This window comes from Sciurus vulgaris, assembly GCF_902686455.1.
Source record: "Sciurus vulgaris genome assembly, chromosome: 7".
NCBI classification, from domain to species: Eukaryota; Metazoa; Chordata; class Mammalia; order Rodentia; family Sciuridae; genus Sciurus; species Sciurus vulgaris.
Window position 1 is genome coordinate 9,740,991 of NC_136467.1, and position 107,196 is coordinate 9,848,186.

Sequence of the window (107,196 nt, forward strand, 5' to 3'; positions counted from 1 at the left end):
GGCACAGCTTCCCCTGCGATGACCAGGTGCTGCCAGAGCCAATCACAGACCTAAGGACTAACTTACTGATTCATGAAAGAGGAGATATGCCTGGGGAGAACCTTCATTACTCAACCATTTTTGGCAGCTGGAATAAGAAGCAACCAACAGAACAAAAACCAAGGACTGCCCCCCAACCCCCCAAAAAAACCCACACTGAAACACCAAGAAGTATTTTGGAAAAATGCTTAGAGAATTTACTGTACAGTTTTTAAACAATTTATTCATATGTTGGCTTCTACATGCTTACATTTGTGTAAAATATTTATACATATTCTTTACAATTTGTACATATATTAAATGGCTGTATCATAAACACTGTTCTATAGGATTTTATAGAGGAAAAATCAAGTGGGAAAATTATAAAACGGTAACAAAACCCCGTGGCACTGAAGAACAGGAAGTGGCCATGCGCATCGACTCTCCTCATCTACCTGCTTTTTGGTTTTGCCTGCTTTGCTGGCCGACTTCCCTTCCTACAATTAGGTCACAATCAGGAAAGTGGCCATGAGGCAATAAGGCAGCGCTGTGACCTGAAGGCTGGATGGTCGGCAGGCGACCTGGGCTTCCCTTCAGCACACCGTCCGTGCTGCCGTCCATCTCAGCCCCCAGCCTCTCCTGCCTGGGAGGGGACAGGCACCTGACTCTGGTTTCTATCCTCTTGGGGAACCTCGACTGGCCCGCTGTCCTCACGCAGGCAATCAGAGGCATCCCAGGCCATCCCAGTACTTTCCCCTCCTGAAGATGGCGGAGGGACAGGAGTGGGCGGGTGGGTGGCAGCTCTGGAGGATGCCCCCTCAGGCGCGCCTGGGCACAGGACTCAGGAGCCTACTAGCCTGGGGGGCAGAACCAGAGTTTTCCAAAGGCCCCTCCCCCTTTCTGCTGTGCTCTTTCCAGCACAAACACCGTACCCAGATCAGGAAGGAGGGCGCAAAGGGAGCCCTTCAACAAAGGAGCAGCTGGGGTGCCCTGCTGTGCCCACCTCGGGACGCGAGATGGCCCCTGCAGCATGTGCAGGGTGCGGTGCCCGGGGCCCTGTGCTCTCCCTCCTGGGACGAAGGCACCAGGGGCTACGCAGTGAAGGTGTGCACACCTTCCTCAATGGACAGGAACCCCAAAGGACCAAAAGAGTTATAAAAATATATAAACATATATTTTTTTTTATTCTGGAATATTCATATTTTTAAGAAAGTAATTAGTAATTAATTATCTGACATTGGGTAAGAACCAGAAGATCATGGGTAATGTATAAATTATGATTATATGTAAAATATCAGTGGGGGAGCCCCTAATTCTCCATTCAAAAATCCTAATAAATTTAAGTACTTTCCAAAAATAGAGACAATTTCCATTGGTTTAAATAATGAACGTGGAAATAAAAGAAGGCCAACCCTAAATAACGATGCATTTAGGCTGGTTAATAGAGAAAACAGCTTTTTCCGACTCTTATTTCTTTTTGGTTTTCTTCCTTTTCTTCTTCTTTTTTTTCTGATGATGGAGGAAAAAAATAAATTTGAATTGCATTGTCCCAAGTCAGAAGGAAGCACTTTGGAGTTTTCTTCATGTTCCATTCTGTTCTACATAACAGGAAAGCGGCTGAGGGCCTGCCTCAGCTTTTCTGCAATCTGGTGAAAGAAAGGGCAAAGCAGTTCTGAGACACTGTCCCATTAGGACGTCACAGCATGCTACTATGTACGACTCTTACAAGTCAACGTCGCAAACTCGCCAGATCCTGCAGCTATCTCAGCTCTGCTCCTTCACTAGAGGCCCTGCTGCAGTGGGGCTGTGTTCTAACACGAGCCAGAGGCAGAGACCCCCAGACCAACCTATGAGAAGGTGTGGCGTGGACCCAGGCCCCACGTGCGGAGGGAGAAGTGGCTGCCGGCGCTACCGGGGCACGTCACCCACGCCAGCTCCCCGTCAACAACCTGCCACTGGAGCCTGGCGTTTAGGACAGCCCAAAGGTGACAGGTGAATGGATGTGAGCTGAGGACTGCCTGCCATGGGCCCTGAACACACGGAATGCAGGAAGAGATGAGGCAGCGCCTAGGCGGCCATTATGAAACTACAGAACTTCTCTTCAGATGTCTGAGCTCCATTTACATGAAAAGATCTGTTTTCTACATGTTCTGCTAACCAAAACATTACTACACAGAGGCATGGAAGTTTAAGTTTTCATTATAATTTTGTAAACGAAGATATTTAAGGTTTTGCTCTCCCTTTTGGTTTTCCTGTAGAGACTCTTCTGGTCCACTCTGAACACCTGGATCACAAACAAAGGCTGCTTTTGGTCCCCTTTCCCAGCTGAGAGGATGGAGTCTCTGGCAGCAGGGTGACCTCATCTCATTCAGCACTGTCCCTGTGCACAAAGGCAGAGAGGCTGGGAGGAGGGGGAAGCGGCTCAGTCAGGACTCCTTGGCCTTCAAAACTAGCACCCAGTGCCCCCTCTTCAGAAGAAACCCTTTTAACTCAATGTTAACTCAATGTTTCCCTCAAAGAGGGAAAGACAGATGGAATTCAAAGAGATCTTAAAAAACTAAACCCTGCTCAAAACTTAACCGCCTTTCGCCCATTACTTAGGATCAAAGAACACAGACTGACGTGGACCCGCCAGTGGCGCCCCCGCCCCGCACGCACCGTTTCGTAGAACTGCACCTGCTGCTCCAGGTACAGGCGGATGACGCTGTTGTAGTCGTAGATCCGGTTACTGTGGAAGTGATTCATCTCAGCTGCGACCAGAACAAGACGGCAATTAGCTCCCGCCCCGAGATTTCAAACGACTACACCTGGTCTCTGCTCAGGATGACTCCAGGTCATCTGGACCTATCCGGCGGCTTCCGAGCACGAGCAGTTCCTGGCTCACATTCTACGGAGGCTAGAAGAGCGGCCAGAGGCAACTCCGCCTCCAGTCGGAGGCGAGTCGCCGCGGAGCACCTCACCTGCCCAGGCACGCCTCATCCGCCCTGGCCGAGCGCAGAACACCCCCGCGCCGCCCGATCTTTAAAAATGAACACTATCTTCTATTTACTACCAGCCAGACTATGCCTAGGATGATTCCTCCAGGCCCCCTTTACCCTACAGGGTCCTGGGGCACAAAGGTTATGGACTGCTACATGCCAGACTCTGGAGTTAATAGAGCATTATGATATTAAGGGTTATAAAAAGAACCTGCAATGCCTCCAGGAAGGAACACAAGTGCGGGCTTAATCAAGCTATCGATCCCAGCTACATCAGGGGCATACGTGAGGAATTAAATACCGCGGGTTTTCTTTAACGCTGGGATCCTGCAAGCAAGGGGCTTATGAGCGTACTTAAAATTGGCTCCTGTTTATTTAACTGCTGTTCCTACTTGGAGTTCTCTCCAGCAAGGGAAATGTCCTCCTCGTTAGGGTGGCCCTCCCCCAACTGCACGGAGCCCTCTCCTTACCTTGCAAAGCGTAAGACATGGTGCCCACTCGCTTCACCATGGTCTGCTTGTCCTGTGGAGTGATTTTACTAGCTGCAACTAGCTTATCACTTTCTTTCACTTTTTCTATTGCTCCCTGTGAAATATAAAATGCAATATTAGTAAGAGAAATCAAAAAGCATTAAGTCATTAGATTAAAAATGCAACAACGTTAACATATTCTACAAGTGACTTGCCAACAAGCAGGAAGATATGTCCTTGAGTAAGAACAGGAAAGCATCTAAATTTAATTTTCTTGGAAGCTAAAAGACTGCTATTCCTGAAATAATGTAACTAAGCTAAAATTTATCATTTATCTTACAACAAAGAGAAAATCACACAGCCCACCATCTCTGTACTATTTATAAGCCACAGGCATTTCAAGAGTAGTGCATAATAGGAAAACGGGCATTCCGTAGCTTCAGGAGGTCTGAGAGGAGGTATGGCAGCACGGGCACATGCTGCTTTTTCCGTCTCCTTTACACAACAGGGTTTATGGGCTAGCACTTGAGTTTGGGGACTGTAAGGCTTGGCTTTACTCTGACTTTTGTGAGAGGGACTGAATCAATTTAGACTAATGCTTAGCTGGAAGAAGTTGTAAAGGCTGCCAAAAGGGCTGGGTTTAGAGCTCAGTTGGTAGAGTGCTTGCCTTGCAAGCATAAGGCCCTGGGTTCAATCCCCACCACCACACACACACACACAAAAAGGCTGCCAAAAATCTTCCATTCCAGCGACAGCGCCCTACTCGTTATTTAGGCTGTCCATACTCTATGCCGAAATTAGCCTCTATGCCTGGACTCCAAGCCTGCGGGGATAAAGTCCTATGAGAAGCTAACTGTTCTCCCTTTTACAACAAACTGTCTGAAGTTGTCCAAAGTTTATTAACCCATACATCCCCTTCATGAGCCTTAAACTATAAAGCCACATGTCACAGCTGGTAAACTCTCATGACTGAGGGACTATGTGGATTTTGAAAAAGGGAGAGAAAAATTAACCAGAATTAAAATGTGAGGCCACTCAATCCAATTTTTTAGTTTAGAAACCTTTTTGGATGGGAATTCGTGCTTCTTTTTCATTAGTAAGGATGACCACGTCAGACAGTACAGCCAGGCTGTGCCTGACGGCCCCAGTCCCCGGAGCCTTCTCCTTGTGCCTTGGCCAGGTTACCTTGTGAGCGCCAATGATATCCGGGAAGCAGCCGAGGAAGCCTTTATACTCATGATTACACTCCATGAGGAAGTGGAGATCTTTCTTCGGCTGTAACAAGACATGGGCTGATTGTTACTGGCAGAGGAATTAAAATCATCAAGGAAAACAAAAGTAGCATGTGAGGACCACGTGACCCGATCCTCCACCCACAGCCAAGTCATGGTGTGTGGGGCGTTCAGACTAGTTTTCCTAAAAGAAAACAGTCCCCCAAACTATTGCACTCTGAATCATATGTAGTAAAGGATAAAACATCATACAAGTTTTAGGTTTGTTTATAAAATTAGATATTTTGAGGTGATCCAAAACAAAACACTACGAGGGAAAATTTTCAGCTAATACTCTGTTTTGCCAGGTGTGGTGGTGCACACCTGTAATCCCTGTGGCTTGGGAGGACAGCAAGTTCAAGGCCAACATTAGCAACTTAGAGAGGCCCTATGCAACTTGGTGAGACCCTGTCTCAAAATAAAAAACCAAAAAGGAGCCTGCATGGTGGCACACACCTGTCATCCCAGCGGCTCGGGAGGATGAGGCAGGAGGATCACAAGTTCAAACCCAGCCTCAGCAAAAGTGAGGTGCTAAGCAATTCAGTGAGACCCTGTCTCTAAATAAAACAAAATAGGGCTGGAATGTGACTCATTGGTCAAGTGCCCCGGGTCCCTGCTATCCACAAACACAAAAACAAAAAGGGCTGGGGATGTGGCTCAGTGGTAAAGCACCCCTGGGTTCAATCCTGAAGGGAAAAGAAAACAAACAAACAAACAAAAAAACTGTTATATATGTATGCAAATAAATTGTTATAGTTGAAATGTATTTTAGCAGAGAATATACAAATAACACTTAAAATCCTGGTATTCCTTTTCAGTGGCAACTTTTAAGTGTTTCTATATTTTCTGAATTTCATACATTTGTTTTTTTCAGTACTGAAACCCCAATCCCCCTACAGTTAACGAACACATTTAGCAGCAGAAAAGAAGAGGCTACTTGGACTTATCTTAAAGGAAGTCTTAAATTAAATATATGCATTAGAAAGCATGAAACCTTCACCGGATCACGTGATTATGTGAGTACCTGTTCTGCCACCAGACTGGCGATCTCCTCATACGTCTTCCCGGCTTCTGTTATTGCATCATTGAGATCTGTTTCACCTGAAAAGGGTCATGGCCTTATCAGTGACTGGACGTCATAAATATTTACTTTTGATTTTCTTCAAAATTTTATTATGCATGTTATTGGTGAATTTTAATTTAGAAAATACCCAATGCTTGGAAAACTAGCAGTAACCGTCTCAGGAATCCTCAGCACCATTTCCCAGCTTCCCAACAGGCAGCGCAGGGCCACTGTTCCCATCTGCACCCTCCACTCCTGCCACAGGACACACACACAGTCCACCTGTACACTTTACTGAAAAGATTAGGACCCTCTGAAAGATAGGGACCATACCATTGTGCGTCACTGACATGAAGAAAAGACCGTCACTCGGACAAGCATGACCCCAGTGGGCAGCACTAGGCAGCTCAGGGCGAGCTGGCTTTTGAACCAGGATGCACAGAGGGCCCACATGGAAGACAGGGCCGTGTCTGTCACCTGAGGGCTCTTCTTCGGCCCCCTTTTATTCCTTGTTCTTCCAATGGGGTGCTGCTGACTGCATCTCTGCAGTGAGCGACACTTACACCATGTTCCTTTGTCCCTGCCTTGTCTGCACACTGACCAGACTCAGATTCACGACTTCTAGTTATTTCTAGTTTTCACAACACTGGAGGCCACAAATGATTGTTGTCTAGGTCTTTTATTTTAGTATGGACTTGCAAAATGGTGTTGTTCTATTTAATTATTCATCCTTTATTAGCTGAACTACTTCTGTTTTTTGTTGACCAAAGGAAGGCCTTTTCAGTGAATAGCAGGGAAAACTACTCCTCAAAAGATGGAAAATATATCATGAGTTCATAGTAATATTTCCAATTCAAGACTAGAACTCTAGGCTTCTTAAAATTTGATTTAAACTTTTATTTTTATTTTAAAAACCTTAGTTGCTAATAAAAATAACAATCACACTACCTGGCTTACCCTACACGATGTAAGTACAGCTTTAGAAGTCTGTAACAGTAACACCAACATCGTATTGCCTTGATTTGATTAGCAAGAGTGACTGTCCTCCTCCTGCCGTCCTTCCAACCTCAGGTGTCTACTGGGATGCACAGTCACCGCCTTCATCTTGATGAAGCAGGTCGCCTTTTTGTTTTTGACTACAAGGAATTTCCTTCTCATCTTGATTTAAATTTGTTTTCTAATAATTGAGTTAAACATTTACATGTTTTTCTAAAGTCAACTCTATAAAACAAGTCATTATCAGAGTCTGGTTTCTGTATCTGTCCCTCTTCTCCACAGATACCATTTAAAATTTTTTATTGATTATATTTCCATATGATAATTCAACGAATATGAACTATCTCATGGGTCTGGCAGGAGCCTTGTTGAGGGTCTCTGAATTGTCCAGTGAGCACGCACACTGCTCCAGCTAGAGCCCCCCTGAGGGATGGACCACCCCTGAGGGATGACTAACAGCGTGGGGCAGCACGCTCCAGATGCAGGCTCGGCGTGCTGACCTCCACTGGAGGAGTGTGTCAACAGGAACTTGAACAGTTCTTTAAATTAGCAACTAGTAAAGTGAATGATAGTCAATAGCAAACATATTGAGCTTTTAATACTTGAAAAATGCCACTTGCATGATGAATATCTAACAACATGTCAACTGACAAGGACGGTGCAGAACGCACGGTGGCATCATCGGGCAGCTTGCTCTGGGGATTCAAGCACCTGGACAGTGGCAGTGCCTAATGTCCCCCACTTACCTCCCATCTTTCAGTCAGGTGTCCAGCTCTCCTCCCACCTGCATCCTCTAGTCCTCCCTTCTCCCTATGGTTAATTACATTTTCTTTCTTCTATATTGCTTCAGGTTAAAATTATAGACACTTAAGACTTCAGGGAGAACCTGATCTGTCTCAGGAAAAACAGAGCAGGTTCTACTATATTTTTAAGAGAATGAGTAATATATGAAATAATTCATTTGTGGTATAAAGTCATCAAAGAACTTTAGAAATTATTTCCCAGCTTACTGTCTTCTATTCCTCTCTTTTAAAATTTTTGGTCTGTTATCGCACCTTTATTACTAATATCATACCAATGAATACTGAGTGACATCCTTATGTACTCCAGCGTCACCCAAGGGAACAAGTGAACTGCTTTGAAAATCCTGATTGTTCTGAATCGTTTCTAAGTTCTCTACCTGACTTGTCGTGACTAAGATCCCAAATCTGGGTACATGTATAACCTGGCACCAAACTCTGAACTCACTAGAAGAATTCTTAGGCTTCCACTATCGGCTAGGGCATGGATGACGATGGCAAGGGACTGCCGATCTCACCACGGTAAGAAGGTACCAAACAAAGTAAAAAGGTCATGCTTTTCCTTAGTCACTGATGCATGGCGAGAATGAAGAAATCCAAATGAACTACATTTTGAAAGAGAGCTTGTCCATTTTAGGCTGCAGTTGAGTTTTTTTTTTTTTTTTTACTTTTTTTTTAGTTGTTGATGGACCTTTACTTTATTATTTATCTGTGGTGCTGAGGATGGAACCCAGTGCCTCACACATGCTAGCTAAACACTCCACTGCTGAGCCACGACCCAAGCCCCAGCATGTGAGTTCTGATACAGGATGCCAAGGGGACCAACGAGTGACTTCCCAGCATCTGCAGACAAAGGCTCCCCTCCTGTCCCACAATGCAGACCCTTACAGGTGACAGGGTGCGGGGACATCTGCCCAGGACCCACAATACTCCTGGTTCTGGTCCTGGCGCCTCCGCTGGCCACCAGACAACTAGGCCAAGGTGCTTCTCTCACGGCTGGCTGGTTTCTCATTGAGGCTAACTGGACCTGAGGCTCCTTCCAGTCTAAGTGTTGATTACAAGATGGGGAAGTCAGGCCAACAAGAATTACTCATGTGTGGGAGCCCCAAGTCTTATATTTCAATGACAGACCCATTTCTTATTTCTGCAAACATTCAGAAACTGACATTTAAAGCCCTGTCTGATTTGGTATTGGGATTAGCTCTCTGGGGAGGTACCAATTCTAACACTGAGCTACCACATGGTGAGAGGAGACACTCAAATTTAATAGGTGCCCCCAGGTGAGAAATGCTTTTTCATGTTCTAAAGGAAAATTGCAAATGCTGCCAAGGTACGAGGGCAAAGACCCTACCTACCACTGGCAGCCCATACATGTGCGGGAGAAGCCGAAAACCATTATGGAGAGATGCGAGGCAACAGATTCTTCACTTCAGCATGGTTTCCTGAATGACCTTGATAAAGCCTGACTGACCTTTTCAAGAGGAAGACTTGGATGGTATGGCACAGACACAAAGTAAAGGTAGACTGCTACCTGTCACATTAAACAAAGAAGCTACGTCTGACAGCAAAGGCAGGCAGGCAGTCCAGCAGAGAAACACCACGTAACAAGCCCCCAACTCTGCTCCAGAGCCGGGGGGGGGGGGGGCACAGACCTGTGCACAAGGCCTGGCCAAGAGGCTCCTCGGGGACAGCAGTGCCTCATCGCAACACTGCTATCTGCCTGCCAGGTCCTGAAGTGGAGACAGGTCTGGATGAGACACTAAAGGAGTATTCTCTCAGCTGTGGCGGCTAAAAGAGCTGATCTCAAAGTGGAAGAGAACAGAACTGGGGTCACTGGAGGTCAGGGATGGGGGAGGCAGGAGGCTGGGTAACAGGAATTGAAACCCAGAGGGGAACAGGTTCTAGAGTTTCACAGCACAGCAGGGACCCCAGTTCCCAACTGCCTATTACATATTTCATGCAGAATTAGGAGAACAGGCAGGCTCCAAACATAAGAAATGACCAAGGTGGACAGGCTGGTCATCCGGCTTCAATCGCACCACATCACACTGTGTTCCATGTGTGGGTACCATTATTATGGATTAAAAAGAAAACATATCAAATAGATAAAGAAAGATGTACCTTGATAACCGCTGGAACTAAACACCGTGGCTAAGCTCTGCAAGGCTTTTCCTATCTTCTGATATTCCTTGGGTAATGCTGAAGGAGATTAAAGAATCAATTGTTTAACTAGTCCTCTGAGCAAAATGAAATGGGGTTCAGCTATTTTCTAACAGTAACTATTTTAGAATAAAAGACATCTGGTGTGATTCAAAAGTCTATATTCTTTATAAAGTACTGATGCATACTAGGCAAGCACTCTACCATGAGCTAAAGCCCAGCCCTTTTTAAATTTTAAAAGGGCCTTGCTAAGTTGGCCAGCCTGGACAACCTGGGACCCTCCTGCCTCAGCCTCCTGAGTAGCTGGGATCACCGGCGTGTGTCATGGTGTTCAACTTGTTATTTATATCTAACTCATGGTCAGTGGATGCTGTCATTATCAACCACCCCACTTTCTCATTCACCCAATGAAACACGGTGCAAACAAGCTCACCTGGATGACTCCAGTGTGCAAGGCACCTTCACATGCACCACTGAACTGGGTTGTCACAAGAACCCCCACCAGAGGCAGAGGACAATAAGGTGCAGACAACCTAACTGATGAGGTCAGGGCCACATGCAGACCAGTAACCAACCACAACAACTGAAAGAAGGAAGTGTGGTGAAAAACATGGCAGTCAGAGTCACAGGATCCGGGATGGGGAGGGATCCTTCCAGGGCGTCTCCAGAGAAGTCTCTGTCTTAGGCCGCTGTCCCCTGGCATAAGCCTGTGGCCTTAGAGGGAGAAACTATGCGTGTGAGCAGCAGGTTGCTAGGACACTTGGCCACCCTTACGAACATTCACCTGGGTGCTTCTGCCTTTCCCTGGGCTCAGACTCTGCCCATGCTCCACCCCACAGGGGTTTCATGTCACAGATTGGGAACATTTAAAATACTACTTTGTGAGAGAAGAAAGAAGATGCACTGCGTCAAAGCCTAAACAGCCCCTACCTTCCTCCTCCAGCCCCAGAGAGCACCCTACCTTCCTCCTCCAGTCCCAGAGCACCCTACCTTCCTCCTCCAGTCCCAGAGAGCACCCTACCTTCCTCCTCCAGTCCCAGAGAGCACCCTACCTTCCTCCTTCACCCCCAGAGAGTGCCCTACCTTCCTCCTCCAGCCCCAGAGAGCACCCTTCCTTCCTCCTTCACCCCCAGAGAGCGCCCTACCTTCCTTCTCCAGCCCCAGAGAGCACCCTTCCTTCCTCCTTCACCCCCAGAGAGCGCCCTACCTTCCTCCTCCAGCCCCAGAGAGCACCCTTCCTTCCTCCTTCACTCCCAGAGAGCGCCCTACCTTCCTCCTCCAGTCCCAGAGAGCACCCTTCCTTCCTCCTTCACCCCCAGAGAGCGCCCTACCTTCCTCCTCCAGCCTCAGAGAGCGCCCTTCCTTCCTCCTTCACCCCCAGAGAGCGCCCTACCTTCCTCCTCCAGCCCCAGAGAGCACCCTACCTTCCTCCTCCAGCCCCAGAGAGCACCCTACCTTCCTCCTCCAGCCCCAGAGAGCACCCTTCCTTCCTCCTTCACCCCCAGAGAGCACCCTGGAGCCAGTATCTCCAGCATCAACATCCGATCCTACGGACTGCAGGGCGTGGAGCTGACTAGCCATCACGTGTAAAGGATTTAATTCTCCAGAAGACATGATTACCCCAGATTGTGTGATGTCTTAGAAAATTTTAAGATCTGCATTCACTTACAAAGGGCATAAAGATTTAAGTGGTTTGTTATGATGACCTTGTAAGAGTTTACAGCTAAACAAGTCTATTACTTTAAAAATGGATTTCCTAAAATGTGTCAGGTCAGCTGCTCAATTTAAGAAACAGAATGTTATCAATGACTTTCAAATAAATTTGTGTTCTCCTTCCTAACTCAGTCTCTCTCTGGTCTTGAAATTTTGTTTGTCTTTCATTTGTTTTTTTCCTAATTTACATATACCCAAAGAATATACGAGGTATTCTGACATGTTCTGGTAGTATATGAATTCCAACATTCTTCTATGGCTTGTTTTGTTTATTTTGTTTATTTTATTTTAGCTTTGTGAGATTCATCTGTTGATAAACAGAGCAGCTGGGGTCGTAGCATATTATACCACTGGAATATATCATAAATGAACTGTTGCTTCCAGTTTTTTTAAACCTGGAACCATGTGAAATTAATTTTAGAGGTTAAAAGTGTTTGATTTCAGCAATTTAATACAGTTAACAATGCTGCTGCAAACATTTGTGTATATGTCTCTATGCCTGTGTGAAAATTTCCCTCAAATGGGGAAAAAGTGGAATTCCTAATTTCAACACACTAGCATCTTGTATTTACCACCTCATGTCAAACTGTTTTCCAAAATTATTATTCCTGTCTATATCCCCATCATGGAAGAATAAATGTTCCCATTGCTTCACATTGTTAAAAATACTCAGTATATTCTTCCCCTTTGCAAAAGCAGGCAAAAGTGGAAGATGTAAAATCATATTTCATCATGTTTTAAAATTTTGTTTTCCTATTGTGAACGTTAAAAAAAAAACAAAACGAAACTGAATTCCTTCATTCATACTTTAAGAACGGTGTCCTAGAAACCTTACTGAATTTTGTTCTAGGCTTTGACCAAAGAGTTGCAGGATCCTGGATGCAGGAAACTGGCCCTGATGGCTGACAGTTCACATCATAGGCCCCCAGGAAGAGGCTCCCACAGCCAGGAACTGGGTGGAGCCATGGCTGAGGTGCCACATCCTCCCAGCACCCAGAGTATCTGTTCTAGCAGCCGTACTGGCTTTTCCTAAGAATTATGGTTTTAGCCAAATATACCACATCTTACCACATGGATAAAGAAGTTAGAGGACAGCTGGGTGGTAAAGCACCCCTGGGTGTAGTTCCCACCACCAAAAGAAAAGCAAAAATAAAAAACACCCCACCAACTGAACCATTTAAGCTAACGGGTGTTTCTGATGGGACTTCTTGGACTGGCTCTATTGGGGTCAGTTTTCTGTTGTTTAACAGGGTGGAGGAGTAAGGTCAGGCCAAGGGCCTGGAGTGACACCACTGGGTCCACAGCAGTGGCCCTGTGTGGGCAGGCTCCCCAGGAGGGCGTGCACAAAGCCGGGTCACGGGGAGGCACTCACGCCCCGTGCAGCGCTTCCAGTGTTCCTGGCCCACGGTCAGCAGCTCCTTGACGCCATCGTCCATGGCCTTGGTGAACTTCCCCACAGCGTCACACTTCTGTTCTCTGTGGACAGAGAGATCTGACGGTCACACGAGGAGGACATCAGTGGTGCAGGGACAGAGCAACCCGAACCCCTGCGCTTGTTTTCCTGCATGGTAGCAGCTGCCCTGTAACTAAGCAAGTTCTAAAACAGGCAGCCTCAGGTTTTCAAAATGACTTAAAAATGGCCACTTACATTTTAGCTTTGCTTTCTTTCCTCAACTTGTGAATTTTAACTAAAATTAAAATCCTGAAGTAAAACCATCTCTTGGGTGTCTTCCTCAGGACACCCAATGGTAGCTGTTGCTTAATTCATTCTACTGAGTACTTTAACAAACAAAAGAAAACCTGGGTGCACACCAGCTACCGATCCTAAGACTCAGGCTCCTGAAGGGGGTAAGGAGTTTATCTGCCACAGTGCACTGCTGATGAGAAAAGCAGTTCGTGAAACAGGACGGGCTGGGAGTGCAGCTCAGAGGCAGAGTGTGTGTGACACCAAGGTCCATCCTAACACACAAAAATAAATAAGAAAAGGGCTGGGGGTGTAGCTCAGCAATACAGCGCTTGCCTAGCATGTGTGAAAACTCTGGGTTCACTCTTCAGCACTGCAAAAAAAAAATAATTAAAAAAGTGTATAATATGAGTTTATCTCTATTATTTATAAGAATAATTTTCAGTAGTTTGATATATAAAGAGAAGAATTTGGAAGAGAATATACCAACATATGAACATTCACTTTTCTCGTGGAGGACTTTTTCTTTTCTCGTCTATATTTCTGGTAATACATAAGAAAAAAGTTTCTTTAATTAAACAATCCCAAGATTGCTTACTAGTCCTTATACAGAAAGGGAACTACTTCAAAATTTCAGCTTAGTCTGTATTAAACAAAGATTACATGATGAAAAACAGATGAAAAACCAGAAGACCCAAATTAGAGACTGCTTCCATCAAAGCAGGGCTCAAAATTTCGGCTTTGGGGCTACTGTGTGGGTCCTGGCAGCTTGGTCTCATACTTTATTGGAAATGACGAACACTGTGTCAACTGTGGAATCACTGACTTCAAGGTAAAAAGGAAGCAGAGCTTTGTCTAACGTTATGGCAGAAACAGGGCACTTCCTTGTAAACAGGGAGCGCGTCTGGCCTTCTGACTAGAGCCCTGCGTGCCATAGACGCCCATTAGCTCCTGCACAGCCAAGACTGCAAACCGGGGAGGCAGCTACAGACTGCCCGCACGGAGAGCAACACTGCTGTCTCTTACATCTCTATTAAGTCCAAGTCGGGGGCCTCTGGTTCCATGGTGGAAAATATCATGACTCCTACTAGCTCATCTTTCTCGGCCTTCCTCTTTCCAGTTTTCCATTCCTGCAAAAGAGAATAGCACCACGGTTAACGTGAGCTGCAGTCCAATGGTCTTCCAAATTCCCAGGCCAGCTCAGCTCTCTGGTCAGCCTCCTCTTTCTGTTGTTGGGAAGCAGCTCCCATTCCATTTCCCCTCCTCAGGGGCCAGGTGCCTGCAAACCTCCATGTGATCTTAGTGTGTGTCCTGCACCACTGCAGAGTGGTCCTTATGAAACCAAGTCTTTGGAGAGTGAACGGATTTGATCACATGCGTTTTCCAAGGCTACTAATATAAACACAGTGAATATAAACACACCCTGTGAATTTTGACCATTAACTGTTTTTCAAAAATGGTTATGGCTTTTCTAAAATACCAGATAGGAATCAATATTATGAGATATTTTTAAAAACTTATTTTAAGACACACACAGTACCCATAGCAGAAACAAACCCTCACGCAGCAAAAACCTGTGACTACAACATCAGCCAAAAAAGAAAAGAGCTGGCATTCCAGAGGCCCCTTGGGTCTACCCCCTCCCCTGACCCTTAAAGGTGCCCTTATCCTTTTTTAGTTTTACCACCTAACCCCCACTCCATTACTGTTTGGCTAGTTTTCCTGAACTTGCAAAGAACCCCAAGGTAAGCACTGCCCTGGGCCTGGCTCCTTTGCTCAATCATGGAGTGACCTACACTCACACTGCTGTGCGTGGCTGCAGTGTGCTCCTGTGTGTGTGTTCCCCAGCACGTCTGCACTCTGCGAGTGGAGTCGGGAATGACGCTGGGACGCGCTCATCTCCTGGTGCACACGCACTGCATTCTGTGGTACCTTTGCATGGTTCAGCTGTGGTAGGTCACGCCAGACTGCTTTCCAAACTGGTCTTAACTATTTTCCCACCAGCAGAGTGAGTCCCAGCGGCATCTCACCTCACCAAGGAGACATGTGGATGGTCAGTCTCCCTCATTTTAACCATTTGGGTGAGTAAGGAATGGTATCTGATAGTGCTTTCAATTTGTATTTCCTTGATTGTTAATGAGATTAAGTACTTCTCTTTACATTTGTTGATTCAGATGCCTTCTTTGAAGTACATTATCAAATCTGTTGTTGTACAGGGCTGATTGTCTTGTTTATGTGGGTCTCTATAAATTCTAAAATCTAGCCCTTTATTGGTTATTTATGCTGCAAACATCTTTGACTTAGTAGCTTGTTTTTTAAACTTTTAATGGCTTTTCTGATTTAAAAAAAAGTTCTTAGTCTTACTATAGTCTAACTTATCCATCTACCCCTGTATGGTCTGTCTTATTTATTTCAGAAATCCTTTCCTATGCTAGAGTTATGAAGATATTCTCCTAAGTCATGTCCTAGAAGCTTCATTACCCTGCCTTCCATATTTACATCTGAAATTGGTTTCTAAAAACCTTGATACAATGGAAGATTTCAAACACATATGAACGTAGAGAGAAAAGCGCAAGCCCCCAGAGCAGGCTTCAGTGACTATCAACCTTTAGTCGCCATTCTTTTTTGTATTATTGGTTTATCGTAAGAGAGACATGAACGCTTTTTACATGAAAGGTTTCAGAACTTCGCAAGCTGGGCAGCTTCGTGTGGTGCAGTCCCTCAGTGATTTATTCAGCCTACACACTTTCCAAGACTGTCACCATCTCTCAATAGGAAATAATACTTATCAGCTGGGCACAATGGCTTGTGCCTATAATCCCAGGTACCTGGGAAGCTGAGGCAGGAGGAACCCAAGTTCAAGGCCAGTCTGGGCAACACAGTGAGATTCCCTCTCAAAACGAAAGGGGGGAAAAAAAGACGGAAAAAGAAAGTTAAGAGAAAGAGGAATTCCTGGTGGTCCAGCTCCACTGCCATGCCTCGCCATCTGGGGGAAGCACTCCACCTCCGGCGTCCCTCCCACTGGCTGCATCCCTCCACTCTTGCCCTCTGACGGCTGCTACTGCTGCCGGCAACGCTCTTCCTGGAGACTCTTCTGGGAGCACACACCTCCTTTGGTTACGACTTCAGCTGTATGCTCTGCAACTAATATTCACGGAGCAGAAGAAACTGCCCGGACTGTCCTGCTGCAGGGCTGCCCACACAAGGACTGCAGTTGGCCAGGCCCAGCACCACACCTGAAAAGGTTGCCCTCCCTCCCTCCCTCCCGAGCTCACGCCACTCAATCCCGCCCCATCGAGAAGGGCCTCTTACTCTGCTAGAGCTCTGCACTGAGCTCTGACGCCAGCCAAATCCTCTCCGCGCTCCCTTCTTTTCCAGGAGCTTCTCAGCTCCTCTTAGCACTTTTTCTACACATGACACATTTTTACTGTTATCAATCCATGAAACACAGTATTAGAAGTTTTACTTAGGTCTTCTTTTACTGATCTCAATAATGCTTCATAGTTTTCTATGGAGAGCTTTCTAACATTTCTTCTATTTGCTCCTAGTTATTTGACACTTTTAGTGCTACTGCAAATGATAGCTTTTTTTTTTACTTAAAATTTTTTCTTTGCTAATTTGCAATGGCTTATATCTAGCTACCTTAATAATCATTTATTTCTATGTGGTTTCTTTGGAAATTTTCTATGTTAACTACAGAATCTGTTTTCCTAGTTCTGCACTGTCGTTTACTAGGAGAGGAAACTGTGGCCCACAGAGAACACATGCCCTGAGCAAGGCCACACAGTGGTCAGAGCCGAGACGGAAGCGCTCTGACTTCAAGTTCTTTTTCTCTGAGGCCACTTTTACAGCATGCAGATTGGTCTCTGAAGATGGCAGCCATGAAAAATAAGACAATCAGCAACGAGGGTTTACTATTATTTGTGTACTACACTGTGCAGACACAGGTCCTTCAGATGTGCTTTCTACATCAAATCCTCAACAAATCACACAATTAGGCCCACTGAAGTCCTGCAGGTGACCATGAGACAGCAAATTACGAGGGGTCCATGCAGCTTCTGTAGCTACAAAGTAATGAAATGTTGAGAACTTGTTTTCAAGGGCTGGAGTCATGGCTCAGTGGTAGAGCGCTTTTCTAGCATGTGTGAGGCGCTGGGTTTGATCCTTGGTACCACATAAAATAAATAAAATAAAGGCATTGCGTCCATCTATAACTAAAATAAATATTTAAAATAAAGTTTAAAAAAATAAAGAACTTATTTTCACTCCAATATAGCTCCATTACATACTGTGGATTAACGTTGCCTCTTACCAGGAAAGCCAGGGTTTGCAGAGCAGCCTGTAAGGCTAACAGACGATAGACACAAAGTCCAAAAGAAATGCTGGAAGTGTTTTCCAATTCTCTCCCTGGTCATAAGCAACACACCAAAAATGCCTGTCAAGTCTAGAAAGAGGCAGCAACTGGAAATTAAGCCCAAATACTCATACTATGTGAAATGTGCACGTCTGTATACCACAGATAGGGTCCTAATTTTTAAGACAGTGTATAAATGTGTTCACTTCAAAAAGGAAAAGTACTATAAGAAGTTTAGCAAGTAAATCTCTGCCTGAAATTTCCAACAGGGTAGGTGGTAATTTATTATGTGATTTAAAACTAAAATAACTTCATGACATTTTTTTCCAGGGTCATAATAAATTTAGCATCTGTTGCTGTTCTGAATGAACTCAAGTTTTTCCTCTTTGGAGTATTTTCTAAAATATGCAATATTTTTTATGAGAGAAGTGAATTATAGAGAAAACGACTTTTGAGAATGTCAGTACAGTGTACGGTAAAAGCTCCCCAGGAGAGAAATCTGTTTCCCAAGCAGACACAATGCGATGTCAAGTGGCCAATTTCTTCTTGATTTTAACTGAAAGAGAAGACCTCTGTCAGAACGCGGTCCCTGGAGTCAGCAGAGCAAGACCGGCATTTCTGAATTCACAGCAGTTACGGAAAGTGACTTGGCTCTAAGAAAGGTCCGCCCGACTCGGCCTTCCTCCTGACATTGCGGCACTGTGAGGTTGAGGGCGGGAAGCTCGCGGTTCCCTTCACCTCACGCTGATGGCACCTTTCTCACCCAAGGTCTGTCTGACTTCCAGGAGCACCTAGGAAACAGCCTGTCACCCAGGCACATCCTTCACCCTGCCAGCCCTGCTCTCTGCGACCAGCCACTCCCAGTGGGAGGGGTCTCTGCCTGGCAGCTCTTTCACTGCACCGACTCCCTCCGGTGGGACTTAGGGTTCCGTACCCTCTGTGTCTTTGGAGGGGGTGACAGATGAATTCCAACCAGCATAGTTTTCACTTCAGACAAATTCAGTGTGACCGTGGCCACACTCACTTCCCTAAGACTGTGACAACGAGTGGCCCTACCTTCTCATCTCGGAAGTTCAGGAACTGCTGGAAAACCTCGCTTTCCGAGATCACGGGGTGCCGGCACATCCTGGTCATCCAAGCCTGAAGTCTCTCCATGCGCATCTTGATAAATTCCTCTTCAAAGCGACCTGCCGAAGAGACACCGCCAGTGATGCACACCCCGCTCTAAAGTGAATTAGCGAAGTGCTATTGCTATAACTGAGAAGCCATTTCTGTGACTGCTTGCTGTTGGCAGAAAGCATTTTATAAAAGGAAACCTTAGGGATTTTTCAGTATTCTAAAAAACATGCAACACAAGGAATTCTCAAAGACTTATAAGATGGATACAGCGGTTTTTGAAGAATGAAATTCCAACTCAACATATCAGCAAAGCTTTTAATTATGACAAAAATTAAAACGTAAGTCTTATTGTAATACAATCTCTAGCCTATGAGTAAACATTAGGCCAGTTTCTTGGTGGTCATAGGAAGCCCCATAGGAAAGAAAGAAGTGATAAGTGGAATTTAGTAAGTCACTCTTGCAAAGTACCTAACATTTCTAGTGTTATAGAAATAGCACTAAGTGCATTTAATCCTAACTTAGTACTTAAGCAACTCAGAACTGTTGCTTTATTTCTCCACTTTTATTTTTAAAAGTCAAACTGAAAACAGGCTGGGGAAGCAGCTCAGGGGAAGACCACCTGCCTAGCACATGCAAGGCCTGGGATTTGGTCCCTGCACACCACAAAAGAAATCCAAAGAAAACACAACAAAAAACAAAAAAAGCAAAATTTTCCTGAATATGACACTGGAAGTTACTATCCTAGAATTTATGGTTGTGTTAAAGTAGAGCTCAATGAGCAATGCTGCTGTTTTAAAAGTAGAAAGTTAGTTTGACAAGCATGAGGTATCAACAGCAAATCAACACCGAGGACTCAGGAGCCTGTGAAACAAACTCCATTATGTTCAGTGAGGACACCAGCTAATCCTCTCCCTAGGGAGCCGCTACCAGGCCAGAGGGCAGTGGCAAAACCATGTCAGTGCTCTGCAGATCAGGCGAAGGGGAACAGCTGTCAGGGAACTGTCAAGCCTGAACACAACTTCCAGCAAGAACAGGGAAGCCTGTGGTGCTGTGGGGCTGTGCCCCCTCTTCCGGCTCCGTGCGCCTTCCCACCCCGACTGAAGACACGCCAGGCCAGAGCAGCCATGGTGACAGGCAGCTGTGGCCTTCTTGTCAGGCGGGAGATAGTTCCCCTTTCTGGAGCAGTGGAAGATGGCTTGCTCAGCGGTGACAATCTGAGGTGGGGGAACAGGGAGCAACAAGGACCCTACAGCTCTGGTGGCTAGGCGAGCACATTCCAGGCTCAGGTGAGCAACAATAGCAGTGACTGGATCAGGCCAGCCTGAGGTTGCACACGTGTGAAGAGTCACAGAAGGGCTGGGGAAGCTGGCACAGCAGCACACACTTATAGTCCCAGCAACCCCAGGACTGAGTAAAAGCCAGGGCTAACCTGAAAATGACCCAAAAGTACTCTCCCTATACACAGTTACCCTGGCAGGACAGAGCCCTACTGGCATGAGTTGGCTGAGCACAACTTCTGTCCAATCAATCACAGGGTTTGAGCAAACTCTAGGAAGGAAGGCCGGAAAATGACACAGGGTGGGGGTGGGGCAGTGCCGAGTGCTGTGTGCACCTCCGAGGCCCTGGTCTCGATCCACAGCAAAAAAAAAAAAAAAAAAGGCTTCTGAAAAATAACTGCATATAAAATTAACTAAGCTGTAAGGGAGACAGAATTCAGAGATTTAGCCTAAGTGAGTTACTTAACAAAGCAAAAACAACCTTCAGGGAAGAAAAACCAGAATCTAGAGGTGCTAAAATATATTCTCCAAAATGTCCAGTTTTCAACAAATATTGGGAGTTCTTCACAGAAACAGCAAGATATAATCCACATGGAGAGAAAAAGCAGCCAACAGAAGCTGTCAAGTGTCCTTAGATGTTGAATTAAGTTTCTACAAATATATTCAAAGAACTAAAGGAAACTTTTAAAAAATTAAACAGAAGTATGATAAGCAATCAACAAACAGCTTCTCAAAGAGACAGAAATTATTTAAAAAAAAAAAAAAAAAGAAGAACAACCACAGGGAATTAGTGGAACTGAAAGTATAATAACTGAAATTAAAAATTCCCTCTAGGGGCTCAACAGCAGATTCAGAATGGCAAGAGACAGAATCAGGGCATTTGAAGACGGATCAATAAAATTTCTCTAAGATCAAGAACAGAAAGAAAAAAAAATAAAGTGAACAAGGCTTAGAACTCATCAAGCACACCTAACACCTGCCACAGGAGTCCTGGAGGGAGAAGAAGAAAAAGAAGCGGAAAAGATATTTGAAGAAATAATGGCAAAAACCTTCCAAAATTTGATGAAAAACTTTTATCTATACTTCCAAGAAGCTCAATGAACCTCAATAAACTTTGTATTTGCAGAACACATACAAAGGGATCCTCACCAAGATAAGCAAAACTGAACCACTGAAAGGCAAAAATAAAATTCTGAGAGCAGAAAGCCTGGGGCCTTCTGCGTGTGGGATCCTCGAATGAAGAGCCAGCCTGGGACTGTCCCAAGAGTTCATTAACTCACTGGTGGTTGAAATTTAATGATTTTTATTTTATTGAAAAACCCCGTCCTTGTGAAAATTCTTCTGACATAGCTAGCTGGTTTGTCTCTAAACTATGCCTTTTGGATGTTATTTTATGCTTGGTAAGACTTTCATATCAGGTTCCACAGATTAATTAAAGAATAAAAAAGCCCACAGGAGGAACTCTCACCCCACTCTGCACAAACTTCACTTCGCTTTTCACTGAGTGTGTCACTGAACTGTTTGGCATCCAGGAATAAACCCAATTCATTCAGTGTTATTTCCCAAAGATCCAAATGTTGACTATAAAATTTTCAAAGTTATTGATCACGAAGTTCACAGAAACGTCCTGACATCCTCTACGGGGCTTCCTCCTCCGTTTCTCCTGAGGTTCAGTGAGGGGGAGTTTGTACACACAATGACCTTGGGGGGATCACAGGCAGGAGGCAAACCAGAGGGAAGGGGGAGAAGGTGGCTGTGTGCCTCCGTCTCCTTGGCACACATCCCGGTCAGCAGGTCAAAGCTCGGCTCTTTTCAGAGTGGGGGACTTTGCTTTCTTGCTTCTCTCTGCCACCTACTTGGCGGCATGCCTGTACTTCAAAAAACAAAAGAAAACAAAGCTTATGGAAGGAGAACGGTGACCCCATGGTGCTTTAAGTAGCACTGAACTATCGGAGTCAGAATTAACAGTGTATTAAAACCTAAAAGACACAAAGTCCCCCAGCCCTGAGACAGCCTCTGAACTCATTAAATCCCGTGGAGCGCAGGCTGTGCAAACCAAGGGGGGCAAAGGTGAGAGGAAAACTCAAGAAGAGACTGAAATTCAAAAATAAGAAGAAAGCAGGACTAATGTTTTCATGGAAAGAAATCTGAATTTTAAAAAAGGAAGCTGATACTGAAAGCAATGAGGTGGCAAAAAGAAGGGAGAGTGTCTGCTTGGGCGCGGGGAGGTGGGCTCTGGACCCTGCGTGGGAGGCAGCTGCGGTCTCCCCACGGCTTCCACTCTTTACCCCAGCTCCAGGAGGCGCCCCATCAGGTCACTTGCAGGGCTGCTAGGATGTGTCCATTCACCTAGCAGGCAGCCCCTACTCTCTATTCTGCTGTGACAATCTGAAACTTTTGAAAAAAGTTTTTCAAAAAGTAAGAAGAAAAACAACTTCTTTAAAAGCTGAAATTTCCACCCTCCCCCAAAGAATTTCTAGAAAACTAAGCAAAATACAAAGTAAAGCTTACAGGGGAACAGCTCTGTCCTAGCCTGAGCACCTCACTCCATTCTCCACCTGGGCCTCCCTGCACTGCCGGTTTCTGCTCCCGAGCATTTCCCAGCTGCCTACAAAAAGGCCCTCTCACCTCTGGGAAAGCTCAGCTTCCCACTACCTGTGTAATAAGCCACAGCTGCAGAGTCCTTGAGCACTCACACCCAGATTCCAGCAGGGCTGGAGATTAAGAGTGGAGAACAAGGACTCCCGGCTTGGGAGTAAACCCTTTCTGACTGCTCCTTCACAAGATGCCCTGGTAGCATGTGGTTATTTTCCAGAAGAATTTTGGGGGAGGGAACTGGTGGGAGGAGCAGAACACTTTCAACAGACAAGAAAAGGGAAAGGGCAATAATCAGTTACAAACGCCTCAGTGGGAAGCGACGCAGTTGGTCTGCATGGCCTCTTTACATTATTTGGGTCACACATTTTTATTTTCATTTTAGGCTGTCTGAATAATCACTGTTTTCGCAGGGTCTCTTTTCAGAGGTATCAACTACATGCAGGCACCCTGCTGCTCTAGAGGAACCCCACCTCACTGGCTTACAGGACCTCCTGACCACGTCCTTTCCCTTGTCCTGTGCTCATCATGACACACACACTCACCTGTGACCTGCTTGTCTGGAAGAGAAGGGATCGGAATGGCTGATCCAAACTTAACCAGGAGACGTTCATACAACCAGTCAAAGTGCTTATACCTGTGGTTTACAGACCGATTAGTGTTCTACAAAATAAGGGAGAGAGATGAAAGTCACCAATGGTTCACCACATAAAACAAGGAGAAAAGCAAGTGGCAGGTAGGCAGTGAGTGCAGCCGTGGTGTCTGACATCGTGCACTTACAGTAGGGGTCAACTGATATTCAATGTAGCTCTTCAGACCATACATTTTGGAGCCTTTCCTGGGGTCAGCTACCACACAGTCAAACGTAGAGGTAGGATAAACCCACATCGGGCCATAATCTCCAACCTACACAATGATCCAGGAAAAGTTAATTTTGTAACATGGAAAAATAGTAAATATAGTTGGTACAAATCAGTAAACAATTCTCTTAGTCCTCTATGTGGTCATTCTTGCTCCTCTTCAAGAAGGTTCATAACTGGTCTCTGTTCCTGTGAGATGTCACGTTTGAAGAACACACTTGTTAGGACAAACCCTTCTGCTCCCACGTAGGCAGCCTGGCCCACAGAGGAGAATCTGGCTCCCCAGCTTGGCGAGCCCGGGCTGGGACACAGTGCCTCTCTCTAGACCAACTTTCTCTCAAGCTATTTGTGAAAGGCCAGTTTTTAAAAATTTTCAATCTATTACACACTAATAGTTTTGTGAAATAAAAATCTATACATTTGGATTTCTCAATGATGTCAAATTACCATCACGTTTTCTAAACACTCTCACTTTTTGTACTGATCTCAGGGTGGACTAGTAACAATTTCCAACTGGGCAAGTGATCTGTGAGTGACACTCTGAGTGGCTCTTTCAAAGCCACAGAAACGGCTAATCGGATTGGCCAGCATCTCCCCTCCATGGCTTTACTACTGGCAGTGGGTTCTGAGCCTCACAGCAAGAATTAGACCAGCTGTGTGCTCTCGGGGACTGTGGTACAGAAGCACGGGTGCTCACTTCCTGTGCCAGGGTATTCTACCTGCTAGGCAAGGTTTGCCAAAAGACAGGCCCCCATCTTTCTCCACTGTCCTTTCCCATCTGTGACCAGGGGGCAGAAGTTCATGGTCAGGTGCGGCTCTTCAGGCTTCCACTCCACCTGGGGATGGCCGGGGAAGGGAACTGGGCTAACTTCTGTGTGGGGTACAGAGAACTGGCATGTAAGTTTTGAGCCTGTGGATCATTTCTGCCAGGCCCTGCTAAGTGCCAACAGGTCTGGGGCCCTGAATGTGGTTGTTTTCATCTGGCTTAAGACTGCAAGGCTAGAGGTGCTGCAGAAGACCTTGGATCTGGGGTTCACGCACAGGCTCCTGAGATCGCACCCTGAATGAATGACCAACAGTTTCATGATGCCTCTGGATCATTCATTCATTCAGAATGAATAGAAACTGTTACAGATTTCTGAGATCCAGAATGTGGGACCAGTGGATCTTATCAAGGAACATCTTAGAACAGGAATCCTGACATACACGGTGGCACAGGCCTGTGATTCCAGTGGCTTGGGAGGCTGAGACAGGAGGATCGTGAGTGAAAAGCCAGGCTCAGCAATGGCGAGGTGCTAAGCAACTCAGTGAGACCGTTTCTAAGTAAGATACAAAATAGGGCTGGGGGCGTGGCTCAGTGGTTGAGCACCCCTGAGTTCAACTCCTGGTACTCCCCCCTTACAAAAAAAAAGAACAGGAGTCCTTATGATCTTGAGGATATATTATCTTCTTGACTTGGAATTGAAAAATACTGAATTACATAATCTAGGAATAAGGTAAAAAACCAATATGTAAAGGGAACACTTTCCAGGAAAGAAATCCACAGAGACTCAAGGAGGAATAAAAAGTTATATAACAGGTTTTAATCTTGCAGTTAGAAAAAGTATGGTAAGAAGAGTAAAAAGAAAATGGGCAGACCATGTGTTTTGGGTTGAAAGAAGAGAGATTTGTGCAGGCTGAGATCTCTGAAGGAAGACCAGCAGATTTAAGGGGAAGAGTGACATCCAGTCCTTTTTCTTTCTCAAAGGTGATCAAGGGAAAAGGTAGGCTGAAGCATGAAAGCCCAGAGGTGTTAGGTCAGGAAGGTGACCAAGGACTGGAGGTTCAGTAAGGGACTAAAGAGAAGATCTCTGAGAACAAACAGAGGGGGCTGGGATGCAGGGCACTTTCCTAAAGCTTGAGAGCAGGAACTGGGGGTACCTTGGCGAACTTCCCTCTGTGACTGGGACTGAGGGGCAGGGTTGGTCAGGGTCCCTATGCCCACAGGGCCATATTTTACTAGTGGGAAGGGCCATATTTTACTACCACACCCTCCAAGGAGAGAACCAGGTGTCCGCTTTCTCCTGGCTTCCTGAAGACTTTAGGGCTCCCCTCAGCTTCCCTGTCCACCTAAGAGGCCTCAGAGGCAGCCCTGCCTCTGGGGCTCATGGGCCCAGCTCCACCGTGAACTCGTGAGGCCAGGCCAGGCCCCAGCCTTCCACTCTGTCCCTCCACAGTCACCCCAGGCCAAGTCCACTTTAAGAAGGTGAGGGCAGAGACATGGGCTCTTAATTCTGTGGAGTTTTAAATTTAATCAAAAGAACAAGGAAATATATAGAGAGATATAGATACAGATACATATTTTTTAAGCCTGGCACAAACAAAACAGGTAAATTGTTAATCCAAGTACTACTTTTGGTAAATAATTATCCCAAATTTGCTTTGAGAGAAAAAGATAAAAGGGGCTCTTTTGTCTGGAGGTTTCCAAAATTTCAAGCCTTTCAAAGAGGTGAGAACAAGTAATCAGAGCATCCAGTAATCAGATTGTTCAATGTAATTTTATCAAGTCCAGAACCCAAAAATTATAGACCAAGACCAGTGTTTCCTCATCCTTGTTTGCATTATGGAGATTCCACCCCAGGTCGCCCCCATCTCAGTCACAGGGCTAAGTGGATAGGGTCAAAAACAGCCAGAATTTCATTAGGGAACACACATAGATCAAATCATGGGAAGAAATCAAAAAGCCTGTGTCACACTGCATAATAATGAGCAGTACTCTTAAGACAGGTGACATTCTTCAAGGTGTCATTAGCACCCAGCTCCCACTTGCCAGTTCCTCTGCTTGGCTGACAGCTGGCCCACTGGAAGAAGCCCTGTGGCCAGCATATTGAGAAAAGCACCCGATTCTGACAGAATGCTGTGCTTTCTAGGGTGGAACCTAAATAGCTGAACTGAGCTTATTAGCTAGAATAGGTAGGACTAGTAGAAAAACAGCACATAAAATACACTTTAAGACACTTTAGAAAAGGTACTAAAAGAACAAGCATGAGTGCTGCTTCAAAATCAATTATTTGAAAGTTAAAAATAAAGAATATCTGGATAATAACAGGCATTAATTTATGCTAATTATCTTTAGTACTCCTACAATACTAAGATATCATCAATTATTTGGGACATGCAATGTGTTTAAAACTACTTTTGAGAAGACTAATAACCCTCTTAGCTTTAATGCATTATGAAAGATCTTAATTAGAAACAAAGCAAACAAACAAACGAACTTACAATGATGGGAATTTTCTCTTTGGGTTTTGCTAGTTGCTTGGCCAACAAATACTGTTCCATTCCAGGTTTTGCAAATCCAGGAAATCTAATCATGAAGATAAGTGCTGTGAGTCTTGATGCCTTTCCTCACAGAAATTCTCCCAGTCTCCCCATGTTTCCCCAACACCCCAGCTTTAACTTTGTTCTGTCTTTCACATGCACCGGAACTGAAGAGTGTGGTAAATAAAAGTGTTCAATGGCTGGCTAGTCATTTAATTAAACTCCAGAGAAGTCTGATTTCAGAAGGTGTGATATTCATGGGTTCTATATTTGCCTCACTGGATCTGAAACCATCCATCACCAACATGGTGAAGGGAAGACTTGAAAGAGGAGTCTCGGGTTGGGTCGCTCTGCGTGTGAACTGCAGCTCCAGCACTGGGTGGTGTTCCCGGTGACGCATGGCACTGAGCAAACCCACCTTCTCGGGTGGTAAGGGGATTAAAGGCTGTGTGAAGAGCCAGGACTCTCACTCCGCTTCCTCAGCATTCTGAGTATATGCCTCCTATACAATTTATTCCACTTACTGCCATTGTCCATATACATATTCTAGCAGACTAGAAAGTATTTGGAGAAAGTATTTGTATTTCCAGAACTTGAACAAGTCCTGAACTAGCAGGCCAACATGGTCCCTTTCATTAAAGAATTTCTGCTTTTCTGGGGATCAGACACAGCAACAACTCCCTGACCAGATAGTGAATGAGCTGAGTGCACACAGCACATCACGTTTTTAGTATTCTTATGGACCATGGCAAAGTTCTGGCATTAACTATGTACTTCCAGTTATAGCAACGTAGTATATTTTAATATAAGGTTAATATTCCATGACGCAAACACAGCTGACAATAAAATGAATTACTGAAAAGGTGTAAATACATTAAAAAAAAAAGTTCACAACTGTTCCAAGTGACTCAATGTGTATTAGTCCATTAAATAAAAAAGCATATGGCTTCAATTATTCCCAGCATATGAGAGAGAAAGAAGCCTGAGAGGAACAGGGTTACATCAGGACTTCTCTAGTTTGGTTTCAACCTGGAATGCCATTTCAGAGCAGAAAGAATGCTTAATTAAAGCCAACCTCTTTGCTTCAGAGATGAGGAAACTGAAGTTCAAATAGGTCCTCAAACTCAAAGTTTGAGAGCCAGTGCACAGCAGGGCAGGACAGGGCACCAGAGTCCGGCTCACACACTGGCTAGGAAACATGGCCACTGGTTTTTCTTAGTCTCTGCTTTTCAAAATCGATCCAAGAGACAAATTACATTTAAATGGAATTCAAACATTATATTAAGGTTTAAAGAACAACTGAGAGAAACAGACATCACTATTGACCATACTGAGAACTTCAAATTTAAATCTAAAAACATGATACGGTAGTAATGAATGACTGAATTTATTATGCATGCACCTGACCATGAAAATACATAATGGAAGAAACTGGAGGGAGAGGTGAAAGGGATCCTAGTTAATCCCTGATGTGATTTCAATGGACTCTGTAGATGTGTCGGCCTCTACTAGACCTTGGCTCTAAATAAAAGCCAAGTATTACGTTTTCAGTTCTTTTCCATTTGTAGCTGAACTTTTTTTTAATAGGGCTCACAGTTACACAAGGTAGTTGGGCTCGTCCTGACAACTCACACATGCATGGAATTCAATTTCAGCTCATGATCCCCTCTTTTCCCTACTGCTTTTCCCTCTGTCCTCCCTTCCCTCTCAGCTCTTCTTCCTCTACTAAACTTCCTTTTGCTTGCCTATTTATTTATGTTAGATTGGCTCTTTTCACTTACACTTAAAGGTGAGGTTCCCTCTGGTATATTTATGTATGCACATAATTTTTAAGAATCCACTCTGCATGGCCTCCCCTTTCCCATCACTTCACTGTCTCTTGATCACCTCCTTCTACGTTACTGATCTTCCCTTCACCTTTATGATATCCTGTCTTTCCCTCTCCCTTTCCTTTATTTTACTCTAGCTTCCACATATGAAAGAAAGCAATCCAACTTTGAGTTTCTGAGTTTGGCTTATTTCACTCAGCACAGTATTCTCCATTTCCATTTATTTACTGGCAAATGCCATAATTTCATTCTTTTTTTTTTTTTATGGCTGAGTAGAACTCCACTGTGTGTATGTGTACATATATATACATGCACAAACACTCCCCACAATTTCTTGATCCATTCATCTGTTGATGGGCACCTGGGTTGATTTCATAATTTGGCTATTTTGAGTTGTGCTGCAATAAACACTGATGTGGCTGAACTGCTGTCGTATGCTGAGTTTAGATTTTTTTGGGAAAATGCCAAGGAGTGGGATGACTGGATCATTTGGTGGTTCCATCTTCAGGTTTTTTATTTTATTTTATTTTTTGTAGTTGTAGATGGACAACATGCCTTTATTTGTTCTTTTTTACGTGGTGCAGAGGATCAAACTCAGTGCCTCACACATGCTAGGCAAGCACTCTGCCGCAGGCCCATCCCCAGTTTTTTGAGGACTAGTGGTTGTACTAGTCTACAGTCTCACCAACAGTATACAAGTGTATCTTTTCCTCCATAACCTCACCGGCATTTATTAGTTTGTATTCTTGATCCTTGCCACTCTGACTGGAGTGAGATGAAATTTCAATGCAGTTTTGATGTGCATTTCCCTGATGGCTAGAGCTGTTGAACATTTTTTTTTTTTCATATATTTGAACCAATCTTGCATCCCAGGAATGCAAAATACACTTGATCATGGTGTATTTTATTAAGAATTTTTGCATCTATGTCCATCAGGAATATTGGTCGGTGGTTTTCTTTCCTTGATGCATATTTGTGTAGTTTTGGAATCAGAGTCATACTGGCTTCTTAGAATTATTTGGGAGTGTTCCCTCCCTTTCAATTTCATGGAATAATATGAGAAAGACTGGTGTTAGTTCTTCTTTAAAGGTCTGTAGAACTCAGCTGAGAATCCATCTGGTCCTGGGCTTTTCTTTTTTGGAAGGCTTTTCATTGTTGTTCTAATTTCATTACTTCATCTTGGTCTATTTAGATTTTCTCTATCTTTCTGATTCAATTTGGGCAGGTAACCTGTGTCTAAAGATTTGTCAATTCTACATTTTCCAGTTTACTGGAGTAAAAATTTTCAAAATAGGTTCTGATAATCCTCCAGATTTCAAAAGGTTTGTGGTGATATCTCCTTTTCCATCTTTGATCTTGTTGATTTGGGTCTTCTCTCTTTTTCTTTGGGTTAGTTGGGCTAAGAGTTTGTTAATCTTATTTGCCTTTTAAGAACCAACTCTTATTACATTAATCCTGTATATTGTCTTCTTATTCTCAATTTCATTGATTTTTGGCTCTAATCTTAATTTTTCCTGTCTTCTGTTGATTTTGGAGTTAGCTTTTTTTTTTCCTAAGGTCTTGCAGTTGAGCATAAGCTTATTCATTCAGCATCTATTTTTTAAATGTAGGCACTCAGTGCTGTACATTTTCCTCTTAGAACTGATTTCATACTGTCCCAGAGATTTTGATATGTTGTATCTCTGTTCTCGTTAGGTTCTAATAATTTATTTCTGATCTCATTTCTTCTTTCTTCCACCTATCTACCTTTTTTTTTTTTTTTTTTTTTGGTACCAAGGATTGAACACAGGGGCACTTAATCATTGAGCCACATCCCCAGCCCTTTTAATGTTTTATTTTGAGACAGGGTCTAAGTTGCTTAAGGTCTTGCTAAAATTGCCGAGGCTGGCTTTGAAACTTGCAATCCTCCTGTCTCAGACTCCTGAGCCACTGGAACTACAAGTGTGTGCCACCACACTGTTCCTTTGATCTATTCTTAAAGAGAGTATTTTTCAATCTCCATGTGTTTTTTGTGGTTTCTATTATTTGCTGTTCATTTCTAGCTTCATTCCATTATGGCCTGATAGGATACATGGGATTATATTGATGTTTTTTGTATTTGCCAAGATTTGTTTTGTGGTGGAGAATATGATCAATTTTGGAAAAAATTCCATACACTGCTAAGAGGATAAATTCAGCTGTTATGGGGTAGAATGCTCTGTAGATGTCTGTTAGGTCCATTTTTTTTGTAGTATTATTTAAGTTGGAGATATCTTCATTATTTTGATGACTTGTCTATTGGTGATAAGGGTGTATTGAAATCAGCCAGTATTTTTGTGTTGGGGTCTATCTGGGATCTAATGTCATGCAGCAATTTTTAAATGTAATTGGGTATGTTGACATTTGGGGACATAAATGTTTACTATTGTTATGTCTTCTTGTTGAATTCTTTACCAGAATGTAGTGGCCTTGTTTCTTTCTGATTCATTTTTGCTTGAAATCTGCTTTGTCAGATCTGAGAATAGCTACTCATTCTTGTTTTCAGGGTCCATGTGCATGGAATATTTTTTTCCATCCAAAACTTCAGCCTGTGGGTGTCTTTGCCTAAAGATGAGTCTCTTGTAAATAGCATATAGTTGGATCTTATTTTTTGATCCATTCTGTTAATTTATGTCTTTTAATTGGGGAGTTGAGACTGTTAACATTCAGTATTAGTATAGATATGTTTGTGGTTTCTTGCCATTTTGACTTTTTGCTATATTTAATCCTGTCTGGATTCTCATTTAGTGGATTACCCTTTCTATTGAACTTTCTCTGCTTGGGAGCTTGGGGAATTGTTCTTTAGTGCCTCTGTGTGCAGTTAATCTTTGAATATTCCTTGTTCTGGCTTGGTGCTCATGAATTTTTTTTTAATATATATTTTTTTAGTTGTAGGTGGACACAATACCTTTATTTTATTTTTTGTGGTGTTGCAGATTGAACCCAGGGCCTCATGCATGTTAGGAGTGTGCTACCACTGAGTCACAACCCCAGTTCTCATTAATTCTTTTAGTTTATTCTTGTCATGGAAAGTTTTTGTTTCCCCCTTGGATTTGCTACTAGCTTTGCTGGTTATAGTAACTTTGGATGGCAGGTGTTTTCTTTTAGAGTTTGGAATATCTCATTCCAGGCCCTCCTTGATTTTAGCGTCTGAATAGAGAAATCAGAAGTGAGCCTTACTGGTTTGCCTCTAAATCGGATGAATGTTCTTTGATAACTACTTTGAATCATGGACTTGGAACACTGAAAAAAGTATTAGTAATTTTAGAAAACAAGCTATTTTAAGCAAGAGTGCCTAAAGAAGAGTACCTGAAGACTCTTAGGGATGACAATATGTTCTTCAAGTCGCACTACTGTAAACTATACACTTAGTAGAACTATCTACCAAAACTCTTACAGTGCTAACTCCATATTCACTCTTTCCCACATGCATTCTTGTTAAGCAGTAAGACTGCAAGTATTATTAAAAAAATCATTTTTTATTTATCTAAGAGAACTCTAAGTGAAAAAAGATCTCAGGAACACATCCATTGTAGTCTGAGAGTATGTGCTTTGAGTATTGATGGCCTGGAATCCTGGCTAGAGCACTTGCCACCTGTGTGAGCCTGAGCATTACCTGACCTCCCTGGCCTTCAATCTTCCCCACAGAAAGACAGGGACTACATGTGCCACAAAGGGGCATGAAAATACATATAAATGATTTTATAATGCCTGGCACATGGTTAGTTATTAATAAAAGAGTAAAGCATTTAAGAGAGAGCGGTTGTTGCCAGGGGTGGTGTCACATGCTTGTAACCCTAGTGGCTTAAGAGATTGAGTTCAAAGCTAGTCTTAGCACTTAACTAGTCCCTAAGCAATTTAGCGAGATCCTGTCTCAAATTTAAAAATTAAAAAAGGAGAGAGGGGCTGGCACTGGCGCTCAGTGGTAAAGTGCCTCTGGGTTCATTCCCTGGTACCAAATAAATAAATAATAAAAGTAGTTGTTATATTATTTTTAACTTTCCTTAGTTTTATACATATATTTACATTTCTTATTAGTAATTATTTTTAGCAATGATAACTAAATATATGACAGAGTTGATAAAAGAAAAGCTATTTGGCAGATGATTAAATGGAATAAGTATTTCACTAACATTGTAAAATGATTTAAAAAAATCAGCTTCCATGCTAAGATGCAAATTCAAATGGCCAAGCCACATCCAAAACTCAACAGCTCACTGAACATGGAAAAACTCAACTGCCTCTTTATATTTCAGATACATTCCTAAACTCAGATCCTGGTTTCCTCGTCTCCTTTGGAAGCTTACTTGTTAAGTGGCAGTTTCATGGAGGAGGCCCCAGGACGACTGTTTCCCCGCTGGACACCTGCTTCTGCTGACTCTGAATCCTTAAAGTAAGGAGAGGAGGACTTGGGGTCATCCCAGTCTTCATCCCAGTCATCATCGTCACCAGTTGCTAGACGTGGGAACAGAAGAACATCAGTAAAGAAAAACAAAATAATAAATAAAATTACTTAATTTTCTGGTAACTACTGACCAAACTATTCGATGTTTTTAACAGACAGAAAAAAGGATGTAGTATAGGAGCACAATGTGGATGTAAAGAAAACAGGCTTTACCGTCAGACAGTTTTATGCTTGTATTATGAACTGTTTTTTAAATGCAAAAGACAAATTAGAAACAAACAGGGCTGTGAGGTCAACCGATTTTTGACAAGGGCACCAAGAAGACTCACTGGGGAAAGGAGAGTATATATTCCTTTATTCATAATTTTACTGCCTGCAGATTTAGTTACCTGTGGTTTACCATGGTCCAAAAATGTTAAATGGAAAATTTCAGAAATAAACCAGTACTGTTACAAACTGCACTATTTCACATTGCGTGATGAAACCTGGTGACTTCTTGCTCCGTCCTGCTGGGGATGCAGATCACCGCTTTGTCCATCTATCCATGCTAGATACACCACCACCCATCAGTCAGCCAGCTGGGTCATTAGGTGGACTGTCAAAGTATCAGAGTGTTCAAGTAACCCTTATTTTATTTAATAATGCCCCCAAAGTGCAAACATAGTGAAGCTGGAAATTCAGATGCAACAAAGAGAAGCTGTAAAGTGCTTCCACTGAGCAAAAAGGAGGAATTCTTGACTTAATAAAGAGAAAAATTATGTGCTAAGGCTGCTATGATCTACAGTAAGAACAACTCTTCTACCCACAAAATTGTGAAGAAGGATAAATAAATCCTTTCTAGTTTTGCAGTCCCACCTCAAACTGCAAAAGTTGACCATAGTGTTAAGATGGAAAAGGCATTAAATTTCCATACTGTGGTTTTGTACATCCACTGTGGGTCTTGGAACAGAGTTCCTCAGAAAAGGGGGACTATTGTAACCCAATTAGAAATGGACAAAAGACCTAAACAGACATTTTTCCAGATATATGAATTGCTGACAGGTGAGCAAACATTACTAGTCATCAACATCACTAGTCAGAGAAATGCCAATCAAATCAGAAGAAGGTATCACCTCATAGCTGTTAGAATGGCCATGATCAAAGAGTCAAGAGATACTGAGTGTTGGCAAAGGTGTAGAGAACGGAATCCTCATGCATTTCTTATAGGAAAGTAGGCTGATACAACCATTACAGAAAACAGTTGGAGGTTTCTCAAAAAAATAAAACATAGAACCAACATATGACCCAGCAATCTCTCCAACTGTTTTCCCCAAAGGAAAGAAAATCAGCACCTTGGTAGAGTTTACTGAGCAGTACTTGCAACAGCCAGGATATGGAACCAACCCAGGTGTCCATCAACAGATCAATGGATCAATTGCAGAATTCATTATTCAGTTGTAAAACAAGGATACCCTGCCATCTGCAACACCATGGGTAAAACTGGAAGACGTGGTAACTGCGCGCTGAGTAATCCCACTTAGTGTGGAATCTTCAAAAAGACGAACTTACAGGAGCAGTGAGAAGAGTGCTGGGGTGGGAGAGCAGGGAGCAGAAAGGAGTTTGGAGAGAGGGAAACAAGTCTCCCACAGCTCAGGTGGCCCCTCGCCTCTTTTACTTCATGAACCTGGCCCTTCAGGTGTTTGAATCTAGGACTCCTTGACGGAGACTGGACTAAAGATTGTAATTCATGACTGTCTACATTTGGATTCAGTTTTTTTAAAATTAGTAAGAATAAGAGCAACTGTGAACAGTCTTTTGAATACAATCTATTTTTAACTCAGATGATCCAATGTGATACTGTGATACAATACACATATTTGGTGTCTGCCCCAGTTTCCAGCAAAGGGCTCCTACAATACATGTAACTTCTAGAGCAAGAGGGATGCTTGGTACATTTTTTATTATAACACAGTTGTCTCTTGGTATCTGGGGGTGGGAGGGTATGCCTGGTTTCAGGACTGACCACCCTCAAAGTCTAAAATCCTCAAACACTCATGAATATGCTATATAGCATGAATACCCATGCTATATAGACAGTTGTTATTCTGTACTGTTTAGTGAAAAGGAAAAAAAGTCTAAACATGTTCAGAACACATTTAAAAAAAATCTTCTGAATGAACCACAACTGACTGAACCTGAGGTTGGGGAACCTGGGGTTGTGAAAGCTGTAGTTGAAGCAGGCTGCCTGTATTTGGTCTCTAACTCCGGTTTCTGACATAGTTCTAATCCCCTGTAATTTCCTAGGTGACAGGAGCATCTTTTGTTCTAAGGAGGTGACTCAAGGGGGCTTCTGCATAGGCGCTGATGCCAGAAAGACCAGGACATGATTAAGCTTAGGACTTCAACCTTGAACGCCATCCTCCAGGAAGGGAAGATGGGCTAGAGATCAAGTTCACAACTGATCCTGCCTGCGTGATGAAGCCTCCCTGAAGACCCTAAAGCATGGGCTTCTGAGAGCCTCTGGGCTGGGGACCAGGTGGAGGTGCCTGAGGGTGTGTGCCCTGGAGGGGTGCTCTGCACCCCTTCCCCGGCCCTGCCCCATGCATCTCTGCACCTGGCTGTTACCAGTCTCCACCGGCTGACCCTCTGCAGTAAACTGGCAACAGTAATTGAAGAGCATCCCTGAGCTCTGTTTACTGCTCCAGGAGATAATGAGACAAACAGGGAGTCCCCTGGCTGACTCCAGGCAGGTGGTATCAGAACTGGGTTACACTGTAGACCCCAGGCAGTCAGTGTCTGCTGCAGAACTGCTCGGTGCGTGGGATTTGGTCACCGACGTGTTCTGAGGGTGCCAAGTGTGGGAGGAGAAAACCAGGTTGGCTTCCTCACTCTCACCCAGGTTCCTACCAGTCCCTTACAGGGGACCCTGTCCTCACCTGGTCCTTGGTAAGCCTGGGGGTGGCCGAAGGCAGCGTCCCAGTTGTTGGCAGAGTTTCTCTGGGTGCCAGTCCCCTCGGGCTTGGCCCCCCAGCCATCCGAACCGTCCCAGTTCCCAGATTTGGAGGTGCTCCAGGCTGACCAGGGGTCATTGCCACTGCCAACCTGGTGTGGGGGGAGGAGAAAGATATCTGTGACTTCTGCAAAGTGTGACTTAATTCAGCAAAAATTGAGCACAACACAAGTGCTGGAGAAAGCCAACAGAAATGCCCTTAACTCTAAAGGGAAAAAATACTGAGATTTTAAACATGTATGAAAGCACAAAATGCAGAATTGCCCTCCTCTGACTGCTGTTAACATCCTGCTATATATTCTTAGGAACTCTGATAACAGAAACAAAGAAAGCAGCAGACCGGGGTGAAGCCCTTTTTCTTTTTCCTCCCCAGAAGTAACCACATTTTTGTGTTCATTCCCATGTGTTTCTGTGATTCCACTGCATATGTACACACCCACAGATAACAACTGTTTTACGGTTTTAAACTGTCCTAAACAATTTCCTACTGTATGTATGTATGTCTTGCAAGTTGTTTTTCACTCAACCCTGTATTTTGGATTATACATGCTGATGATGAGGACTGTTTCTTTCACCTTTATAGCAATCTGTTGTATTTTTAAGTAAGTTTTTTATTTGAAAAAGTAATACAAGCACAGGAAAAAAAAATTCAAAACAAATAAAAGGATATGCACTTAAACCTGCCTACTACCTTAAGATGTTAGTCACTCTTTCAAAGACAACCACTATCCTTATATTTCAGTTAGATTAGGCAGCATTTGGCAGGAGCAACTCCATTCTGGTCTGGCCTGGTCTGCTGGGGCCTAGGGTAAGAGCCAGGCCAGAACAAGGGACTCAGGTATTCCTGTCTAAATCGACTAGACATATACTGCAACATCCAATGCATAGGGATTCTTTTTTGTTTTAAAACACATAAGTGGATCCAATTATGCTTTCTGTTCTGCACTTTGTTTTCCTCATTTACTAGCATGATAGATCTTCTAAGGTGTATCAATGCATATGAACACAAAAACATTCTTTTACATGTCTCCATAGAATTTCATTGTATTTGATTCCCAAAATTTAACCAATTCATTTATCTTGTTTTCAGTATAATACTACAATGTATAGTTTTAAACATCTTTTCCCTTGTATTCAATAGAAGTATGAGAAATTCTCAGAAGAAACCATTGCTGGGCTAAGGATATGTGTATTTAGAATTAATGAATTTTGCCGAGTTGCTTTACAGAGTCTGCAGTGTGTTCCCTCATTCCCGCCAGCATGGGGGTGCTGCCATGCCATGCCATGCCACTAGGGTTACCAAACTTAAAAGATCTTTAAGAGCATTTATTAATATTGTGAAGGAAATCTTGGAACCAGCAACATACGGACTTTACTTTGAGCACTATTTAAACAGGGTCCTGTAGCCTGCCTATCCACCTGACTGCCCAATGTGTCTGGAATTTATCTCGGCATAAGAAATAACACAGGAGTCCAGCTTACTATTTTTTCTTGTATTATGCTGTTGTCCTATTGTCGTTTAATGAACAGCCCATCCTTCCCACCGACTGAAACGTCACCTTTATCATAACCTGGATTTGGGCCTATTTCTGGACACTGTTGCTTCCTAGTGGTCTGCTGGCACGGTGCTTGCTGCTTTGCAGCCCACCAGATACCACTGACTCTTCAGCCTAACACCTTTTATCCTTTATTTTTATACATGAACTTTAGTTAAGTATGTGTAAACTAAAACAATCTATAAGCTTTAACATTAGAATGTCAAGTTTAAAAATGTTGATTTTCATTTGAATCACTTATTAAATTCACTGATATATTTAAATTAATAGTGCCCCCTTTCCCCCCATAATTTCTGTATTGAAACTTAGGAACATGAATTAACAAGTTTTCTCTTTTACTTGATCTTCTTTTTCACATAAAAGCAAAAGCAGAAAAGGTATTGGTAAATTGGGGGTGGGGAGAAGAAAGAAAAAAAGAAAATAAAGAGATATGCAAGACCCCCGCCCCCACCAGCCTGTCTAAAGTACAGCTCTCTGGCCTTAGGATGGCACTGTGGCTGGTGTCCTCTTCTTCCTCTTTGCAAACCACCACTGGGTGGAAGCTGGGGTCTTGGGCCAAGGTGAATGCTTTATGTGTGGAGCATGATTTTATTCTTAACACCCCACGCGGCTTCAGGAAAAACGAAGTTACCCCAAGTTCAATATGAACAGCAGAAAGATGTTTTATCACTTTATCACTTGGGCTTCTCAAATACTCAGCTCCCCGGCACACTGTAGACATGAAGTGACCATGCTGAGGGCCTGACCGCGATGCTTCATGCTTTAGTTAGGAACAAAGGGCTGTGGACCAGGACAGAAGACTGAAGTTCAGGAAGTCTCGACAAGAGGGCGGCAATGCTAGCAAACTGACCAGGAAAAATATTCATCAAGATGGAGGAAAGAATCAGAGGGGAACCAGTCACAGGAAGTACCCTCAATCACAATCCATTTAATTAGGACAGAAAACACTACTGTTCTTTCAAAATTGTTTCATTTATAACTTATAGGCTTTCTATAACAGTTACATTATTTGGTTATGTATGGAATCCTACTGGTCTACCTAGGTTGATTCTTTTTTTTTTTTTTTTAACAGTAGCTTTTTAAAAAATACTTTTTATTAGTTGTTGATGGATCTTTATTTTATTCAATTATTAATATGTGGTATTGAGAATTGAACCCAGTGCCTCACATATGCTAGGTAAGTGCTCTACCACTGAGACACAACCCTGGGCCCCTAGGTTATAATTCTTGTATGTTTTTTTGAATTTCTTTGTAATTTTCTGGACCATTTCCCCATCTTGTTCAACCTGACTCCTGCTGATGATAAATCTGTCAAAATTTGACCAAGGGGAAGTGCCTCTTTAGCTTCATCAGGGACCTTCCTCTCCTAACCATAACACAGTCCCTCTTGGTCTGTGTCTCTCCAAACTCACCCTTCCTATACATTGGCCTCTGATTTCTTAGCTCTCAATCCAAAGCTTCTGTCCCTTAACTACATACATCAGGTCATATTAGGATCATTCTTCAACACTCTTTCCTCTTCTACTTTTCCATCCTCTTCCTTTCTACTGCAACATCTTTATCCTTTTTTTTTTTTTTTTTGCTGGCACTGGTGATTGAACCGAGGGCTTCACACATGCTCGGCAAGCACTCTGCCACTGAGCTACATCCCTGGCTCTTTCTACTTTTCAAGACAGCATCTAAGTTGCCCATACTGGTCTCAAACTTGGGATCCTCCTGCCTCGGCCTCCTGAACCCCTGGGGATACAAGCATGTGCCAATATGCCTGGCTTCATCTTCTCTCTTTCCCCACCCTTTGAGGTATGAAGCTTCTCCTAGTTCCACCAACCACATAAAATTAAAGTCCCTTCATGAGGTCTCAATGCCCATGAAAGAAATTTCAGGCTCCTTTTCCAAGCATTTTCGCAGCCTGGTCCTTTCATTCCAACCCATTCCCCATTGTAATATCCATCACAAATCCTTACTCTAAAGTTTCAGACTTCATATTTTCCCAGACTCTTCTACATCTCTGTTTTTTCTCATGTAAACCTTTTCTGCCCTGATACCCTCCTCTTCCGACTTTAACAGGTTAAGGGGAGGTAGTCACAAAGATCTGGCTGCCCAGAAAGATTTGCCCTTCCTGGAGCCTGCTTGGTGACGTTCATTCAGCCACATTCTTCTAAATTTAGCCTTCTGTTACAGTTATCTGTTATTGCTATTTGTTGGTCAGTTCCACTGCTAAGTCATAAGACTTATTACATAAGCCCTGTCTTATTTAAAAAATAGTTTCCAAAAACTTGCAAAACGCCCAGACCCACTCGCTCTCAAAAAAAAAAAAAAAAAAAAAAAAAAAAGTTTACTTAGAAATAGCAAAGAATTGAAATCCCAGTTATGTGTGCTACTGTGGGCTTTAGGTACATCTGAAGAGGATGGGGCAAAGGAAAGCTTTTAAAAGAAAAAAGAAGTCCATGTAAGCAATTTTAAAACAAAGACAAGTGATTACTGGGCTTCCTGCAGGAGCTGGCATTAGTTATCAGCAGAGACAGCCACTGTTAGGCCAGTGTCCCTGCACAAGCGGCCTCTCTGGAACACTGGGTGCTTCAGGTCCGAGGAACTTCTGGCATGGTCTGTTATGGCACACTTGCGAGAGGGACCTCGGTGGCCTGCCAGCTCCGTTTTGTTAGAATCTGACCTAAGAGATTCCACCTTTCATAGAGGCAAGGATTCAAGTATTTTAAATGTGAGTTCCTGACAGTATTTATGAAATACATACTACACTTTGTCGGAGATCTAACCTGTATAATGTTATTGTTATTTCACAGAGGGGGAGATCGAATTTTCCTTATGTACACTCCTAAAGTCTTTCCTAAGAACATGACTTGCTAACTAGGCACAGTGACACATGCCTGTAAACCCAGCGCTCTGAAAGGCAGGGCAGAAGGAATACACATTCAAGGTCAGCCTCAGCAACTCAGCAAGACCCTGTCTCAAAATATAAAGTGTTTGGGGTGTAGCTCAGTGGCAAAGCAATCCTGGGTTCAATCCCCAATGAAAAAAAAAAAAAAAAAAAAAAAAAAAGAGAGAGGGAGAAAGTGAAAGAAAATAACTTTGCGTGGTTGGTCACAGAATAAGTGATTTTCAGCAAATAACCACAGAAAAATTTATTCTTAGAACATGACACCACCAGAGGCTTAAAAATAATACCTTCTTAGTTATGAAAGTAGTCTCAGATACTGTAGAAAAGCTGGAAGATACAGGCAGTTATAGATGGGTAACAGTAAAATCTAGAAGGTGGATAATGTGATTATTTACTATGAAGTTCACTTACCTTTTCTGTGCTTGAGATTTTAATAAAATGTTGGAAAAGTAAACAAACAAAATTTGCACATACAATCCCTGGGAACACAGGGCTTGACACGCAGTAAGTGCTTAATAAATTATTTGTTAAGCAAACATGCTTAACATGTCCAGATGTGGAGTGCCCAGACATGTCCAGATGGTGGAGTGCCCTCCGCACTGGGGTGAGTGCATGTGGTATTGCCTACTGCTAACAGGGCCAAGATGGACCAAACAACATGAGGTTAGATCAAGTTCAAGAGAAAATGATTCAATCAGAGGTGCAACAAACAGTATGTAAGAGGCTACTGCTGACGGAACACAGTACAGCAGACTGTTTCAATGAAGACTGGAAAACTAAATGAAAGAATACACCCTAAGAGGACAAGATAAACAGCAGAGCGTAGTAAATACCTAACTGGCAACATGGCGCTCTATTATCACTCGTGAGTACGATGTGCTATAGTAGTTGTATGTGCCACTTTTACAGGATTAGCAGCCTGGTAGGTCTAACCAGCATCGCCACAGACAGGTGCATAAAGCACTGAGCCATCATGTTAGGAAAGCAACCACGTCACTAAGTGAGGGGCATTTCTGAGCTTCATTATATTCTTACGGGGCCACTGTCATAAATACAGTCTGTCACTGACCAAAACATTGCTATACGGCACATGACTTTATATAACTGGGGTAGGAAGGTGCCAGGAGAATACTGGTCCACTGGGTGGATTTTAAATCACGCCATAAAACTGGTGGAACCTGATGTGAGTAAATTTCACATGGGTGCAGCGGTTAAGAACTCAGGTTCTAAAACCCATCTAAGTCTCTATCCCAGCTTCACCCTGGTTAGCTGTGTGAACATAGGCAATTGGCTTCACCCTTCCAAGCTTCTAAAATGGGTCAATAATAATATCTTCTTCTTATGAGTTTGTTAGGTATTAAATAACGTAATAAATATAAAGAATTTAACACGATATCTAACATTAGTACGCATTTAATAGAGGTTATCTTTTTGTGAAGGGGCTCATCTAAAACATAAAGAATGAAGACTAGCAGTTCTTCAAGTAGATCTTCATTTGAGTAATACACCTATTAATTTATGCTACAAAGGAAAAGGTTGGACAGCTATATTTCTAAGTGTTTTCAGTGCTAGGTCATATTACTAGAGCAACTCTAAAATAAAGAGATGATACTAAGCACTTATGGGCAACAAGGATGTGCTTTAAGGGTCCTGTGGCCAGTAACTTCTTTGTTCTCAACCTCAATTACCCCCGTGGTTTCTCAGCTGCAGATGCTGGTCACACATAACCCACTCGCCTCCTGGCTGAGGTTCAAGCTCTCGGGAACCTCTCTAGTCTCTTCTTCTACCTTACCCTCCTCTCTCATTTCTATAGAGTGACATTTTCAGGCTCTTCTTTGCTGGCCCTGCATGGTACCAAGCTCTGCCTGACTGGCTGTCATCAGCGCGACTGCCCAGGGGACAACTCCATCAACGCGTCTCAGCTCAAAGGCCTCCAAGATCCTGATTCCTTAGCAGTTCACGCTTCAGGCTGCCAGGAGAGCTTTCCTAGGATACTACCTGAAACTACTCCCTCACTTGGGACGAAAAGGTGACTTTAAAGGTTGTTAAATGTTCATCTCCTCTTGCATTCAAGTTGGAATTTACCTTATTAATGGAAGAAGAAGGAGAAGGAGAAGATGAAGACGGCGGTGACTGGCTAAGAATTTCAACACAACCAATCTGAGCCAAAATATCCACCTTGAAATAAAAAAGGTGCTCAGTGAACAGGGTGCGAAAGAGTAAACCAAAGCTTTGCACTAGAAACAGCACACTCGTGGCAGGACTAAATTCACACAAGAGTCTAGCATGCTACTCTCTCCAAATAGCACATGCAAAGGCCCCAATCAAGTAGCAGCGGGTTATTGTTAGTACAGTTTACCTTCTCAAATCTGCTGCCTGGATCACAATACAGAATCACTGAAGCACCAGAAGTAACTATAAAGTCGCATAGAAGGAATGGAACCAAAATCATGCACATCACACAGCCAACAAAACAAACTCCAGAGAAAGTACAGCCAAGGTTTCAAAATGCTAAGGTTCTGAAAATCCTGCTTTCAAAGGCACTAAGACAGGTGGGAGAGACCAGCCACCTTGTCACTTCAGAGCTAACACAGAGGCACCAGTGGGTCCTACCGAGCCCAACTGAGCGGGATGGCCTGGTCAGTCCATGAATGCAGGAGCAAATGTCCTGTGTGGGTGCCCAGGGTTTCACCTGGCTTATAGGGTGGCAACTTTGTGGGATGAGATGACTGACTAGATCCCATCAGGCCAACCAATGGCCAGACTGCAGTATCACTGAACAGAGCACAACTGTGAACTGTTTCCAGGTCCCGAATCCCAGCTCCACAGCCATGCAGTGGGGAGTCGGTGCTGGGTGCTGGTGAGGTCTACAGTGTTGTGAGCATAAACTTTTCCAGGTGTCACTCTCTTGTGAGGTTGGTGGAATTATTCTTATTTTAAAGATGTAAATAAACATGAATTTGGAATTCAATTAATTCACAAAGAAAATGAGATGGAGTAACACAGACCTAGTTTACATTCCCACCTAAAACTAAAAAAAAAAAAAAAAAAAAAAAAAAAAAAAAAAAAAAAAAAGACAAACACAGAAAACTGTTTTCAGATCACTGGACACCAGGCAATGAAAGATAGTGATCTTGAGATACAGGAAATAACAAGAAAAACCCTACAGCTGTCCCAGTTTATTGCCTGGAGAGACTTTCCAGGTCGTATGTAAGGGAAGGAGACCCTACAAAGCCCAGGGGTCTCTGACATGGGGCAGCAGAGCTGGGTATCAGTGGCAGAGCACTGGACAAGAGAGCTGCACATAGCTCTGGAGACCTGCTGAGGGCACTGAAGCTGACACCTGACCAGCACATCATGTTAAGAAACTGCCTCGTCAGGGAAAGAGCCACGTGACAGAATTGAGAGGACAATCCTCACACAGGGCTGTTCCCATCAGGCACAGTACTACAAGGGCTTTGCTTCAACAGAAGGGCAAAAATCTCTCTAGAGCAAATTTTACTCTGGTCCCACTTGTAAAAACTTAAAAATAAAACCGGAAAAAAAGAGTATCAAAGTAACTAAAGTATATACCACACCAAGGCTCAAAAATATTTATGGGAATGCAAAAATACAGCATATTACAAGGTAAAAATCACAAAGTCTGCAATCTAGTAAAAAATCACCAGGCATGAAAAGAGTGGGAAAATAAGACCCATAACAAAGTAAAAACCAACTGATGCTGACTCGGTAATTACACAGATGACAGAATCAGCAATATTTAAGAGCAACAAGCTTTCAAATATCAAAGGAGGAGAGGAAACAGGTGGAATAGGCTCCCAAGAGGTGTAACTTTAAAAGCACCAAAAAAACAAAACAAAACAAACAAAAAACCAAAAAACAACCCCGCCTACCAAAAACCAAAAAAAACCCAAAAAAACCTATAAAATACTCGAGCTGAAACACACTGAATCAATATAAATCCATGGGCCTATAAAAAAACCTAACTGTTAAAAATCCTAATGGAAATACAGAAGAACTTGGAAATTTCCTCATTAGTTCCTTATAAAACTTGAATTCAAAAGTCATGATCTCAAACTCCTCTATGATTGAGAAACACTGCTGGAGATCTAAAGTGTGCATCCCACTTTAGAAATGAAGGCAGCCACAGGACACATCAGACGCGCTCGGGCCAGGTGCGGCAAGGCCAAAATAAGTTTGGTTTCTTAAAAATTCCCTGCTAGTTCACAGGCTGACCCACGGATGCCAACTTCAGGTGTTAACTATTTAAATAACTGAATAAATGGAGTGCCAAAATTGGCGGATAATACTTACGTTAGCTTAGAGGGTTTATGTATTTTGTTAGCCCAAAGTCTTAAAACAGGTAGCTTTACATATGGAATAGGATGATGCCCCACCTAGCAAACGTAACTTCCTTTAAGACAGACCGTACCTAGTAGAAGTCCAGGTGAAGTGGCCTTTGATGGGTACTGCTGGTAGCAGATTGCTTACTGCTGCTCAAAGGCTTATCATTGCAGCTTTAAGGTTAAAAACACTTTTTGTCATTTGTTTCCAACTAGACAAAAACAAGCAACAACAGAAACCACCTTTACATCAGATCTCATTAGTATGTATTCTGGAAAAGTCCTCTAGCGGAACCAAGCTGTCACCTGTAATAGTCAAGCATCTGAAAGGAGGTTAGAATGGACAGCAGTACAAATTCTTCCTTAAAAAGTCCTGTAACCAAGTAGATTTGCGTGGGGGATAGGAAGGGGTGGACTTTCCCAAACAGGCTTTTAGAGAGGCAAGTTCAGCAAGCAGTTATGAGATGTCTAGGGAAATATAAGTCTCACTGAGGTAACAAAATGAGCAAATCTAATACTTCTGTGAAGGTTTCCTTCACTGGTTTATTTAAAAAAGGTCTAAACATAGCTTAAGCAGTCTAAAAAAGGACTTCTTTTGAGATACGAGAAAGCAAAACATACTGCTCTCCTTATCCCTTTAGCCAATGAAAATTACGTTGCAACAAATATAACATGGAAAATTTCTGCATAATAGGAAGAAGTTCCTAAATATCCACTTAACTTTGTGCATGTATTTAATATACAAACTGTGAAAAAAAATAATGAACAATCCCAGGGGGTTTTCTGTAAGAGCATGTGACTGTTTTTCATTGTGTGACCCATCAGAGGGAAGGAGGATGGCTACTGGCAGGCAGCTCCCAGGCCTACAGTCAATGCTGGGAACACACAGTTGAAATTGTGCATTTCACAATATTAACACTGTGAAGCACCTAGTGATGTATTTATGACAAAAATAATTCCAACAAGCACAGACCACTTGGTTCCAGTCCAAGCCTCTGGTAAGTTACTGGGAATAAAAAAGAGACAATCTTTGCTTATCAGGCTCAGAAATTTACAAACGAGCAGTATAATTTGTGAGAGGAATCACAAATAGTGCTAAGAGAACCCAGAGAAGGAAGGAGAAGTGAAGAGAAAAACAGGTTTCTCAAAAGACACTGTGTTTGAGCTGAACTTCAAGGGCTGGATGGATGACAGCACGATGGAAGGTCTGGTTCCACTGTCCCTAGAAGAGTCAAAGGTACAGAGAACAGGTGGGACAGCACTAGGCAGGGGTGCACGACAACCAGTGTGGCTTACCTAGGAAAAGGCAGGGGTGGGGCCATGCAGAGAGATCAGTAATACAACAGGCAGGGGAAAGAATCTAGTCCAGCTTCAAGTTCAGAAGAATTTCTTCTACAATTTCCCTATGTGAATGTTCAGAGTCTGCTTGAGGACTTCTAACTGACTCGTAGTGACTGCCTCCTGGGACGGCCCTCTGACATGTACAAGATAGTTGTTTCAGAGACCAATGTACAGACCCTAGAGTTTCTTAAGCAAAGAACTGACATACTTAATGGCTTGTTTTAGAGGTAGTGGTATATGAGAGAACTATAATTAATAATTATTAAACCACTACTAAGTACCAACTACTGTTCTAAATACTTTACGACTGTTTTTTCACTTATTACCATTTCCCACAATCCTATGAGATTGTAGAGGTAAGGCAGAGAGAGATGAAGTAGCCTACCCTAAGTCACATAGAAAGTGTGAGATATGGAATTAAAACCAAGGCAATATGGCTGTGGAGCCCGATGCCAGGCTGTGCTACCTCTGGAGGATAATTTCAAAGAGAGACTCTGTTAGGGTAATGGTCCTCAGTCCTTCCCCTCCCCTTACATATATAAAGGACACAGAACATACCTATCAATAATGAGGGTTCACAATGGCACTTGGGAGTTTTAAAATAGAATAAAAGGAGGGCACAGAAAAAAAGGAACATTCAGAGAAGGTCAGGAAGATAAACTAGTTTCATGGGGAAATCATGAGCAATTTTGAAGCTGAGTTTGAGATACAGAAGAGATGAGCAGACAAGAACTGTTCAGCAAAAAGCTAGAAATTGGGCAATTGAAAATTCAAGATTGGGAGACATTTATGAAGAATCATCTCTGTGACTGGAGAGGGTACAAGAGGAGAGAGGATAGAACAAAAAAGAAGTGGACAGAGGAACCCCTTGGAAAGGAGAGTGGTGGAAAGGAAGGAGGGGCTTTTTAAGAACCTTCCACATACCCACTACCACTTTACACGGTGGCCTCACCTGCCAGCCACCCAGGGAGCACATCTGACCAGAGCCAGACGTCAATTGAGGTCTGACCCTACAGCCCGCATGCTTCCACAGCACTGCAGGCCTTGGTGGGTGTGAAGGGAGGCCACGAGAAACGGTGAAACCAGAGAAGAGATTCCAGGGATACAGTATCATTGAGAGTCTCACAAAATGAGAATCAGAGCTTTCCAATCATATGTATCTTTCTAATATTTAAAGAAAACAGAAAAATCTCTCAAGCCCAAAACCTTGATAAAACACACAGGTTTATCAAACTTTTAACTAAAGTTTAATCCCACTGTTCTTAAGTATATCTTTCCACTCACTTCTCCAAAGTACTCCACAGAAGCAGAAGAGATCTGCTTTTTTAAAGACCTACAATGAGAACCATTTTAGAACCAAGGCAATTGACATAACTTGTCCACCAATGACTGGGGGACAGACAAGGACAACTATTAACGTGGCCTTGACGGTTTCTGGGACTCGCCACCACCTGCTGTTGACATCCGTGGTATAGGGCTAACATGAAATGCTCTTGCAACTGCCAAGCCAGGGAGCAGTGACGCTGGGACCGCCCACTGGAAACTGCCCTTCCCTTCCACAGCACTTGCTGGCTGCCCCGCCACCTAACAAGAAGCCTACAGAAGAGAACAATCAGCTGTGCTCACTCAGGGAGGGGCGTGTGTGTGTGCACTTACACACATGTTGATCTGGAGCCTTTAAAAAAGAAGTTCTGCATCATCCCATCTACATCAACCTCCCCCATCCCTCCTTCGGCAGCCAGGGGGTAGCAGCCTGTGCTTCGCCAGACCAGCCCTGATGAAAGACACTTAACTTCATTTTTTTGCTATTAGAAATAAACCTGCAGTAAGTCCTTGTCCAGTAACCCATGATCTGAGAGCAGATGTGCAGGATGAACTCAGCACGGCTGGGTCAGAGGCTATGCATGGTAGAGACAGATACACATCACTGGTCACCCCAAAAACCTTTGCCAATTTACCCTCACCAGCCTGGTATCAAACTGTCAACCTGAGCACACTGTTGTTCTACTGGGTATTACTGAAACGTTCTCATCCTCTGCTAACTGACAGAAGAAGCTCGGAAAGGGAGTCTCCCCAAGTTAACTGTTTGTATTTCTTTTACAATGAACCATCTCTTTTCACCATTTGCCCATTTTTTCTCCTGAGTTGTTTATTTTTTTCTTATAGATTTACAAGGGTTCTTTGTATATTAGTGGAACTAGCCTACATCTGTAACTGATTAGAAGTACTTTTCCTAATTTAATATTACTTTTTGACTGAAATATACTGATTCTCTCTTTAATGGCTGCATGACATGTGTCAGGCTTAGAAAGGCATTCCAGAGTCAAAGGTCATTTAAAAAAAAAGTTGCCTATATTTTCTCCAAATACTTTAAAAAAAACAAACAGCTTTAGATTTCCTAAATTAACCTGTTCTAATCCATTTAAGGAATAATGCATCTTATTCTTTTTTCAATTATAATTCTACTCTTAACTGTAGCCAAGTGCCCTGGACTGTTTTTACTTAGAAGGGCTTCTCTCACTACTCTATTAAAAGAAGAAAGCAATCACAAACTGTCAGGGCAAGGACCCTGTGACGCCAGCTACTCCACCCACCATGTGATTGTTCGGTCTACCTAGAACCAGAGGGAGCCCAGACAATCCGAAATTCAGAGTCTTAAGAAAAACAAATGGGAGTGCTATTCTACAAATTAAGTCACACATTTATGAACTAATTGCTCTGAAATGTAGTCACTGAATAAAACTACAAAGTCAGGGAAGGGTCAATAAGTTATAGAATAGCAGGCTCAAAATAAGTTATTGAAAGGGATCATCAAAAAGATACAATTTGAAAAAACAGGGCAGTCAGAACACTGGATAAGTGTGGAGGAGTTGAGTGAAGGTGTTGGGGCGTGAAGAGATGCTGGCTCAGAAGGTGGCACCGGGCACTGCACACAAGGGAAGAGGCCCGTAGGCTGGAGGCCCAGCCTTCCAGAGGAACTTGCCCTCAAAACAAAGCTGTGCCCTGGGAGAGAGCATGCGCCAGAGTAAGCAGAACACCCCTGGAAACTCATCTCTGCAGCAAATGCAGCATTTTCTTATTGACATTCAGAAACTGAAAGAATGGACCAACTGGGGCACAAAAGCAGTTAAAGCTACCAAGCAACAATGGTCATCTGGTTTCTTACTCAGGACGCCTTTCACAGCACTTACAAAGCAAACCATACTTTTGTCCTATTTAGATCATTCTCATATACCAGACAACTAAGACTGGAGGTCGCTGTTAAAATATTTGTACTTTACTTAAATTAAATTCAAATACTCAAATCAATCATGGTCATACTTTCTGGATTTTATTTTCACTTGCAGTTAAACTTTGCTTTCAAAGGATCCGATTCAGTATTAGACTGGATTAATAAAATCCAATTTTTTAAAAAGTTGGTTTCAGTATCTTCTGAATAACCTAGAAAAATTAAGATTCATGCTACTTAGCTAATATCACTACACTTGAATACGGCTCATTCATATTACTTCTTAACAAGATTTGGACCTGACTGAGTTCATGTCACTGGCAGGGGTGCCTCAGCCTTTCCTGAAACAACAGCTAAGGAATATTTCCAGAATTAAAGTAAGAGGAGTATTTCTACTTTTTTACTTAATGCAAACCCACTTCATGAAGACGTCTTTATATAACTTGGCATCTCAACTGGGTTGTGTTTCCTCTCAGGGGACACTTGGCAATATGTGGTGTCACCACAGCTACCACAACTGTGGTGTGGGTGGTACTGGCCTCAGTGGGAAGAGACCAGGTCTGAGTCCCAGCACCCAGCAGCACATAGGCCAGGCCCCTGTGGGAGGCATCGGGCCTCTCATGTCAACAGTGCTCAGGGTGAGAATCCCTGGAAAACCAGGTAAGATGAAAGTACTCTTTCTTCACATGCTTTAGTGGGTGACCTTTAAGTGACCAATGTTCAAGGACTATAGAGTAACAAAGGGTAGAAAGATGTTTAGCTGTGGTGATCGTGTTGCCTCTGAATTTTTTTTTTTTTTTTTTTTTTTTTTTTTTTGGTACCAGGAATTGAACCCAGGGCACTTAACCGCTGAGCTAAAAATATATTTTATTTAACGACAGGGTCTCGCTGAGTTGCTTATGGCCTCGCTAAGTTGCTGAGGCTGACTTTGAACTTGCAATGCTCCTGCCTCAGGCTTCCAAGCTGCTGGAATTCCAGGTGTGCACCATGGTACCTGGTTTGCCTCTGAATTTTAAAGATCTGGGACAGACCAAGTTGTACTTCATGATATGTATAAAAACTATTTTTAAATGCACAGAATCCACAATTAATCTATGGCAAGAGTACGCTGATAGCGCTTTTGGAAGGTTCAGAGTGTGTAAACAAAATCATATTCTTGTAAAGGATTAGGCTTAACATAATTTAAAATATTTATGTAGTTAAAAAAAATCCAAAAAACATCATCTCCCAAAGTCCATTCATTTCTTTTGGTTTGTTTGTTTTTTTTGTTTTAGTACCAGGGATTTGAACCCAGAGGTGTTTAACCACTGAGCCACATCCCCAGCCCTGTCTTATATTTTATTTAGAGACAGGGTCTCGCTGAGTTGCTTAGGGTCTCACTAAATTGCTGAGGATGGCTTTGAACTGTGATCCTCATGCCTTAGCCTCCCGAGCCACTGGAATTTCAGGCACATGCCACCATGCCCGGGTGCCCATTTGTTTTTAAAGATGTACATAGCAATAACACCTTGATACCCATCTTCTCAATTCTCTTCTTGTCACTCACTCTGGTTAAACATTCAGATTTGCTAAACTAGTCAAGTTTTAATTCAAACAAATGTAAAGTTTTGCTGCTATTTTTCTCAAATTATCCACTATTGCAACAGGTCTTGAAGCAACACAATGATAGCAAAACCACTGAATGCCTGGATCTACTCAGAACTTTTCCTTCTATGAGCAAAATGAGGGGCCTTCAGCTCTGACAGTGGAAGCCCTGTGCCCAGGCCCTGACCAGCCCAGGCCCGACCCTGACCACCTCCACAACAGGACCCTTCTCCTCTTTCCATGCCTTCATTTCAGAGAGTATTGCAACTCTTGGGTCTGTGTTCACAGCATTACAGACTTTTAAAACAACTCTTGACATCCTATCTTTTTTCTAATTGATTCTGAAGACAGTTTTTAGCAGGATTAACAAGTGAGTTCTTTGTTAATACGCAGCAGAAATGCCACGGATCAAACCTAAAAGCTACTTTGTTTATGCATCAGAGAATGACAATAGTAGACACATCACAAGCTTTCATAAATGCACCTTGCTTTCAGGAGAGCCAGTTGCAACCACCAGGACAACATAAGACATACCTGGTTACTGCTATTGGAGGCTGCCGAATTTGTCTGAGCTGTACTTGCCGAGAGGGAGTCAAGGAAAGCTTGGTCAGCCACTGAATTTCCACATGAAAACTGATCTTTTCCATCACTGGGTAACATCTGAATATCAGAAAAAGTCACAGTTATTTTCATAAATTAGGGTCATTTCACAGTGAGAGCCTCTGAGGCCAAATGGGAATTGTCTTCTATTATGGAAAAAGAATTTATACTTTTTGAGGCTATAAATTTTCCTCTAAGCATTGCTTTTGCTGCATTCTATAATTTTGATAAGCTATATTTTCATTTTTACTTTAACTGTTATTTAATTTCTCTTGTTATTATTTCTTCTTTGATTCATATGCTATTTAGAATTGTGTTCAACAATTTCAAGTATTTGGGAGTTTTCCAGCTATCTCTGTTACCGATTTTGGATTTTATTCCACTATGGTCTGATAACAGATACTGTATGTGTTCTTTTCTCTCTCTTTTTTTAAGGAGTATATACTTTAAAAAAATTTTTTTAAATTAAAAAAAATTGCGTGTGTTGGGGATCAAACTGAACCTTGTGCATGCTAGGTAAGCATTCCATCGCTGAGCTTCACACCTGGCCATCTCCTGTTAAACACAGTGAGGTATGTTTTATAGTTCAGAACACAGTCTGTCTTGGGGATGCTCACATGAATTTGAGGTGAAAGTTCTTTCTGTTGTTGTATGAGGCAGTCTCCAGACATTCATAATATCCAGTTGACTGATGATGCTGTTGAGTTCAACTGGGTTCTTAATTTTTGCCTGTTGGACCTGTTCATATCTGACTTAGGTGGTCCATAGTCTTAGAAGATAAGCAAACCTAAGACTGTCTGAAATCACTGTTTCTTTCTAGAAGTAAGTGGAATTCTAGAAAATAAAATGCCAATATTGACTTAAATCCTCAGACTCTTCTCAATCTTGTTCACTTTGAGGATCCCAGATGCATAGCAGAGCTAACACAGGCTCAAATCTCAGACCTGTGGACTGAGCTCAGAGGCCTGTGAACCATCTGGAAGCTGGGGACAAAGCTGGTGTGTGTGTGTGTATGGATGTATCTCAAGGGAAATCCAGAGATCTCAGCGGATTCTCCTGAAGGTTTCGGCCTCCCTAGCCCTCCTCACTCAAGAACAACAGAAAGGCAGCCTCCCTTCCCATCTTCCCAGGGCCCTCTTCCCCTCCACTGGAGCTGGACTCTATCTTCAACTTTACTAACAGGCACCAGAGATGAGAGGCAAGCTCACCAAGGACCTAGCACTCTTTGATTTGAGAAATCTAGAGACAACCAGCAGGGGGTGCCAGGCAGTTGACTCAACAGAGGGTTTTGTCTCTGATGGGTTTGTCTTTCAGGGTATTGTCACACTGTCCTTAGGACCTATCACAGCAGCCCACTCGGAAATGGGGGAAGGAACTGAGAGGTGAGTCCTTTTAGAAAAATCTGTTTAAATTTTGTGAATTGACTCTACAATAAACAGTGTTGCAGGAGCAGCTATTACACAATATTAAAAGTAAGAATTTTAACTCAGAAAAATTAAAAGGAACTTAATCTACGTATCTGCAGTCACTCTTAGGAGCTTGGGTCTATAGGTAATATTTTTTCTTAGTTTTACTTCAATGTATTTTCCATATTTTATACAATTTGCATTCATTACTTTTACAATTATTACTTTTGCATTTTTTCAAAAATTTTTACAAATATCACTGCCTTCTGACTGCTTTGATAACTGATGAAAGACACTTGACAGTTCTTACCTCCACATAGTCTGTGGGGACGAGCCCACGCTCTCCTTTGCTGTTTCTTCCTTCCAGCCATCCTCCACCAACATCCTGATAAAGTTACCCAGAAAGGAAAGAGAAAGATTACATTTAGGATTTCCGGCAGAAATTTCACTTTGGTAACTGTTATAAATTTATTTGTAAATTGTAAATCATTACACTGAAGTGATCAAGTTTTTTATTATCACAGTTAACACTACACAAAATTTTAAATTCTTAAGTCTTCTTCACTCCAGAAAATAATGTGATCTACAAACGAGACAAATAGTACTTGAATAATAAGTGATCAAGGACTGAAGACAGCCTTTCAGTGGATTATCATCATTTGTGATCTCTACTTACTGGTCTGTGGCAGTTGACAAAAGTGGTCAGAGCTCTGTCAAGGGGAAGAATGCGCCTCCCCACCCTGCACTGCCTGCGGCGACCTTTCTGGCCAACACTACGAGGTGGAAATGATCCAGGGGCACTTGGAGCCTGTCCTCAAGGGGCTCTGCACACTGCAGCTCCCTCTGTTGGAGTCCCAAGAATTAATTTGAGATGCTAGATGATGAGTCTCCTTGCTGTCCAGCCTAGCCCAGGAGAAGACCTGTGAGATCCATGACGAGGCCGTCTCAGACCATTTAACTCTGGTGGAGTAACAGAAGTCCAGACAGCAGAACCACCTGGCTGACATGCAGGTTCCTGAGCAATAATACATAGGTGTTGGTTTAAACCACTGAGTTTTGGAAACATCTATCAGGCAGGAAGAGCTAACTGATCCATGGTTCCTTATTAACCAGATAAAGAATATTAACAGACTAAATAAAGCTGCACAACTCTATGTCAAGATTCCCAGTTTTCTATGTATCCATCTTGACAAAGTTCTACTTTTTTCTCCTGAAAGTGGTTTTCTTAAGTTTGTAAATAATGCCAAAATTAGTTAATAATGATCTGAATCTGAATAAATATTCTTTAAACTATTAACTATTCTTAAATCAACACACAAAATCTGAATGAATTTATGGGGTACTATGTGATGTTTCAGTACACATATATATTGTGTAACATTCAAATCATGGTAAACTTAACTATCTCCTCAAACATTTATTATTTCTTTGTGGTGAAAATATTCAAAATCCTTTCTTTTAGCTTTTTTGAAATATACAGAACATTATAGTTATCTAACCACATGCTTTTTAAAAATAATTTTAAGTCATAACTTTGTTACTTTTTGACACCAATAGCAACTGGAAGAAATACTATTTTACTAAGAAAACGAACAAGTACTTCAATGAACAAAAAACTATGCAAACAAAAGAATCTTTACTATCATTGAAAATGGAACCAATTTGCTTATATAAACCTAACATATTATCCAAAATTGCCCAGTAATTCTTTTTTAAGACAATAAAAATAGGTTCTTAAAATACTGTCAAAATAGAGACCCTGCCTTCACCTCTGCCAGCTGCCTTGTCCCTCTCTGCCCTCAGCACTGCCAGTCCTCACTTACTCCCACCTGGAGGATGCACCTGCGCCTGCTCCTTCCCTTCTCCCAGTAGCACCTTGCTCCAGCCTGGTCTCCAGCTCTGTGCCACCAGGTTTCAAAGGCTGCAACTCTGCGGGGCAGGATTGACAGTTCACTGCTCTTTCCACCCAGCAGATCCAAAATTAAAGTTCTTCTACCTGACCTACATCCTTTAACACAGCGTGATCTTCTGCACTAATCTACCAAGCTTCAGCTTGAGTGTATCTAACGCTGTTTACTGACATTAACACTCTAGTGAGTTTTTAAGCTCAATTTTTTAAAGCACTTTTAAAACTCTATTCGTTTATTTTTTTACATGGTGTTGAGGACAGAATCCAGTGCCTTACACGTGCTAGGCAAGCACTCTACCACTGAGCCACAATTCCAACCCCTTTAGCTCAATTTTCAAATCAGTCAAGTTTATATAGCTGTGGCTATTAGGCTAAAGGGTTATTTGATAATATTAGGAACTTGATAATTTTGTTAGGTGGGATAGAATGAATGGTTCTGTTGTTATGTCTAAAACCAGCTCTATTTCTCAGAGATACATATTGAATTCTCCTGTTTTGGTTTGGTGTTTTGAGGCAGGATCTTGTTATGTTGCTCAGGCTGGCCTCAAATCACTGGGTTCAAGTAAACCTCCTGCCTCGGCCTCCCAAGCATCTGGAACTACAGAAGAACACCACTGCACCAGACTTGAAATCTTTATGTATAAAACGACACAATGAAGTTTGCTTCAAAATAACCAAGTGTGTTGTTACAGGAGAAAGAAGATGGAGGGACAGTCAGGAGTAGAGATGACACGAGGCTGGTTACAGTGAGCTGATAATTACTGAAGCTGGATGATGGGATGATGGGGACAAAGGTGTGGTTCATACAGTCTCCCTCTCCAGTATGTATTTGAAATTATACAAAATAATTTTAAAATGAAAATAATGTGTCTGCGTTAAGGCAGACAGTACACAACATCTAGCATACTCAGGGCAGGGGAAGAGAAGAATACCGCCTGGTTTCCAGCCTCAAGGACCTCCCTGGTTCAAACGGGGTACGTCGGCACGGGGCAGGCTGTCACAGGGCACCACGGAGCACTCTGCATGGCCCCAAGGATTCCACTCCTTCTGGAGAAGACATCTCTTAAAACTACAGGGAGACAGGTTTTCTGTGGTGTTTCGTGACACCGACAGACTGGGTGGAACAACAGTTCGCAGGCATGCCAGGCAGGGCAACAACACGGGCCAAAGTCCAAAGTCACAACAAACGGGACTGTGTGTGTGCTTGTGAGTGTGTGCTCAGGGTGTGTGTGTGCTATGAGAGACCAAGTGTCAGAGTGTGACTGTGAACTTGCGAGTGTGTAAATGTTTGTAAGCACTCTTAAGTGTGAGAGTGTGCTGGTGTGAGTTCAGAAGGTTATGTGAGGACGTGAGTGTGTGGGTATGTACATGGGTGCACATGCCAGTCACGCGTGGAAGAGGGTGTGCACATGCTGACAAGCTGGAGAAGAAGGACGGGACAGATGGTAGGTGGCTTGTAGACCAACAGCGTCAGGAAGACATCTGGGAGGAGCATGTGGTCAGGCTGGCAGCTTGAACAGGCCATGGGAGGAGAAAGGCCAGCCAGGAAGGTACATGGTCCAGGGAACAGAGGAGGGCTTCGCTCAGCCCAGTGGCAGTAGAGACAGAGGGGAGAGGCTGGACGTGAGTAAGTCTAAGACCAACGTGTCTCTGTGATCTTCGGCCCTAGCTGGGGTGACTGAATGGAGGCAGTTCCACATTAGAAAAACAGAGACTTCAGGAAGAGAATGAACTCAGCATGTGTGGTGAGCTGGTAGGTCCCACGCCACGTCTGAGGTGCTTGTGACAAAGCTAGGTAGGATGCCTAGGGCTCCACTGGACAGCCAAGCTGAGGCTTGGGCAGCCTGGCCAAGCTGAGACACTATGAATTTAGCGTACAGTTGGCTACAAACAACCTGAGAATGTGCAACATGAGGAAAAGGAGCCCAAGATGGAATGACACGAACGCCAACACCACAGGGCAGAAAGAGGAGCGGGTCACAAAAGCACGGCCAGAGGGGAAGGGAGAGGCATGGGCATCGGACAGGAGCACCAACCTAATCTCTCTAGAAAGCCAGGAGCCTAGGGCTGGGCAAGGCCTCCGACTTCTGTGTCTGGAGATACCTAGGCCAGGACTGCCCCTGTGTTCAGCATGGATGACTGAGCACGGGAGCGATGAGAGCAGATCAGAGGGAACCCAGAGGCAGTGGCAGGACTAGGGAGGACACTGCCAGGAGCACAGGCCAGAGGTGTGCACAGAGCAGCATCAGAGCTAGCCACTCTCAGTGGTGTTGGGAGAGGAGGGGGAAGAGATGAAGAAAGTTACAACGAAGTTTTGCTGATTTTACAACTACAAAGACTGACTCTCTGAGCCTGCTTTTGGTCCTTCTCTAGCTGTGTATGCCGCCCACATGAAATAGTAGTATTTGAGACAAAACTTATTACAAATGGGGCTCATCTCATAATTTTACTGTATTCTGTAAGAAGGTTTACATATAAAAAGGACAATTAATCAGGAGACTGAGGCAGGAGGATCTCAAGTTCAAGACCAGCCTGGACAACTTAGAAAGACCCTGCCTCAAATAAAAAAAAATGTCTGGGGTTCTGTAGTTCAGTGGTAGAGCACCCCTGGCTTCAATCCCCAGTACTAAAAAAAAAAAAAAAAAAAAAAAAAAAAAACAAGAAAAGAAAACAAAAAATAAAGCAGATTGAGTCACATATCACACAGAGGTAGTAGAAAACACTTTAACAGGATCTGGGCCCAAGATGATTGAAAAAATGAGTATTATGTTTGCCTCTGTGCTTCTCAGCAACAAAAATCACAAAGGAAATTCAATTGTGATTTTATTTTGTGAAAGGAAACATGCTGAATCTGAGAAAGAACCTGAGATAAAAGATCACATGGCTGCTTATCAGAAAGGGCAGTAATACACCTAGCTAAGCGAGCAGAGATACACAACATATGTGAAGTTGTGTGTTAATGTGGGTATATACATGAGCATATCTGAAGATATGTGCATGTCTATTTACATATACATGTGCAGAGATGCAGAAATGCTTGCTACACATATAGCCATTTCTTTTTTTGAATAAAAGCTGAAGCAATAACTTATAACTCAGCAGAGATAACTTACTGGGAACAAAGTTGACATAGTCTAGTACACACTGCCCTCTGGCAATCTAATTTAGGGTTGGAGCTCAGAATAATAACGCCACTCAGTAAGCAGAGCTGCTGAGGAAAGTCAGCACCATCTCTCTTGCATTCTAAAGACACAGTACCACTAGGGGAAAGCATACTGAACTAAGTTCCAGAACAACCAGAGGGTGCTTGAAAGTTTATCAATAACAAAGAAAACAATTATAAAATCGAGACATAATAAACCCAATCTTATCCCAGCTATCTCTAGGGAACTTTTCGCAGTGTTTGTGTAATAGACTCTTACTGCAGCATCAATACTTTTAAGCAACAGAAAAAAATTAATGTGAGTTTGAACGATCAACTTATAGAAAAAATTAAACCTTAAAAATTTAAATCTTAAAAATAAGTGCACGAAATGGGCATGGCGGTGCCAGCTTGTAGTCCCATCAACTCTGGAGACTGAGGCAGGACAATTGCAAGTTCAAGGCCAGCCTCGGCAACTTAATGAGGCCCTGCCTCAAATTTAAAAAGGACAGGGGATGTGGCTCAGTGGTAGAGCATCCCTGGGTTCAATCTCCTGATTTAAAAAAAAAAAAAAAAGTCGACAAGAAATAACCAGATTTAAAATATGCTTCTCTTACCGGATTTGTAATTGTGATGATCTCTCCTTCATTAACCGTCAGTTCATTATTCCCAGGTTCAGCAGCAAAATCATACATAACCCGAGCCTATCGGAGTACAGAAGAAAAGAACATTTCAGGTAAATGTAGGCCCAACAGTAGAGACCCAAACCGCCTTTACGGTCCGCTTTGTAAACAGGCTGGTATGAACAGAAAGGTGGCTGGGCTGATTGTAAAAGGGAAGACCCTTTACCAGAATGGCTTGTCAGCTGTACTGGAGACACGTCACCAATGGTGATAGCCCCTGATGCTGTGGAAGGGGGACAGTTTTCAGCAGCTGCCATACTGCATTATAGTGTGCAACCCTTCAAAAAATAACTCCAAATACACCTATTTCATTAAAAATTAAAAAGCATGCTCCTCCTTTTAGGAGGTAAGAAGATGCTGTTCATCCTGGGACTGCTCACTCTGGGAACCCTGGCAAGCGATGTCAGTCCCCTCCACCTGCAGAAGAATCCCTTGCTATTAGAACTCTCACTAGCCATGAATGGAGCCAGCTGCTGGGATGAATCTGATGAGGCAGCGTCTTGGGCCCCCTTAACTCAGAAACGTGAGCTCTGTGTGACAGACACTTCCACAGGGCTGTGGGGCAGGCTAAGGCTGCAGTTCGACAACTTCTCCCTGAAATGAACTCTCCGTTTCAAAGAGAATGGACTAAAAGGAAGCTGTTGTGGCTGATGCGAGGAGGGACTGTTCTTTAGGCTTTTCCTCCAGAGGAGCCATGGGACCGCAGGCCAGAAGCCTGTGCTTGCGGGGACACTGCCAGGCACAGCTTCACGGAGAAACCCCGTGGTAGAGTGTGCGTGTCTGCATGACCCCACGGCGTGCAGGCAGACAGACCTGGCCAATCCCGTTCTCAATTATGCTTCACTGACTCTCCTCCGGGGGCATCTCATGAACTGGGCACAGCATGCACCTGGGAGGCAGGCAGCAGGTTCCAACAAGGCAAGTTCAGCGCACCTCCCAGCTCGGCGCTCCCTCCCCAGACCTTCCGCAGGGCAAAGGGGCCGGGCCCTCTGCTCACCTCAGCTCCCTCCACAAGTGCTCAACCGTGCCTTTTAATGGGGATGAAGGATTCGCAACCCCTGATAAAAGACTGGAGGGAAAGAAGCCCCTCTTTTGAAATAAATAAAAAATAACCAGGTGGACTGAGGGGTGGATATGCGATGAAGCAGGTGTCATGACATGTAAACTGTTATGGAACCTAGACAGTGGATTGATGGTATTTCATGGAAAATTATTCCAACTTTCCTACACATTTGAAAACTTTCTTAATAAAATGCTGGAGTGAAACAAATGGTAGTGGAGAAATGCCATGGGTTGCTTTTCTCTCTGTCCCCGACAGGCAGGGAAGGGGCTAAGGGACAGGGCAAGGGAGCCAACACTGCCAGCTCTGCAGTCTTCTCGGGTCGGGACAAAGAACAAAGAAACCACGCGGAGGTATTTTTCTCACACAGCTGCAAAGTAGATAGAATTCTGTTTGTCATGTTGTGGGATATTTTTTAAAAACATGTCACATCAACCTCGGTCCTCCGTGCAGCAAGGGCAGCTAGGAGATAAAGGCACCAGGGTGCTCCGCGGAAGGAAGTGAGCTTCCCCTGGAGAGGAGCCCAGTGTGCTTGCTGCGCCAAGCTCCAGGGTGGCAGAGGAACCTGCTGTTGTGTCACTGTTCCCTAAGAATCCTGCTTAAAATGTAAAAAAAATCCAGTTAAACTCAACCAGTCCCCAAATACAGAATTTCTAAGCCCTATGTTCACATTAAACTTGCAATTTGGTGAAACCAAATGTGAAATAAGTAAAAAATAAAGAAATGGACACTCCCCAGCACTTTTAGACATTGTCACACACTTGTCACTAGATTTGAATCTAGTCTTTTCTAAAATTCTGGTTGAAACTTAATTACAAATGCCAACTGGGAGGTGGGGCCCAATGCCACCATTAGGGGCCATGGGAGCAGGTTCACTCTTCTCCTGCCACCCTGCCATATGAGGACACAACACCTTCCCGCCATAGGACAAGCGTTCAAGGCGCCATCCTGGAAGCAGAGAGACCAGGCCGTAGCCTCTGAGCCTTGATCGTGGACTGCCTGGCCTCCGAAGGAGTAAGAAAATACATTTCTGCTCTTTGTAAATCACCCAGAATCTGGTGTTCTGTGAGAGCAGATGAATGGACTGCTGTGAGACACACGGAAGAATAGAACCACTGTAGGTTCATTAAAACACTGAATGTGAAACTTATTAGAACGACTAAAAAGCCTTCTTAAAAATTAGAAGTGAGAACAGTTTGGGAGAACAAAAGAATTTAATAAGCCTAACTTTGAACAGGCATAACATGTCACAAGAAAACAATACAAGACCACTCAGCGAGGAGAAGACAAAGCTCAGGTGGAAGTGGGAGCCATCAGCACTGAAACCTCCCTCCTCTCTCGCTCTCCTTCCTGCTTCTCACCTCCCTCCTCTTGCTCACCACTGTAGTACCCGCACCAATCCGGATGCTGCCCCCAACCTCAAAGGCTCATCGTCTCTTTCTTATGTGGTCTTTGAAAGAAAAGGTCCATCTTCCTACATCGCTTTTTCCAAAGTTGCCTACACACTTTAAGAAGCGTGTCCAGAAAATTCCTGGTCAGCAGATAACTTTCCACTATGTATCTAGTACACACTGCCAACCACAATTAATCTCAATAAAAATTTTACAAAGTTACAGACGAGTAAGTCACTAGTGGACACCAATCTCACCTGTGTTCCCTTAACCACCAGGTGCACATCACGTACCTGGGGACTGCGGTTCTCTTCCGCAGGCAGGAGTAGGCAACGCTCACTCCTCCTCACGTCTATGATTCTGTCTGCCTTACTGCACTTTCTTGTTCCTGTCTGGCTCTAAGGACTACAAAAATCACCAGCCTTAATATAAAATGTAAGTTAAAAAGCATATTTGCAACTCATATTACAAAGGGTTAATTAATCCTTGTACTATATAAAGAACCTCTAGAATTCACACCTGGGGGAGAACAAATTAATCTGGTAGATGTTGCCAGATTTATCTCCACTAGGGGTTTTGTAACAGTTCTCCAATGCTTCCCCAACAAAATAAGTCGCCCAACTTCCGTATTTCTGCTAATCCGACAGGTGAGGAATGCTACCCAACACAGCTTTAAACATACAGTTACCCGTGTGCAGCATGAATCTTACACATTGCCCAAAGGCCATGCGTTGAGGCCTGGCCACCAGCCATGTGCCGGCCAGTGGAGTGGTGCAGACCTGAGGGTGGGCCTGAGGGGAGCGCCCCAGAAGGAGTCCTGGGACCTGGCCTCCTCCTCTTCCCTTTCACTGTGCTTAACCCCACCCTCCTGCCACCAGGGGCTGTCATGCCACAGGCCTGAAAGCAACAAGGTCAACCAATTGAGTACTGCAACTGCCAACACTGTGACCCAAAATAAAATCGAACTTTTCTAAGTTGATCATCTCAGGTACTGGTTATGGTGCCAGAAAGCTTACACACACGTCGACCCACAAATGTCATCGAGGGAATCCGTTCTTTAAGGGCACCAGGTACATGGACATTTACTGCAGCCATGTGTGCACTATCAGAAAACTGAGGCAGCCAAGCATCTACCAACAGGGAACTGCTCACATCGGCCATGGAATCTCATCACCACGGAATATACTGTAGCATACAGAACGAAAAAAATCTCCATAGCAACCTGGAAGGAATACACAGGTAAGGGAGAAAAGCAAGTTGTAGAACAGAACATATAGTATGCCACATTTTCACGTGCTTATATTTTCCAGTATTTCCTTAAAGAAATAATCAGTAAGTAAAACAAGTACTTAATTTTAAATTGGTTGCCTAGAGAGACAGCAGAGAAAAAGGAGTGGATAAGAACAAGGATGAGAGTGAGACTTCTTGGTGTATTTCTTTTGTCAGTTCAACCATGTACATGTATCAGCTGTCCAAATTTAAATTAAAATAGGGGCACCATTTATGATAACAATAAAAGACAAAATAGGAATGAACTTAAGAAACTATCTAGTCAAAAAAATTAACAATCTGAATTACTGTCTTGCACCACTGTCTAGGATGCACAGACTCCTGCTGAGCACACCACGGCCCACGACAGAATGCTTCCCTGCTTATTACAAGGCACAAAACGCTCCCAAGTCTAGCTCCAGAGCTGGAGAGAAGCCCAACAGAACCTGTATTAAAGGCTATATAAGTGTTTAACTGTATTTCTGAGCTCCTATTCTGAGTACTATCGATTTCTCTGTATGTAAATGTGCTATATATAAATACAGTGTATGTATTTTTTTTTAATTTTTTAGTTGTCAGTGGACCTCTATTTTACTCATTTACATGTGGTGCGGAGATGGAACCCAGGGCCTCACATGTGCTAGGCCAGTGCTCTACCACTGAGCCACACCCCAGCCCTATAGCACATTTTTACAGCAAAGGCGATATAATGAAATTAAAGCAGGAAAAGTTTAAAACTCTTCCTCTTTCTTTGCCAAAGGGTATGAGTGCCTTTGAAAGTTTCCTTCAAAATGTTAGGCAACTGATACATTTGCATGCATACATGTGCATAGATTATTCAAAAACATACCAGAGAGCCAGAGAACACAGTGCCTGGGAGTCCTGCACACATCATTTCTGACTCAGTTCCAGGCCACTCCTATCAGCACATCTACTGCTGCTGAGCTGCAAAGCTGCTAATCCATTCTTCAACCTCCAGGCAAAGGACAACAAAACCTGGCTGTGGCTAAGAATAACTTCACCCCCAGACCCAAGTTAAAATGGTTTTGTTTCTCCTGACTGTAAAACTACATGTTTACTGTAGGAAACACACACACACAAAACAACATATATAAAGTTGAAAAGCAAAGACCACACAAATCCCAAACCCCAGAGACAACTGGTAGAAATTCACTTTCAGTCCACAGTGCTTGATCCCCACATCAGCAAAGTGCATGGACACCATGATTCATTCCACCCAAGGGGGTACATGTGTGATTATTTCCAATCTAGCAGTTGGTCGCTGGCATTGGAGCCAGGCACAGGGGTCCAAATCCCCACTCCACCATTTCATCATACTTGAAAACTTTGGCCCAATTCCTTAACCTCTGGTCTCAAATTCCTCAAAAATAAGGATAACAGCACATGCACTGTGACACAAATGAAAAATGAACTAATAAAAATAAAGCAGAGAACAATGACTGTCACAGAGGGCCATAAGCACTAGCTAGCATGACCCTTGATTTTTCTGAATATTATATACACATTTTGTCTATGCTAAAAACTGGCATGTGTAAGGATTTCCTCTTCCCAGTCCACCAAAGGTTCTGGAACTATCTCCCCTCCCCCAATTCAAGGGAAAGTAGCCCTGGCTACTGACTCCCATAAAAAGTGTTTCTGGAGTTTACTCCCCCTGGGAATCACACAGGAACCAGCCCTCCACCCCCAGCAGGTGGCCTGCAGGGAGGCCCTGAGGGTGTTCTGGAGGGCAAACTCCTAACTCACTGGAGCCCAGGGCAGGAGCTCCCCCAGACCCAAACCACAGCGGGTAGGGATGACAGTCCTGGGGAGTTATGGCCCTCTTAGCCACAGGGGAAACCAGCATCTCTCATGCATTCTTGCATGAACTAATGCAGGCTTATTTGTATTTCATCAATCATTCTGACAAGAACCAAAATAAATGCTTTGTGTGCATCATGTTTGTATATGTGTATTTATGTGTTTGAGGCTTTTTTATTTTTGTTTTTTTGCAGTACTGGGGATGGAACCCAGGGCCTTGTACATGCAAGGCAAGAGCTCTACCACTGAGCTGTGTCTCCAGCCTCTCTCCCCCCACTTTAAAAAAAAAAAAATATTTTTAGATGTTGATAGACCTTTATTTAATTAATTTATTTATATGTGGTGCTGAGAATCAAACCCAGTGCCTCACACATGCCAGGCAAGCGCTCTACCACTGAGCCACAACTCCAGCCCCTTTGGACCCTTGTTTGAGACAGAATCTTACCAAATTGCACAGGCTGGCCTGGAAGTTGCAATCCTCCAGCCTCGCTATGCCCCCACCTCAGCAGATGGGGTTATAGTTATGCACCACCACACCCGATGTGTCTGTGTTTTAAGACTGAGGTAAAGCACAGCGGTCCTACCATTCACATTTCAGAGAGGTCGCAGCTCCGCCAGAGGAACAAATATAACAGAGCAATCAAAACCACCACCGCCACCACCATAAAACTTGTAGAGGCATAAAAACAAAAGAAGTCAAAACTGTTTTAAAGGGGGAAACTAGCAAAACAGATAATCTCACAACTAGAAAACAGAACTTATAATTATACAAGACAAACTTTCAATGAAGAGAGATCATCTATTTTATGCTAACAGTGCACAATGCACTGGGGGTCTCTGCCCATGGAGTGTGTATACCTAAGCATGGACGACAGTGCAAGGCTGATCTGAGCAGCCCTCAGGGAGGCACTTGGCCCCAATCATTTGAAAAAATGTTACAACAATGAAAACATAATGAGAGCAATTTTTAAATAAACTGACAAAAACCAATAGTTTCCCTGTAAACTCAGTGTGTGTGTGTGTGTGTGTGTGTGTGTGTGTGTGTGTGTGTATGCACTATACGCATATAATTGGAGGGTAGTTCCATGAGCAACACAATATAATTAGAAGAGCTAGCCAAAAGCATGAAGAGCCTTCAAGAAGGAAGGAGGATCAATAAATCACACCATGCTCCAACAACACAGTGTATAAGGTCAAGACGCTGTCTGTAAACATACAAGTCACCAAGCCCTAGGACAATGTGTTTGACGGAATTACAAATACATTTTGCCCAAACGTACCCTCTTCACTTAAAAACTGAGCACCTGAAACAAACTATGACTTGAGAAATACAGAGAGATAAAACTTCATTTTTAGCACCTTTAGGCCACAAATCAATAATCAATGGCAGGGATCATATGTTAAAGATTTTATCAATTTTTAAATACAAACTTGGTTTAATTACCAACAAGGTACAAATACCTTAAAATATTTATTATCCCTATGAGGTTGAAAACTTTCTTCAAATCACATCATGCCATGAAGTAAATTCCCATTTCAGCTATTAGTCCCTTTGGTCTTCTGCTAACGCTCACCGTCAGCACCAGTGAGCCCTTTTCTACACTGATTACTTTTTACTGATTCCTCCAATAATTCTTAGGTAAAAAGTACCTTATCTCATAAGGGCTAAGAAAAACAGTCCTCAACAAGGATTCCACTGAAATATTCTCTGTACACTCAGTGCTTTAAACTCCTCACCTGGAGGTAAATTTCCCTGAAATCCCCATTTCTCAAACAATACAAAGACTCCCGGAGGACCTGTCTGTGTGCTGGGGAAAGACAGGTCTCCACTGCTAGCGGAGGCTGGTGGGCAACTGCTGCACTGCACACACACACACACACACACACACACACACACACACACACACGAGCAGGGCGGGGCGGCAAACAGTGAGATCCAACACCTTTTCTCTCATCAGCAATCAACTGAGGGCCTTCCAGAGAATACAAATAGAGAAGGGTGGAACTCAGGAGGCTACAGTACAGCTCAAATAAAATAAAGAGAAAAAGGAGTACGTGAAATGAGCAGGAAATACTTCATCCGACAAGATCAAGGAGCAGAAAGCCGCGGTGGAGTCGCTGTTGGCAGACTTGCTGTCTTGCCACTTCCCTTCCAGATCCCGGGCAACAGGGCAGCCAGGAGCGGCTGCAGGAAAGAACCAAGAGGAGGAGCCCACGGTGTCTCCCTCCAGCTTGCTGCCTGGAGGCCCTTTCCCTTTTCACCCAAATGCTGGGAGAGGAAGGCAAGTAGAGAGCCCCAAGCTGGAAGCACCTTCCTGCTAAGAAAGGACCAGAACACCAGGAGGCCAGGCAGTGGGAACTCACAGGGAGCACATGAGAAATCAGGCGCCTTAAGTTGGCTGCTGGCACTAGACTATGCGCGAGGAGCAAACCCACAGGGCCAAGAGAGAGCAGCCATAGGGGAGCTGCAGACCCGAAGAGCGCCAGGGACCAGGCGGAGCTGCATGCACGCAGTTCCAACTGGCTGGAGCGGAGATGTCACTGAGCCCATCTGAAGTTCTCAGAACCCAAGAGGCTGGCTGGGCCCAGCAGTGGGCACCTCGAGATCAGGCTCTTCCAGATTCCCCACTCCAACAAAACTTAGAAATAAGCCTTGAAAGAATCAAACTGATTCATAAACACACTTTAATACCTCCTAAAGGGAGAAAATGAAATCCAGACACTCGCCAACACAGTACTCAAGTATTGAACAAAAAATTAATAGGCAAGTCAAGAAAAAAAAAAAAAAATGTGACCCAATGCCAGGACAAAAATATCCATCAACAGAAACAGACCAAGAAATGACAGAGCTAATGAGATTCTGGCAGATATTTTAGAATTGCTCTTATAAATATGATCAAGGACTTGATTGAACAATAATCACAGTAAGGAAAGAAACTGATGTTATAAAAAAGAACCAAATGGAATGAGCAGAGCTGTCAATTGCAATCCATGAAATGAAAAAATGTACTGGATGGGCTTAAGGAAGAAATGATCAGTGCACTTGAAGACACAGCAGCAGAAACTGTCAGCAGAAAGAAGAGAGGTGGGGAAAAGGAGCAGCCCTGGGTGACCTGTGAGATAACAGCCTGCAGCCCAACGCTAAGGTACCGGGAATCGGAGGGGGAGGCAGATAGAAAAAAAGTGAAACAATGGTAAAAATGACCCAAATTATGAAAACTACAATCCCCAGATCCTAAAGCTGAATAAAGAAAGCCACATAAAGAGACATCACATTCACATATGATTATTTAATAGATGCAGAGAAAGCGTTTGACAAAATACAACACCCCTTCATGCTCAAAACCCTAGAAAAAATAGGGATAGTAGGAACACACCTCAACATTGTAAAGGCTATTTATGCTAAGCCCATGGCCAACATCATTCTTAGTGGAGAAAAACTGAAAGCATTCCCCTTAAAAACTGGAACAAGGCAGGGATGCCCTCTTGTTCACCACTTCTATTCAACATCGTCCTTGAAATACTAGCCAGAGCAATTAGACTAAAGAAATTAAAGGGATATGAATAGAAAAAGAAGAACAAGCTCTCACTATTTGCTGATGATACGATTCTATATTGAGAGGTTCCAAAAAACTCCTCCAGAAACTTCTAAACCTCATTAATGAATTCAGCAAAATAGCAGGATATAAAATCAACACGCACATATCTAAAGCATTTTTCTTCATAAGCGATGAAACATCTGAAATGGAAATGAGGAAAACAACTCTGTTCACAATAGCCTCAAAAAAAAAAAAAAAAACAACAACAACAACAACAAAAACTTTGGAATCAGTCTAAACAAAGAGGTGAAAGATCTCTACAATGAAAACTACAGAACATTAAAGAAATTGAAGAAGACCTTAGAAGATGGAACGATCTCCCATGTTCTTGGATAGACAGAATTAATATTATCAAAATGGCCATACTTCCAAAGGCAATATACAGATTTAAGGCAATTCCAATTAAAATCCAATGACATTTCTCATAGAAATAGAGAAAGTAATCATGAAATTCATCTGGAAGAACAAAAGACTCAGAAAAGCCAAAGCAATCCTTGGCAGGAAGAGTGATGCAGGAGGTATCACAATACCAGACATTAAACTCTACTATAGAGCAATAGTAACAAAAACGGCATGGTACTGGCACTAAAACAGGTAGACAAATGGTACAGCATAGAAGACACAGAGGAAAAACCCACATAAGTACAGTTATCTCATACTAGACAAAGGTGCCAAAAACTTACAATGGAGAAAAGATACCCTCCTCAACAAATGGTGCTGGGAAAACTGGAAATCCACATGCAGTAAAATGAAATTAAACCCCTATCTCTCACCCTGTACAAAACTCAACTCAAAATGGATCAAGGATCTAGAATTAGACCTGAGACCCTTCACCAAATAGAAGAAAAAGTAGGCCTGAATCTCCATCACATTGGCTTAGGATCAGACTTCCTTAACATGATCCCGATAGCACAAGAAATAAAAACAAGAATCAATAAATGGGATAGATTCAAACTAAAAAGCTTTTTCTCAGCAAAGGAAACAATCAATAATGTGAAAAGAGAGCCTACAGAGTAGGAGAAAATCTTTTCCACACACACTTCAGACAGAGCACTAAACTCCAAAGTTTATAAAGAACTTAGAAAACTTTACACCCAAAATACAAAGAACCCAATCAATAAATGGACTAAGGAACCGGGCAGAGACTTCACAGAAGATATACAGGTGATCAACAAATACATGAAAATTGCTCATCATCTCTAGTAATTAGAGAAATGCAAATTAAAACCACCCTAAGATTTCATCTTAACTCCAATTAGAATGGCTATTACCAAGAACACAAGCAATAAGTGTTGGCATGCATGTGGGGAAAAGGTACACTCATGTATTGCTGGTGGAGTTGCAAATTGGTGCAGCCACTCTGGAAAGCAGTATGGAGATTCCTCAGAAAACTTGGAATGGACCCACCATTTGACCCAGCTATCCCACTCCTCGGTTTATACCCAAAGGACTTAAAATCAGCATACCACAGAGATGTAGCCACATCAATGTTCATAGCAGCTCAATTCACAATAGCTAGATTGTGGAACCAACCAAGATGCCCGTCAATTGATGAATGGATAAGGAAACTGTGGTATATATACACAATGGAATATTACTCAGCCATAAAGAAGAATAAAACTATGGCATTTGCTGGTAAATGGATGAAGTTGGAAAATATCGCGCTAAGTGAAATAAGCCAATCCCAAAAAACCAAAGGTCGAATGTTTCCCCTGATAAAGTGGATGACGATACATAAGGGGGGGGGGATGAAGGAACTTTGGATGGTGTAGAGGAAAATGGGGCAGAAGCGGGTGGGGGAAGGAAAGACAGTGGAATGAGACAGACAGGACAGACAGTATTACCCTATGTACATGTATGATTACATGAATGGTGTGAATCTACATTGTATACAACCATAGAAATGAAAAGTTGCACCCCATTTGTGTACAATGAATCAAAATGCAGTCTGTAAAAAAAATTAATAATAATTAAAAAAAGAATTAAAGTAAATGAAATTGAAAAAAGAAACATCACATTCAAATTGTGGAATATAAGCAAAGAGAGGGAAAAAAAGATACGGAGAAACAAAAAATGAAATGACTGCAGACTTTTCATCAAAAACAGGTCAAAAGCCATCTTTAAGGTGCTGACAAGTAGCAAAAACTACCAACCTAGAATTGTGTATGCAGAAAAACGTCCTTCAAAATGAAGTCGATGGCCAGGTAGGGAAAATAGTGGGCAGGGAAGGCGGGCGAGGTCAGATGACAGACACCAGACAGGCTCCAAGGCAGCAGGGTGACCACAGCTCACCACTTGTCCCACACTTCACAAAGACTGCAAGAGAGTAAGTGAAGATTCCCAACACGAAGAAATGACAGAGCCCGAGGAGGTGTAGCTACATCACCAGCCCTGGTGAGCACGCACTGGTCACACTGCTCCCTGTAGGTATATAATCACGTCAATTAAAATGGCCAAACGAAGATGTCCACAAACAAGAACTGAGTTTGTCACCAACAAACTAACACTCCAAAAACGCTAAAGGAAGTTCTTTAACAAAGAAGAAAATGACACTGGATTCAAACCTGAATCAACGCAAAAGAGCATAAAAATTGGCAAATATTAAGCCACATTAAAAAAAAAAAAAACGTTTGATCTCTGTAAAAGTCAACTGATTTTTTAAAACTGTGAGATTTGTAATATCGAGAAATAAAAAGTGTGACAAAAATGCAGCGGAGGGGTGAGGCCCACTGTTTCAGCGTTGTCGCGGGAGTGCCACCGCTTCTGAGCGGGCCCTTCAGAGCCGGCGAGCCACCTCGCCTGCGGGAGGAAGAGGCAGGGGAAGAGGGCGGGGACGCTGGGCAGAGGCAGGGTGGGACAAACCCCCCAGAGAAAGGGACGCGCCATAATGCAGAGGAGGGCAAGGAAAAGGAGCGAGGGGCAGAGGGACAACCAAAGGCCAGGCCGCCCGAGGGGCCGAGGCTGCAGCGGGGGCGGACCCCGCGGGGGAACCAGGGCCGCGCTCGCCTCCGCCAGGACGCGCGGCCAGCCAGCGGCGAGCGGCACGGCGGCCCACGCCGAGGGGGCGGCGAGGCGGGGGCCTTCCGAGGATGGCACTTTCAGAAAGAGGTCCATTGAACGAAGTCAAGCGACCGGGATCACGTGACTACTTAATAAGACTCCAGTGGGCAGAACAACGTGGCCTCGGAAAAGACGGACGGGGTCCTGCGTTGTCCTCCCGCCGCGAACGCCTCCAGCACTGGGCGCGACCCCGGAAGCCGCGCTCTTCAGGGCCCGGCGCACGGCGGACCGGGCCGGGCCGGGCTGGGAGGCCGTGAAGCCCAGTGCACACAGGAGGGCGGGAAGACGGCGTTCCGAGGCTCGGCGACCCACCTGCGTCCACCGAACGTGCACGGGCAGGGAGGAGAGCCAGCCAGGCTGCAAGGCTGGGCGCACGGTGGGCGCACGGTGGGCGCGCGGTACCCAGGGCCCGGTAGCAGGGAAAGAAGAGCCCCTCGCTAAAAGCTGCCCTGACCTAACCTGACACGACTGAGAAGCAGACATCAAAATAACTCAGCTGTTCCCATTAACTTACCCGTATCCCGAACACAGATCAAGAATGTTTTGAAAACTACATGACTATCCAGTGTCCAAAAAGTTAAAATTCACCTTTCTACCATCTAACCGAAAATTACCAGGCACAAAAATATCCCCCAATGAGAAAAGAAATCCGCTGAAACTGAATATGCTGAAATGTCTACTAATAACTCCATCAACTGTGATAACAAAAACACTACACATAAATTAGATATGATTAATAAACATTAAATATGAACTTTAAATTAAGTAAACGATAGCAAGTAAAAATAATGTAAATAATAATAAAGAACTCTAAAATTTATTTTTTAAATGATTAAAGTATGTCACAGAGCAAAATACGATCCCATGTACAATGTACATGCACAAGGGTGAAGGTATTTTAGAAACATCTGGAAGAACACATATACAGTGATTAAAAATACCCTGACAACTGCAAAGGAAAGTAAAGAGGGTTTTAATCTTTTACTCTAGACACTTCATATGTTTGGATTTTTTTTTTTTCTTTACTGTGAGCATATGTGTTGTTTGGGTAATTTAAAAGAAATTTATTCACTCAGAAGACAATAGTTACTAAACAGACTCAATCTTAAGCTAAGGTTAGTATCTGTTCAATGAAAATCTACTGAGTATTTTTAAATGAAGTACAAGTTACCTAGAAACACTGCTTAGTAATAACAGGTTGCTTGTATGTTTTTTCTAAATCAGAAACTTTAAGTATTACTATATTATATTCTCACATAATCTGCGGGCTTATTTGCAGCCTCCAGTAAGCAAAAAGCTGCATGGCTACAAACTCTAATATGGTGTGTAAAGAAATCAGAGGGTCACAGAGATTAGGGTACAAAGTAGAATTATGACCTAATAACAAAGTTTCTAATATTTGGTAATTTAGACATTTCATGGTTTCAAACAAACTTCCACTCCAATTAGTTCAAATGAGTATGGTTTTAGAGGGATAAAGTTCTGACATACTTCTTTTAAACAACTGGAGTCAAACGAAATGAATGCTGGTAAGAACATGAAATGGGGCAGCCAGTGTGAACAGTTTGGCAGTGCCTCATATCTAACACAGGTGGGCTTGGTGGCACATGTTAGTAATCCCAGCAAGACTGGAAGCTGAGGCAAAAGGATCACAAGTTCAAGGCCAGCCTCAGCAATACAGGGAGGCCCTGAGCAACTAGTGAGACCTGTCTCAAGATAAAAAAATTAGGGGCTGGGGTTGTGGCTCAGTGGTAGAGCACTCGCCTGGAATGCATGAGGCGCTAGGTTCAATCCTCAGCACCACATGAAAATAAAACAATGGTATTGTGTCCACCTACAACTAAAAAATTTTAAAAAAGATAAAAAATTTAATAAGGGCTGGGGGTGTGACTCAGTGATAAAGCACCCCTGGGTTAAATCACCAGTACTAAAAAAAAAGTTTAACACAGAATGACCATATGATCCAGCAATTCTATTCCTAGGTATGTTTCCTCAAAGAACTGAAAGCAGGGGCTCAAACAGAGACTTGTATGCTAATATTTGTGGCAGCATTATTCACAAGTCAGAGGTGAAAGCAATCCAAATTTACATTAACAGACAAACAAAATGATGGCATATTATTCAGTCATAAAAAGGAATGAAATTCTGATACATGTCACAACATGGATAAACCTTGAAACGTGCTGATTGAAATAAGATAGACATAGAGGATAAATATTGTATGAGTCCACTTATTTGAGGTATCAGTTACCAGAGAACTGGGGGAGAAAGAAACGAGGAGTTAATGTTTAATAGTATTGTGGAAACGACAAGACAGCACTCAAAAAGTAGGAGAAACCAAGCTTTATTTCACACCGGTGGGCCCAGAGGAGATTAGCACTCCCAAATTCTGAGCCCTGATCCACAGTGTCTCACAATATTTATAGGTTATTTGACGTCATCTTAGACCCAATCTATCATTGGGGCTTTTTCCTCTTAAAAAAAAAAAAAAAAAATTCCTAATCTCTGCAGCTGAAGGCCTGTGCAGGGTCTCTGACATAAGCTGCTCACAGAACGAAGAAGAAATGGCTCTTTGCACAGCCGTCTACTACATTTCAGGAGGGAGCAGTCAGACTCAGGGCAGTCACTGACAATGCAGCCGGGAGGGACCCTCCTGGAGAGAGGCCGGGAGGGGAGGGGACCTTCCCCAGGCACTGGACTTCTGTGTAATTTCATTTCACAACCAGGTCTGGTTTTGCCATCACAGTAACAGCATAGTTTCTACTTGTGATGATAGAAAATTCTGGAAATAGGTAGTTGTGATGGTGACACAACACTGAGTGTACCTAATGTCACTCAATTGTGCATTAAAAATGATTAAAATGATAAAAATTTGTTACTTGTATAAACTACTATTTTTTTTTAAAGACTACAAATAAGTAAAAATATACAAATGTGAAAAATGAATGGTGCCCTAATTTCACTTTCTTCCTTCTGGAACTGACTCGCGTGGCTGCCCTCTGAACGCTCACCACGTGCACAGCAGTACTGCAGGTACAAAGTCAAAGACACTCAAACTGCTCTCCAGAGGCCGGTCAGAGCCTGGAGGAAGGGCGGAATCCTTTAAATACAGCCTCTGCGCATGACAGAGCAGACCTACTAAGCTCAATACTGAGAAGGCAGGTCACACGTCTGCTGCAGGGCCTGCTTGGGGGTTCCCTGTAAGCACCTGACAGTGATTCCAACTCTGGAAAAAATCTGAGGAAGAAAGCAGCCCGGAAAGAGAACGGCCGCACACTCCAGAGAAGGTGCTGTGACCCTCCTGACCTCTGGGTCAGCCCTCTCCAACCTGTCCTTCCCGAGAGCACGAAAGCCGCTGGTCTCTCCCACAGCTTTACAAAGAAAGACTTCCCTCCACCCCACCCATTCCTCTGCCTTCTTTCAATCTCAGGAAATCAATTTCAAGAAAATCTGTCAGCCTGCCACGTCCATGCTATCTGCTCCTCACTCCTCGGTCGGGCTTTGTCCTCATGTGGCCTTGAGATGGCCCCAGCCTGGATGCCCATGGCCCTCTTACTGCTAAGCCCAGTGGGCCAGGCCAGCCCTCATCCACCTTGCCCTCATGACCAGTGTGCCACAGGCCGCCTCCTCCTCCTCCTCAAAACGCTCTCCCCTCCCTGGGCGGCTTTCTGGCTTCCTCTCCCCCTGCGCTCTCTTTTCCAGGCTTCTGCTTGGAGACAGGTCATGCTGGAAAGGTCCACGTTCCCCACAGTGCCCTCTGACTACACGTTTTCCCTGGGGATCCCCCGCCAAGACTTCTCTTGCCATCTTCTTGCTGTGGAATCCCAATCTGTTTCTCGAGTCTTTTCTGTCGGAGTTGTAGACCTGCCACTCTATTTGCCTGCCAGATTCCCACTCAACGTGCCCAGAAACGCCTTCGGCAGCACGCCATCACAGAACCCGCTTCCCACAGTGCTCCCACTCCAGCCGGAACCTCCCGAGCCACGCGCCCCAGAAAGAGACCTCAGCTATTCCTCACTCCTTCCTTCACTGCCTTCCACACCAAGAAAGGCCTGACCAATCTACTTCCTAAACACTTCTGAAATCTGCCACTTCTCTCCAGCCCACAGGGGTCCCATAGTCCATCATCATCAGCTCTTTTCTTTACCTCCAGAGGTTCCTCGAAACCCTCCACATCCGACATTCCTCGCCCCAGTTCTTCTACCTTGCAGCCAAAAGGCTCTATCTTTGTAACATGTGAACTGAGTGTGCCTCTCCCCATCAAACCCTCAGGGCTTCCTTAAGTTCTTACATTAAGGTCCAAACACAATCCTGGGCACAGTTTTGTCCACACTTATTTTTTCATTAAATAAGCTACATCTCGACATTACTGTACATGGTTATGAGCAGAGTAACCACGTATTGAATCTATCCAGGCCAGTCCCAGTTGAGGCCCGTTGTCTTGGAGCAATTCACAGCACCCTCTTTCATTCTCAGCAACACTCCATTTGGACCAAAAAAATTCTCTGACTACCTGACCACCCCCATGTTCCGATGACTTACCTTCTCACCCTTCACTACCAACTCCGGCTCACTGAGCCACCTTCAACTCCAGCAACGTGCGCCTCTGCCTGCCTACGGGCACCTGCCTTTCCTCACTGCCTACAAACCCCACTGTCTTCCAGGTTCTAAGTTTGATTTCATGTGTGGGAAGCGTCTTCTGACCCCCAACATCTGCTGTCCCTCCAATGGGTGGTCTTAGAACACTACATTGCCCTATCGCTGTAAGTACCCTGCACTGGACTCTTATTCACCTTTTTGCACTGTCTAACTGTAAGTGCCCTTTCTACCTTGTTCAACATAGTATCTGAAATGCAGACACACTAGTATTTTTTAAATGGATGAATTAGTAATCCACTTGCCACAGAGCACAAAGTCTACTACGTAACAAGTGCTTAAAGGGTTCACCCTAATGAAAATCACTGTCATTCACAAACTTATCTGATTTCAATAGTTCAGTTTTTAAAATACAGAATATAGTTTTCTTGAAATAAAAAAATTATTTAGTCCAGGTTTACTGGCCAACTTAACAGAATCAGCAGCCAGCACTTTAACAGGCAATCACAAAACTCTTAAGTTCATAAACTATATTTTGTAAAATGCCAGTATCTATCCCATACATTTCTTAATTATCCTGTTTACCATGGTTTGAGGGAACCACCCCCCCCAACATCCTTGGTTTTCTGCTTAAAGCCATCTAGTCAATTTTAAAATTCCACATTCCCCTGAATGCTACATGTGGGTACTCAGGCTGCTCAAGCTGATGACGTGATACCAGATGGAGGCCTGGGGGACCATAGACACTCAGTTTATCAACACACCTGGAATAGACCGTGGCTGTTGCCAGGCACTGTTCTAAGTGGGAGGGAAGCAAACAGGTCCCCATCCTTCCCTCAGAAGCCCTCATTTTAGTGAGACAGTCAGTCAGCACCCAGGGAAGTGCATCTAAAAACGTCAGTGATGTGATATTGGCAGTCTTACTCAGCTGAGGCCTAGGGAAGGGCTGGAGCTAGCCAAGTGGAGAACAGGGACAGGAGGAAGTGAGGCTGGATGTGGCAGAAGGAAGCATGAGTGCAAAGGCCCAGATAAGAGCTGTGCACAGCCCAGTGGGGGCGACTCGGAAGCCAGACAGAAGAGTTGACCAGAGGGGCTGTTACGCGAACACCTTATTTTTAGCAGGGCTTCCCGCTTTCCTATACAAGCACAATAGCATTCAGAGGAGAAGGGCATTATTTCACACCCCATGAGGAAATATACTTAAAAGCAGGTCTCAGGGCTTAAGTCCTACTAAAAGCAGATGGGAAGGGGCTTAACGTGTGATGCTGAATTCCAGCCCTCCCTCCTGGGCCCACGGGAGAAGTGACTCATCTCTTAGCCCCATTTATATCTCACTTCAGTCCTTCTCAGCAATGCCATCTCTGCCCCAAAAGCTCAATAATCAAAATGGATGAAATTTTAAAAATTTTTTTCAATTAGAAAATTCCTTAAGATTATCTAATTTGAGATATTCAAATTTTCCACAGTTCTTAAATTAGGAAAACTTTAGCCTGATTATTTTTCATGATCCTTCTTTTGTAAGTACTACACACTTTCCTGAGTTTCATCAAAACTGAAAGTGTAATTATTAAGAAGAATCTTTTCTCAATGACTCAGGTCATGGTCATACCCACAATTAAGAGTAAGGTAAAAAACAATGAAGAGCCATTCTCTAGGTCTTTGCTTTTATGTAGCTCAAATGACAGGATTAGACTAGATGACCTGCAAATATTTTAAGTTAAATACTTTCTGCCAACGTATTTAAGAAAATGACTTAAGTGAAATGTATACTCTTTAAAATTAAGCTCCTCAAAATGACACTTCTGCTTAAGGTCACACAGCTGAGTTACATGAGGAGTGCCGATCTGTTTTAAACAATTGTTGGACTAAGGCCAGACCTCTTCACTAGGACTGAATTCTACTAGCACTTCCTCTTTAGGCAATTTCTCTTCTAGATTCACATTGCTAACACAAAACTCACCACATAACTACAAGTGTTGCATTACAACTAAAAGGTTAGGGATACTGTAAAGTAAGACTGCCAAAGAGAATTAAGTTAGAAAATCCATGATTTCAAGGGTTAGCTTAAAATTTATTACACAAAAATGGAAGACTGAATTAGACTGACTAAATCTAAGTGAGTGGGGTCTCATTCTATGCAAAGACAAAGAAAGCAGAAGACCCTTGGTGGGTGGGCACTTCCTAGACACCTACACAGCAGGACATATACTCTGACCAAATTTTTGTAAGAGCCTCCTTTTCTCGTCCAGTTGATCCTTCCTGCAAACAAACACACCTTACAAAGGAGGAAAAACCAAGTAGATGGGAAAAGGTAAAGTGGCACTAAGTATCTCTGGGCATGAGGCACTCCACATGTCCTTACTTAAATTCATAACAAGCCCAAGGAGGTAGTGGTACTCAGTGTTGCAGAAGAAATAGCAGCTCAAACCAACTGCACACGAGACACCCATCTTGAGGCAGACCACAGATGCAAGGAGTAGAAAGTGATCCTGTTTGCGCCACTCTTCCTGCAATGCCAGTGACCGCAGGACCCTACTACTGCCCCGCTCCACTATCTTCCTGCATTAACCTTTCCTCTCCTCCAGGTCCAGGCAACTGTGCACTGCTGCTGGAAGCTCTCTTGATAACTCAGTGGACTTGTCAAACACCAAAAGCTACTAATGACTCACTAGCTGGGATCAAGTTCAAATTCGTTTCCTTGGCATTTAAGATTCCCCATGGTCTAACCCCACCCTAAAACTCCAGTCCAAATTCCACTCCACAATGCTAAGCCTCCTTCTAGATCATTCTTGCCCACTAAAACACACCAGATGAACACTACAGTGAGCTCACAACATTCAGGCCCCTTCCTCCCGCTTTCTTGTCCCTGTTGGCATTTCATTGAGGTTCCCATCCCTGTGAGTCAGAAAGGCAACCCCAAGCCCAGCTCCAGGGAGAAATTACCCCTGACTAGCCCATGGACAATTTGCAGCACCAGGGGTAGGATGATGTTATGGTTTGGATGTTAGACATCCCCTAAAAGTTCATTTGTGAGACAATGCAAGAATGTTCAGATGAGAAATGACTGGATTGTGAGAGCCTTAACCCAAACAGTGAATTAATCCCTGATGGGATTAACTGAGTGGCAAATGAAAAGGGTGCCGCTGGAGGAGATGCGTGATTGATCGGGAGTGTGCCTTTGGTGTATGTATTTGGTATCTGGTGAGTGGAGTCTCTGTGCTTTTTTTTTTTTTAAGTTGTAGTTGGACACGTATTTTATTTATTTTTATGTGGTGCTGAGGATCGAACCCAGTACCTCGCATGGTGAGGACTCTACTGGCTGAGCCACATCCCCAGCCTCTCTCTTTGCTTCTTGATCATAATGTGAGCTACCTTCCTCTACCATCCTCTTCTGCCACATTGTTCTGCCTCACCTCCAGCCCTGAGGAATGTAGAGGGCCAACTATGGACTGAAACCTCTGAAACCATGAGCTCCCAAATAAACTTTTCCTCTTCTGAAATTGTTCTGGTCAGTGTTTTAGTCATAGCAGCGAAAAAGCTGACTAGGATGAATTGTTAGATTCCATGTTTGGGGACTCTTCTTCACTTATACGAGTTTAGCATCCAGAGCTAACATAACTGGCTCTGGTATACTTATCACAGATGAGGATCCACAGCCCAGAGTGATTCACCTGCTCAGAAGCAGTGACACTGGGATGGCAGTACAGGACTGTGATGGGAAAGCCTGGCCTTCTCCAGTACACCAACGTGGCTCCCAGTTCTTACTCAAAACCACCTCCTGAACACCTGCCACTGCACAGGTGTATGAAGACAAGTGAGGGCAGTCACTGCCCCAGAGGAACGTCTACAGTCTGATGCACAAGGCAGAACAGGCTCTCGGGGCAGCGACCTCTCTGCAGCGGGAAGGAGGTGCTGTCCAGGAGGGGCACCAGCAGAGCACTCCAGCCCTCCTGATGGGATCTTCCATTTGGTCATGCACCGTGTTGTACAGCTGGGTTTCTTGTTTGTTTGTTTCTGCTTTGGTTTCCACCCACCATCTTAACACAAACCATGAGGACCTCAAAGATTATGTTTGTTCTTTATTTCTTTTTATACCCAACAGTAAACCTATTTATTTTAGTGAATATTATAAACACTGAACACAGGCTAAATTGAAGTACCTAGAAAGATTATATCTGGTCACCAGGAGCAGAGTATTTTTTTCAAAGAATTAAATCATCCCCTACTTGTCAGGTGGAGGGAAAGAGCCTCCAGGCTTGGAACTGTTCAGGGTGCACACCCATAGGCTCCTCTAAATGTAAAGCACTATGGACTGCTGCTTCTTCTAAAATAGAAGAACGATACCACCATACTATTTTGGCAAACTATACTAATTTTGTTTTAAAGATAATATTCTAAAATCTATTTTCACCAAAAACGTGCACTCTGATCATTTTATAAATGATTTAACACGAGGATAGTGATACACTAAAGGAAGTTGATCAAGTTACAATAAGGGAAAAAATACTGAATTCAACATCTGCCATCAGTTCTTCTCAAAGTCCAGTCTTACATACCCAAGAGCTATACTACAACCTAAGCAAAACCAGATAATTAGCCATAAATCTCAAAAATATGACCCATTAACAGGTGAGTAGCATGTAGTCTTATTCCACATTACCAGCTTACCAGATTAACTACATACTCAGTTCCGTATGAAGCCTGGGGCATGCTGAGAACCCCAGCCTAATACACAAGGTAATATGATCCCACCAAGCACAAACTTATCAAGAACCAGTCTTGATTGCTGGTAAACCTGTTTATGCCAGGTGTGCTTACTTTTGTAGGTATGCAACAGAACTACTGCATTAGCTAATGAAGTGAGTGTGACAGAGCAACTGTAGGAAATCTAGAGAATGTTCTGAGGAAACTTGGTAAAAGAAAAAAAATAAGTTGTTAAAAAGTTTGCTGCCAAAGTTAGTTGTGACAAGTTAAAATAAAAGGGAAATACTTTTTAAAAATCTAGGATTCCGTACACACAACCATTCGAACTCTTCCAATTCTTTAGTTCTTTAAAAGAAGCTAACAATAGAAAGGGTAGGCAATGCACTGAGTGTGGGTTCCAGAGAGATCCCTTCACTGGAGAATGTGGTGTTGTGTACAGGACTGGAAAACCCTGCATGTTTCCGGATCCTGGTGACCAGATATAAGAGCATTTCCTCTTCGCTCTTACTTTGCCAACTCTGCAACACACAACAGGCACCATCTGGAGGCCAGCAGCCAGGCCCCACCGTCCACTTGCAATGTACTGGACCCAATCCCGACTCCCTGCGGCCCCCTCCTACCGCTGGTACCACCAAGCCGAAGGGAAAGGAGTAAGAAGGGTCTTATCTCCTGAGGATTTTGTTAAGTGCAAGTCCCTATTTTTGGAAATATGTATTAAAATATTTACCATGAAATAATGTCAAAGCTTTGTTTCAAAACAGCAAGCAAAGAGAAAGATAGGGGGGTTTATAGGAAATGAAATGGGCCAAGGGTTGATGGTCGTGAGGCGGGTAAAGGGTTCCATGGAGATTCACGGCACTGCTCTAAGTTTGTCTAAAATTTTTATAAATAACTAAAATTTAAAATACTGAATTATGCCAAACTGTTGACAGGTGATATCTTAAAAACTAAAAAAAAAAAAAAAAAAAAAAAAAAAAAAAAAAATCACTCAAAGGATTCAGGGAAGAAAAATCCTAAGCCGGACCATCCTAAGCCATTTCTCCTAAGCCCATGAGAATGCTGTGACCCCCCTTCTCAGTATTCCAGCTCTTAGGCAGCGAAGCTTCAGGAAGTCCTACACCAGAAACTAGCAAGCAGTGGTCCTCCTCAAGAAGGGGTGCAGCTGTTCTGACTGATGACGGTATTTGACACCTGCCTGAAATCTGGCAGTCTGGGGGCAGTTCACTCCTGTCCGGTGGACAGCGGGAAACTCACAGGATGACGACGACATACCCAGAGGGGCAAACGGTCTCATGGCCATGTGCTTACTTCTAGCAAGTCCTGGAGAGAGGATCTGAAATTTTCCATCAGAAAGAACCTCACATTCGTCACAGAGAGGTTTTGTTTTTGTCTTTGTTTTTGTTGGGGGGGGGTATGTTTTTATTTTTTTTTGGTTTCCTTAATTTTTTTTTTCCTTCCAACTGATTTGACTGGGATCCTCCTGATGTGTAAAAGGATAATCTATCAATCCCTTTAAAGCTCTCTCACTGATTGACTTAAGTGGAGCACAGGATTTCCCAGTGTGACTTTAATTAGATACGATCAATTGAATTTTAAAAAACAGAAAAAATAAGATTTAAATCCAACATCAAAGTGCACAGAGCATTCACTCCCTGCAGTTGGTTCAGGCAGACTGGAGGGAGGGAGGGAGGTGTGTCTGTGGGTGTGGTGGAAACCCTTCAGGGTTCACAATTCCAAGGCCCCCACCACAGCTGGGACTCCCTACTGGCCAGCCCCCTCCCCAAGCCTGGCTTCCTCTCCAGCCATGCACCTGCTCATTCCTTAGGCCAACTGCGGTGTGGGCCTGTCACCTTCCCTTGAGGGTCCTTAGGCATGTCTACCACGAGCTCCCATACCCTATTCTTTAACATGCCCCCCCCATGACCCTGTGCCTGGCCATCCACCTGCACTGGACACAAGCTCGTAGACAGGGACTTTTGTCTGAGGGCAGGGGTTTTAATGTGACTTTCTTCAGTGCCTTACTTGAACACCTGCTCTAGGTCAGAAATTGTAGAAGTGTTAAACAAATTTACTGAAAGAACAAGATAGCTTGATGATCTACTACCAAGGGGACCCATGAGATTTGCTCTCTGTGAACTCAGTATATGGCTCAGCTTGGCAAAACCTGTACGGATATTAAGGAGTTTCTAACAATACCACTGTGCCTTTTAATCTCATTCACGCTTTTGTCCTCTAGGCTTCTAAGGTCTTGCCTTGTTTTAATCTTGATTTGACGTGTGAGAGTAACTTACCAGAGTTAACAAAGCCCTGAGGCAAGAGCAAAGGGATCAAACGCAAACAGCCAGACACCAAGATCTGGGCAAGCGAGTTAAAGATTCAGGTAAATAAGGAAAAGCAAGAAACAGTCTCACCTTATAAGAGTAACGTGAAATCATAAAAACTGGTTTCACTCCCCACATCCTAGTGTAACAGATCCTAGTTTGAATTTTATTTTTATAATAATATGAATAACACCACCCAACCACAGCAGCTATTCCTTGCTACAGAGCCAGACACTCTGATAAGCTTATCATGTAAAATGTTACTTAATTCTTAAAATAAATTTGGTAGAGATAATACTTTTAAAATGTTACTTCTTCATCTTTAATTCCTTTATTTTTACTCCCACCTCTTCACCCCAAACCAGCAATGCCCATAGCCTTGAGAGAGGGCTGTGACAAGACAGAACCTACACTCCTTCTGATTTGGGTTTCCAAGGCCCTGACAAGAGCAGGCCCAGAAATACCGCAAAAGAGGCAGAACAGACATCTCTCGCCCACCCACCTGCGCTCCAGCCTCCAAAGCCTGGAAAGACAGCGAGGCAGAGAGCATAGCTGACCTGTCTATGCACAGCTGAACCACAGAACTGCAAATGTGAAGAAGATGCAGTCTGTGAGAATGTCGGCCCATTCAGATTTACAGATCCCCTGAAATCTCACAAGCTGGGCACTGCAAACCAGAGACAGTATGGAAAACATGCCAGGCATTTAAGAAGACTGCTTCTGCTTACCTGGAGATCAAAAGGAGCAGATCCATTTCAACCATGCCAAGACACTGTCCTGAGCGCCGGGGTTACAGAACGAGGCAGGGCACAGAAACACCATTTGCCTGGCACATGCTGCTCACTGATTTCTAAAGTGGCTTAGCGTGAGGAGTCTGGGATAAGATTTTAGAGCAGGACCAAGGAGAATGGACACTCAGCCTTCCCTGAAGAGGAACATCTGTCCAGCAAGGCCAGTCACTACAATGAAGAAGACTCAGGAAACACTGTGGTCCTCACTTAGTTACACTACTCAACAGCAGAGAACCGATCCTCTCCCAGGTCTGGACTAGCACAGTGTGTTTAAGTAGGACTTTAATTTTCCATGTGATTGTCAAGCTGTGACCTCTACTGACGCAAGTTCATGTTGCTTTCACGTCCCCAAAGGCAGCCAAGAGAAAGCAGAGGGTCTCGCGACTAACTGCTGCCCATCACCATGCACTGCATGAACTTCTCCTGCCCTGGCAGCAACTCCAAGGAAGACATCAAACTCCTCATCAGACTACAACTCCCTGGAGCAGAAAAATGCTCAGGTGTTTTCATTCATGACGTAAATTCTGGAGAGACTGCTGAATGAAAAAACAACTTGCTTTTGCTTTCGGGTAGCAATGTGGCAAGCTTAACCTTCCCTGTAACCATCCTTGATATTCATGAACAATCCCATTCTAAGGTTAACCACGGGCAGTGAAAATCAAATGTACTTCACCTGTATCTAATGGGATATGATGCTTATGGGCCCAACAAAAAATTCAGTGGTATAAATCGTAATCATCGTCTGTACTTTCTTATTTCGACATATTAGTTCTTACTGATGTAACAGAATCAAGGGACAGCAAGTGTTTCTCAATCAGTATCACTTGAACTCAGAAGAATCCTTTACACAAGACACAACCTGTTAATACAACCCAACCGCAGTCTCAGGTTTTGGGGACCAACCAAGTTCTTTTAGCACTCACCACCGCAGCAGTCCTCAAAGTGTAGTCAGCCTCATTATCACTTGGGAAATGGAAGAGAGGCATGTTCACAGTCCCAGCCCTGACCCCGCATCAGAAATCTGCTGGGGGGGGATGCATGATTTAAAAGCTCCCCAGCGGGGCAACCGTGGCACAGCTCTGCCATTAATGCCTACAACCCAGGAAGCACTATCATTACTTGGAAAATACTGGTGAGCTTCAGTAAGAATCCACTCTCTCAGATGGAGGCTTCTTATCATTCTGTATAGCAGAGATTCCCAAAACAGGAGTTTTGGGGGAAATATAACACTTGCTTTTTAGAAAATATGGCCCATCTTCTCCACGGTGCAAGCTACAGAAAAGGCATGAGAGTTCTGACTCCTCACACAGGGAATGGGTTTTCTTCTTTTCTTTCTGTTTATTTATTGCAGTACTGGGGATCTATCTCCAGGCCTTTTTATTTTGAGACAGGGTCCCACTTAGTTGCCCAAGCAGGCCTGGAACTTGTGGTCTTCCTCAGTCTCCAGATAGCTGAGATAAAAAGACTGAGAATGCACTTTGGGACGTCAACCAGATAGTAGTAAAGCTAGAACAGAAGCAGTTTTAAATGTTACTGGAAATTTTTATATCTCCCATGTTTTCTGGTATCATCTTGGCTCTAAAGAATTACACAGATCAATCTAATATAACTACAGTTCTCTACTGATCTATGGTCTTATGGTGACAAGAACATTGAATTCACTTTACTTGTAACAGCAATCACACAACAAAGTAGAGCTGATGCATCTATAAAACAGCTGTAGAAGTTTAACATGCACTTCTCCACTCTGCAATCTGAGGACTAAGTAATCTTAGAAAGGTGGAGAGAGGACAGAGTGCTGGACACCACTCCTGAGCCACAAAGGACTGGCCGTTCTGCCCTCTCTAAGCTCCAGAGGGGAAAGGCACACAGAGGCAGGTGTGACTACAATGAATTTTAAGGAGGCAGTTTTTAAGAATTTTAGGTTTAGTGCTGGTTGCTCAGTATGTTTTCAGTCTTGTGTGTGTTGTTTGCTCTTTATTGTTCTTACTGTGGTGTTTTGTTTTGGTGGTGCTGGAGATCAAATCCAGGGTCTTGAGAGCCTGCTAAGCACATCCTCTACCACCAGGCCGTTCCCCCAGTCCAAGTTCCCAGTTATTTTTAAAAGTTAGAAAACAACATTAAGATACTTAAGGAAACAAACTTTGCAATTTATTTGCCAAACAGTATTTGTAATCCTGAATTCAAGAGATTTTTTTCTATTGAAGAGTCATTTATTATTCATAAGTATTAATTAAACACCTTTTTTCCATCAGTCTAATTCAAAACAAATTAACAGAAGGTAGAAAAGGCTGGAAATCTGCCTTATATGTCTGGTTAAAAACAAGCTTTTAAATTAAAAAACAGGAGCTTTCTTTTTTCCATATTACAAAGGCAAGGGAAGTTTATTGCTCAAAAATCTGAGAATACAAAAGAAGCTAAAAGATGAAAACATGGCCCTAAGCACAGCCACCATGAGCACACAACTGCTCTTAGTATCTACATTTGCAAGGTCTTTTTCTGAGTTTGCCTTAGAAACACATTGAAAAGACATTTAACTAACATATTTTAAATAGCTCATTAATTCCTGACTATCAGCTCTCTGGAAGAAGTTCCAATTCTTTACTCCCAAGGTCTGAGCGGCACATAGGAGCTACTGAAATGTCTGCTGACAAGAACCGGTGAGATCTGACCAGATAAGGTCTGGACTTGTAGACTAAGATGTACTGTATAAACATTTTTAAAGCAACTGATATGACAGAGTAAGAGTTAAAACTCACTCATTGAATTAAAGGAGAAAAATGGGAGGTATCAAGACTGCTCTTTTGGAAGCCTTGCTGTCTTGAGGAGCCGCGTCAGGAGCCTCTTGAGCTCTGCGGAGACAGCACCCTCTCCAGGACACTGCGACATGGGTACTGTGCTCTCTGAGGCAAGGACGCGGCCTTTCAGACATCCCCACATGGAACAGAGGACCAGCACTGAGCTCAAATGAACACATCAGTGAAGGATAATAGAGACCAACACTAGAATAAAGTTAACATTAAGAATTTTCTCCTCATTTACTTGTGCCTAAAGTTATGTCTCTCTAACTCAAGAATCAGGTCATAATACTAAAGGACTTGATATAAAGATACTAAAAATAGCTTAGAAAAATTGAGTCAGACTAACACAAATACTGTAGTTACAATGCCTAAAAGTGAAACAGGGCAAAACCCAGCATGTTTTTAATAGTCAAAAGAAAAAAGAGAAAGAAATAACAACCGGAAAACTGAGAAACACCGAGTGTGACATTTTGACAGCCTCACTGAAGCTTCGCCTCCCAGGAGACCAGATCTACCAGTCGGTGTACGTATCCCGCTCCTTCACACTCTGGCCCGTGACCAGGATGCTCCAGCTTGGATGTGGTTCCAGCACCAGACTGGAGCACCAGCAGCCCTGAACAAACAGTAAATGCACATGCCCTGTAAGACACGCTGCTGTCACAACAAGGAAAGGCTCTGGGGAGGTCCTAAAGGACGCAGTTTCCTAAGGCAGGACTTCACCCTGGACTTCTCCCCCAAGCCCTGGAGACCTGAGCTGGTGCTCGAGGACCCTGAGGAAGGGAAGTGAGAGAGAAAGCTGCAAGTGGGGACTGCGAAAGGCCCTCAAGGTAAGGATGAAAGAGAAAAGCCTGTGAGCACTGGGGGCAGCGAGATGCCTTCTCACTGTACGGAGCAGGGGAGGGAGGGCAATTCTCCTGAGATCTGAGGTCCTCCTTTATGCGACCCAGTAGGGCTGGAAAAACCTTCAGCGGTGTGTAGTGTCCCTGGGCAGGGGTGTAAGCGAATGCAACTTCTACCTAGAATATAACTTCAATCTAGCTATCCGAATCCACTCAGATGAATTTCCAAGGGAAAAAATAAAATCACAACACACAGAAGAAAACAAGGTACCACGAATGCAAATAAGAAGAAACATGCTGAGTCAGAATTCTGATATCAGAGTCAACAGACGCAAAACTATGAAAATACAAAACTGAAAATGTGAGCAGAGAACCAGGCTATAAAGAACCACCAAGCAGATTTGAAAAACAAACATAATTTCTAAAAATAGAATACAACTGAAAACAAAAATTAAGGATGGCTAAAAGGGCAGATTGGGCCTGACTGAAGAATAGTGACCTGAGGGTAAGGGCCAAAGAAATCATCCAGAATACAGCACAAAGAAAACTTGACCGTGAGATGGGCAGCTGCATTAGAATTCCAGAAAGACAGAATGGAGAAGAGGCAATTTTCCAAAATGATGGTTGAGAATTTTCTAGAACTACATTCTTCAAAACAGTAGCCATTAACCACTATAACTATGTCAATTAAAATGAACACAGTTCCTCAGGTGCACCAACCACATTTCCAGGTGGTGTTACTCACACGGCAGGCAACTTCCACAGGGCTGCATAGATGGCACCTCTCAGTGTGGACGCTCTACTGAGAGCTCCGCTGTCATACCACTGAAGCACCCCACCCTCAGACCAATACACCCAGCAACCCCTAAGCTGCATAAATAAATGCACACAGAGACACACCACAGTAAGGCTGCAGAACACTGAAGACACAGAGAAGGTCTGAGAAACAGGCCTACAAAGGAACAATCAGACAGCTGGCTTCTCAGCAGTAAATGCAAAAGCCAGAAGAATACAAGGGGAAACAGCGTCCCTGTGCTGAGAAAACGCTGCAATCTAGAGCTCACGCGACTAGCAACAGTCTTTGATGAACAGGGCAGAGTACATTTTCAAATATGGAAGTTTCACCAGTAACAAACCTTGCTTAGTGAAAATTTCAATTCAGTTCAGAAAGGGGGAAAATTATCCTAAGAAAGGACTGAAATATCAGAAAAACAGCATGCAAAGACATGGCCCAATGGGGTTAAGTCTAAATAAGCAGTGAATGAATAAAAATAGATGGTGGTGAAGGATATAGCTTCCAAAAAGTTGAGAATTGTCTGATTCTCAATCTATTAGATGGCAGACAGAAATCCAAACACATCAGTAAATACAAATATAGATGGGCAAAAACCTTTAGCCTCAGAGACATATTGAACCAAAGGTAAAATTCAGCTGTAGGTTTTTATATATCAGGCAAACACTTAACAAAAGAAATCTAATGAAATCACATTAACAAGACAAAAACGTCTTTAAGAAAAATATACATCACTAGAAATAAAGAGAGTCCCTTCATAATAAAAACTTCAATTCACCTGGAAAATAATACTACTATGAAACTTAGAGGAATGGTTGAAAACATACCATGTTAACATCTCCATCAAGTAGGAAAAAAGAGCCAAGAGATCAACTAGAGAAAACAGATTAGCAGGATGGAGATGGGAAGAGCATACCTTAGGAAGTTTAGTCTAATGAAACTATGCTGTCTACTTACACATGATTTGAGAATACACACATTCTTTCTGTGCACAAGAAGGACATTTATAAAAACTGTTCGCTAAGTATAAGGTTAGCCTCAACAAAGCTCCAAGTAGGGTATCAATGATTAGTCACATTCCCTGGTCACAATGCAATCAAATCAGAAACCTCAACAAAAATATAAACAGGAAAGTCCTAAACTTCTGGAAACTAGGCACACTCCTGACACTCAGGAGTTAAAGACCACCTTCTTAAAGCCTCAGAAGGGTGATGCTGGTTCCAATCACCTTGAGACATAAAATAATTTCTCATGTAATCATTAGTTAGACTAAGTTATTTATATTTTAAAAACATTGCTAATACCTAAGCTGGAGGTGAATTTTGCATTGTACATGTATACTTCAAAAAGTTCACTAAAACACACAATTAAAAGAACCAAAACCTACAGCTGGAGATTAAAGTTTTTTCATCTTTAGTATATGAGTCATTATCTCACTGGAATCTTTTTGCTCTTTCAAACAGGTCCCTGAGGACACCAAGGTGATCAAACACACAGTCCCAGCCTCTGGGGGCTGATGGCATCCCAAAGGGAGAAGCCTCGCAGTCACAGAAACAAATGTAACTGCCACCTCACCAGATGACCCTGAAATAGGGGTGAGGACATGGGGAGAGACTTTCCCAGGGAAGCAATGCTTTGGTCTAATGTGTAAGAAGGGGCACCTAGAAGACAGCAGTCCAGACCAGAAAGGAAGGGTATATGCAAAGCTCCAGAGTTACCAGGGGGCACTCAAAGCAAAAGTGTAATTTAGATGCTTAAATGAAAACAGTGCAGTAAAAGCTCTGTGAAAATTTTATGCTTTCTGGAGGGGGGAATCATGAACTGAAATGAATCCCGGGCATGTGTGAGTTTATCAGGATGAGCCCAACTACGATGTGTAACTACACAGCTCTAATTTTTAAAAAATCGTGTTTTCTAATCTATCCATTCTTTATTAAGAAACTGTTTCACTGTCTCAGAATTTTTCTCTATACAAACACTTTACAAATGCTAAACATTCTATTTAAGACATGTAAAATTTTTTCTGTTAAGCTGGGCAGGGTGCCGGTAATCCTGGCTACTCCAGGCAGCTACGTGGTGGCTTGTGTCTGCACACGTGTAACTTACTTGGTGGAGCTGGTCTTTTTCTTCAACTGGCAATGGTTTGTTGCTCTATAAACATGGAAATGAGCGCCATGTGAAACAGTGATACGAAAGTCAAGGCACTAACAGACCATTTTCAGCAGTTTAGCAAGACTCTGTCTAAATAAATTAATTAAAATTTTTAAAAAGGGTTGGGTATGTAGCTCAGTGGTAAAGTGCTCGCCTAGCATGTGCTAGGCCCTAGGTTCAATCCCCAGCACCACTGAAATTAAAAAAAAAAAAAAATACTGTCACACAAAATTGTACGGTAAGCATTTCCATGCTATTTGTAAAAAGAAAACTATTTTTAAAAAACTCTTAAACTTCCCTTATAAAGATATTTCTATTCTTTCCTTCAAATACAGAGGTTTTTGCTTAGGAGAAATTACAAGGTATGCTTTCAAAACTGTTCTCACACATCTGCACCACAGAACAGTCCTAAGCAATTCACTCACTTCCTACCCGGACTTTCAAGGTCCCACACACACTTAATTCAACCAGGCAAGCTGTAAGATGCACATGTATAACTTTAGAGAGTAGGGCTGGAAAGAAGTTTGTTTTTTAAAAAGGCATCAGGAACCTCAAGAATCTGGTTAGAATGATTACTCCTAAAAGTGACTCTGTAAGCACAAACGGATCTAAATTAGTTACCAAAGGTTAACGGTGATGTGGAAAGGGCAGCTAAGGTGCAAAGATATGGATAACTGTCACTATTTTCCTCAAGTCCCTTTTGATATATATATATATATATATAGAAAAAATTCTTTCTCAGTCTTTTTAAGTAAAATTAAATTTAGTCAAACTCACCATAGGACTGTGTCAAAATATAAACCTCGGAGGCTTGCCACAGGTCAAGACTAAACCATTCTTATCAGTCTTTCACTGTATTTGCTAAATAAAACAAGACTGGACTTACAGTGGTGTATGCATTTAAGCTGAAGTCAGCATTCTAAGAGGAAAGATTAGACACAAAAACCAGATAACCCCTTTAAAATGTGCAGGCACTGGTTACCTATCTTCAGCAGTGAAGAATGACCCAATTCAAATTCTTTTTAAAAGATAATTTATTTTTCTACCGTGAATATACCAAGAATTTCTGAAACTTGTGATAGGAGATAATTGCACCTTCCAAACATGTAAGAATAAAAAACAAAAACCAAACTATCTGAGAACTGAAGTCATTCTCTGGTAAATTCAAAGGGAAACCCAAAATGACCTAGCCGTTCAGATACTGAATACATTTCTTATCACTTAATGCCTACAGCAAGAGCCTGAGTGCCATCTGAGCCTAAGATTTTATTACAAGTTATGCTCATTACTTACTAAGTACATCCAACTAAAACAATTAAAAAATTAGACAGCCTGGGGAGGTGGTGCACACCTGTAATCCCAGCTACTTAGGAGGCTGAGGCAGGAGGATCATAAATTGGAGGCCAGTCTTGGCAACTTTCTAAGTCCCTGCCTCAAAATAAAAAAGGATGGGGATGTGAATCAGAGATGAAGCATTCCTGCGTTCAATCCCTGCTACCAAAAACAAAGAACAGAGAGAACTTCTGATTTAACACAGAATCACCAGACAGTAGAAAAACCAAAACCAAAACAAAACAACAACAACAAAAAAGTTCAAGAAGTATCCTCTTCACTGCTGGTCTTTTTCTTCAAATAGCAATGGTTTGTCACTCTGTAACCAGAGAAATGAGCACCAGGTGGAAGGATGATTAGAAAGTTGAGATCCTAACAGAATTCTGGAATTTGCCATCAGAGCAGCACAGACAGGAAGGGCTCACAAACGCTGTGAGGCTTGTGCTTTGCGAGGACACATGCAATTCAAGTCGGGTACAAGAACCACTGTCGTTTTCAATTTGATGAAAAGTTAATTAAATTTCATTGCGTGTACCTGCACTAGTTGCTAACCGGTATCTCACTTAAAGTACACACTGGTGCCTCAGAAGAGGAAGGCGGAAAACAGCACAAGCCACTTTCAAGGTTGCAAGACAACTGTGAAATAGGAGTGTAAGTGGCAATTTCTGGAACATTTGGCAACAAACCTTAAAATCAAATTTCCTTAGAAATCTTCGGCTTGCCTTAAATTTTCTGTCTAAGGTCAACACGAAATCAGTAGGTTTAAAAGGTGGCCAGTTCCATCCGTCTACTGAAGCCACGCAAGGCCACATCCCAACTTCATCAGGAAGGTAGTTACCGCAGGACAGAAGCCACAGGCTCCGGAGAGGCGTCCCGCCCGCAGACACCGCACCTACACGGTGCGGCCCAACCCACCGCCGGCCAGCGGCGTCGCACTGAAGCGGGCGACGACCCTGCTCCTCCCGGGGACTTCGAATGGTCGTTTCCCTAAACCTCCCCGTCAGGCTCCCCCGACGACCCCGACGTGGCCGCGGTGACTCAACACAGAGGGAAACGGCGCTGATGTTTACAAAAGTGACACCGCGCTACGTGCGCGGCCCCCTCGCAGGTCCCGGAGGCCGGGACGCGCCGCCCACCCGCCCGCTTCCGCGGCCGCGGTTCCCCACGCCAGGCCGGCCACCGGGCGGCCGCGGAGGCCGGGCGCCGCGGGCAGCGCGCTCGGTGACACGCGAGCAGCCCGCACGCAGCTCGCCGGGCCGCGGGCGGCGCCCCGCGCTCGGGCCTGGGCCCCTTCTCGGGCGGACACGTAACCGAAAGCACCGCCGCTCCCCTCGCGCTGGTTCGCGCTGCCCGTGCCATTCAAACCGAAGAGGCGGCCGGACGGGAACCCGGGCCGCGGGGGCGGCGGCGGGCGGCGCCCCGCACGCTCCGGGCTGCGGGAAGTTTCCGCCCCGCGCCCGGGCGCAAACTTTGAAGCGGCGTCGCGCCCCGCGCCGCCCGGAGTCCCGGCCGGCCCCCGCCTCCCGCCCGCCGCACCCGCGCCGCCTCGCCGGAGGGGGCTGGCTGGGCCGCGGGCCGCCCGGGGTCCCGCCGGACGCCCCCGGCCCTCCCCGCGCCGCCGCGGGCCGAGCGGTCGGCCGGGCCTGCGCCGCGCGCCCCTCACCTTGGTGGCCATGGCGGGCGGGTCCCCCGGCCCGGGACGGCCGGCTCCTCTCCCGCGCCGCGGCGGGTCGGCCCGAGCCGGGCGGGCGCGCGAGGACGGCGGCGGCGACTACGGCTGGGCCCCGGCGCGGCGGCGGCTGGCCTCGGCCCGAGTGTCGGCGCTCAGGCCGCGGCTGGCGCTCGGCGACTCCAGCCGCCGCCCGCCCCTGCAGTTCCTGAAAGTCCCCGGCTGCGCGGCCCCCGCCCCCGCCGGCCGAGCCTCCCATTTACCGCGGCGTGCGCGGCGCGGCCGGCGGAAGCGCGCCCGGGGCCCTCGGCCGCCGCCCGGCCTCCCCGCCCGCCGCCGCCCCCGCGCCGGCCTCCGCCCCGGCGCGCTCCTGCGGGGCGGCCGCGTCCCGAGCGGCGGCGGGGTCGGGCCCCGCGAGGGTCGCGCCCCGCATGGCCGCCCCGGCGGGACGCTCGCTGAGGGCCGGGCCGGCCGCGCGAGGCTCGCGGGCGGGAGGCGGGCGGGGGCGCGCCCGGGGGCCTCGCCGGCCGGGGTCGCCGCGGGGCGGCGTGTGCTGGGCCGGGAGCGGGCGAGGGCCGCCCGCCTGCCGGGCCTGCAGCGCTGCCGGGCCGAGCGGCTGGGGCCGCGTTCCCGGCCGCCCCGGGACCTCCGGCGCCCTCGAAATGCTTGGGGCCCCTGGAGGGGCGGCGGGTTCCCCCGAGGTGCAGGGCTCCAGGGGGGTCGGAGTGGGTTTCCCGGAGTTGGACGCCCTGGGTTTATGAAAGGAATGGCTTAAATTGACCAGCAGGATTTTCACGCAAGTACAGAGACAGGACTGAAAGTGTGTTCCGGCTTGCATAACCGCCTAGTCCTTTTTAAAACTAGGGCCCATTAAAGGAGACAAAGATCAAATCGCTGTGTCCTTAGGAAAGCGGTATTTAAAGTCAGATGTTGTGTCTTCTCAAGGACATTGTTGACCTTCAGAGTTTGCTAGTTGGTCAGTGACAAGCGTTGAAGTGATGCTACAGGATTTCCCACGAATGTTGGAGTTTGTTGAGCTCATTGTCAAACAGAGAGCTAAGTGTAATACTCACTAGTTAGTCTAAGTGTAGGAAAAGGAAGGTAGGAGACCAATATTGACCGCAGGTTTCTTATATGCCTCCATCTTATTCGATTCTTTGAAAACATTACTGGTGTCTGTTATTTACAAATACAAATAAATCTCAGCTCACCTAAATAACCTACCTGATTTGGTAACTTCTAAAATGAAAAATGACCATGAATTTAGACTAAGCTACTCTACTTCTAAGAACTTATGTTCCTGTTGGACTTGTAGTGGTGAGCAATGATGCTCATCAAAGCATTGTTCAGTAATAACCCCAGACCGAAAACAACCCATATACTTGTTAGTAGGATTTTTTCAATAAATAAGGTACCTCAATACAAATGAAATTCCAGGAAGTCAGTAAGAGAATGGTAATACTGTCAGGCCTCTTTGTTCACAGGTTCTCTATCTCAGACTCAGCCAACCTCAGAAGGAAAATAAACCAAAAAGAAAAATTGTGTCTGTACTAAACATGTAGGCCTTGCAGAAGGGGTTGGGGAATCTGCAAAGGCTATATGCAGATAGTGTACCATCTTATAAAAGGACTGGAGCATCTTCAGATTTTGTATCCAGGGGTCCTGGGACAAATCACCTGGACACCAGGGGATGACTATATTTTACAAGGTATTAATAAAGATAAAAGAACATAGAACAGCCTGTTTGTTTAAAAATTAGAATATATGTTGTACATGCCTAGAAAATTTTTTTGAAGAATCACCAACTCCCGTTGTCGGATTTTTTGATCATGTAAATGTATTACTTAAGACTTAAGTTTATATTTTAATAACTTACTGAATATCTTGCCAGGAGCACACACTAGTATGTGTGAAAGCCAGGATCTGAAGTCGAGTAATGCTATAAGTAGTATGAGTTCCTTACTCTTTTCACTGTGCAGATTGGGTACATCTCTCTGCAGCAATTCAACAACTAATGATTTGATAGGAAGGACCACAGTCAGGGTCACATCTGTGAGGACTGGACTTTCCACGTGCTCAGCTGGTAAATTCCAAGTAATAAGTCAACCTGGGCACCTGGCTCCAAGAAGGCAAGAGGACCAGGGAGTTCAGCTCTTCCCACCTTCAGGCCTTCTACAGCCCTGGTTCCCTTTTTTAGCGGTAACTGGAGAATTGTACAGCCATTAAGGAAAGACACTATGGAGGGTGCTCAAAGAATTAAAATGGGGCTGGGACGTAGCTCAGTGATAGCACACTTGCCTAGCGTGCCCAAGGCCCTGGGTTTGATTCCTAATACTGTGAAGAAAAAAAAAAAAAAATGAATTAGAACAAGTATTTGATCTGACAATCCCACTTCTGGGTATTTATCTCCAAAGGAAATAAAATCCGTTATCTTAAAGAGAGATCTGCATTCCCACTACCACTGCAGCACTATTCACAATAGCCAGGATTTATAAACTAGTGTACCATCAATGGATAGAGAAAATTGTGCATATATACATACACACAATGGAATACTATTAATCCTTTCAAAAGAAGGACATTTGAGACAATATGGATGAACCTGAGAACATTTTGCTATGTGAAATAAGTTAGACCAAAGGACAAATACTGTATGACCTCAGTTCTATGTGAAATTTAAAAGTCAGACTCTTAGAAGCAGAGTAGAACCGTGCTTACCAGGGGTTGGGTGGGGGAAGTGGGCAAATGTTGGTGAAATGTACAGAGCTCCGAGTAGGCCAGATGAGTAAGTGTTGGAAACCTACTGCACAGCAATGTGAGTATAGCAAGCAATATTTTATGGGGCTTGAAATGCACTGGGAGAAAGGTATCCACGGGAAGTGGCAGATATGTTGGTTAGCTTGACTGGGGTAAACACTTCACAATGTCTATCAAAACATGTCATTGTGCACCTTAAAATATATGTGATTTTAATTTCTCAATTACACAACAGTAAAGCTGAAAAAAAGTTACAAAAGAAGTAATGGTGGAGATATCAAACTCAGGTTGACCAGTGCAAATCAATACAAGTCTTTAAATAGAAATGAAATCCCAGCCTGTATTCCCGACCTAGGAAAAACAGCATGGCATTGTTCTGCAGGGTCCTGATGGGCAGTCACTGAGGCAGCCCGCAGCTGAACCTGACCTTTTGACACACCAGCTCCCAGGACTCTGCTTCAACCACACTGGCCTCCCTCTTGCCCTGACTCCTGAGCCTCAGATCCCTTCCTCCAAAAGGACTAGGCCAAGCTCACGAGCATGTGACCTGTGCAACTGTACAGGGTCCTGTGCTTGGTTCGGTGCTTCACTGTCACTTGGTTCTGCATGATCTTTGAACACAGGGCCTCTCTTTCATTTTGCACTGACAGGAAAAGCAAGCAGGTTGCATATACTGAGGCTCTGTCTGAAATCCCCCTGCCCCATGAGCCATGTACTCCCCCTGGCACACCTGCAACCTGCCAACCTCCCACTCCAAGTTGCCCTCTAGCATTTTAAGTTACAATTCCTTGGGAAAACCTTTCCAGTACCCAGCCTAAGTTCTGCTGCAATAGGTCTCAAGTTCTGGTTTCCTTGCCTTTGACGTCATCTGTTTAATCACTAGAGTGATTAGTTGCCTGACTCCCCCACAGATGGTCAGTTAAGGAGAGGGAGTCTGCTCAGAGAAAGTTCCACCAACACTGTTAGTGAATGAATGAGTGGAATGGAATCACAAATTAAACAATACAGTATTCCCAAGAGTCTGCTTTCAAGCACCTCATAGGATTCTGTGGCACACATTTGAAAACCACTGTCTCTATCATTACCTAAGTTCCTGTGAAACTTGGCACAAGTTTTCTGCATGTTTGATTACTTGATAATAGTCCATCCTTTAAAAAATAAAGAAGTGACATTCCTTATTAGCATGTTATGAAGTACTGTTGATTTTAACTGGGGTATCTGAAAATGCTAAATTTAGCAAATTCACTGGAGATGTAATGACCAATTCATTATTAAAATGCAAGAAATAGAGATTTTCTTATATTCTAGATTCCTTTCATGTAACTTATTATTGACGTGCATGTTTATCTCTTTTTATGCACTTTCTAATTATTGGTTGACATTTGTTTGTCTTGGATGTAGCTACTAAATGCACAGAGTTTCAAAATGTCAACCCCACATTCATAGATGTAGCAATGAGGCCACAGATGAGAGATGACTTCCGATGGCCACGAAATAAGCCAGAACTCACTTCCCTTATCGTGGTCTACACAACATGTCATTTTCAAAGTAACGACATTTTAGATGAGAAATGTGAAGGTCAAGAGAGGCCCTGTTAAAAACCAGACAAGGACAGTCCTGTCCTGAACTGTGCTAAGAGCCACATCCTTACTAGACCAAATAGAAAAAGTGTGACAGCCCTTCATCTCATCAGGTCCAGCTGCCCAGGAGAAGGAGGCTTCTCCCAAAGGAAGACTGACGTCAGACTTGTGATCCGGAGCCCTGGCAAAGTGCCAGTGGCTGGTTTTGTCTTGGGCTTCCACTTGGTCACCCGTTCCCAGCTCCTTCCTCTCGTCTGTGTTCCTTCTCCAGTGAGCTTCTCCTTGCTGGCCCTCGGGTTGGGAGTTCCCAGGGAATGGTAGGTCCTAGCCCGCTATGCTCAGGAGTGACCTCTGTAGCAGGAGTTTTGCTCCATTAGTGAGAACACAATTCAGCAAGAAATTGGATTTGTATTTGCAGACTGCTTTTGGTTATTACTGGATAGCACTTTCAAAACAAAGAACCAGAGCCAGAGCAACACAGCTGCTGAAGGAAATAGAAGATGAAGATTCCTGGCCATGCTAGGGACACAGCAGTGACAGGACAGAATGGCTGTTAATTCTTGCCGAGTCTTGGTCAGGTGTCGTGCTATATACACTTGCAAAGTCAAAGCACTTGTGTTTCATCTTATTTTATTTTTTACAAATATGGAATGCTTCACAAATTGGGTGTCATCCTTGCACAAGGGCCAAGCTGATCTTCCCTGTGTTGTTCTAGTTTTAGTCCATGTACTGCTAGGGTGAGCAGCACTCCTGTTTAACAGCAGAAATCAACGACTATTTCACTGTTGTCGCTCAGAAATTCTTTAGCTCTGAACTCATGTCTTCACATTGAAATGATAGTTTTTAAAATACGAATTATAGCTTAAGATATAGCTTCAGGGTTCAACAAAACAGAAATGCTGCCATTTATTACATCCAATCCTATGTCATTTCCCTTCCCTCATTTTCCCTCCTTCCTTCCTTCCTCAGGTGCAGTCTTCACATCCACAGATCTGGACTCCAGTGCCAGCCGTGTGGCTGCAGGGACATGACTTAACCGCCGTCTCCTGAACTGCGAAGTGGGATAATGATAGTGTGTACGTCATGGACTCACTGATAGCAAATTCCAAGGAGTTGGCATGATGTTTTGCACATAACAAACAGCAAATAGTAGCTATCATTATTCTTATTTCCTTCTCTATCCACAATTATTTTCTCTTTATGTTGCCGTAGCTCAGAGCCCTACTAAGTGCTAGATCAACTAACATGAAACCAATGTGGGAATACAAAAGTATTCAGTTCTAGTACATGTAGTGCATGCTCACTCGAGCAGTAATGTACTAAAATTGAAGTCCAACATGGAATAGGATGGAAGGCGTGACATTTCCCTTCATATGTGCTGGAGGCTGAGAGGAGTGGGGATGATGCAGACCCTCAGAGGGGGTCTGGGTCCAGCAAGGAGGCTTCTGTCTCTTCCTACCTCTCTGTGCTGCTCTCTGTGCTGCGAGTTCACTGAGGTTAAAGTAAGTCTCAGGGTGACCCTGAAAATAAACATTGGGAAGGGGAGTGGCAGGTGCTGTTCCAATCTCATCTGAGGTGTGCTGGCCTCACCTTGCACAGGTGCTGTTGCAGGTGTTGGAGATGAAAGTCCCTGTTCACCTTAGAATTTATAATCTGTAGGGGGTGGGGAAGCACAATAAACCACAAACAGATGTATAATGTATCAGGTCCTTTAATAAGTGCTTTGAAGACCAATAAAGCAGGTGTGGACAGAGTGGTGGGGTGGGAGGGATTATTTTCTATAAGACTTTCCTGAGGTGTCAGGCTAGCTGCTTGTATGCATAAAAGTGTATATGGATATATATATATATATATATGAATATATATTTTGTTTTGGGGGGTTTACTGGGAATTGAACTCAGCATTTGCTTAATCACTGAGCCACATCCCCAGTCCTTTTTATTTTTATTTTGAGGCAGAGTCTTGCTAAGTTGTTGAAAGTATATAGTTTTTAATTTTGTTTTGGTTGGTTGGCTAATTGACTGGTTTTCATTTTTGTTCCACTTTGACTTTTTTCTCTCCAATATCTGGAGACACAGGTCCTGGAATGTGTTGTGACGTAATAGCTAGAGCAGGAGTACAATCGCTAGGGCCCGAGAAGACCAGGGAAGGACAGTCGGGATGATTGGCTGCCCAGATAGCAGAGGGAGCACTAGCCCGCAGGGAATGCTGGGACAGAGACTATCTGTGTTTGGGCTTGCCCTGGATTGCTTGCTGGGTTGGGGTGGTACTGATTCCCAGGGGGAAGGCTGAGCTAGAGGTGAGGGCAGCAAGGGTAAGGCTGGATCACCAGTTGCTTCCCAAGGGAGTCCAGCCTGGGTCTTCTGAAACTTAGCCCTGGGCTATGGCTTGCATTGTCTGACCAGTTCCAGGGCCAGACCCAGAAACACATTTACATTCAGCAATTGGGCACAAAGAAGTGAGTGATATTGGGAACGGGAGTCATTGGGTCGCATAGCAAGGGACATTTTGCTAGCTCATGTGTCATTGCTCAAGTCACAGACATCGGGGGGTTATCTTTAAAGTCTGTATAACACAGCAGCACATATAAACACAATCTCCTATTTAACGCTAATGAAAGTGCTTGCTAAACATGAGTGCTGGGTATTTGCCATTATCAACATGATTGATAGTCAGACACCATGAATTATATTCTCTGTCCCTTGGAGTCCTGTTCTTCTTCAGACCCTTGATCAGAAAGGTCACACACTGCAGAGTGCTGAATGGTGAGCAGATGGTCAGGCTTTGGAATTGGACTGTATTTGGCTTGAAACTCACTTCCACCTCTTACTACCTATGGGAATCTGAGCAATTTTAATCTTGATCCTTGATCAATTTTTTGTTTTAGTCTTCTTAGACTGTTAAAACAGAGTACCGTAGATGAGGCTTATAAATAACAAGCAGTTATCTCTCACAGACCTGGAGGCAGGGAAATCCAAGATCAAGGTTCAGACATATTGGGCATCTAGTGAGGGCCTGCTTCTTGGTTCTTAATTGGTCGACCTTTCCCTGTGTCCTCACCTGGCAGAAGGGGAAGGTGTCTCTCTGGACTCATTCACAAATGATCTAATCCAAATAACCAAAGATACCACCTCCCAATATATCACACTGGGGTTAGGATTGCCACATACAAATTCAGGGGAATGGAAGCATTCAAGTCTACGGCATAGTGATGTTGCCTTGAGTTTGTTTTGAAGATTCTAACTGGAGCATCATGTTCTTCTAATGAATCCTAGTAGCTATCAATAACTATGTACTTGGTGGGCTTCACCCTGGGTGCTAATGCCTTATGCAGTTTCTCAGTTCTATAACAGATGTCCTGGCATGCTACCCCATAATAATTTCCAGCATATTCATTATTCACAGCCAGTACCTGTATTTGCTCACCCCTGTGGTATTTCTCTCTTCTCTTTCATTTGTCATTTTTCTTTTTGTAGTTGTAGATGGACAGATGCCTTTATTTTATTTGTTTATTTTTATGTGGTGCTGAGGCTCGAACCCAGCGCCTCACACACGCTAGGCAAGTGCTCTGCCACTGAGCTACAGCCCCAGCCCTCATTTGTCATTTTTCTTTCTCTTCAATATCCTGTTTCCTTGACCTCATTGTGTTGCATGCCAGTCCCTTGGTATATTTAATCTCTTCTCTAATTATCTAGCATCTGTATTCAAATTTCTTAGAATTCTCACAGAAATTTCAGCAATTTTTCTGCTTCTTAACATCAGTAAACCTTTGATTTTTGCACAGGAATTTCAAAATGCAAAATATTCTTTTTAGTAAACAAATACATAGAAACTCACAATACTAGCTAACTAGGTCTTACATTAGTTTCAAAATAGGAAACAAGTCTAGCATTATGCTTTGTTGAAATTCCAAGTTCAATCTCAAAAAGGATTAAGTAAATAACTTCAGAAACACATATGGTTCTTAGAAAGAGTCACTATCTACCTGTTACCTGTCCATTTCAATATTTGTAAAGGTATTTTTTTACCTGGTGACTGTGAATTCATTCACTTGGGACATGCACACGAGAGCCCTGGCCCTGGGCTTGGCTTTGATTCTGGTCCATCTGGTCTGTTAGCTGCTTTTTATTTCATCCACAGGATATTTCTTGAGAGCCTACAATGTGCAAAGAGCTGTGGTAGATAGGCTCAAAGTCATGAAGAATGCATTTTGTGTGTTCCTAGCATTTAAAATATCTTCGGAGAGGCTGAGGATACTGTTCAGAGGTAGAGTGTTTGCCCAGTGTGTGCAATCCCAGGTGCAATCCCCAGTACTGAGAAATAAAATAAAATAAACTATCAGAAGAAAACGATGGCATTCATTCTGATACCACAGAGGCAATTCTAGTTAGCTGGTTACTCTTACTTAACTCATGTCCTCTGCTGCTTCCTGCAAACCGAACTCTCCTGTTATGGCAATGAGAACAGCTGGGAGAGTCGCCTTTGTTTGAGAACCTGTGGTTTCGGAGGTAGAAGGGGAAAGCTGTAAAAGCAGAACAGTTCAGGGGAATTGGACAGGCCACACTGCTCCACCCCAAACCCGACACAGCTGCTCCAGGGCCCACAGCCTGCAGCTGGCACCGCCTCAAAAATCTGCCATGGGAACTTGACAATTAGGATCAAGTTGGCGTATTCTTGGTTGAATGTAATTGTTTTAGGAGGAATTAAGGACCTTTGGCTCTTTGTATAAAACCAGCCTGATGCTGCTTCTTCAATAGATCGAGTGCACCAAACTGAAGGGGAAGTGAATACTTTTGTAACATGGTCACCGGCTCTGTGCAGACTCTGATGCCCGCGGTCTGAAGCGTGCAGCCCGGGGCACCTGAGAGAGGGATACAAATTCTGTCCTTAGAGTAGAATGAAAGGGGTGGGGGTAAGAAATTAAGAATCTCAACACAGCAGCAGCAGAGCATTTAGCCAAGTATGAGGTCTTTTAATCTGAGGCCCTGTGAACCATGTAGGTGTTTCATCCATCAGAATTATGTTTTCACAAGAAATAGTTGTCACCTATGCTAGGTATACAGGAGACTTCAAAAAAGGGCAGAATTCAAGCTGTATCTTGAAAAATAGGTACATTTTCAGTTTTCCAGGTAGAAGGAATGGTGTGGGCAAAGATTTAACAATGAATCTGCTTAGGTTGTATTCCCTTGATATCAGCAGGCCAGGTTTAATTGGGACAGAGGTTGTCAGGCTAGAAAGATAAGTAGAGGGCCGACTCACTGTTCTTGAAAGATAAATTTGGCAGTGGTGTAGAGGTGGCATTGGTGAAGGCCCATTCTGGGTGAGGAGACCAGTTAAAAGACTCTTGGGTGCTTGAAGACATTCACTAGTGTAGTGGGCATGGCCACACTATTCTGAGATGGCCACTTCTCTTCTCCAGGAACTTGCATCTGTAAATAGAATGTATCAGAGGACACTGGTTTGCTCTGAACTTCTGCAGTAGGCCCAAAAGACCAAACCAAAATGGAGTTAGTTGTGCTGAAGTTCCATACCAGTAAACCAAAACGACATTATCTGACTTTGCAAGAGGTAGAAAAGTAATAGTCAAATCTCTGAACAGGCCAGTTTTAGCCAGCATAATAATGAAGTTCCCTCTGCTTTAATCTTTATAAAGGAAGTCCCTTTGAAATGACCAATCAGCCTTTTGCTCTGATTCCACTTTCCTCAGCCCTTTTCTATCTTTAAGGTCACCTCTCCTGCTCAGTTCCTCAGAGGACTTGATCTCTCTTATGATATGAGGTGTTGCTCAATTCTAGAATTACAAATAAAACCAATTAAGACCTAGAAATGAAGTTTGTTGTAATTTTGTCTTGTGACTGTATCCGGCAACTGTGAACCGAAAGATACTGCTGACAACTACTGAGGCCCTGGAGGGAATGCATGAGAGGCGTTTTCACCCTTTTTGATGTCCCCTGTCTTCTTCATGGTGCCCCAAAGTTTGCAAATTTCCCTCTTGTCCGACTCTGCCTTTTTCACATTGAGCCCCTGATCGTTTGGCTTTGGAATCCAGGGTTAATTCGTGCTAGGAGAGAGCACATAGCTTTGGGGGTTGTGGTGGCTGATGATTTGCTGGCAAGAGTGGCAGCTGCCCCGGACGGGGTCCTACAGGGAGGTCTCAGGTGTCTGACTGCAACAAACAGGAACTGGCAAAAAATGGCAATTATGGCTGGATACAAGGACTCCAGCATCCAGAAATTCACACGATTTTGTATTCTATCCTCTTTGTTGCTTTTTCTTGCCCACAGATCACTGTGATCACCAGCGATTGCTGTGCTAACATTTAAGTCATTGTGGGATTGCTTTTGTGCATAGTGACAGGAAATTATTTTTAATTTCTTAACCACGATTAGCCATCCATCCATCAACAACCATTGCTTGTCAAGGCCATCCTTTCCGCTCCGATCTGGGATGCCTACTGCCTCATTCTGCATGGGTAGGTGAATTTCCGGCTTCTTCTCTAATCCACTCTATTGCTGTATTTTCTATTTCTATATGTCAGTGCCACGTGGTCTTACTTACTCTATTTTTACAATATCTTCTTCTTTAAGTAACAAACAAGCCAACCTAAATTTCAGTGACTTCACACAATTTCTTCCCCACTCACAAAGACATGGCTCGAAGGGGAGTCCCAGGTGGACTCTGCTCCAAGCGGACAGGCTGGCTCTTCTGGGTGGCGTCTTCACCATTCCCAGTCTTCCGAGTTCTCCTCTGGATCAACTGCTTCCGGTAGCCATACACAAGCAGGGAAATATTCACGCCACCTTATGTTGGCGGTGTTCAAGAACTTGACCTCATTTAATTATAGGCAAGGTTGGAAAAGCAATCTGGTCGTGTGCCCAGAGGAAGCAGGAAACAGGCCTGGTAAATATACAATCTGCCCTAATCTCACACAAGCACCAAAATAGGATATGTTGCGACTGAACACAGCTGATCTTACAAAATTTTCTCTCGTTCTCACTCTTCTTTCTCTATTTTCCATCTCTTTCTCTCACTGAACACCTATTTGTGGAGAGTCCACTAGGCTTCTACACTCATTCCCTTGTGCCACCCCTTCCTCTTGAATGCCACCTGAACATATGGAACTGCTTTTAGTGAATGGAACAGGGTTGGAGGGTTGGATACCACCTCCAGGGTTAGGTCGTAAAATACTATGGCTTCCATCTTGGATGCTCTGTGATTCACTCAGTCTCCGTCTTTTGGATCACCAACGACCATGTCATGAGGATGCCCAGGCGGCCCCTGGGGCGAGTTCCACATTATAAGGAAATGAAGTGTGCCTGCAAAACCATAAGTAATCTTGGATCTTCCCAGGATCTTCTGAGGTCTGCCAAGAGGCCTGTGAGTGAGCTTGCATATGTATTCTCCAGTCTTGAGAGGACTGCAGCTCCAACTCCTGGCCACAACCTCCCTTCAGCCAGAAGCACTCAGCTAAGTTGTGCCCCAAATAAATGCCTGATAACCAATACAATTTCGTATTAATTACTGGAGACAAAAGAGTTAAGAAGGCATATCTTGACTAAAGAACATCTTGGCTAAGACATCATCTTTTCCATACAAGCATAGGTTATCTCTGCCTTCCATCTTTTAGAAATGGGTGTCCTGTGGAGTCAGGAAGACTGTGGTCCAGACTAACCTCCATATCCCTACCTTCCACATTTGGAGGAAGCCCGCTGCTATGCCCTATCTTGTTTTTGTACATTTACTTTTACTTTCCTTGACATCTTATACTGTATTTGTAGCACTGAGTTTCTAACTACTACAATAATACTTACCTTTACTGAGCAGTTAAATACACTGCATAATTTTATACAGCAAAACAGATCCATAAGCTTCTGGAAGGCAGAGCCCCTGCAGTGTCTTTAGTGTAGACTGCATCGGTGGCTCCAGGGCCACAGACCTCTTAAGGAACACAGGAAGACCATCTCTGTAGAATACACCAATGTAGATTGCCAGGAAGCCAGCATTTGGCTAAAGCATTTTGATTAGTCATGATTCCAAGGTATTTGTACTTTTCTTTTTTTGTTCGTTATATGAAGGTGTTAGTGGTAGTTGCACCTTTAACACTTTAAGATAATTGAGTATTTTATCCCATACATAAGGAGTGAAGCGGGGCTGGGGAGATAGCTCAGTCGGTAGAGTGCTTGCCTTGTAAACTCAAGGCCCTGGGTTCGATCCCCAGCAACGCCCCCCACCCCAAAAAAAAATAAAGTAAAATAAGGAGTGAGGAGACACCAAGAAACAGTAAGAGGCAATTCCTTAGGAAGGAAAAAATGGTATCAAAGTTTAGTTTTCAGTGAGCTTCTTCAGGGAGAGATTTCCATCAATTGCTACTCAGCAAACATTTAGGGAATTCCTTCTGTTATGTCAGGCAGAGGAAATAAAAGGAGAATAACAACTGGGGGGCGGGGGGCGAGTCTCTGTTCTTGAAGAATTCGTTAAGTCCACTGGGAAAGGAACCAGAAACAAATGATTGCAACACAATATAACCCATGATTTAGGGGTGTTGCATCTGTCAGACTGATTAGGATGACTTGGGGTATAGAAAGTCTAGAAAGTCACCTGGGGCTGGGCAGGGTGGCACATGCCTGTAATCCCAGCCACTTGGGAGACTGAGGCAGGAGGATCTCAGATTCAAAGTCAGCCTCAGCCATTTAGCAAGGCTCTAAGCCACTTAGTGAGACCCTGTTTCAAAATAAAAAAGTAAAAAGGGTTGGGGATGTGGCTCAGTGGTTGAGTGCCCCTGGGTTCAATTCCTGGTACCAAAAAAAAAAAAAAAAGAAAAAAGAAAAAAGTCACTGGGAAGAGTTCATGGTAGAGTTGGGTTGACGCTTTATAGTTGATTGATTCAGCAGTTCAAAAGTTTCACCAAGGAATTTTTTTTCCCAATAGCTTTATTGGGGAGTGATTTATACACAATAAAATCCAGTGATTTTAAGTTCACTGAGTTTTGAAATGTGTTCTGACCACAGTGAAGACACAGAACATCCCATTATTCCAGAGAGTTTCCTCACACCCCCTTGTGATCAGTTCCTGTCCCCAGCGCTTTCTTCCTCAACCTTTTAACTCACATCACACACGTAAATCTGCTCAAAATGGATCATGGACCTATGCAAGAGTTAAAGCCATAAAACACATGAGAAAAACTTGTGAGCATGGGTAGGAAATATATTTATTTGCCTTTTCATTTTTAAAGGTATTTAAAAAAAAATTCAATTTTGAAGTCCATTTTATCTTTCTTTCTTTTATATTTTATGCCCAGTCTAAGAAACCTTTGCCTACCACACGATCACAAAGAGTTCGCTCTTATATTTAGATCCCGATCCATTCTGACTGTGAACTGGCACGCTTGAGGAAAGCCCAAAAAGGTGTCAGCTGCTCATATACTTGAAGGATGGAGGGGAAATACCGAGATGGTGTGAAGAGGGAAGGGGCTTTAGGGTCGCTTCAAGAAGGGAAAGTTGTAGGAAAGCACAGCCTCAGGAAAGGACTGGAGAGTTGGCACTGGGAGGCGAGGCGGAGGTTGGGTAGACAGTGGGACCCAGTGGGGAGTGTGGATCGCCCTGGAGAAATTCTCATTGTTGTTGATTAGTGATAACACTTTCGCACACGCTTTGTCAGCTTTAAAGCCCAAAGGAATGTTTTGTTTAGATTGACATACGAAGGAAGTTGGGTCCAAGGACATAGTTGTCCCCATTTTCAGTTCATCCAAATGTTCTGTTGCCATGATAATCCGAGTTTCAATTTCAGAAGCAAAATAAATGTTTGGCAAGTGATTTAAATGATCCACTTTCAACTACATCAAAACAAAGTGTTGGTTTGGATGCTACCAGCTGTCATATTTTACTTGGTTTTAAGAGGACTTGGTAGAGAGTAGGATACAGATGTATGTTTGATTTGCTTTACGTTTTTAAAAATGAGATTTGTTCACTACCTTGTGGGTATTTAGATAGAAACATCAGGATGTTTTCTTTATTTTTCCCACTTAAAGTTGCAACACCAAAATTACATCCAAGGAATATTTGTTTCACAAATGTGCTT

At 43.6% G+C, this 107,196-nt stretch overlaps 1 protein-coding gene across 1 annotated transcript; it reads right to left on the reverse strand.

The window, feature by feature from the left end:
• Positions 1-242: 242 nt before the first annotated feature.
• On the reverse strand, positions 243-93,157 carry SNX9 (sorting nexin 9). Its single transcript, XM_079148017.1, is given in 20 exon segments — positions 243-1,664; positions 2,677-2,768; positions 3,467-3,581; positions 4,652-4,741; positions 5,762-5,838; positions 9,718-9,795; positions 12,842-12,945; positions 14,180-14,283; positions 18,564-18,694; positions 23,044-23,161; positions 23,279-23,404; positions 26,620-26,704; positions 32,813-32,960; positions 35,826-35,991; positions 51,383-51,508; positions 53,165-53,239; positions 58,523-58,609; positions 92,777-92,805; positions 92,808-92,847; positions 92,850-93,157. Coding segments are annotated over 20 exon segments (2,031 nt in total). The 5' UTR covers positions 93,042-93,157; the 3' UTR covers positions 243-1,616.
• Positions 93,158-107,196: the final 14,039 nt, after the last annotated feature.